This window comes from Gavia stellata, chromosome 6 (genome assembly GCF_030936135.1).
Source record: "Gavia stellata isolate bGavSte3 chromosome 6, bGavSte3.hap2, whole genome shotgun sequence".
In the NCBI taxonomy this organism is placed as follows: Eukaryota; Metazoa; Chordata; class Aves; order Gaviiformes; family Gaviidae; genus Gavia; species Gavia stellata.
Genome location: NC_082599.1, coordinates 58,225,894 through 58,370,072, shown reverse-complemented (window position 1 = coordinate 58,370,072; position 144,179 = coordinate 58,225,894). Strand labels below are relative to the sequence as shown.

The 144,179-nt window shown below is 44.3% G+C and overlaps 2 protein-coding genes across 2 annotated transcripts; one reads left to right on the top strand and one right to left on the bottom strand.

Annotated features, from left to right (window-relative positions):
* Window positions 1-17,458: 17,458 nt before the first annotated feature.
* On the top strand, window positions 17,459-50,050 carry LANCL2 (LanC like glutathione S-transferase 2). The gene is made up of 9 exons (XM_059818463.1): window positions 17,459-17,662; window positions 29,280-29,397; window positions 32,206-32,413; window positions 34,642-34,789; window positions 35,414-35,560; window positions 39,380-39,562; window positions 41,573-41,749; window positions 45,071-45,143; window positions 46,930-50,050. The coding sequence occupies exons 1-9, from the start codon at window positions 17,459-17,461 to the stop codon at window positions 47,043-47,045; spliced, it is 1,374 nt and encodes a 457-aa protein (XP_059674446.1). The 3' UTR covers window positions 47,046-50,050.
* Window positions 50,051-57,272: 7,222 nt separating this feature from the next.
* On the bottom strand, window positions 57,273-120,092 carry VOPP1 (VOPP1 WW domain binding protein). Its single transcript, XM_059819088.1, has 5 exons — window positions 120,042-120,092; window positions 77,855-77,913; window positions 62,926-63,003; window positions 60,734-60,870; window positions 57,273-57,721 (listed from the first exon to the last, which is right to left on the bottom strand). The coding sequence occupies exons 1-5, from the start codon at window positions 120,090-120,092 to the stop codon at window positions 57,540-57,542; spliced, it is 507 nt and encodes a 168-aa protein (XP_059675071.1). The 3' UTR covers window positions 57,273-57,539.
* Window positions 120,093-144,179: the final 24,087 nt, after the last annotated feature.

The following is a 144,179-nucleotide window of genomic DNA, read 5'->3' as shown; positions in this document are numbered from 1 at the left end:
TGCTTTCTGATGGGCTGATTCCAGTGTAAATGAGATGAACTGGACTATCAGAAAACTATCTTTGTTCTAGTTCGGTTGTTCAACAAAAGTAGAGCCCTAATTGTCTTCGTGCTCAAATACTTGAAGACTGAGATGATACAAGTCCAGTACTTCATAGATGCCGAACTTAGGAAGTACCAATGTGGGTCAGCATGCAACTTCTGGCAACCATTGAATGCTTTCAACTGGGAAAATGCTGTGAGGAATTCAAGGTGGCTTATATACTGGATTTCTACATTGCCAGATTGCGTTCACGCAAAGGCCAAGTGCAAAGAAGGGCAGAAGGATGAAAGGAGCATTTCCTCGGCTTTTCAAACAGCACCTATAAGCAGCAGCTACACTGGGAGTAGCCTCAGTGCTTTGTGATCTAACAAATTTATCAGTGCTGGCATGAAATGGTTTTGTTGCAAAGCCATCAACATCCTATCATCTCATGTATTTGTAAGCCTTCAAAAACCATTTCCTTATGCTCTCCCAATCTGCAGACATGTAGCTCCCCTAAACCTTGGTTCTTCTGTGTGGGAGACTTCCTATCTCAGGATCTCACATCCTCATCCCAGGATCTCACATCCTCAGCTCTGCCAAAGCACCAAAGTCAAAATTAATGGCGTTCCTAGCTGTCCTTGGCTCCGCATACTCCCAATAACTCCCTCTATGTTCTAGTTCTCCCACGGTAGCCCAACACCAACCTTCACCTTTTTTAAAGTAAGGACTTGGTAGTATTCATGATAAGGAAATGAACATGGCCGAAAAGCTCAAATGACAGTGCAGGGATATGAGCACATGAAATTGAGGAAAAATGAGAATTACCAGACGTGTATATTTGCGCATTGCGAAAACCAAGGTTTTCGTCTACATTAAGATGTCTGTCTAGCACATGGCATCTTGGTGAGATTAACACCACAAGCTCAAATGGTAGTAACGTCACCAAAAAGGGCATTTTCCTTCCCTGCGACAAAGTGTTTCCAAGGATCCCTGTGAAATTGCACAGCTTCTGACCAACGCTGCTATGGACTATGTTCAAGTAATACAGTTGAGCTTTGGCAAAATTTGCAACCAAACTCAGATCCACTCATCTTTAGGTTAGAAAATGCTCAGAGCAAAAGAAAACTGAACTACAAAATGTGCTGTGATCAGATACCTTTGGTTAGTTTGAGTATGATACTGCCATTCACTGTGGTCATGGTAGAAAACATTAGGTGTCAGGAAACATCCGCTTGAATACTGGGTGTTTGAAAAAAGGAAAAAAAAAAGGCAAGCAGAACACATCTGACAATTCTGTTAAAACATAAATCTTGAGTTTTGCTCCTCCTGTACTTAAGTGAACTCCTGTCCTGAAGAAAGATGTAGTGAATATGTGTATTCCCTAGTACCCTATATAACCAGTAAGTCAGTTCAGTCTGGGCTTGAACACAAAATCTATTCCCAGATGATGTGCCTGTGATTCTTTTGCATCCTGAAGCGCTTGGCAAGAATCCCGATACACAAGTTTAAACTCGAGAGACTCAAAATACCTGAGGCACTGGGTTTCTAAGCCTTGATCAACTGGAAAAGAGGGAAACATTTCTTTTTTCAGGGAGAGAAAAAAGAACAAAGAGAGGTCATTTAAGCAATGCAAACTCGACACAGGCACCAAGAATAAAAAAACCCCCACCATTGGCAAACCAGGAGGCAGCAGGCAGAAAATATCACATCACTGATGTTGTTAGTAGAACCAAAATAGCACAGGAACGAATTTCCACTGAACGCAAAGAAAAATCTGGGGATGGCATAGCCTGTAACCAGCTTTAGCAAGCAGTGAACTCTAATGAATCACCACCGATAGCTCTTTGGTATTGTTAAGAAATAACGGCTCCTCTAAAAGTAATGGGGTATCTTTGATAAGGGAGGGATTACAACTAATGTCAACCTTTTCCACTAGAGGCAGATCTTTTGGAGAATAAATATCCGTTTTCCATATTTTACTTGATACTGTAAATTCTGGAATTGTCAGCAGCGCGGCATATCCGCGATATTTTTTTTACCAACATGTCTAATGAGAGGTACAGCAAAACAAGCTGCTTTTCTTGTTACAGCAATGCCCTTCAGCTTTGACCCTGGGTGAGATGGCTGCATCGCAAGGATGCCTGTGTGCCCATTTAGCTCTTTCCTGAGGTTGCTACCGGGTTGCTACCAGGTGTGGAGTTAATTAAGACCATCGAGATACTATGTGTAAAATGCACATCTTAACTATCATAAAGTTAATGTATCTTTTATTTAGAAGAGGAGTAATACATACGCATTTCAATGAAAGATAAATCTGTTGGTATATTGAAGCACTGATAAAAGCTGAAATACCTACACATAAGGACTGAGGCAATCAAAGAGTATTTATATGGGAGAGAAAAGCAAGCCAGGATGTCATTTTAAAACACGCTGTAATTCAAAGTTAAGTTCTCCACTAGCTGCAGAAATTGCTGTGTGATGCTCTTGGTTTGCATTACTTAGGAAGACTGATGCACCATTTTAGCCATAGAAATCTGAATCTCAGACATGAATTGGTAAAACCTAGAAGCAAAGAAGTCATGAAAAAAAATCTTACTAAATCAAAATACACTAAAACTTCTGAGTCTTCCCAATTCTTTCTCACAATACTTTTACTGTTAGTGAAACCAGGAAAGCAGACACATCTATAAGGTGTTTCTTTATTATTCAGCTGGTCTTACACAGGCATCTATTCAGAATCATCTGCGCTGATTTCAAGATAAAAATACTGTTGTTTGAATCTTAGTCGCGTGAACTCCAAAAATGCTATACAGCTAGGAAAGCACAAACCAGGGTCCAACTTGCTTTGCTTTTCATTGAGAGACTTGTTTAATTAAATCCCAGCCAAAAAGATTCTACAAGTTATAGGCAAGTTTTAATCACTGGTGATGATGATTAAGCTAGGAAAAAAAAAAAATCATGCTCAGTTCTTAAGTACCATGTTGAGTTTTTCAGGACTTGCAAATTAGCAACGTCCTCTTGTTACAAATCCTTCTACCCTTCTCTGCAGCACTCCTGTTACAAAAAGATGCTCAATTTATTGCTAGATAAATAAGGATGCTTATGCTGTTTCAGTTTGCATTCTTAGAGTAGACATCTGTTCGCTGCAATAGCTCTTGATACGAGGAAGATAAGCAGGTCATGCTCTCCAGACAATGCGCTGCTGGGTATTGACTACATCTCCACCCATCTTTGAGAAAAATGTGAGCTTAACTAGGTGTTGCCCAGGCTACCTCATTGTCTGGAAGTGCAATAATAAGCATCTTTGATACAGAAAACAGAGATCGCATCATTGTGTATTAACTTTTCTCTGTTGAGGTGCTTGAAGTTACAGATTAAAAGGCTTTTTCTTAAATTTTAGTCTTATTCATTACTGGGGAAGGGCTTGTTTGCAATACAGTAAGAAGAGTACCCAAAGTATAAAGTAAGCACTGTGCATAAATCCTTCCCTTTGTAGAGAAATAAAATGTCCTATATATGTTAGGCCTTTGCCTATTTTATTGTTGATGGTCAGTGAGATCTGAGGCATCACGAGCAGAAGAGCTAACCAACTCTGTCCTTTAGCTAATTAAGACACCATGTCTTCTTTCTTGACAGGAGCAAAGTTTTGCTGTTATTTCCTCCAAGCAAAAAAACCCTGCTGTTTAACTCCTCATAGGTGTAAGATAAATTATTGCCTTGAATAACACTTCAAAGCCTCAGGCATTAGGAAGCAAAGATGCTGACCTTATGGCTGCTTCTCCCTCTTTTCAAAAATCAGGCAGACACATTTAAGACTTATAGGGCACTGTGCCTCAGGGTCCGGCTCTGTTTCATCCCCAAGCATACACCACAGGAGATTCTTGAGTCCCTGTAAACTAGAGTAGACATACATCAGATATTTCAGGCGTTCTGCTTGCCTCAGTTAGATGCAGAAAAATCACGATTTTTTTTTTTTTTCCTTTCTCAGCAACAGCAGGAGTCTGGTTAAGAACAAAGAATTAACAAATCCCCTCTGCTAAGGACGGTTACCTCCCTCACCCGACCCTTATTGCCCACTATCTATTGCTGCTTCTCCGGGGTGCAAGTCAATGGGTACCTGTGCTCAGAAGGGTATTTGCAGTCACTGGTGTCTGTGGATAATGTCTCTAGATTAATAGCCAGGAGATTAATGTGGAATAAAACTATAACTCAATCAAACTTAATTCCCTTTGCTTCTGAAGCTTTCTCAGAAAACACGCTTTCCTCCACACAGCTTCTTCCTTCCCTTCTACTCCGTGCCTTTTCTCAACAGCATACCGCAGCAGATGCCAGGCTTTCTGCTAAAGAGTGGAAATCGCTTTGTAATGGGTCTTTTGCTATCAGACATCAAGATTCAGGATGCAGTGGGAAAAAGGAAATCTTTTTTCCCCCAGACCATGGGGCAGCTCCATTTGCATCCCTGACACATTTCTTGTGTTAGGGGTCTCCACCTGCCTTCCCCACATGAAAGGAGGCATGGAATCCAGGCTCAGCCCCAGGCTTCACGTTTGATGAAGAGATCCCAAGGCACCCGTCCTTGGAGGCATGCTGCCACAGAAGAGGGGTTCAAACACGTGTGGATGTTGCGATGGGGAAGCATATGGGGGAAGGAAGAGCGGGCACCAAGCCATAAGGCTCCTGGTTGCCGTGTCCCTATGGGGGAGAGAAGAGCTCTGTCCTTTTTGCTGCGCATCAGCACATCTCTAGGGATCAGTTTAGACTGGGGTTGAGGCTGCAGTGCCTGGGGGAAGAGGAATGAGGAGGGACGTTGTGTTTGCATGGACACTGGTCCTCTGCATTGCACGTAAAGCACCGCTAAGTTGGCTGGCAGAGGGCTGAGTTGGTGACACCAGCCAAAGCTTTGCCTTGGTGGTGGCAGCAGTCAGTAAAGCCTCCCCGCTTCAAGGCTGCCCGCAGTGTTCAGAGCTGCTGAATGGTGTACGTGGAACCAGCAGCTAAGTAAGGAGAGCACTACATTTCCCAGTTCGTAGGTAACTCCTGTATTACATCTCAAATCTGGGGCTCCACAACTGGTACTCAAAAACCCAGAGCTTTTCTGATGAACGCAGTCTGCAGTAGCTATCAAGCAATGCCCTTTGCTGCTGCTGCTGCGTTAGAGACCTGATTGAAACCAGCCCTGGCGCAACCTTTACATACAGACCCTTTATTTGGAAGAGCTCTTGCAAAAGGAGCAGGACTTGAAGTGACAGTATGAAGTCAGGTTTTACATTCCCAGCTTCCCAAGAGGATTAGGGTCATGGCTCTCCAGCGACCACTGTACTAGACCACATGGTTGGAGAATACACATGAGTAAATGACAGCTTTGGAAGCCTTGGTTCCAGTCTCTGCCCTGGTTAATAAACACAGAGCAGATTTTGGGCTTAAACACATTTCTCTGCTATTGCTTCTGGTTCTTGAGGTCTTCAGGATGCCTACAGCCTGCCCTCACCTCTTCTTGCCTTTCAGTTTCTTGTTTGCTTGAACTTCCACATTAAGGTTATGTTCTGTCTTATCCTCCATTTTCTCTTCCACAATAATCCTAAGAATGATCTTTCACAGGGTACACACAATTAGCCTGATTTCTGCCAGCCAGGCCACCAGCTCAACCAGCCTGCTGAAGTTATTGGGATTTCATTATACACAGCAGATTTAATTCTTTACAAGCCTCTCACAGTTCCTTAATTACATCTTGTTCTCCACGTGTCATTATTCCTTAACTGGCCCCAAATTAAAGTCAGTTTAAAAAAATATTTAATCACATTCCTTTCTTACTTGTGGTTGTCTAACATCCATATAAAACAAAAGAAGCCTTATAATAGCCTTGTATATTTGAAGCTTGGAACGGAAAATTATCTGCGAAGATAATAACAGTCAACCCTGCTGTGTGCCTGGTCTTAATTTAATAGAATAATGGCAATGCAAGCCTAGTAAGGACCTCCTGGGATCAGACAGTCCTTTCTCCTCTTTGAAGGATAGGGCTATTATACCTAAACCATGTCTAATAATTTGTCTAGCTTGATCTTAAAACCCTTCCATAAACAGTCCTCCTCTGTGCAGCTTATTTAGGCACTGCACCACAGATACTTTGGGGTTTGGTATTAGGAAGTATCTCCAATGCAAATTCATTGAGTTCATGACAGTCTATTTGTAAGGGTCTTCGAGAACAAATTACCACCTTTCTGTTTAACAGGCCTTTGAATACTGGATTATTACTACATCTTACCTTTAGTCTTCTCTTTCCTATACCAAACAAAACCATTTCCTTCAATCTTCTCTCAAAAGTCTTGCCTTTTTTTCTGGCCATGTTTTCTTTATCCCTTACCTTTTTGATTTCCCTCCTCTGGACTCCTCCCAGTTTGGCTACAGAAAGTGTGGTGCCCAAAACTGCTCAGTGCCATCCCAGGGCCAAGCAGAGAAGGGTAATTACCTTGCATATGTTACCTACAGCATTTCTGTCAGCACCGCACAGCATGAGATTTGTTTAGTTTTGTAACAGGATCATATTATGACAATTCCATTTGTCATGGCTCCATTAGAGCAATCACATCTCTTCATTCCCTATTTTATAATTTATTTTTTAATTTCCCTTTCCCATGGATAAGTGTTTGTATTTGAGTACTGAATTTTCCCCTGTTAGTTTTGGGCCTTTTGTGCTGTTTCTCAATACTGTTCTGAAATTTGATCCTGTCTCTCAAAGAGCTTGTAATCCCTCCTAGCCTCATGTTGTTTGAAAACTTGTGTGTGTCATGATTCGAGTTGTTAATGAAAATCCTGAGTAGAAACATGATTTCTGCAGAGCCCTGCTTTTAATGCCTTCCCAGTTTAACATGTGAGTGTGTGCTCACTGGATCATGACTCTGGGTAGGGACACATTTCTTTGGTTTCCTTAAGAACATGTTAGGCGGGACCATGTCAAAAGCCGTAGTAGAGTTGAGACATATCTACTGCTTCTCCTTTATCCACGAGAACAATTATCCTGTCAAAGGAGGAAAAAAGGTTAGTTTGACATGATTTATTCCCAACAAATCTACTCCAGCTGTTTTTATTACCTTATTATTCTCTAGGTACTTATACATTGATTCTTTAATAATTTAGTCTTATGTATCTTTCAGGATAACACAGATAGATTCGTTATCTCCCTGAACCTTCCTTTGCCTCTTTTGAAGGATGGGTTCTGTGGGTTTTCTTGTAGTTCCTAGAGAACCTGCTCCTCCTTTGTTACCAATGACTGTTAATGGTTCAGATGATACTGCTTCAATTTCTTACATATTCCAGGATAAATTCCACCAGGCCACTCTAATTTTAATATACTTAACATGTTAAATATTTTCTAACCTCTTCTTTCCCTACTCAGACTCGTGCATCAGCGCTCTTGGAAACAACCTAATTGCTTTAGGCATTTGCTCACAATTTATGTCATGCCTGAAGCAAAGATGTCATTGAATATCTTGGCTTTCTCATTGTGGTCTATTATTTGCAATCCTCCCCTATTAAGGAATGAGCCTGAATTTTACTTTGCCTTTTTCTGCTCTTGCAGTATGCATACAAGCTTTTCACATTAATTTTTATCACCCTCAATAGTAGTAAGTCATTGTGTACTTTATCTTTCTAGGCTCTACCATACTCTTTTGGTCTACTTTTGGTCTACTTTTTTTCTACTCAGCTTTAGCCAGATGTCCTTCTTCCTAATCTGTAAATAAATCCTTTTTTAATATTCAAGACTTTAAAGGGCTTCTGCTGCAGCTATTCCTTCTTCTTAAGCTGATTCCTTTCTCCTTCATAGCACAATAATTTGCTGTTATGTCTTAAATACACCTTCTTTCAGTAATTGCTATCTCTCCTGCACTTCTTTATCCTTAAATTATCTTCCCAAGAGAATCTACTTACAAATTCCCTGAGCTTATCAACATCTGCTTCACCGAAGCCCATTATCTCTATTTTGCTTCTCTCATGCTGTCCTTTTCTTAAAATAGTGAACTATGGTGAATAGCTTTGCAACCATTTCCTCCCCCTTAGTCCTTGGAATCTATAATTTTCAAAGAAGTTGGACCAGTGTGTTAAGAAACCCCTGTGTCTGAAAGCTGCTGTAGTTTCTGGTCAAAAGGTATGAAAAAGCCTGCAAAGCATGTCCTGCTCGAGCCTGGATACAATACCTGTACTACTTGATAATGGTCAACATTAGTCCAGAAATGTGTAAAGGTGATCTGCTTAATTCTGACGTGATGTGGCAACCGAGTTGCAACACACACACGGAGAAGTAATGTTAATCCATTTTGTTACTTAAGGAAACCTAAACCAGTCAAGGCAGTTACCCCAGCAGAGTTTAGATTTTTCTAAGGTGTTAGCAATCACCACTCACATCTATTCAAGCATACAAACTTCTGTACTGTATGACTTCTTCTCAGCATGTTCATAACTGGAGAGGGATGTTCATATCGGTACCCATCAGCCTTATGGTGAGCTGCATCCAGCCCAACAGTGATGGAGTAATTATACAACAACTAAGTCATTCCTCTATTCTGTGACCCAAAGCTAGAATATCTGAGGAAAAAAAGGGGAGCGCACCCCATGTAAATTCCTTACCTGTTCAGGTCAGGAAAAATCTAAATATGGCACTATTAGTAGCCTCTTTTATGCCAGACGGACAGATTTTAAACAGCTTCCAGGAGGGCACCACTTTCATATTTCAGCTGTCTTCTCATTATTGTTAGACCTGGAAGCTCAGTGCTGGATGACAGAAATATTTGTACAGTTAAACACCAGGAGAGAGTTACGGAAATAAAAACACATGTCAGGAAACTGTCTGAATGGGGAATTCACTTCAGACAGAAATCTCCCTTCAAGCCATTAAATGGAAAGCTGCCTAGATCCATCCTTTTCGAACTTTGTCTCATCTGTCAGCCCAGCGATTTGGCTTGTCATTCCCCCAGCAGATTTTTAAGCAGGTTTAGATGCCTGCTCCCCATCCCCACGTAAACACCACGTGTGCAGAACCATTAATGACAATTAGACTCAAAAAGCCTGCTGTAGGAAATCTCACCCAGAAGCTCAGGGAATAGTACAAACATCTCACTTGCCAATATACCTCCCTCAGCAGGAACTTTGTGACGAGAAAAAAAACCCCTATGCTCTCTTAATCACTGGCTACTAGAAGCTGTCAATGAATAAGGATAAACTCTTTCGTATCCCCTGAGACCACTGTACTTCCCAGAGGCACAAAACTACAAGCCTCTTGGTTTACTGTCTCACAACAACCACATTATAGCCCTTTTTCCCCAAGATGTTTATCGATATCTTTCTAAAAAGCCTCACTGAAAGGCTGCTTCAAAGCCCTCTTCCTCTGATAGTTAAACCTCTTTGGTTTTAGCTTGAATTTCATGAATTTCATCATGGGCAACGTAGAACCATTTTCTTCACTTGTGAGTATAGTCCTTAATCATTCTGCCTCCCCGCTAGTATAGATACAGATCTATATTTACATCTCTCTCATACTTATGAACAGCAACTATACACCATTTCAGCCTTAATTCTGCTAAAAAAGACAGAGTGGTCTAGGTTTTCCTCATAAAACAGACTCTCCGTTCCTATTCTCTGCCTCTGCTCCAATTTTAATGGATCTTTTTTGACCAGCTCTACTGCAGGCAGAGTTATTATGACCTTGTACTGTGCTCAGGACATCCTTATCCCCACTGAAACTACTGACGCCACATTCATGGCTGCCCATTCCTATCATTTACGTCTTCTACTACAACATTCTGATTGTTCTCTGCGAAATTAACTGTGGTTTGTTTTTTTTTTCTGTACAAACATTGTTAATACAAATGTCCATTAGGATCAGTCCCAAATCCACTCCTCGATTACCCTACCATCAACTCCGTTACCATTCCTCTAGCCGCATGCATCCCCTTTGACAACAGCACATTTTTGCCTCCCCATCTGCTAGATCCTTGCTTACTGTATAATAATTGTATTAATCTGCTCTTGGGCTACACGGGAAATTACCAGTTATGCTACTGCAGCTGTACAAACGAGTGACAGCTACTGTACATTCTTCAGCTACAGACCTGCTTTTCTCATCAAAGAACAGTAGTGAGTTTCTCCAGTGTGAGCGATGTATTACAAACCCATGTTGTATTTTTTTCCATTTCAATTTATCTTCATCTCCCCTATTAATCCTTTCTTCAACATTTGCTCTAAATCTTTGCATCCTACTGAGGTCATACTCATGGTTGGTAATGGAGTGCTTCATTATTTCTCTATACGTTAAACAGGTCCTATATGTGCCGTTCTCCAACCACACAGTATTGCCTAGTTTGATAACCGCACAGATAAACATCACTAATGGAATTGCAATTTCATTTGCCAATTTTTATGATCCCAGTTAAACTGGGTATTAAATAATTTAAGTCTTGTTTCTACCCAAGCCCAGAATGTGGTAATTTGTTCTCCTTCACTTGTACCCATTACCCTGTTTCACTGCCACATTCTGTAACTGCTGTGTTACTGAAAACTGAGCCAAAAATATTCATTTTGCTTTTCACTAGGCCTAGATTACCCTTAAACTCCTTAAGACTTTTTAACCTTCTCCTTACCTTATTTTAAAAAAAACCCAACATCTTTTTCTTTGCTCTTTGTTACTTACATAGCTAAAGGGATTCTACCATGGACCCCACAGCGAGGGATGAAAAGGGCACTGGCTGGTGCTCTCCACAGCATCAGGCAATGCGCAGAACGTTTCCACCAGCAGACGTCCCTCTAGAAATTTTATATTTCTAGTAAAATACGTGAGCAGTATACACGAGAAGGACAGAATCCTGCTGAGTACTGAATGCTCCAATAACATCTTAGTAAATTGGTTTCTGATCCAGGCTTCTGAAAATGCTCATCAGAAAAGCTCTCCACAGCTTGCGGGAACACGTCCATAACATACAGCAGAAAACGAGACTTTCTATGCTTCTACAAATGCTGCCGTTCCAAGGGCTCTCAGAGCAATTAGTGGTAATCAACTGACATACACAAGTAGGTTTGGCTCTTCTTTCACCTTAGATGCTTTTCTGATACAGGTTTCCAGTTAAATACATGACCTGTCTGCCTTTTTATTGCTGGTGGCAAGCCAGGTATCTTCAGGGCCCTTCTGGGAGATAGGTGCAGGTAACAAAGGGAGTTGTAGCATGGTTATCTGGACAATCCAATAGCTATCAAATGCATGGCAGCCAAGGGATCCAAAATATCATGCTACAAAGGTGGGGGGCTAGGGGGAAAGAGCAGGGTGTTGTTCAGCCATTGGGCCCATTTCTCTCCTTGCACCACAACCCACACCGTATCGAGGTAGTTGTACCTGTGCTAGTTCTGATTTATTAGCAAGGCTGCAGAGGCGTGAATCACAGTGTAAACTCTTCTCCACATGGTCTGGAACTGCAGCAAAGGACTTCCAGGTTGGACACGGGGAATAATTTGCTCATGGGAACAACCGCAGAGATGGCTGCCTGCAGAGGCAGCTCTTCGTGGTGGTGGTATTTAAGATCTGGTCAGGCAAACATGGCAGGAACAGCCCTGACCTCCTGCAGCCAGGAGGTGGGTGAGAAGTTTGTTTGTCCTCTCTCTCAGCCCAGGCTGATTCTGAAGGCTGGTCACTACCCACAGCCACAGACGGTGGATGGTACAGCCTGTGTTAGAGACTTTCTTGCCGTTTCACTACTATCATTATCCGGGTTGTACTATCCTGAGCAATACTTCCTGTATTTGAGCTTTCAGTGTCAGGGTAGAGATAAGCTAGCTGCCTCATTTCAAGTCAGTGAGATCTTTCTCCATTTCCTTTGGTAGGAGCAGCATGGCACTTCACTAGTCCTTGATGGTTTTACCTTTGTCTACTCTTCCTCGCATTCCATTCTTTCCCCTTGTTTCTCTTCTCCCTTTTTGTACTGTTGCTGTTCATTCTTGTCCTACAAAAGTTATAAAGCTACTTTGCTTGAAGGTGTTTGTGTTTTGCATGTTTAGTCCCCCCAAAAAACGTTATCCCGCTCTGTCCTGATGCAGCAAAACCCACGGAAGACAGAACCCAAACACGTGAACTTGTGAGCACATTTTGAAGAACGCAAACCTCTCTAATCAAACCCTGAACAAACAGGACTGAGGACATTCAGTGCTGGTCTTTCACCTGTCCTTACCTCAAGGTAGTGACGAGGGCTGCTTTTAAGCCACGCTGACATTGTGTCATTCAAAGCATATCAGAAGAATAAGAAAATAAGATGTAGCAGAGTCAAATTTGAACATCTAGCTTGCAACACCTTCCTTAGCCAAAGGGAATCCTCTCATCTGACACTTGTTCTGTTGCTCCTTTTTATAGATTCTGGCCAGCGACAGGTATCCTAAAAGCACACATCTTTCGCCTCTGTTTCTCCTGCTCCTTGCCTTTGGGAGAGTTACATTTGTTTTCTACTAACTCAACTTTTCTCTCCCTTACAAACCTTGTCAGGGTTGGAAATTGCTCCTTTGAAAATCCAACACTAGACCGACGATTATTAAGGGTACGTTCTAATAACATTTTCATCATAGACAGTAAAAACCTATAAGAATATTTACAGGCATCTGAGCATGATTTCATTACTAGCTGTATTCCTCAGGACGTGCAAATCGAAAACCCCTGGGATTAAGGGGATAAGGAAGGGAAATCTTTGATTATGACAAAATCCATTCTTTAAAAACAGGCTGAAGTGCAACAACTGTGCTCAGGCTTATCATTTATTAGTGTCCGCTTATCAAAACAGAAGTGCAACAGACTTGACAACACTGCTTTTTCTGCTACAAGACCAAAGATAACAGAAAGTAAGAAGAGAACTATATTAGATGGAGTTATTATTAAAACACTTTTTGGTGGTTGAGTAGCACAGTGTCTTATCAGATTCACAGATCTTAAATAGCAAGATTATGCTATAACAGACATCAGTTACTTCTGGCAGCCAGAGAAATTTCTTGCTACTGAAAAGCAATATGATAATAATGTATCACACAAGCCCATTCATTCTTACATTGGGTTATACTCCACCTGAAGCTGAACTGAAACGCAGGACTGAATTTCGTCCAAAATCTGTAAGTCTTCTGCAATAAAAATGCAAAACCTGATCCTGCAGATTTTATTTTGTAGTATCATGTTTATTAGAAGAAGCAGTTCCCCATATTTTATTAGCACTAAAGAGTTTTAAAGAATTCAGTTGCAGAATGTAATATTAGACAGTGGTGGAGAAAAAAACGAAATTGGGAAGTGTAGCTAAGGGGAGGGGATAGTAATGGTGAAGAGGGAATTAGGAAGTCCTTATAGGCTGTTATAAGCCTATGGTAGTGCTAGAGGCTTGCTGCAGAGCACAAAGGATGCCGCACAGACAAAGCGCAGCCTGAAGAAGAGAGGACCAGAGAGCGAGAAAGCAAAAGTCAGTATGAAAGACTTCGTTTGTGTTGAATAAAGGTACGATCCTCGATTTGCAGCAGGTATAAACTGCCCTGTCTCCTCTGACCTGCTGTCCCAATTAACGCCGGCTGAGAAATTGCCATACCTTGTTTTTCCACGGGTAAATACTGAAGAAAGCAGTGTACAGCCTTGTCCTCCAGATTATGTATCACATTAGCAGGGTCCATTCCTGAAGCTCTTGCTTCTTTCAGTTAATTTCAGCTGAATCTCATAGATCTGTATTCAGAAATAAAATGAGATTAAGGACAGCTGCTACACTGGTTTCCCAGAATTTACAAGGCACTTTACCATGAGTGCCGAAGTCACATACTCATCATCCTGTCGCCACAGAACAAAACATGGACGGGGCTGTTGCTCGCACGTATCTGGAGCCATTGCCCACGAAAACAAATGAGTGTTCTTATACTGTAATAAGAATGAATAGAGCTAGAGCTTCGGAGATTCCTGACGGTCGCTGACACTCATTCTGCACGCCGCATCACGTTGCAATACAATGTAGCTCTCGTGGGGTATAGTGTGATGGGCAGCTATGTGCTAGTCCTGGGAGGGTTGGCTCCGTGGTAGACAATGCTCTTTCCCTCCTCCTTAGTTAGGATAATTTACTACGCATACTGGGAATCAAACAGCAAAATAGATGGGAAAGCACAGCATCATCAACGGTTTGCGCATGGATTCTGATTATTTATTGCTGGACCAAAAAGTAACAAATACTTTATTTTACTATTTAAAAAAGTGGCACTAGTCCTGTCGGGAGCACAGTATCAGACATTGCAGGATGTAAGGGGGATTAAAGGGAAGGAAAGGCCAGAAGAAGTAAAAGAGAGGTGTTTATGAATTCCTCCTGTGTAAAGAATGATGAGCCCAATGATCAGTTTAGCAAAAACGTTCATGATTTACATGAAGAAACTGCTGTCTAGGTAGGAGTCAGACTTTGGTGAAACATTCATTGCAATGTCACCTACATCACAGAAAGGAAAAGATCAGCTTGCTGCAGGTTGGCCAGAAGGCAGGTTGCAGGAGTGTGTAGCTGGAGCAGGCAGAAAGGACACGGGCTCACTGCTTTCAGTAGCGTTGAGACGTATTCTGGATGAAGGCGCCGAGGAAATCATGATTTCAGCATGCGAGGCCTCCTGCTCCATACTGTTATAGATGAGAGATGTGAATTTATTCTTGCTTAAAGCTGATGTTAAAGGTTGTCACCTCACTCAGCCCAACCTTTTTCCTCCTCCTTTATCCATGATTCCCATTCAGGCTGTGGGAGCTCTGCGTGCATCAAAGGTAAAGGAGCCAAAGGAAAGCTTAAAAGTCTTTTGAACTACATCCCACCTGCTAAGAACAAAAGAAGGCCTTGTGTGCTTGCGACTAAACATACCATGTTGCAACAAACGTGAAGAACAGCGAACATGGAGAGAAGCGCCTCAGAAATAAGCGTTTCCCAGGGTGTTAAACGCAGCAGTGTGCAAATAACTGAACAGCGCAACAATGCACAGCGCAAGAGATGCAAACCCACCCCTCCCAGCCCACCTGCTCCTGCGAGGTGCCAGGGAGCACCTTCACTCCTCATCTGTAGGCTGTGAGCAGTTGGCATCATCTTACTTTTATGCTCCCACAACTTTGATTCAAGGAGAGTAGAAGGTGTAAGAAAACAGAAGTCGCACACGTTTGCGTTAAAGGCTTAATTCCGATCTTCGTTATGGGGATGTCGTTCCTCGCGCTGACGCAGCTGGTCTTCGCTGAGGGAAGGAAACCATTTGAGATGAAAACGTGTTCTTCGTATAGCAAAATGTCTACACGGAGACAAGAGAATTTTTTAAAAAGGTTCTGCGTTTACCCTTTCAGGTTCCGCAACACAGCACAAAAGATTTCCCTGTTGAAAGTATGCATAAAGTGATTTTTTTAAATGATTACAGAACAGGATATTTTATAGATGATTGCGTAATTTTTGAGTGGACGGTTATTTTCACTTCTAGAGCAAATATGAGGTACCTCTTGTCGGACAAGCTGTTTGGAATTTCTGCTTTGTCATCAGCTCAATTTCCAAAAGTACACATAAAATGAAGAAAGTACTTCATAAATTTAAATCCTGCCACAAGCTAACAGACACGTTCCATTTATTCACGTGTATATCGCTACAAACAACCATAAACTGAAGCCAATGCTGGGAGAGGCGTCAGCTATATTTAATCGTACACACTGAATATGTATTTTGATAGCAATAAAATTACTCAGCGCAGAAAACTAAAGATCAATAACTCTGCACCGTGTCCAGATCTTGAATTAATAGTTTACGCTCTGGCTGACTTACAATTACTAGCAAAAAAGCGGTGGCATAGTTGGGAGTAAATATTTAATGGGATAATGAGGTCTCTCGGGTCCGTATTTTTACACAGTACTGCGGGCTGCGTTGCAAGCTTTTCGCAGCCTGTTTCTAGACGAGGACGTTTCAGTACGCGATGCCAGCTCCTGAAGGCTACGACATTGACAGCATCTACCATTTATTTGTGACTAGAAAAGGATTTCTCCTTGGTTATTGCACAGTGCCCCTTCACCTGGAGCTGTTCTAGCTGTAGGCGGAGGTGCCCGTAAAATGACGGGCTGAATTTATGTTGACAGGGTGCCCTGGCATTCAGCAGTGGATCCAGCCCCGCACTGGATCCCAGACACAAACGCTTGATCCACACGGGATCGAGCCACTGCTCCCGCCGAGGCGGGATGCGATCCCCCCCCGCCCCGCGCCACTGCCGATCTCTGGGGTCCTTCCCCCCCCGCCCGGCCCCACGCGTGGAGGGGGGTCACAGCCTGGGGACGAGGAGCTGCCGCCGCCGGCCCCCTCCAGTGCTGGGGGGGGTCGGTGGTTTTTTGCCCTTTTGGGAGGGGGTTCACCGTCGACTGAGCGGTGCCCGCAGCCAGCGCGGGCTCCGCGCACCTCCGCGCCGACATTACACCGCGAGGGCGGGGCGGGGAAGGCGGCCGCCCCACCTCTTCTCCCCGCGGAGCTGCCCCCCCCCCCTCGCCGCGGCCGCCGCCGCCCCTCCTCTCCCCGCCGGGCGGCAGCCGAGGGCCGCCTTCCTCCCCTCAGGGCGGGCGTTGGGGCCGCGGCCGCCGCCGCCTCCCTCCCGCCGAGGGTGGGCGCGCGGGGCTGGGGGGCTGCCGGCGGATGAGCGCGGCCCGGCGGAGGCTGCGGATGAGCCGGGCGAAGGAGCTGGTGGCGTACTGCCTGCTCCTGGGGCTGTCCTTCCCCCTCCTCCTGCTGCTGCCGCTCCTCTGAGATGCGTCGGGCGACGGCTCGTCCCCGCCGCGGGGGGACGGGCGGGAGGAGCCGGCGGCAGCCCCGCTCCGCTGCCCGGCGTGCTGCCGGCGGCAGCAGCAGCAGCAGCCCCAGGGCCTGACGCCCCGGCGGGGGCCATGAGGAGCTCGGGCGGGCTTTGCAGCGGTGCCACCCAGCCTGCGCGGGCGGGCGGGCTGCCTCTCCCCGCGGGGGGGGCTAGCCGCGGCCCCGGCCGCTCTCTGCCCCTGCGGGTGTGATGCCGCGCTCGCCGCTCCCCCTCCCCGGCTGACGGGGACGCCAGGCAGAGCCGCGGCGTCGCAGCTCCCCTTTCCCCTTCCCAAGTTGGGCTCCGGCGGCTCGGGGACGGGGCCGGCGGCGCCTCCGCCCTGAGGCGGCGCAGATGGGCCAGCGGCCGCGGGCACTGCCACCGCAGCCCCCTCAGCGCGGGGCCGGCGGGCCGCGCCTCGCCGCCCTCCCTGACCCAGCCCCAGCGCCGCGGGGCCGCCGCGGGCCCCTCGCCTCCGCGCCCGCCGGGCGGCGGCTGTAGCCGGGGGCAGCTGCCGGCCAGCGGCGCTCGCGTCGTTGCAAATCCGCCGCTCTGCGGGGCGGAGTGTGTCCCCGCCGGCTTGCCGTGCGGGGAGGCGGGCCGGGGGCCGGCTGAGATGGGAGAGAGCATGTCCAAGAGGCTGAAGCTGCAGCTGGGCGGCGAGGCGGAGATGGAGGAGCGGGCTTTCGCCAACCCCTACCCCGACTACCAGCCCCACGGAGCCGGAGCCGCGGCCGCCCCCAGCACGGCGGACACCCAGCGGGACAAGGCGCCGCTCCCGCCGGAGGAGGAGTCCCTCCCCTTCGGCGCCGATGGGAAGGTGAGTCCCGGGCGGCGGGCGGACGCGCAGGCGGGCGCCGCGTCCCGGCCCCCCGCGCCCTGCCTCACTCGCGGGGCGCTCCCTCCCCGCAGGGGCGGCCCCGCGGCGGGGGCGCCTGTGGGCGCTGCCCTGAGGCGGCCTCCGGCGGGGCCCTGGGCCCGGCCGCGGCCTCCGGCGGCGCGGTGGGGCGGCCCGCGGCCTGTCCGCGCCGCTGCGGAGCGCCCAACCAGCCCCTGCCCGCCGGCCGGGCTCGGGGGGGGCCGCCGGGCCGTTCCCGCGCGGGCGGCGTGGCGGAGGCAGCGGCCTCCAGGGCTCCTGAGGGGAGAGGCGGGGTGAGCTGAGGGAAGGAGCGGGAGCCCGGCTCAGCCCGGCCGCACGGCTTGGAGTCGGTGGAAAGTGACTGCCGTAAGCTGTTTATTTTCCCCCTGAATGCGAGAGAACACGGTGCGGGCCTGGAGGTACGAGCGCTGCCTGTGCTGCAGTTACCACGGCGGTTCCGTCACAGCACTTACCAGCTGCCCGAGTTTCACCAAAGGAAGCACGCAAGGAAGGGAAAAGATGAGCGCGCGTCTAGAAAAGACAAGTTTCTCCTCAGGTGACAGCAGCACTCGGGCTGTAGGTGCTGCTGGACCGTTCTCTCCAAGGCATGTGTTTACTGACACGCACATGTTTGTAGATCCAGGTGCACCATGACAGGCCCCTGGCAGGTGGTTTGGGCCAGCAGCCGGTCTGTCTGGCGGCCCTGGTCACACGAGGTTCTGGTCACACGAGGTTCTGGTCACACAAGGTTCGCAGTCGTTCCTGCTCTGCTTATCTCCTTGACACCACACGCTGCTGGTTGGGGAGCTATGTGCGTTATAAGCTTTAAGCACGGAAGCTCCTCTGGCCTGTTACCATGCAGGCTGGCTTACGCTGTAGAAGGAATACCACAATATGGACCTTCTGTTATTTTAGCCCCTGAGCAGCCTCGTCTTTCCATACTGTGCTGCTTTGTCTTCTTTCGGATGAAAAACACTGCATGGTGACATTGCTAGAAGCACAAATGCACTGGGTGCGAAGCTGACTTTCCTAACTCACTGAACTGTACGCTGGGGTGAATAAAGGAGAGCCTTTAATCTCGGCTCTGTATTTTCCTGCTTGTGGCAATAAGGAATTACCTTGATTTACTGATAGGGTGGGACAAGGATGGTGATGCCCAGCAGTGAGAGCAACATTCTTCCTGAGCATCGTAAGAATGAGCAGGACAGCATCAGCTCACCATCGGTCTGAGGCAATGAAAGGTTTCACTAATTGTTGCAACTGAGGTTTATGACATTGTGCGTGGCTAAGCAGAGCTCACAAAAGAGAATACTATGGGGGATTGGTGTCTTACTGCTACAGCTAATTGCAGCTGTCAAAAGCAGAACTTGGCACTTCAAAAGGGTTAAAAAGCAAGGGTAGGTTTGGAAGTGAAATCTGCTTTGTTTTTACGGAAATCCCTGGTAGTATATTCAGTGCTGGTAAAACTACTTTTTTGTGAAAGAGGACTATGATTTCTTTGTTCTTTTGTATCTGGCTCAGTATATAAAAAAACATCCAAGTATGATGAGTTGAAGTATGAAGGCAGAGAGGAGATGGCAGAACAGCTATAGCTAGATATTGTTGTTAAATGGGTAAAAAACATACCAAGAACTTTCTTCTAAGGCCTTCTGTCGGCCAGTCATCCTTCTTACATCCTGCTTTAGATCCCACACTTCATGTCCGTTTTTTTAAAGAGAAATTAAGCCTTCATTTACTGTTGATCTAGGTTGACTACAGCTTTCCAAAGTGAGAACTGATATTGGAGGAAAGTGAACTTCCTTAAAAAATTTTTTTAGGGAATACTAGCTGTATTACTTCAGATTTAATTCCTCAATGAATCCAAATTCAGAGACATTCTTCTGTGGCAGAGGTGAAATGAGTTAGTCAAGAATTTCTAGCCCTAGATTCACGTTAGGAGTGTCTGTTCTGCTCTGCTGTAGATGAATGAGTATGCTATTTTACAGGGGGTGCAAATCTTTTCTTCCCAGCATCAATGGTGGATGACATTCCTTGTTACCGTCTGGCATTTGGCAGCTACCTGTGCGGGTTTGTTCAGAAAATATCTTTAAGCACCTGTGTAGCTGTGTATTTGATAAAAGGTGGTGTCTGGGCTTTGTTACGTTCAAAAGTATGAAGCTCCTCTGGAAGAAAGAAATCATCTTCTGTACCGCATTGAAGTGATGTAACTACAGCAACTTTCAGCTGAATTTTTTCAACTCTGTGCATTTCATCAGAGAAGGCAGATGCGAGTGTACATTTTCTTTTGTTTCTGCATCTGCAAAATCTGAGGAATTGTCTTATATATTTCTGGGCTAGAACACAGCTATAAGTATATTTATTTGTATTTATATTCTTTGCGGCATTTGCATATTGTCAATCCTAGTACTGTCCTGACTTTTATGAGACTTCCTGATGAGTATTTTGGGGTGCTTTTGTTGTTGTTTGTGGGTTTTGGTTTGGGGTGTTTTTGGTTCTTTGTTTTTGGGGTTTTTTGGGGTTTTTTTTTTTTGCATTTAACAGGCTCCAGTCCCATCAGAGAAACATCTTTGCCTGCCTAAAGCCCCAGTGAAGACAAAAGGACTTTACGCAGGTCAGGGAGTCTGTTCTGTAAACTGTACACAATAGCACAAGTTTCCTAAAAATGAGAGGAGCTTTCAGAAGCCCTCAATGCAATGCATAATTTCTTCCTCCCATCTGCTGCTGTGTGGAGCGGTGAGCGCTGAGTGACTCACGTAATGACAGCCAGAGGTGTGCGGGGCTCTGCCGTTGTCATGGAAGGCAATGCATTATTAATCCCTCCATTTGATTTCATAAGCTGCCACGATTGCCATCTAAAATTCATGGGGCTGATGAAAGGACAAGAAGCTCTTTGAGTCACTGTCTGAAATGTGAGACAATTGGGACAAAGTGCTGTATATGGAAGCGTGTGTTTGTATGCATAAGGTACAGTTCAGGAAGCTAGAAGGTATGGGAACAGGAGAAGAGAAAACAAGATTTTGGGCTACTGATTTGCCTTCTTGAAAACAGTCACAATAAATACTACAGTTACCTAGGTGAGCTCTGCTCACGTAGTTGAAATTCACTTTTTCTTAACTAGATTTCTTCACCCTGAAAGTATCGTGGACTTGAATTGCTTCTGTAACTTGTCTGAGCGAGTTGAAGGTAATAATTCATCAGACAGTAATAATTCTAGATTAATAAGAAACGCAATTTTAAATGTAAGCCTCTGTTTAAAAAATGACAAATCTTTAAATTAAATATATATCCTGTAGCCTTTTTCCTTTTGATGTGCATCTCATAGTGATACCTTAGCCTGAAAAAGTACCTATAGATGTTGTCTTGAGGCGGTCCAAAAGTTTTCAAAATGGGAATTTAAATGGTCAGGGGGGCAGAGAAATGAATAGACAGCTATAGATTCAGTACAAAGCATATTCCCTAGTTCATGGGAAAATCAGTTTGTTAAGTTTCATTTAATTTTTAATTCACTGTAATTGTTTATTGGGGAAGGTATTAATACTTGAAAAGCAGATGTTCTTCTGATAGTTTCCCTGCATTGTAGGCAACTCTAGTTACAAACTCACCTATTCTTAAATGTGGCAGTATCAGGCTGTGGGCCTGTGCCGGTTGGGAACCAGAGAGTAATTCGTCTGAGCAGTATTGTGCTTTGCTTTCCCACCTGAACTGGAGCAGAGGCAACCTATAGCTGCCCTTAATGTCAAGACTTGTTGGCATTGTGTTGCCTATTAGCTGTGGGTGGGGGACCAAGAATGGGGAGGTCTGCACAGGCTTGCGTAAAGTAGGGGCAACCGGTTGTCCTGGCTCAGAAACTGTTTATCAAAACCTTTGTGTGGTAGAGAGCTATGAAGCTGTAATGGATTTCCTGGGAAAGGGTAGGATGAGGAGAGCTTGCTGGTAAGGGGTGGTGATGGCTTGTTCCAAGGACCTGGCTCCGTGGGTGACCCACCAATACCAGCCTCGAATTGCCCACTGTCCTCGGAGCCACCACAGCTCGATGGCTACATCCGTAGTGTAGTCAGGTGTGATTTGGGAGCCACCTTCACACCATCTGCAGGCCAGTGACTTGGGAACTAAAGGCAGGCGGATCTTACCTGCTCATCCAGGGGAAGGTGGAAGCAACCCCATGCCTAGGCAACCTGATGTGGATTTTGTGCAAGAAGAGCATCCCTGGTGTCAAGGCGTTATCACGTCCCAACCCCCGATTTAAGATTGCCTGGATTTGTTGTGGAATCACAAGGGCGTAGTCTTTGACAGCACTGAAATTGGATTCAAACTGTATGATAGCTCACTAAGATGCCCAAATGGTAACTTCTTTTTTAGGGCATTTCTTTCCTGATAAGTTTTTTCTGACTTGCCATAATGTTTTAAGAATATTAATAAAAGGTTGTGTGTTCTGACAAATTAAGGCTTTGCAGGGGACTCTTTGCAGGGAACCTGCTTTAAAGCTAATGATGCTTATTGGCAAAGATTATCACTTAGTGGGGATAAGGAATATTTACTTAGAATATGTTTTGGGTGATTTAGTGGTGTTTAGTTTCCTGGTGTTTTCTCAATCTCCTGTTAGTTCTGATAATTCCTTCATGCAGCTTTTCAGTCTTCCTCCTTCTTCAGATTTTTTTTTTCAATATATTTTAAAGTCCTTGCTTTGTCATTGCTTCACTCTTCATTCCCCTCCCTGTGGTGTTTTTTTTTTTATTTGTTGGGTTGTCTCGCTGGGCATTTTAGTTGTCTTGCTGAGAGCAGCAAGTTCTCTCTGTTCTGAGACTGATTCTGCAACCACTCACACTAGTGGGAATCATACCACTCATTGCACTGGAGGCAAAATTGAACCTCCAGAGCCGATAACTATTTCTTCTCACTTTTTTTGCTGGAGATGTGCGATGGGGTAGCTGCGTTTCTTGAGATTGCCACTTTTTTTGGCCATTTCCTGGCACCCCGTTTTATTTTAATAGAGAGAGGATTCTGTGTACTGCAAATCATGTTTCTGTTGAAGGAAAGTTTGGTTTGCTTTTTGGGAGTCTTTGTCAAAATTGAGCCTGAGAATCCGTTTATTGTACTTCATTGTCCACCACTAACTCATGGCAGTTAGTGTACACAGCCTGAGAGGAAGAACTGCTGCTGCTTTCCTACAGCGCACATCAGCATCAAATGCCGCTTAGCGCTTTTCTGATGCTTTTATATTGAAAGCCTCTCCTGTTTTTCAGGACAACACTTTAACCACATGCTTAAGCCTATTTGGTTTTAGACAACCAGTTCTGAATGAAGATACTTTTTTAAATCAAAACCCAAGTTCTGTTTAAATTGTCTCACGTCCATCCACCCTTCACCAGTTTCTAGTTTTACCTTGCAGACCTGTGCGTTAATGAGTTGTTACTCTGGCTAGTTGCGTGGGCAAGTGCAATAACAGGTACTTATCTTCTGGTGAAAATAAATTATATTTGGGGTCTAACTGCACAACACTGATACGCTGTCAAGTTCAATACGTGGAATATACCCACTGTCTGTGCATCAAAATAATTTAGACAGTATCGTTAGAGGTTTTAGCTTTTTTTACAACTTGTGGACCACCTAACCTAAAATGTCCCAGCTAGAGTGGAGACCTCTGTGTAGTGAGTGACTTTAAGTTGTACTCACAACAGACTTTGATTTCTTAGTTTTCAAGAAGTAGCATGCTAGTGTTAGGCTACCTGGAGGACAGGTGATCTTCAGTATTGCTCTTTTGCTTTATCAGCCTCCATTTCCCAAAACATAGGATAATGTTCCTCTGTTGATCATGTTTATTTTTGTTACCAATAATATGAAGCTTTTTGATGACTCTTTATGATGATCTAAGTCTTTAGGTTTTGGTTTGTTGCAACCTAATCACCAATGAGACAAATAGCTCCTTTCACACACAAGTGCATTAGAGGCACAGGTTCACTATTTCTTACATGCTTTAAACAATTCTTTCTGTCGCTTCGATGGATTGCCTTTTAATGCTGGTTTTCACGCCCTCATCCCCTCTGAGGTAGGGTGATGCCTGCATTTAAAGCCTGTTCCTAAGTTGGCATTTGTAGCAGTGTAGTAGTTCGCCTACAGCTATTGATTTCTCTCTCTCTCTTTCCCTCCCTTCCCCCTTTTTCTTTTTTTTTTTTCTTCTTTTTTCTTTTTTCTCTTTTCCCCTCTAGCACATGTATGGCGCTAGGTGCCAGATCTCTGAAAAACAGAGCAATGTTCTGTTCTACAGACAGCAGTGTTTCAAATCATTTATTAAGCATGTGGTTTTGCAGAACTGGGATTTGTTTCTGGAAGGACCTAACTGAGTAGTAGCAGAGCGCTGTGTTTAACTGTTTCAGAGGCTGGGTGATGAGGTTTCCTGGTATCTGGTGTTTTCAGAGAAGGAAAAAAAAGCTGTTGTTGGAGCTGTAACAGTCTTTTGATTTAGGTAAAAACAAAGTAAAACTTGTTTTTCTGTACAAAAAGGCAGGTCACTTCCCAGCTGACCTTGCTAGGTTCTGCATATGGGATCCTACTGCCTTCTGGCTGGCTATTGCAGGAGCTCTGTGGAGGTGAGTGTTGAGACCTCATCCTGCTTCAATAAACCCGTGCTCCAGCGCGTGGGTGTGAAACCTGGCTCCCTTACAGGCAGTGGCGAAGTTCCCAATGATTTCAGTATGGCCAGGATTTCTCATTTCAGTAGATCTCTGAGTCGTCCCCCACACTGTTCTCCCTTACCAGTGTCTGTCATGTCCCTCGTGCAGTCTTCTGTGCAAGTTTGGTTTTTGAATGAGTCTTCACTGCAGTGCCAACTTGAGCTGTTTTTTTTTCTCCATGAAATGTGCTTTGCCTGAAAGAAAACCCATCCCCATGTTATGTCTCCTGTTCTACACATCACCAACAATAGTCACTTCTCTCTGAAATCTCTCTTCTTAACCTGATTCAAACTGAGATAAAAGTGTTACTTTGTTCAGTAGGTAGCCCTCTGTGTATAGGCCATCTCCTTGCTGCTGCTGCGTAATCGATCGCTTCCTTCTTCAGTCCCCCAAAAGGTGATGGAGTAAAATAGAATAGTGTAATGGTAGAACAGAGTTAATAGTAAGATGGTTGTTTCAGGAGCTGGTGGTGGTGAGAAAGAGCGGTATGTTAGCAGCTCTTGAGGAAACTGAGCTCAGGTCTCCATTGTTCCGTGGTGAGTCTGCACAAGTTACTTGGCATAGATGTGTTGAGATGCAAATAAATGCTTTGAAAAACATCGATATCTAAGTGTCTTTGACAAAGGCAAATGAGATAACTCACCCTGTGTCAGTCAAACCAGAGTATTACTTCTGACCACAAAAGGAATGCCGTAAGGTCTCACAGTTGCGTTGTCAGACTTACATAAGCACTGTCATAACTGGTCCAAATGTGCATGCTTTATTTTTAAAACTTGCAAGACTTCAAGTTACAGGCTTCTCTTACCTATCAGAAATCATCATATAAAACACATACATAGCAGCTGCTTGTTGCCTCATCTGCTCCTGGTGCTGGTTTGTTGTGAAGCACAGCTGTAAAGCTGGATATGGCTGTAATTGTATTTTATGGTAATATCAACTGCAAGTGAAACGTGCATTTCTTTTAGGAGATTTTTATTTGCATTGTGGTGTTATTTTTTCTAACGTGTGTGTGTAGTTTTAGTGCTGGGTTTACAAAAGAAGATGATTTAAGTTCTTTTTAAGAACCCTACAAATGAAAGAAAGCAGATAGGGAAAACAGGTATTGCTGACAAGGACAGCATCATTTGGACACCATGTCATTAGTGCCAAAGGTGAGCGATGTTACATATACGCTTATATTCCTTAAGTTTTTGTTGGCTTCAGAAGGCTTTGGATTGGGATGTAGCTTTGCATACCGCCTCACTGCAATGGAAAAAGTGATACGGTTCAAAGAAATCACAAAACAATTAATTTGCAAAACCAGCGTGTTTGTATTTTTCTGCACAACTTTCTTTCATGCTGATAATGAGCCTTTCTTGTTACCATCATCAATATGGTGCAGGGTTCTGTTGGGTATTATGGGGAACAAGCTCTCGTTTTTGTGTTTTGCCCATCTGAAACTTGAGCTGTGGTTGGGATGATGGTGTTTGTTTTTCCTGCAGCAGCAGAGGGATAACGTAGCAGTTGAATTCCTGGAGAGAGATGTTTCTACTTGTTAAAGATAGTCTTCAGCTCCTGTTATCACCCAGTCTGTTGTGAACCAGGAGTAAATGTGATACTGGATATCGGAGGCTGGGCTTCCTGGTTTTTGTTTTTCCCTACAGGAATAACAAGAGTCACCTGCAGAAAAGGCTGAATGCCTTTCTCATGAAATGAATATGCTGCTCATGAAAATCAATCTGTGCTCAACACAAATTAGCGTCCTTTATGCTCAGCTGTAATGCTGCCGTAAGATTCCATGAAGGAGGTTTATAAATCTTCTAAAACCACCTTTCAACATTCATTTCTTTATGTAATTGATTCATTCTAGTGCATGTAAGCATCTGTTAGAAGCTTATAGTGGAATCTTCTCAAATGAACAGTGACGGTGCTCCGTTGTTGAAGCTTTAGAGCAACTAAAAGAAAAAAAAAAAGACACAGTGGTGGGGGAGTAGGTAGGTAGCTGGGGAGAACTTTGTTGCCACTCATAACCTATTCACACTGGCATAAGCTTGGGAGTAGCTTTGTTTCGGCTGTTAAATTGTTATAATCATAATCAAAAAATCTTTTCATGTGTGCTTTTCCAAGCACTGAATCAAGATAGGTAAGTTGCGATTCCCATTTTAGAGAGAGGGAAATGCCAACCTGAGCTAAATTACTTGTATGGGACTGAGCTTTCAAAGCAGAACCCAGATGTCCTGATGTCCTAGTCCTCCCCTCCTGCCTCTTAAGTAATTTGATCTGGTGTTTGATAGAAAATACCCTGATTTGGTAACAGCAGGTGTATTGTCAGAACAAGAAGATAACTAGACTGCTTGTGATGTGCAGTAGGTAAACAAACCGGGAGTCTGAAACCTTAGTTCACTCTTGTCAGATAAACTGAGCACTATGCCTGGATGCATCCACGTGGATATCCTCACGCTGTTTCACCATATGCCTTGGCATAGTTGTCTTTTGAAGGAGAGAAGCTCTGCCCTTGGGAAAGGTTTTGCTTTGTGTTGGGACTTCACTGAACTAGTTGAAAGGGGAGGTAGGGATGTGTTGTGTTGTGTGTGCATGGTACAGTTTCCTACCAAAAAGGAGCTTAATGCCATATTAAGGCCAAAGAGTAAACATCAGATGCTTACTGTGTTTGGTTGCTACTTCTAGGTTACTGGAGAAGGTTCAGGGAGCTGTAGCTCCTTCCTGGAGTGTTATGTGTGTGACATGAGATGTAATGGCACAATTTCCTTTTTCCTCCCTATGCCACCATCATAAAAAGGATTTGAACCATTGACCCTGGAGACTTCTGTGTCAGATGACTTGTATGATTCCTATTATCTTTCTGATTTCTGAATCCATTGAATGGATGTTTGAATTCACTGATTTTTTTTTTTTTTATTTGATTATTTTTATTATTTTATTTACTCTGAACAAGAGTACAAAGTGTGGTGTATTTTGAGTAATCACTTGCATGCTGGCATCCAGGACCCATCATTTATCTGAACCCCTCCCGTACGGGATGTGTTGTAATCAAACAAGAACTTGCCTTCCTAATAAGCTCATTTTTCCGTCTCCAATAAAACGTCATAAACGTAGATGTGTTTAACATGAAACCAAGCCTTCACCAATCTGATTTGTTCTGGCTGTTATTTGGGAGCAGGCTGGGGAAGCAAGTGGTGGAAGGAGATCAAGCTCTATTTGGGAAACAGTAGCTTATTCTTGGCGTAAGCTGACAGCCAAATTGCCTAATACCCTTTTTCTGATGACTGCTGCGTTGTGATTCTTGGTTTGGGAGGTGGGGAAGCTCTGCTGGCTTCCATGTTCCTACAGAGTTTCTCTTCTGGATGTTCCTGGGTAACTGAGACTTAGGTGACAAGTGATGTTTGCTTGGGGCTTTCTGTAGATGATGGAAAAAGCACATTCACAAAATATTTTTGGGCGGCACGAGGTTTGTGTACATCACTATTTTGTCAGAGTGATGCAATTATTTGGTAATGGTAAAACTTGTCCTATAGCCCGGAAAGGGAAGAGGTTTTTTTGTTTCTCCTTCTCTAGCTCCATAGTAGATAAATTGTTCTATAAGTAAACCTAGACTTTAGGCTCTATTTAAATATATAAAATAGCTTTTAATAACTGTGCTAATAGGAAAAGCTGATCAATAACTGATACTGTTTATATAACAAAAAAAAAAAAACACAACATTTTTGAGTGTTGTTTCTGATGTTCCCACTCAAATGTAGACTTGTCCTGTGAAGGGATTTCCCGAATACTCTGTCCCATGGAAGTTAATAGGGAAGTAAATTCTAGTTAATTGACTATTTCCACATTCCATAGGCTTAAGGGAGTAATTAGTAGTGTATCTTCCCATACAGTATGCTTAATGAGAGGGAAATGGTGGCAAGAGTAAAGTGTCCTGTGTTATATTTCATATATAGCATCTGTGTAAACTTTTCTTGGTCAAAAGTAAAAGCAAGCAATGAATAAAATCAAAGGTTAGTTTCTTCAACTTCATGCATGACCTGAAGCTGCCAAGCTGCTTTTACTCATCTTCTTTGTGTCTAGTTCATTCTTTTAGGTAGTTGTTCTTCAATAGTTCATTGCATTTAACAACCTCCTCTCACGATAAAGCGTGATATTGTTTTGGGGAGAGGAAAGAGCAAGAAGTGAGAGGAAGGACATTTTATGGCTCTAAGAGACTTGGCTTCCATGTCGTGATCACACACTGGGGCATCAAAAAGAGTCTTGGGTTTAGGAAGAAAATGTGATTACATCATGGATGATGTGATTGAGCATATCATTGAAGATGATGGCATGTCTTTGACTTGGTTGTCTCATATTTGAGCATTTCTTTTCCTTTAGCTATTTCCTGCTCCATAGTGCCACAAAAGATGTGCAGGGACCTTGTGATGAGAGCAACAACCTATTACACAGGGCTTGTAGGTTCACTCTTCTGTGTTCATCCATAACGTGGTCTTGGTACCAGGACCGTGAATGGACTACTGGCCCGTGGCGTGGCAGCAGATGGTTGTCTTCTGTTTGCTTCTCTTCACCTTCTACTCAGCTCAGAGAAGCTTTGTGTGCTGTATTAAGAGCGTGAGATAAGAGGCAGCATGTCATTACACACTGTCACAGTGTCCATAGCTGCTCTTCATGTGACTTTAAAGCATCGCCAGATAATTTTTGTTTAATGTAGATACTAGTAACTTATTCTAATATGTAATCAGAATGCATTACGTGGGACACACTTAAGATGAACCACCTTGGCACTGCTGATTGCTGCATGTAGTATTTATTCCCTAGTTATATTTTGTTTAATTTTTCCAAACAAGAAAGTGGAGCAGTTGTCTGGCATTCTTGGATTCTTTCCTTTTCTGACTTGCTCCTTTTCTGCTGTCTCCTGTTTTCAGGTCAGTGCTCGGTTCTCAAAACGGATCCAGGCAAAAATCAAGGACCTTCTGCAACAAATGGAGGAAGGGCTGAAGACGGCAGATCCACATGACTGCTCCGCCTATACTGGCTGGACTGGTGAGAAACCTAGAATTTGAATGAAATGTGTTTGTTAAATGGCATAATTGGGTTTATTCACAGGAGGAGGTTCTGATATTCTCCCAAGAGTGGCAGAAATACTCTGATACAGGCATTTGTGTGAGTTGGTTTCTTTTAACTCTGGACCCTTGGTCACTACTGTCTGGAATGATTTGTACTGATTTCAGTGGACGAAACATCTAGTTACAGAGAGGCACTTGGCTTTTGTATATGGAGATCTTTGTCTTGAAAAAGGAGTGGATTTTCTAAGGCTACTCCTTCTTTTGGCTTACCTCTAGTTTCTTTAATATTTTCTTAAAATGGGGTATTTTCACCTTTTTCTGTTCAACTGACTGAGAGGTAGCAGTTGTCTGATGGTAACAACATCTTCTAATCATTGAGGGGGTGTGTTCTGTGCCCAGGAGCTTGAAGCCTTAAAATCTGGAATATGGATAATTTGGCTCTGCTTGTTCTGTCTGTACAAAAATGGTGAAATGAACCTGTGAGGAGGGGGAGTGTGGAAGTGGGGTTGCAAGATTGTGAAGTGCGTGAAGATAAACAGGCATGTGCAAACGCTGGTTATTGCTAGGGTTCATTTAGCAATGCATCGCTGATGCTGTCCAAATGTGAATGAGCCCTTCTGATCCTTTAGGCAGAGCCTGCAGTTGTCAAGCCTGATGCGGCCGCTGCTCTTCAAGCTGCCAAAACGCTTCTCCATCTAGGCCTCTTCAGTGCCACTTTGCTATTACAATGGCTTCTTCTATTCCTGCTCTGTCTAGCTGACGCTTCAGGCATGCTTAGGTTTTTAGCACAGCATGTTTGAAATGTGCCCTCAGGAGATCTATTCTTTTATCTTTGTGTCGTGAGAGGGAGCAGCTTGGAAAAACTCTCCTGGCTTTGCCTGTGCTCAGGCTTAATTCTGGCAATGAAAGGGTAAAATTTCTTTGCTTTCTTCTTGATGTTTCAGTACAGATGGTGGTGTGGGTGGATGGGTGGGGAAGTTTTAGACAACTCAGACTTAAACGGTAGATGTGTTTCAAGGTCTGAAAGTGAGTGGCTGCTAAGTGAGTGCAGAAGATCTCCAGTGGTGGGCTTTCTCGCGCTGACATTACAAAACGGCTCCTGGGGAGCTCTGTGCTGACACTGTGACTGGCAACTGAAGTGACGGCTGATAAACCAGAGCATGCTGAAAATGAGTCATAAGCTAAAAGTAACACAGCCGTCATTAGCTGAAACAAGTAGATGAAGAAGTAACACGGTCGAATGAGAGTGGGGTTTTTCCATCCTGTAGAAGGATCACCAACTACGTCTATTCCAAGTTGTAAACGTCTTTCGAGGCTCCTGTGGAAATTACTCTGAATAAAAATATTTAAATGATCTGGCTTTTAAAATACTTAGTGGAAATACTTTCTCCCCAAACCTGCTCCTCGCAGCATTTTGCCAGCGTGCAAATCGGAAGGTAAAAGCAATGCTGAAAACAACTGCCCTGCTTGCTACGTACCAAGTCTAGACAAATCTTATTGGCAGTACAGTCCTGAGCATTGGCTTGTACTTTGTGAAACATCTTTGAAATCTTGAAGCGCATGCTGTTGGCACCTAACGATCGTAGGACTCATGTAGAGTTCATCTTGCTTACACAAATACTCTTTGTATGTGCCAGACATCTTGGAGGAGCCATTCATTTTAAGGGTGTTGCACAAGGAAGGATTGAATGAACTGGGCCTCACAGCTACTTTTCTGATCATCCTTTGATCAAGCCCAGATCTCTACACATCTGTTGCAACATCAAAAAGGATTACAGAAGTCCCAGTAAATAGCCCACAAGTTCCCATGCCACTAAATTGGGCTAACAAAGCTCTGCAGCTCTCCTCTTGGACTCATCTAGAAAGGCCCGTTCAGAGCCGGTCTGGAGAACATCTGAGGATGTTCCAGCACTCCTCTGGTGCTATTCTTCTTGTACTCCTCAGGTAGCCTCTCCATGGAGCTAAGTGGGCCTTGTGTGTACTCGGCTTTAGTTGTGGCTCAGGAGAGTGCTCTCCCTGTTCAGGAACAAGTTTGAGATGCCCTACGGTCTGGAGGTACATGTTTTGCTTCTGCGCATGTATGCTTGCAATTGGCCGATAAACATCCATTGAGATGGATTTGTTTCCCTTCAGTCTACGTTGTTGCAATTTTTAAGGTTTGATTTTTGTTTTAATGGAAAACTATGTAATGAGTTTAATGAAGTGAAGCTTGATATTACCTTCTAGCATTCTCTGAGGACTTGTTTGCTTTCTGGCTTTTACAACCACCTTAACTTGTAGAAGCTCGTAATCTTGTTGTGAAATACATATAAGGGTTATAAAGAACTTGGCAAGTTTGAATCCAAAAACTCATCAAAAGATCCTTTTACAAATCAAATGGAAAATAAGTCACTTCTTGCATATAATAGATGAGTATTGTACAGTCAATGTACTTGGTCATACATATGCTTGTTAGTCCAAGTTTTTGAGTCTTCAGTGACTTCTTCACCAAGTATTGGTGCCTGTGTCATGAATTTTCTTCATTCTCTGCAAATTGTGAGTCTACCGTTGAGCTTCAGTCTGATAATTTTTATTATTTTTGTCACAATCCAAATTGAAATGTAATAAAAATAGATGGCCTCATGCCTTCCCATTGCATAAGCTAGGACCCTTGACTGATGTGTTTTAGTTGCCCAAATGCCTGTTTGCATTTGAGTTAGTGGTTCAAAGGCACTAAAGAGGGGAATATGATATGCTTAGAAAGAAAAGTAAATGAAACTGTCTCTTTTTCATGTGATTGTTCCAGGTATTGCCCTCTTATATCTGCAACTGTACCGCGTCACAAAAAACCAGAGCCATTTGATGCGATCTCTTGATTATGTGAAGAGAATCCTTCGCAATCTGAATGGCAGAAGAGTTACTTTCCTGTGTGGTGATGCTGGGCCACTGGCAGTGGGTGCAGTGGTTTATCACAAGCTGAAAAACGACAGTGAATCTAAAGAATGTGTTGCCAAGTAAGTGGTTGATGGTAGAAAAAGCCATGCCCTTCATTTGTAGAGAGCATTGGTTCAGCAACATTAGCAAGTGGAGTTTTGAAGGACAGGATTAAAAAATGGAGATGCTTTCTCCTCCGATACGTTTTCAGTAGAAGAATACAAAATAGGCTTTATCTTTATTAAAGCTGGCTTACACTTGATGCATATTTAGCTGGTTATCTTGAGTCCTCTATCGCTGTAAGGCCAGGGTGTCCTGGGCATATCTGTAGTGCATGCACGTTTTGATTTTTGTCACATAGAAGTGACATTTAACAAAAGCTGCACGCTTGTCATCGGCAATATGTAGTGCTTGTGCAGTATGGGATGCTTCCTGTAAAGAGTGGGTCTTAATTGTAGATTCGTTGCAAAACATGTACACTGCAGGGGCCTGGAAACATCCAGACAGAAGCATGGTATATCGGTTTCATACGTAACAAAGATTTAATAAAACAAAGAGGAGGTATTTGCTGAACCATCAAAGGCAAGGGCTTTAATTAGATCAGAGCATATGAAGGGTAGCCTGAAAAAAAATCCAGCCCCTTTTCAAAGTAATCTAAACATAACAAATGTCTTGAGAAATCCCATTTAGATGTAGAGCTTCCTTGGAGAACTGACTCTCCCTTTGCTGGTGTGGAGCTGATTGCTGTCCTGACGAGGGCTGGAAGCACTGGAGCCCTGTGGGGTTTGCGTTCCGCACCAGCAATCCACCTGCTAGCGGTCCAGCAGCATACCTTAGGCTGCCAGAATTTGGGGACTAGCCTTGTGTCCTCATCTCCATTCTGGTTTATATTTGGCAGTATAATTGGTCTCTTTCTAATCTAGAATGTGTGATTAATCTCTGCTGCTGTTCCTGAATGAATATTTCAGTTTTGAAATGCGTGGTAGGTTTGGATTTTTTGCTTTTAGAACTGGCAGTAAACTTGGGCATGTCATTTTGGATGCAGCTAGGAAGGCAGTGGTGCTGTAAGGCATGAAGCATGAGTATAGCAAAATGAGATTAGCAATAAATCTTTTAGTCTCTCCTCTCCTTGGAAAGTCGTTTCTAGGAGGATGACTGGAAAGGAGGTTAGTTTGACTGTTTGTTTCTTTTCTTCCTTTTTGTTTACAAACATATTCATGACACCAGCTGAGTCATACATTATAGATGTCAAAATATAATCTATGATTGCACTTTTAACTTTTTACCTTGTAGGTGTCCAGTGGTATGATTTGAATAATAAAACTTAACAGTGGACAGTTTAAAAGAAAATAATTTAATTCTAAGTCCAAAGTGTAGTTTCAAGAAAGGAATGATAATATAAAATTTTTATATTATTTTTTGGGAGTGGCTTTTCTCTGGTATTAAGCAGTGACAGCATAAACAAGCCATTGGGGTTAGTGTTTTTTGCTCTGGCATGATGTTAATGCTAACATTTCTGCGGCTGGGGGGATCTGGGAATTGAATTTGGTCTTAATCCAGATTGTCTTGCCCCTTCCCCCAATTTAAAATGTCATCATCTCCCTGGTTTCATCTAATGGCCAATTTAATCACAAATGATAGGAAGAGACAGGGAGGGAGTGGGCAGGACAACAGATCTCTGCTCCACCTCAATTCTAATGCAGACTGGTGGAGTAGTAGCAGAGAGTCTCTTTGGAGGAAATGAGTGTTGTAATGGCCAACCCAAGGTGGTTTTTTTCCATTGCTAAAGGCAAGCAAAACACTTGTGCATAATAGCAGTGACCTTTCCAAAATCGAGCTGCTAAACATTTGAGACAATGTGTTGCCTAGGGAGGGAGAGTGCTGAGTAGTAGCATTGGGGTTTTTGTTTGTTTTTGTTTTTTCCCTCTTACACATCTACATATAAGGGTCCTCACTTAGGTAAAATTCCCAGAGGCTCCAGGAAGTTTCTCTATTTGTTGGAGTAGCTCTCCAGCCTCTTCCAACACCCGCCCTGCACCCATACATCTGTTTTCTCTGCACAAAAAAACTGGTAGTTGCACTAATACTCACCTGGCTCTGGCTCTGAGTTGCCTGTCTGTCAGGGACAGCAGGCACGCAGCGCTCCTGTGCATAAACCTGGCAGCCAGCTGAACCGGGGATGACCGAAGGGAAGTGGTGGGGCTTCGCCACTCCTGCTTCTGCTTTGATTGATGGCTTGGACAATACATAGTCCAGTATGGTCTCTAGAGAAGATACTCTCTCTCCCCACCTTCCTTGTCCAATGCAGGTTGTTGCAGCTCCAAAGGACAGTCATAAGCACAGATGCTGAACTTCCAGATGAGCTGCTTTATGGCAGAGCAGGTTACCTGTATGCCTTGCTGTATCTGAATACTGAAATTGGTCCAGACACTGTCCCACAGTCTGTTATCAAAGAGGTAAGATACTTTTCTCTCTCCAGTGCCACAGCTTGAACTGGAATCACTCCTTTGCCTAATTAAAGGGGTTAAGAGAGGGATGCGGGAGAAGAGAGGGATGCTGGAGAAGAGAGGGATCTAGCACTGGGAACTCAGTCTCATCTGTCCCTCCAGTCTCTTCCCCCTTTCCCTGCTGCCCAGCTGGGACTGAGACAGGCCAGTCCGGGTGGGTCCACGGACGGCCATGGAAATGGATCTAATATGTAACTAGTTTTGGAGCATTTGAGGGTGAAAAATTGTTACACAAAACCTTAAGACAGAAGTGTGAAGTGAAAAGGAGGAGAATTCAGTGTGGGGAAGATGGACAATTGTTCTGCAGATACCAGAACCAGAGACGGCAGGCCTGGAATAAAGTGGTTAGAAATATTTATATATTAAATTTCTACTCTTAAAAATAAAAGTGATTCCATCATTTATGAAAAATTCCATTGCTACCTCAACGCTCAAATCCAAATGAATTGAATATTGTTGTCCTATCACTGTTTATTGTGGCTTATTCTTTACTGTGGTTTTAGTCATGACGAAGCAAAATCCTCTGAATCAAAGCAAGCGAGACAGACGGAAGGGGTGTGCTTTCTTTCTTAGGTAATAGATGCTATTATTGAATCGGGGAAAAACTTTTCGAAGGAGGAGCGGAAAACAGACCGTTGTCCTCTGTTGTACCAGTGGCACAGGAAGCAATATGTTGGTGCCGCCCATGGAGTGGCTGGGATCTATTACATGCTCATGCAGGTAAGAGCGTCTTCTGTGGGCTGGGGTGAAACACCAGTGATTTCTTGTTTTGCATCAGAGGATCTGATCTTCAGCTTTCATGCATGTGCAGTGTTCTGCTGGGTCAGGGTCTCACAATTTGGAATTAGACTCTGCAGCACAGAACTGTGCACAGATGCTAGCTCAGGCCTGGCAGGAAACTGTGACTCGGGTATCGTCGCACTGGAGTGAATTAACCCTTGAGTTGTGGCACAGAGCAGCGGCGTTCCAGGAGCTGAAGTTTCCTATCCTCAACAGAGACAGTGACGTGTCTTCCCTCATCCTCATACTTACTTCTTCTGGTGCCTGCAGTTAAACCAGCTAAATATTCACTTACTCAGCATCCATCACTCTTCAATTTTTTGCTATTTTTAAATGAGTGCACCACTGGTGCCTCCTGTCCTCCTGCCCTCCATACCCTTCCTCTCTTCTCTGGTGACTTCTTTTCTTTTTTTCAACTGTCTGAAGCTTCTGGAAGACTAACCTTAATCACACATTAGTCTTCAGTATGCTTTTATTCTTTAGATGTTCTTCCTCTTCCTTATCCCCCCTATCTCTCCCCCAAAAATCTGATGTTCCTTAGTGCATTTATGACCCCTGCTCTCGTCTTTCTGTTGTCCTGAGTGAGATTGCTCTCTTCTGTATACTCCTTGTTCCCACACTTAAATCCATTCCCCCCTGCCCTGAGATTCTCCGATAGGATTATGTTTTTCAAAACAGACCTGCATGTCTTATTTCTGTTGTACAGTCTGGACAAAGATTCATTATAGAAGATGGCCATAGAGCTGCAAAACAATGTAAAGGTGCTGATAGTCTGTGCATATTTGTAAATGTTAATTTTCTTACCAGCTCATGCAGAATGACTTTCCTTCAGGCAAGTGGAAAGATTGTACATCCTCGCAGCGTATAAATGTTCACTGCAGAAGTGACCGAGCTGGTATTTAGTGTTGCCACTGCTCAGCCATTCCTTTGCAAAAGATGCTGTGACTTCTCCCCATCTGTTTCAGATTAGCTCACCCCACTTCCACCAGTAATTCAGGCTTAAAGCGGCTGACTTTGCTAAGGAAGTGGCTACTGCTCTGCTGCCTGGGGCATGACTTAACCTTGCTACAGCCTCTTTCTGAAGTGACCATCTCGCTGGAGCCTCAAGCTGCTCTGATTTACTGTGCCCTTATCTTCACTTCCTGCTTTCTTCACCAAGGTGGTCCACCCCCTTCCAGCTCCCTCATCTTCCTGGCCTCCATTTTTTCCTTCCCTGGCTCTGCTAGGTTTCTGAGAAACACCCAGTCCTTTAAAGAAGCCTCTTTAAAGGTTCCATCCTTGATTTACTATTCAAGGCTGATAGCAGAAATAATCACAGAATCACAGAATCACAGAATCAGTACGGTTGGAAAAGACCTGTAAGATCATCGAGTCCAACCTGGGGGGGGGGGGGGGGGGGGAACCCACAAAAAAAAAAAAAAAAAAAAAAAAAAACCCACAACCACAAAACCCACGCCACACAACAACAATAACAAGCCACAACCCACCCAACACCACACAGCACCATGTCCATCAAGCTACATCCCACAATGCCACAGTGCTTTTTGGTTTAAGCAAAAGCTACTCTGTCTACATATTAAAATCATAACTATCTTTTTCTTTACATATAATTCCTGCTTTTAAGAATTACCACAAGCCATTGTTTATGCAGCATTAGATTACTGTCTTTTCACTGTACGTTAAATATTGTGAGTCATGCAGGGTTGAGTCATCCACTGCAGAAGAAGATGGCATGTCGGAGTCCATCCTTTTCCCCATCCCTCCCACGCCAAATGAGGAGAATTTTTGTATATTTTCAGCAAAGAATTCAGGAGATGGTTTGTTGAGTGGTTGTTTGATAACAAAAAAAGGGCATCCAATATAGCAGCCGAGATGTGAAGGTCACTGATCATCATTTCTGCACAGCAGCTTTATGAGGAAACATGTATTGCTGGATTTATTTACAGAAGACTACAGGAAGCATAAAAGTCAGCCAGGAGGTAGCGGGGGGAATTCTGAAGTGCTAGCTAGGGGATCTCTAATCCTAGCCCCTTTCACTAACCCTGAGGCAAAAATGGCCATTTGCAAATCATTGCCCTTGGCCAGAGAGGCAGGACACATACCTGTAGGTTACTTTTTTGCTGTTGGAAGTATGTGCTGGGAACCTCAGCAGCTTGGGCAAAGAACTCACTTGTACTCAGACCTTCGCGGAAGCACAAGGTGAGAAGGAAGTTTGTAAAGAGCTCTGCTCTTCTTGGATTTACTTCCGAAGGACAGACATACAGGGCTGGGCTGTGCTTGCCTTGCACAGCTCAAGACTGAAGGCGTTTATTGCTGGTATCCATCCGCTTTGCCTTCTGCTGCAGGGATGCAGTGTGAAATCGGAGCCCTGAAACAAAGCTTCCCCCAGAGCCTCCCTACCCCGCAGGTCAGCGTCTGAGTGAGGGCTGATCAGCCCCGGGGTGTTCTTCATGATAAACTGATCTGTATTCAGGTGTACTTCTGAAGAGCAGCGTGAAGGTTTCTGTTCCACTCAGAAAACTGCCAGAGGTGGAGTTGACTTGAGGGACCTGGTAGGCAGAAGTCTGGCAAAGCTTTCCTGGCTGAGGTGAAAGAGAGGCTTCTGGTTTTTTTCAGGTTACTGAAAATACAGCTATTGAAAGTCTTCCTTCATTTGGCTGTAAGACTGTCAATTGTAGCAGTGTGCTCACCTATTGAATGCAAATGTGCCGGAGCTGGTGAGAAACAGTGACATTGTATGACATCAAGTCAGCAACAAAGACAAGTTATTTAAAAAAATAAGCTCAGTTATTAGGCTCCTGTAGGCTCCAGTTTCTGCAGTTGTTCCCACAGCTTGCAGGAATTCCAGAAATCATGTAAGCTACGTTTAAAAAAAACAAAAAAAAACGAAAAGAAAACAAAAAAACCCCAACAAAACCAAATAGAGAGCTCTGTTATGAAAATACTGTAAAATGGGCTGGTAGAGGAGGGAATGCTAACAAAGAACAACTGCAGACCCAACAGGTACTCAGCTGCTGAAACCTTTACTTACAAGGAGACGCAGGTTGATGGATATATTCTCTTTTTGGCAAGGATGTAAACTAAATATAAGAAATGAGAAAGAAAATTCAGAAGAGCAATCTAAGGATGAGTTTGTAGTACAAAGATGTTTAGCCTACCTGGAGAAGTAGCTGTTGCTTCTGAAATTGGAAATGCAGATTTATAGCCCATAGCTTCAGGGAGTTTTGTTTATGATGGAGTACTTTAACCTTCATAAACCCTTGCCAGGTATGTCACTACACACACTCTTCTTCATTTATTGGGAAATAGGGCAGGTTTGTCTACGTTAGTTATTTTTAAAATAAAATGTGTAGCACATCGTGTTTTAAGTGTGTATTATGAGCAACATAGCTACAAAACCATCTTTCTCCTGTACCTGTAAGTGTTCTTTTCATTTTAAGGTATTAAGAGAGGCCTGGGAGTCTTAAAATCCATATTCTGTTCTGAGTTCTTCCATAGTCTTTCTGTGTCACCTCCAGTAAGACAGGTAACAACTTGGTGCCCCAATTTCTTTGTCTCTACAGTAGCTGTAAAAATGCTTTTCACAAGGGCATTGCAAGCAGACATTAATTAAATCTGTATGAAGTGATTCAAAGTATTTGGATCAAGGACACATATGTAGGATACTTAAATAGATCATAGAATTAAGTATTGATGCACAATTTGTTACTACTTCTGTTTACGGTTTTGGTGGTGGTTTTTTTTTTATGTTTTCTTTAGCCAATTGCAAATGTGGACCAGGAGACCCTGGCAGAGCTGGTGAAGCCAAGCATTGACTATGTGCGTCATAAAAAATTCAGATCTGGGAATTACCCATCGTCACTGAGCAATGAGACTGACAGACTGGTTCACTGGTGCCACGGTGCCCCCGGAGTCATCCACATGCTCATGCAAGCTTATAAGGTGAATCATTCTGTGTTCATACAGACCGCTATTTTAACAGAGACCTGTGCGCAGGCCTGTTAGATTGTAAGGCTTGCATTTTACGTCTTTCTAGATCTAGACTTTCAAACCAGAACCCTAGGCTAGGCACCTAAAAATCTCAAAATACTTACATAGGTATGTTTGTAAAGAGGAAGTAAGTGGGTAAAATTGCTTCTCAGGGTGCTGGTAGTTACTAGACTTCAGGCTTTCTTGGAAAAGGGCCATGTCTGTGGTATTGGAGTCCTGGGTGTGAGAACATCAACCTTAATTCTTCAGATCTTCATCCCAAGAGTTTTAAGAATTATGTTGGTTTTCAAAAGCGTAGGTTCATGTGTCTTGCCAAAGAATGTCTTCCATAAATTGCTCCATTAAGATACAGCCCTTGAGAACTGAACATCAGAGCAAAGATCCTAGGCCCCTTCTAGGGCATAAATATGACCGCTGAGCTACCACAAGCCTACTGTTTGCTCTTCTCCATCCTTAACTGGGTCTGCTATCTCTCTTGTGTTGTGCACTTCTGATTTGCATGACATTTGAAAGTATGCCATTTAATTAAATTTATGCAAATTGATTCTTGCTTTTGACAGCCCTCCTTGGCAGATTCCCTGGTCGACCTCAGGGTGGGCTGATGAAAAGCAGGCTTGGTTTACAACTACTCATGCTGCTACCTGAAATGTGAACTGTAAATCTCTTACAGCATTGCTGAATGTAGCAGCAGTCACAGTTGCTTTTTCTTTGGACTGTGGTAGGAGATAGACTTAACACTGCAGACTACTTCCCCCAGTCCAAAATATTGTGCAGGAGATAAGAGGGATAGGGCCAAGTTCTATTTAGCTGTTTCCTTTCTGGCCTCCTTTTCTGTTTAAGGTGATGGGGCGTATGATGTTTTTCTTTTATATTCTGCTTTTTGAAGAAGCGATAAGAAGAATTGGAGTATGTTTTTCTGGCTATGCTTTCATACCAAGCACAGGGACTTGCAATAACAGGCAGCAGTGTTTGTCCTGGGAATCAAATGCTGCTGCCAGGCCTTATTTGAAATCTTACAGCTAAGTAGTTGACAAACCCTGTTCAGAGAGAGGGACTTTCTTTATCAAGCTTGTGGATTTAAGAATCTTGCATGTTAATTGCTTCTATTACCTTGTTAAGTAGCCTCGCAGGGGATGCAGTCTCTAGAGGACTAAGTCTACAGTAGTGCATCAGTTACCTTTTTTTTTTTTCTTGTTGATCTGTAGAGTGACTTAGGCAAAGGGGGGCAAAAAAGTAGCCGTATAAAGCTAAATCACTTGCTTTTGTTTTCTGCTCTCCTTATGGGCTCTCTGTGTCCAAAATGCACTTCAGTTGCAATAAACTTTGCAAAATTGGTCCTGTGCCCAAACTGGCTAGTGCTTCCGACTATTTCCAATACAAATACTAATCAAGGTAGTGGAGTGTTCCTACTTGTACTTGTGACAGAGAAAGCCCTGTGCTATGCAAAGCGATACTCTTGTGCATTTTTGACATGGAGTTGAAGGCAGACAGTGAGTAACCGGGAAGAATTACTCAGGAAGACCAGGATCTAGCCCTTTAGGACCAGAAGCGATGGCCAGTGTTCTGTGTTGCATTTCGTGGAGGCCAGAATTACATTTCTGTATTTTAAATCAAATGATGTTGTGGTTTGGGAATGGAGGGGAGAAGCAAAAAAGGACCACGTACCCTTCAAATAGTTTATAGGTTGTAGAAGCAAGGGCCTTGAACTTGAGTTTTTCCTTTGGGGTCCTGATTTCAGAAACAAAAACTTGAGAGGTTCTTCCTTTTTCCATATAGGGAAAGGAGAAACAACTTGGTAACAAAAGAAAGGCAAGTCTATGATGAATGGATTATTAAAATTCAAAATAAATTGTATGTGGATAAACCCCATGCCAACAGCAAAACATCTCGCAGGTCCAGCTTCCTTTTGTTTTCATTAGTACTTCAATTTATGTGTGTTTATTCTCTGTTTTTATTCTGCAGACTTTTAAAGAGGATAAATATTTGAAAGATGCTATGGATTGTAGCGACGTCATTTGGCAGAGAGGTTTATTGAGAAAAGGATATGGGATCTGCCATGGTACTGCTGGCAATGGCTACTCCTTCTTGTCTCTCTATAACCTAACTCAGGACAAAAAGTACCTCTACCGAGCTTGCAAGGTGAGCTCTGCAGCATCGCAGCAAAATCACTGTTCCCTTTCACGTCATAACGCCCGTGCAAGAGCAAACTGATCAGAGTAGGCTGTTGGGTGCCGGAGCTGGAGCCAGCTGGCTGTGCGGGACAACAGGGTGCCATTACTTGCTCCCCTTTACTCACACTTTGACTGGATGACTAGATGTGTACGTGGGGCACGCATCATATTAATGCACAGAGTGAAACGCACAGATGTTCTGTAAGGGGGGAGGAACTAAACACGTATTCAGAAGAAAATAGAGTCTGAAAATCAGCCTGCCTGAACAATAACAGACTAATGGTATGTGGTGCTAATTATTCCATTGAGAACATCCACTGTTGTCCTCAGCTCCTCAAGCCATACTGTTTGTAGTCTTTTGTAATTATTTGTTTTCAGACTAGTGTCTGTTTGGCGCTTTTAGAGCTCTGAATTGCAGTTATTAAATTGCTCACTTAGATTTTTTTTTTTTTTTCATTAATGCAAATTGTAGAGAAAGACACACTCAGAATTTTTCCACGGGAATTGTCCAGGTTCTGCTGTCAGCTGTGACTATGCTAGCAGTTACCAAAGGAGAAGGCTTCCTCTGCCTCTGTTCCCTCATCTCATAAGACTTTGGTTTGGTTTGGTTTTGGTTTGGTTTGTTGGGGTTTTTTTCAGCTTAATTCACTGGTATTAGGTTTCATATTGCATACATAGCTATTTAGCTGAGGCCTTTTGAAAAGTATTGCAGCGGGAAACTTGATGAGTTGCCTCTTAGGTGCTTTTACATGAGCACTGGCCATATGTAAAAGCTATTGTATTCATCTCTGCTGCCAGCCTGTCTTCCGTCAGCAGAGCTTTAAAAAGTTGCTGCTGGTCTCACATTTACCAAAGCATCACGCCACGAGGACACATGTAGGCATACCTGCATCCTAGAGAAGGTAATAAACCCCTAGCACTCCCATGGCAAACGTGTGACTTTGTTAAACATGGACTCACCCGCTGCTGACGTGTGAGCCACAGCACCAAGCAGGCATTCCTGTCAGCACAGCTGTCCCACTCTCCCTGTCATCCTCCATGCTAGTACATCCCCTGTGGCTCTCTGCAGCAGTGGCAGCTCCTGTTGGTGCTGCATTTCCAGCCCAAGAGAGCCCTGACATTCTTCCATACCAAGCTAGAGAAAAGCAAGCATATCTATTTTGAAGCCAAAGAAGGAAGAGGCTCAGTTACGTACCTGAAATCCCTTTGAGAAGGAAGATGTGGCACAGTGGCCAAAGACTGGTTGCCCAGCATAGTCAAGTCTGGCAGCGTATTTGCAGCCCTGCTGCATTTTAGCATATCCGGTGCTCAGTCAGACCCTTTGGGCTTTTGCAGGGGAGATCTTGAAACAGGCAGAGGAATTTGCTTGTCTTTGGCATTCTTGAAATCTTTCCTTTTTGAGCCAGAGCATGCAGGGAAGCAAGCAGGCAGCTATGTCAGTACCTAGAGGCATGTAACAGAACTAGACGGCTCCCCTTCCAAGAGATGTACACCGAAAACATGAGGCCCCAGGGAAGGAGTCTGGCCAGAAATCCCTGGTTCCCTCTCAGGAGCCATGAAAATGTTTCACAAATGAACCAAAAGAGCTTGAAAGGCCATGGCTCACAGAGACCTCTGGTTTGTGCTTCTCACTTTTGGCTTTGCAGCTTTTCTCCAGTATTATCAGCCAGGCTCCCAGGAGGCTGAGCCACTCCTAGCTGGCCTGCCTGTGAGAGGAGAGAGGGGCTATGGCATCCTGGGATCCAGACTACTGAGAGCATCCCAGCCCTGGGCCGCTCAGCGTTGTTATTAAACCACTGCTGATGGCAAGCGTGCCTAGTCTATATGACAAATAATGGCAGATGTCTTCCTGCTAGAAGATTTTTTTTTTTTCCCCCTTGGTTTAACAGAGATATTAGTGTGGCTTACTGGATCTGTGAGTTGTGCTGAAGCTATGAACTTGTAAATGATGGCTGTGCTTCAGTAGCCTGGGGTGCATTTTTTTAATTTCTGTTGCAGTTCCCAGGCTGGCAGTAATAATAAAGGCTAGTAATAAGATGTGGATGTTGCAAGAATTGATTGTAGTTTAGAAACATGCCATAAACATGTTCTGTCCTCACATATAAGACAAGATTTTATGGAGAATTAAACCTTGGTTTGAAGATTTATACCCATGGGGGGCCCAGAAATGTTTCATCAGTTCTCAATAACCGTGTGGACCACAATGTTTATGTTTGTGGGTTTTTTGCTGGGTTTCCTCAAGACATTCACACACATGTGCAGACCCCTACCAAGAGAAGAAATCCGTCCCCCAGTAAACACTTAAACAGAAGGGAAGAAGAGAGGACATGCCACCCTTTATTCTTCTCTTGAACAGAGTGCTGGCTCTGGGAGCGTGTTCACACCCCATATAGCCCCGACTCTAGAGCTGGGACACCTTCTAGTGAGTGGGACGAGCTGTTTGCTAGCAGGCTGCCCTCAGTTCTTTGCTCTGCAGGAGTCTTAGCACTGTGTTTTAAATAAGCAGTCGTTTGCTTCCAAGCACAGAAATGCCAGGGGAACTAGTGGCCCCCTGTATGCTCTGGGGAGCCATAAAGGAGAAGTAGGTGATTGCTGTTAAATTAATCCAAATGGGGTTCATAAGTCCCGTAAGTCTAATGTAGCTACTGCAGTGGTGTTGATCAAACACAAGAAAGGCACTGTTAACTCTTTTTAATGGTCTTCCATCTTCTGTGACAAAATATTGATGACCATAATTGTCTAACTGTACTTGTAATGATTTTTCATAAGACTTGGGGAGAGCAAATAAATAAAACTAAGTAATGGCAGCTAGAGATTTAATACTCTAAATTGGTGCATAGAAATGAAAGAAATCCAAAATGCAATTAACAACCCTGAGTCCTGAGCATGTGGATAAATTAAGTACTGAGACAGATAAGAAACTGATGTTATAGTATTAGAAAAATTTTGCCCTTGAAACTGAACATATCTGTTCTCACAGTGTTTTTCATTGACGTATAGCAGGGTTGATGTACAGAAAACAGAAGCTAAGTACAGCCTGGCTAATTACATTGTTCTGAAACCAAAACTCATGCTGTGGAAATACATATCCTAAAACGTAATTGCAGCCTTGTCACGCTTGAAGTGGGACAGACTGATCTGAGACAGTGATTTCTGTGTTGTGTCTCTTCTTACACTATTTTACATTTAGTAGTTATTAAAGATACGCAGATACTCAAGCTTGCATTTAACAGTCTTAAATAATTAAAAAGAAATTAATCGTTTTTATTTTTTCCTATGTTCTCCCCAGTTTGCTGAATGGTGTTTGGAGTATGGTGCACATGGATGCCGTATTCCTGACCGACCTTATTCTCTCTTTGAAGGTAAAGTGATGATTTTGCAAATGGCATTGTATTGTACAGGAAAGAAGGGCAACCTTGCAGTTTTGGCACGTGCTTAGGAGTTGGGAAATCTTTGGTGGGTTCCTCTACTATTAAAAATAGACCCCCTACCACCACCTCTGCCTAAAAGAAGGCTGGGGCTGAGGGGAGGGAGAAAAAGACAAAATAATTCGCTATCACGACTTTCACTTTTGGTTGCATTTCTGCAGTTTCCAGCGTAAAGCCAGTGCTGCTCTCGTTCTCAAATAAAATTCTAATTCTTCTGTGCTGATGCCTCTTGGCTTAAAGCAAACAGAAGTCCGGGCAACAGTTTTGTCGCAGGTGTTGTTGCAGAGGGACTGGGCAGAGGAGCAGCTGTGGGTAGGGGGTCTCAAAGTAGTTGCTGGCTTGTCAGAACGAGACCTTCTCTGCAGCAATACTAAAGCAGGGAAAAGCTAGTTTTAATATGAACGCAAATCACTTGAACAGAAAAGAAATGCGGAGTTCTTAAGGGCTTTGCTGTAAGTTCAAAGATGTTCCTAAATACTTTCCTAGAGCTTTTGGGGTTTTTTTAGTTGTAGTTTATTTTCTATTCCCTATCTCATCCTTATGTTTTAGAAACACAGTAGCAAGGAATCGTGGACCCGAGCAGGATTTGGAGTAACGCTGCTGCTTCATGAACAATAAGCTTAGTGTGCCACCTATCACAAATAGGTGGAATTACAGCAGGCCGAATAGGATTATTTTACAAACCAACCAATCCAAGGTGTGAACACAAGAGAGCAGTAGTCATATGCATCCCTTCTAAATACAGAGTTATTGTCTTAATGTTTAAGGGAGAAAAGTATAAGTATTCTTACTCCTGAGAGCTCCCTTGCATGCACTTGTAGAGGGGGAAAAAGCAGGCATACGATCTGTTGTATGAGAGCTTTGAAATTTGTTGAGAAGGTGAAGTAATGCCAACAATAGGATGATTTGTGCTTTACTGCTGACATACAGCTTTTATTTTAGTTTTTTAATGTCAGTGATTTTTTTCTTAGAAAAATCTAGAAGTCTCAAATTTGAGACCAAAAAAAAAATCTTAATTTGGGGTTTTTTTTGTAGCCAAAATTCTGCTTGAAGTTGTCCAATTCTGCATGTACGTGCACGCTTTCAGTGGAAGTTGCATGTGCATCTTACAAGATTGTCCTTATAGTTTCAGTTGCATCAGATGCTGTATTTCGGGAAGGTTCCTTTGTTTGTATGCGCTTAGCTGTTGACAAAATAGGATTTTTAGCCTGATCATAAAACTGAGCTTGTATTTGTATGCTCTCCCGCTGTAGGGTGCCTCTGTTGTCTGTCACCCTAAGACTTTCATTAGGTGATGCTGGTGTTAGTGCTTCAGGCTCTGCATGACCTCTTTATGAATAGCGAACAAATTAATCTGTACATCACAAGTATAAAGTTTTGCCTTTGTTTTTTAACCAGTGAAATGATGAGCAAGAGCTGCTCAAATTCTGAGGGATAGTCCAAACTGGGATTTACTTTTTCTTAATGGAAGTAGCCTTGAAGTTGTGCAGCTGAAAAGATGGTAGCAGAGAGATCTTGGGTCTTGCCTTCGATCTTTTGAAGTGAAACTTGGTTTCCTGAGCAAACTATAGATGAACTTGCCTTTCTACAGGCCCGAAGTTCACCTGTTGAAAAAAAGATCTAGCGAGGACTTGTTCGAACAGACACTGTTACCTTTGCTGTCAACTGTGCTATTTTAATGTCAAAGATGCACAAAGATCTCTTTTTCGTTATGTTTTAGGCATGGCTGGAGCTATTCACTTCCTCTCGGATATTTCAGTACCGGAGACTTCCCAGTTTCCAGCGTTTGAACTTGGACCTCAAAGGAGGGAAAACAAAGTGGAACAGGACAGCTAAAAGATCGTTTTGAAAGGAAACTGATGCCAAAAGAGATGAGACTGTTTAGTGCCTCTGATGCTGAACCGACTCGACCCTGAACAGACGGATGGATAAACCCCTTTTCTCACCCTCTGCCCCAAAGGACCATGAAATCATTAGAGCATGAACGGGAGAAGCCACTTTTAAGTTCTGTTTAAGTGACACCTTCAGACATAGGACAAGAGAAGTCAAGTTTTGAACTTTCTCTCTTCTGTTGTATTTGTCGTCTTCAGGTCTTTCACATGCTCTGCATGTTTATTGGTGTTGTCTGTTGATTCGAGTCTGTTGTCGTTAGCAAAAAGCTGGTCTCTGTGTGACTCTCCGTCCTGTACCTTCGCGCATGACTCACAACAGCAGTGTCGCTTTCTGCAGCGTGGTTACCCAGAGAGTTCCACCTTATGCCAGAGAGTTCGCTGCAGGACAGTGCCTGGCTTCACTGGTGAGCTGGCAACTTTAAAAAGAGATGAAAAAAGTTTTTATGTTCATGTTTTTCTGCATTTTTCTCCACAGTCCCTAGAAGCTAAGGTGATGGAGATGAGCCTTTTTTGATGAAGAGGTATGAGGCCATCTCAGTTTGCAGAAACTTAGCAGGTTGGAAGGGACCTGACTTGTCTTTTGCTGCTGTTGTGGGAGGTTTTTTTGAGAGCCTGAAAGAGAGGCTCCCTTTGATACCTGCACCAGGTTAGCGTGTTAGGCACTTACAGCAGGCTGGAGATGCTTGTCCCACCTCTGCAAAGCCCCATCCCATGGCATGAGCCTAACAAACTGAAGGTGGAGTCATCCATACTAACCTCCGGCTGCCACCCAGAGCAGAGCGAGGACAGCGCAACTGTGCTTCTCCTCTCCTGTACGTGGATTCGTAATAAACCTGTCCTGCAACACCTAGTATACGAATGAGTAAGGGAGGGCATCGGGGCAGTTTCTCGTGCTGGTAACTCAGGATGAGTGTTGCTTCCGCACCAAGGCAGTGATTTGTTCTGGGCCCTTCCCTTCCTCTCCCAGCCCTGCTCTATTTAGTACGATAGGAGCGATAAATACCAGCTGCTTGTGGAGGCTGCAGAAGATTAATGAGCAATATGAAACCATTGCTAAGAGGCTGTAACTGAAGTTGATTTCATCTTAAAATCCAAACAGAAAAAGCCCTTTGCCCTTAGTTTTAACTGTGCTGCTAAGCGCTTTGCTTCCCCTTGTAGTGTGGTGGGGTTGTGAAATACTAGACCTGCCCCCGCGTGCTCCTGAGTATCAGGCTCTTGGTTTGGGAGAAGTGGGACATACTCTGAGTACACTTAGAGCAGCCTTATGTGTTCCAGATACTAAGTATGCTTACTGCTTGGGAAAGGTAAGTGTAGCACACGCTCGCTCGCTCAAGCTCCGTTGTCCTCCTTCCCCAGGTCTCCCTGTGCTCTCTCATTCCAGGTGCTTATTTTAACTGATACCTTCTATCAGGTGGGAGTGTGACAGATGGCAGAGACTTCGACCTTTCAGGCGTGCATTGGGATATGCGTGACCTGTGGACCATCTGCTGAGCGCCAGCGTTTGCAGTCAGGCTTGGAGATGAGTTGTTGCTCTTGCATAGATCTCTGAATGGTAGCGGGTGGCTTCCTTGAACTTTGGGATGTTAATTAGGATGTTAATAACCTCCACATTCAGTTCCGCTGGGCAATAGCAGCACTGCCAGCTGCAGGGCCAGCTTAATGTCACAGTGTAGCTCCTCTGCTGGTTTGTCAGCTAGGACTAAAACACAGGAGCAGCCGGAGAGACTCTTCCACCCCTCTGGCAAAGGGCAGAAGATGAGGTGGGGAGCACCAAACCCAGCCAGGGACGAAGGCAAATGCCGAAAGGCAGTGGGAATGAGGGATGTGGCATGGCAAGTGGCTCGGGTGAAGCAAACCGGAGCAGAGCGGTAGAAAGCGGAGGGATCGGTGAGGAACGGGGAGAGCTGATTACGGGAGGCAATGCACAGAGTAGAGACCATCTCAAATGAGATGTTCTTCTGTGGCAAGCAGGCTGAGGTCTAACTCGGTGTTTCTTTCTTTAGCCTGTGGATCACTGATCCTGCCCATAGATAAGCCAGGGAGGAAACTCATCCAGCGTGAAGTCTCACAGAAATTCTAACAAAGGAGGTAGACAGGAGCTCTGATCCTGTTCCACATCACTCCCACCTCTTTTTTCCTTCCGCTCCGCTGCGACTGTAGAGCACATGGGGTGGGTTAACAGCAAAGGGGCTTGCCAGGTTTGCAGGAACCACCTGCAAATCACGGAACAGAAGCCACGGGCCTTCCCAGCAAATCCCAAGCATGTGTTGTACTGACGGCTTAACTAGGGGGTCTACAGGCAGGTTTTTTTTCATTCAGTGAGTACATACATATATACCTTCTTGGCTGCTGAGCTTGGAATGGCACCTGTGGGAGGTGATTTTGGCTGGCTGGAGCCCAAGGGGAATTAAAACTTGCTGGTTTAAAAAATAGCTAGGTATACACACACTTAGAACAGCTTAATACTGAGCAGATCTCCCAAGATGCTTGAGTGCACCCGTCGAAATAATGAACAAGTCTGCTACCAGCTCTTTCTGTACCGTAGCCAGCCTTCTGCTGCGGTCTTTCTCCGCAGAATCCTCTTGGAATTCAGCAAGACTGGAAATGTATAGAGTCAGGAAGCATCTGACGGTGGGTGTGCCTCGTCTTCTTGACGTGACTTTCCCCGTGGCTCCTCCGTTCTGTTCGTCGCAGCGTTGTGATATCTAGGTGGCCCATTGAGAAAGGATAGTGTGTGAAGGTGAAAAAACGTGTTTCACCGAGGCATTGTTTTCAGAATCACATCAAACTAAAAATGTGGAAAATGTCTTTATATTCCCTGGTTTGCTTTGTCCGTGTGTAATAGTCCACCTGTTGCAAAAAGCAGTAGTGTTAAAAATGGAGATGCTCTTTGGACAGAAAAAGAGGAAAAAAATGCTGATGTTTTGTTCTTTGGCTTTATTAGTAAAGATCAAGCTATGTGGTGGTAATTTGTGTGATTCTTTCTTTTTTTTTCTCCCCCCCCGTTGTACTCCTTCCTTCCCTCCAGCACTGTGGTGATACTGTCCCACTGATCTGACTGCTGAACCACCTCCTGATCCTCATAGTCCTGCAGGATGAAACATGTGCCAGAGTGTGAGCAAATTGCCTTTTTTTTAACCTTCACCTTTTACTAGCATTGAAGACCTCTTTACTGCTGCTTTTCCCAGGTGATTTTTGGTGCGCGTTGCTCAGTGCAAAGCATTGCTTTCCTCTCTGGTCACAGAGGTCCCGTTGAACAGTTTGCAGCTAAAGCCTGACTCGTGACTAGGTGGTTTTTAAGACCACATGTATGAAATGTCTCTGTCCAGCTGACTAACATCTGTTTTCCAGCTTTGAGAAAGCTGTATGTTTTTCTCTAGCTAAGCTTTAACAGAGGGAAACTTCAAGTATGCTGCAAGCAAGGGGCAGTGTTTCTGTTTCACAAAGCCCCACCTGCCACTCACAGCCCTCTTTGCCCCTGAGAGCGACTGCTGCTTGTTTGAATTAATAGCATTATTTCTGGACTGCAGGACCTGAAGATCATCTGTACAAGCTCAGCTGTAGCTAGATAAATGTGCTGGGGCTTTTCCGGCATGATAGTTCTCTGTAATGTCACAATATAGGGTAGGACAGAGAGAGGGGCGGGAGGAAGCATGTGCACTGCGTGTCATGTAAGAGCCAGGCCCTGGGGTGCTGCCTGAGCCCTGCCCCATCAGGCGTTTTGGTGCAGCAGGCTTCTTCCTGGTGAAATTGTTCACTCTTCCCCCCATTTGTTTTCATTGGTTTCACGACGACTCACAGGTGCAGGAACCCCATCTCTGCACGGCAGAGCAGCCGTGATTTGCACGCAGGGAGTGGTAGCAACCTGTCTTCAGCCACCGCTTCTTGAAGTCTGCGAGTGGGCTGCTGTAAGCCCAGCTGTAGCTGTTAGATAAGCTAGGCTTAGGGAGCAGGAGAAAAACAGAGACAGAGATACGTACACCTATCCTTGTGACTTCTTTCACCCAAGTAACGCATACGTGCAGCTAAGGAGCTACCTCCGTCTGCAGGGGCTGGTGTTGGAGGGCTGCTAAACTGGCCACTCTTCCCTTTCTGTCCCCAGCAGCTTGGGACAGTGGCTGCTGGTTGCACCCCTCCTCTTTAATAGCATTATTATCTAGCGGTTGTTTTGTAGAAACTGCCTTCCCCTGCATGGTGTCGCTGTAGTAGTTTTCCCTGGCAAAGAGTACAAACAGCTGCAAAATCCCAGAAGGCAGCTCAACCCCCCGGGCGACAGGGCCTCGCAGGGGAGGGCTCCCACAGCCACGGGGCCCGCAAAGACATCCCGGCCCGCTTCCCTCACCTACTGAATTAGCAGGGGTGCGTTAGTTAGACCAGAAAAAGAATAATGGGAAAGAAAAAAGTAAGGCTCCATAGTCTGACAAGGTGTTTTATCCTCTTGGCTGATTGTGTGCCAAAAGTGGCTTCTTGGGTATATGCATATAAAACTAACCCATCTGACAGTTTTTGGATTAACTTTTTTGTTTGTTTGAAGTAGGGAAGAAAGAGCAATACCTCCTTTCCTCCTTCACCTAGTCTGAAGAGCTTTTTGGAAAATGCAGTCCCAGCTGTTTGTTTTCACAGCAGTGTGTAAGCTGTCACAGGGCTTTAAAAAAAAAGGGGGGGGGAAATAGTGAAAAAACCACCCTACCCACAAAACAAAAAAGCTCGTCACTACATTATAAGGAAATGCAGGCACAGCTGCCTGGCAGCCCCAAACAGAAGTGGCAGGGTTGGTATTTACAGCGCAACTGCTGTGTCAGCCTGCTAATTACTGAGAGGCAGGGAAGGTGCTGCAGGTGACGTTTGCCTCTCTCCTGTGAGCCATGGGGCATCCACTCACCCCAGGGAGAAGGAGGTGGAGGGGACAATCAAGACCACCACCAAAAAAAATATCCGTAAGACTGTGCTACTTGAGTGACTTCGCTGGGCTCCCTCACCCACACCGTGGCGGAGGTGCTTTAGCTGCCCTGGGCCTGACAGCAAGAGCCGGGGCTGCGTATTTTCTGGAAGGCTGCTGAAGAAGCAGCAGCAAAACCTTAAGAAGCAGCAATGAACTTGATTGACCCATTAATACAGCGCCTTCCCTCAATAGTACGCAAGGCAGCAAGCACCTTCAAGGACAGGCACTTTATGGGAGGAAAACTTACTTTCCCAGGGAAAAAAAGCATCTTTTGAGCCCAGGAGATGCTCTGGCAACAGCCAGCCCTTGCCTTCAGTGTGAGCCTGAGGCAGTTAGAGCCGTGGCACCAGGGGCTGAAGGGTGAGGTTTAGCCTGACTGCTCCAAGAGCCTTTACAGCCCTGCTGAAGGACAAAAAAGCAATCCCCGTTGCTGCTTTTCTTCTGAGGGGGGGGATCATCTTGAGTGAGACATCAATCCTGCTGCAGGGCTGAAAGGAGATGGGTGGAGCATACGGGGGGGGGTGGGAAAAAAAAAACCAAAAAACCTGAAGGGAAGTAATTCCCAAAGCCTCCTGGGACAGGCAGGACACAGAGCATCTGCAACGCTGGGCCCATGATGCTGGAGTCGCTCTGCACCCCTGATTACTCCTGACAGTAGCTAGTCAGAAGAAGAGGATATTACAAGTGTATTCTTCCTCTCCTTCCCCCCCACTCAAACCACAGCAAACGGGGGCTGATCACCATCTGCGTAACCCCCTGGAGCTGCCCCCAGACCCAGAGCACCAGGCACAGTGCTAACCAGCAAGTTTTCAGGCTGTGCCACTTCACGCCTTTACTGATGGAAGGCGGATCATTTCTGTCCCTCCGTTGGGGCTGGGTCACACCCACCCGTCTGCCACCGACATCCCACTCCCCAACTGAAGAATCTCCCCCGAGCAGCACCTACCCCAGACCGCCAGCACTTTCTGCACCGACCGCCCTGCCAGCCCTCCACGCCGGACAGGGCTGCAGGAGCCGCGGACAGCCGGTGAGGGGTTGGGATCAATTTTCTCTCCAAACCCATTGAGCTGAGCATTTATTCACCTCCCAGTCCGCATTTGACAGGCAGCTTGTGACCAGCTGCCTGGCACTGCCCGCATCTATTCCCTGATCTATCCCTTGCTGCCAGGGTCTCGCGGCTGCAGCCGGTGGCAGGGTGATTCACACGCATGACGGAGGTGAGGGGAGGCAGGCGGTGCCTGACGGCCCTCCTCACCCTCGGCGTGTCCCCTAAACCAAGATTTGCGAAGGTCTGTTCTGCCAAAGAGGTGCATTTCTAGGGTGTGGCAAGAGTCGGGATACATCTTTCCCAAGCGTTTACCCTTAGCGCTCATCTGGCAGCCAATTGATTTAACATAATCCAAAACAAATCTCAAGGTGTTCCGGTATCTGTAGCCAGACTGGTCCAATTAATCACCTGAAAAACCACTCAAGAAATAAACTATTCCCTCTACCTGGAGAGCAGATTCCACACCCTGCTCCAGCCTGGCCTGGGAGACACGCGGCTGGTGGGACAGAGGTAGGGCAGCGCTAGCTGAAGAGTCCATCAGGAGGAATGGTGTGTTGGTCACACACAGCTACCTACAGGTGAGAAACCCCCGCCAGCTGATAGGAAGGGAAGCAAATGGGGCTTTTTGGTTTCACCAGTGATGGTAGAAGAACTAGCAGCTGGAACCTGCTCGGAAATGTGGCCAGATCCGTGGCCCTGAAAACACCCGAGGTCGGGAAGGTTTGATGTGTGAGATGGCCGACTCCCTGTTGAGAGCTACAGAGTTTCAGGAATACCGCCTTTAATACCACCTTTTCAGAGACAAACTGGATGACTACGGCGTACCTGGAGGCACAAGCTGCACCCAGGGATCACGGGGGTCCTTAGAAGGCTGTAAAGACCTCTGCTCATTCCCTCCCTGCATGATCCCCAAGGAGGAAAGAGAGCAGAGCACAACCAGTCAGCCATAACCTTTGTTCATCTTCACTGAGACGGGACTGACAGCAAAACCTCTGGCTGAAAACCAACCGCCCAGCCGCTGCAAGGGCAGGTTCCCTCCCCAGCCCACAGCGCAGCCTGGGCTTGTTGCACAAGCCTGGGCCGTACGAAGGACTGGCCACACCAGCCCTACGGGCAAGGTGTACCAGGAGTCCCTGGTAGTGCCTTTTCTCTCAAAGCGGCATAGTTGGCAATTTCATTGTGGCAGAAAGGGACTGACACCCACCTCCCTCCCCCTTCTCATTCCCATTTCTGCCAGGGTCACAGCAGCAGAGACCTCAAAGGTTTCCTTACCCACCTAGGCACGTTCCTCCTGATCACTGCCTCCTCACAGGTACATCAGACATGTTTTGAGGACACACAACTGAATGGGGGTATCGTTTATGCTCCTGGCTCCCCTCCCAAGCTCAGTGGCTTGGCTTAAGCATCTTCATTCTGCCCAAGCCCTGTTCAAGGCATTTAAACCCCCTGTGTCAAATGCCTCTGCAAGAACCAGGAGCCTGAACCCCACAACATATCATTAAATTAACTTCCTGATATGGATGGGGAAGATCTCAAAGGCAGGCGGGGAGTCAGCCCGGTACCCTGCTCGGGTGCCCCACACATCCCCAGGGCACCCAGCCACCAGCACCAACCTTATTTCACAGTCAAACCACCACCCTGCCTTGCCAGTGAGGCACCAAAATCTCTGCTCTGTTACAGAGAGGACACAGTAGTGGGGCACCCAGAGAATCCCACACGGGAATCCCAATGGACAAAGAACTTCTTTACCCATACAGCTCGGGGAAATGCAGTGACGAGGGCTAGAGGTATGGCAACATCCAATCTTTCTTTAATAAAATGCGTTTCAAAAGAAAACCTGCACAAGTTTTATAAGCAATAGAAGCCCCCCGAGACTGTAGAAGGACCTACTTCTGCGCTAGCCAGCCTCCAACCCAACCTCGCAAAACATGCACTGTACACTCCCGCTCAACTACATATTGTTGATATCACCCTACCAAAAGTTACAGGGCTTCTCCCTTCTTTCTTCCCGCTTCTTTTTTTTTCAAACTAAGAGGGGAAAAAAGGGAAAAAAATAAAAGAAGACCTAAAAACTTCCAAAAAGCGAGGCAACGAGCGGAAAGGCATGTAAACATTTTGTAAGTAAGTAGTTCATACGGAGGCCCACACAGGTGCTGTGTTTTCAAGAGAAGACCAAGCAAGTTTACTAACAGAGAAGTGCATGTGTTGTAAGAGGTAGTGTCATCCATCAACACTAGCAAACAGACTTCTGGAAAACTCCACCAGAAGTTGAATTTCAATGATGTACAACATACATACATAAGAATTCCCTATAAAAGGCTTCTAGTCAATGTGTCCAGAAAAATGCCAGCTGTCATAGATACATTTTGTAATATAAAAGGACTTAACAACATCTATCTACTAAAGTACGTGAGGTCTGTTGTCATTTCTATTGACAGAAAAAGAAAGGTTGCATTTGCTTTTAAAAAAATCATGATGTCATGTATACACAACCATATTCAGTGACACACACAGCTTTAAACTCCAAATGCACACTAATTTAGAAAAATCTATACAGTTGTTAGCTTAGTTGTTAATGTTTTTCTTCTGTTCATAATAAAAGGGATGCGCTTTCCTGACAATTCCGCAAATCCAGCTTGCCACCTAGGAGCACGTTCTCCCATGCATTAACAGCACAATAAAGCTTTGGCTCCCTGTGCAACACAAGTCTTCAGATCACTCCAAACCACCTCGGTGAGCTCTGTGCCCTGGCTGGATTGACACCACAGCAGTCGGTGTATTAGCAGTGAATAAGCACTCACTTGACACCCAAAGGACCATATTGGACTCCTAACCCTCAGCTCTGCTGTTTCTGCAGGTCCTTCAGCAGTAGAAGGCGATGGCATCTTCTTTTTGTCACTTGTTAAATGACATGGCTCTCAATAGGCACGAAGGAAGAAGGTCACATTAGTATGTATCCCAGAATCACTCAGGTTGGAAAAGACCTGTAAGATCACCAAGTCCAACCATCACCCCAACCCCACCATGCCCACTAAACCATGTCCCCCAGTGCCACGTCCACACATTCCTTGAACACCTCCAGTGATAGTGACTCCACCACCTCCCTGGGCAGCCTCTTCCACTGTCTCAGAGTAGCTTCCCATTTTTGCTAAACATAGATGGGTGTGTGAGGCCTCCCAGGTAAAGGGGCTCTCTGTTTATTTGAAGGTGTTGACTTGTGGTCACTCAGAGAGTCAACCATGAGCACAAGACGGTGAATTGGGAATCCTGGGGCCGCTCACAGCAAAAGCCATGAAGAGCTAAGAGTCATTGAAAGCCATACCATCTGCACATCAGGTCAAGGAACTGCTCTTACGCACCAGTCCCAAGAAGTTCCTTATTTGACTGACCTAGAGAGAAGAGCAGTTTTACAGCTCTGCCACCTGGAGGACAGCTCTACTTGGTACTCTTTGTGACAGCAGTAAGACCATAATGAAAGCCACTATTTCTCAGGGACAAAAAGTCCCATCACTGTCAAAGGGAGCAAATGTGGAAGTGTGCTCCCGTTCCTTCTTACTGTAATTATTTTCCGATTTAGGGAAGAAAACTTACCTATATATTTCAGCATTTCTAACTGTTCTCTCAAGAGGCAAAGCACAAATAGCTCTGAGGTTGTAACACCTCCCTCTCACTACCAATGTTTAGGTCATCGGCTGTTTCATACAATCTCACCATCGGCATAACAAGGGGAGCCAGGATGCCGCTCACACAGGCAGAGCCCAGGTGCTGGCCAAGAAAACACTCAAGTGCTTTTAGATGCATCATTTAAAGTAAAGTAATGAATCCCTCTTTTCCAGGGTGCTTGGCAAAGCCCCTGCCATGACTCAACCAGCGCTGGCGTTCCAGTCTCTAATGGGCTTGTATCACAGCATCTCTCTGTTGTACATCAGAACCAAGTTTTACAAGAAAAACGTAAATGGAAAAGATGGTGGTCACCATTTCTGGTAAAAGCATTGCCCTGCCTCTTCTACTTCCAGCCTCTCCCTTCTTAGATGAGGGCATTTCTGCTATGGGGTTTTATGAACATGCACATGACTCTGGGGTTGCATGAAGAACTGCTACCAGTAGCCAGCCACAATGCAATTAAACCCGTGATTGAAACTAACAATAAATAAAGAGAAAGAAAGACATAGAGGTTTTAAATATAGGTTTCCATTAAAAGCATTACAAAGACGACTTCTCTCGTTTTGAAGACAAAGAAAAAAATCCACTTCTACTAAAAAAAAAGAAAAGAAAAAAAATTTAAAAATCACCCCTTTGCAAGTAACTTTAATGAGGAAAGGTGCAGGGAAGGGAGGGAGAGAGGACTTGGAGAACTAGCAAGTGTTCAAAAGGGCGGACGCCCTCCATCTCGGTCATTTTGCAATGGCACCTTCTTCTCACACAGTCAGGTCGGAGAGCCAGAGTCCTCACGTGGAGGATTTCACCACCTGCTCGTAAGGGGGAGGTGGCGTGTTGCAGTAGGAAGGTGGGGGTGGGTAAACTGGGTTTCCTTGTGGGGAATTGGGCTGGACGTGGAAAGCCATAGCCATGGGATTCATCACAGGTCCACCTGGATCTGTGTAATACGGCACTCCAGGTTGTTGTGACCCTGAAAGAAAGAAAAGGAGAGAAAAGGTATCAACAACGGCAGCGGCATCAGGTCGTGCTCTTCCAGGGCCTGCACTCTGCACACTCGGACCAGTTTTCTCAAAGTGTTCCTCAGAGCAAGGACAAGGAGCCACCCTTCTCCCATTCCAGAGAAAACCCAGGCTTTGCAGGACGACATTCACTTCTTGAGCTTTCACTGAAAAGTTTCAATTTCACACGCAATGGAAATCATTTAGTGAAACAAAGGGCACCACTGCCCTAAGCGACTACCGTTTGAAAGGGAAAACAGCAAGCCCGGCTCAGAAAAGCTGCCGTGCCTGCAGAAAGCAAAGGCGTGGGATCCCAGATGGACCAAGGGGTTTCCACTGCAGCCCTGACTCAGCTGCCAAGCCTTACAAGAGGACTTCACAGGTTATTTTGTAATGTAATGGAGTTGCCTGTATGCCAGAGTGCATCTCAAATAATAGATAATTTCACTTCTAGGTGGGATACAGCTAAGGGGTAAACATGTATGAAGCAAAAACCCAAGCTGAAGCCAATTACGGCTGGCTAACACAATGGGACAAGATTGCTTCGCACAGATTTAAATTTAGGAAATGATGTTGGAGCCTGCGGGGACAAGGAAAGGAAACGTACAATCAAACACAAAATTCCTTAGCCGTGACCGTGAGGAGTAACAGAGATTGCTGCCATGAGGAATAACAAAGGTGGCGAGTAACCCTCCTCAGATATCACAGCGAGTGGTGGAAGATGACTTAATGCAATTCCAGCAATTACAGTCACAGACTGTCTCTATCTCAAGATGTAAATTAGTTTTCTTCTTTTTCTCTCTGTCTATTTAAATAAAGCTGGACTGAAAAAAAAAAAAAAATCATGGCTGAGCAACAGGTTTTTTTCTTTTGGTACTAGTCTGTTTTTCCTACAATGACACAGCCTCTAAGGGATTTTCCCCTAAATCATTCCTTTCCGTGACTTAGTGACGCTAGGACTCAGTATTGCCCCAGAAGGCATACAGGCTTCTTGAAGCTTTAAGCACCCTTTAGTACTTCAAGCATTCAGGAAGGAGCTACACACCGAACCCAAAAACGTGTCCTTACAATATTAAATCAGATGGGTCGAGCTATAAGGCACGGGGATGCAAACTGTCCCAGAGCCTGGGCTGTCAGCCTAGGGAGCTTTGTTTGGACACTCGGGAGCAAAGAGGACGGAAAGCAGGGCAGGAATGCAGCTATTTCCTTCTTAACACAATAATTTTTAACACACCATCACAATAATTTTTCCTTTTGCCTGTCTGAGAGAAGAGGGCTGCTCTGCAGCACCTCTGCCTTTGCTGGGGCAACAAGAAGCCCTTGCTCTGCTTCCATGTGTAGCATCAGCACGCGGCTGTGGGAGAGCCAGGCTCGGAACAGGAGCCGAGTCCTACCTCTCCAAATTTTGGGCTAATACCCTCTTCCGTAGCCTTTTTCTTAAGCATTTTTGTTTTAAAGTTAAATCCTGCCCAGCTCTGCATTTCTGCAGTTTCCATCCGCACGGGGAAATGGGAGAGGTGGAGGTACCTCACTGCAGCTTGCTCCTTAGGAAAATAACCTTTTCCATTAAAACCTCTGTGTATTATTATTGAATTTGGGGGGAGCAAGTGTGGGCACCAATCTTTTGAGATATTTTTTCAGTTCATTAAACCCAGCAGAAAACAACATCTGAATATCAACTTCCTTGTGGGATCAGCTCAGTAAGTATTTGTTAAGTGTCTATAAAGGGACCCGACCTTTTCTAGCACCTGAACTGCCAGTTTGGGGCTATGCAATCTGGAAGAGGAGCTAGTGGAAAATGTGAACTTGGTTGACTAGTAATTCCCATTGCTTTTGCTGTTTAATACGTCTAGAATAGTAGAAAAAAAATAAATCTGGTTGGGTTAGCTCCAAGCCCAAAGCTTTAAGAAACAGTAATAACTGTCTGGAAGCAGGTGGCATAAGCAGGTCACCAAAGGGCTTGTGCTTATTTTATATTTGCCCACAATTTGCGTTCCGTGAAAAACTAAACCCACGCTCTAAAATTAAATCCGGTATTTGCCAATCCAGCCAAAGATGCTCCCTGTTCACATAATCTTGAGGTTATTTTTCAGCCTTAAAAATACAGTTTAGTTAGTTTGGCTCCCTCCCCACTGCTGAAAAATAAGCACTCTCTGTGGAAAAACTTGTTCAGTCAAGCAGAAAAAAAAGATGCAGAGTGGAAGTCCCAAAAAAACCCCTTAGGACTGAAAAAAATAAAAAAGGGTGAATAAAATGTTAGTTTGTGTCTGTAACGTTTTTTTATCCATTTAGACCTGTGCGAGGGAGAGAGGGGAAAATGCATGTCTATGGGTATATGCTTAAGGATGCAAGAATAACAAACTTTTACTTAGAAAGCAGTATTGCCAGAGGAGCCATCACTAGGTAGATCCTCCTGATGCTCACAGCCATTACTGACCAGGGAGAGAGCAATCAGACTAACAAGGGGTGAAGGACCACTTTGCTGCAGAAAAATTGTAGCACAGAGCATGGAAGGCAAATCGAAAAGAGAAGACTTGCAAGATAGCCAGACCGTGGAAGAAAAAAGTTAGGCTTTCCTTCACCTCTGCCAGACATTATCAACAGTATTTAAAACTCTTTCTTCATGTCACTGTTCATTTTGGATACCTATCATTTTGCCTACGCTGCAAAGTGAGAACTTGCTAGCCTCCTTCCATGCATGGACACACAGCTGTAAAGATATTAGGAACTACAGCAGAAGGGAACTGAAAGTCCTGTCATCCTGGGTTTCAAAAACACTGCAGCTGAATTATGCCGTGTGACAGGCAGAAGACTTCACTCATCACAGGAGGTGGCTGCGTGGTTTACTGCAGTGCAATCCCTTGTCCAAATCCCACAGTTTCCAAAAACCAAACAACCAAAACCCCCAACCCCCTCCACACCTTTTTAAATGCCTTGGCAAATGTAAGAAATTAGTGAAACTTGTTTAATGAGCGGTCTCTGACCTGATGCAGTGTTGACTGGTTGTCTCGTGTAAGACACATTAAAAGTAGGTTCTTCTACTAGTGGAGGAGGGTACATCCGCCTTCGGATAAAGAAACCAGCTCCGCAACAGAACAAAACTCCCATCATCAAAAGGAACCTAGGCAAAGAGAAGAGGGAAGTCAAAACCCACCCGCATTCAGGCAGCTCTCAAACCCAGACTGTTCATTGAGAGAAACAAGAGTGTCATCTAGCAATCATCAGCCTATGACTTTTATCGGGGTTTCTTACATAGGTTGTCTCTTGAGAGCAGGTCTATGTCATTTGACATAGCACTCATGGGGCACTTACGGATGTATTACGGACATCTTTAGCAATTAGTACTATTGTCCGATGTTTTCTGGCATGTAAAATACAAATATGAAACTAAAGCGCCCTTGAACTTTTGGAAAGTTCAGGTTCACACCTGACCTTTGCCACCGGCATGCTGAACTGAAATTCCAGGTCCGTACAGTTTCAAACCGCGTATCTTGGACACAAGCCTTGCGCTTGCAGCATCGAGGCTGGCCAGGAGGTTTGTGGGGGGCAAAGAGGAATACTATTCTGCAGTTGCCCTTAAAAGAAGATTCTTAGATGTTCTTAAATTGCACAACACTGTAATTTTGTCTCCCATGGGAAATACGGTAGCTGGCATTTGAGCTCAAGCCAGATGACTGAAGCATTCAGCACTGAAGATGACAAGCTTTGCTTTGTGCTTCCTAGGCAGGATATACATTCTCGAGGAAAAGGACATCATTTTGCTTCAGTTCTTCTCCTCTCAGCTCCTTTTCTGACCTGACTAAACTGTCCTCATCATTCCATCGCCGTGATGCTGTGGAAACATGCACATGCAGCAAGGGCACCTCAGAAGATTTTGTTCTTCGTTTCACTGTGTTTCCTTGAGTAGTTATATCAGACACGCTAGTGACTGATGCAAGCTCCCGTAAACCCAAACGGTTCTTCTGCCTGTAATTGCCACCTCATTTCAGGGCCCTTTACTGGAAGACAATGACAACAACTGTGCTCTTTTGGAAGGGATGGAAGTTGGCCAGAGGCCACCAAAGTTGGCCAAAGGCAAGCCTACACACCATGCTTATCGCCTCTGGAGCATTCCCAGGTGCCTGAGAGGAAGAGTGTGACACTGCACGGCAGCGAGAGGTATTTCATGCAAAGGGTCAAATTCTGTTCTTGTTTCTACGGTGGAAACGAGAGCAGAAAGAGGTCCTGTTTCCCTGAGCCAATATTAATACATTCCCTTTTGGCAGCGTTCCTGCAAAGGATTTGTTCTGAACAGAAAAACAGAGATTTACGACGTCACCCCAGGGATTGAGATGCAGAGCTCTTCAGTTATATCAGTAAGGATTGCACAATGAAATCCCACAGTCAGCTTCAGGAAATCTCTGTATTATAGTATCTATCAGGCTTCTGTTTTTCTGTGTTTATTTGTTTCAATTTTGAAGGCTTTTTTTTTTTTTTAAGCAGTCTTCAAATTGTATATAAAAATGCCTGAAATCAGGTTTTCTAGGAGAGCTTTTGCTTTCTCTCCACTGTAATGAGAAGGTTTTATTCAGGTGCTTTCTTCAATAATTTTTTCATTATGCACATAACAGTGATTACTTTAAGCTTTATCCAGATTAGTGAGCTGCTGGTTTCACAAGCCCAAATCTTTCTGCCTTCTTTTCCTTTGCTGTCATCTCCAGTGAAATCCTCATGGTCATAAATGCACTTCTCTTCCTTTTTAATTGAAGCCTCAATTCGGCTGGTAAGAATGTCTTAAACCCTGCCTAAATGCACAATCATCTTCCTTATACAATCCTCTTTTAAAACTGAGTGCCCAACAAAAATGGACAAATGCTGCTGCTTGGTAGCAGCTGGGACAGGCATAAGGAATTCAGCAATTCTGGATAAAAGTGGCACTGCTGCCTGTACAGAGCAGCAGGATGCAGAAGGAGGAAAGGTCAACCTGATCCGAGTAACCTCCTTTTCCAGTGTTTTCTCACTACATCGGGAGAATTTTATAAGCAAAACCCCAAAGTCCTTCCGTTTATATGTACACATATACATTACTGCATAGTTGTACCTACTTTACTTTAAAATACTAGGGCTGGCAGTACCCTGATTTAAGTCCTACAAACAAGACAGGACAAAAATAAAATTCCCAAATGCCCTGACCTACCAAAAATACCATAGCCGCTGGATAGAGAGAGCTCTTACGCAGCATCTTGAACCACAGCAATCCTCATAGGAGCGACATCTGCAGACAAATAAAGAGAAAAAGGCGTTAGAGGAGTGGTTGTCACTCAGATTAAAACGGCATCCCCAAGGCTGACGCTGTTCGCACCCCTGCCCAAGGCGTTATTTACGACATCGCCATAAGCCTGGGAAGCAAAGCCTCCTGGAAGTGTTCAAGACCAGGGCTTTGAGCAACCTGATCTAGTGAAAGATGTAGGGGGGTTGGACTAGATGATCTTTAAAGGTCCCTGCCAACCCAAACCGTTCTGTGGGTCTATGAACAAGAACAGACTACCCTTGGCCGGATAAAGTTGTCAATCACATGTACACATCCATGGCAGAGCTCTATCGCTATTCAGGAACTTTTTGCATGTTATTGAAACTACCTTCCTATATACTTCTTTTAAAGCCACCTCAGAAAGACTGAACATAGTCTTTAAGTCTATATAAAAGGGCACGTTATAAAGAAAAGCAGTATTACTGTGTTTTCTTTCACAGTAAATGAACACTGCAGACCTCAAGCATGAGCCATTTGGGGTTTTATTCACTGCAACAGACATGAATTGCAAGGTCAAAACTGCCAGATCACTCATTCTTTGCAAATCAGCAGCTTCCAAACAGAGAAACCACCGAGTGCAGAGAAAACTTCAAGCATATCGTTATTTGCAAATTTAATGGCATTTTTTGCTTCTCAGAAGTTGCACTGGGCTGCAACTGCCAACAACTCCCATTATTTAAGTAAGCTTTCCTCTAACCCCCCCCCACATTTCAAATTAATATTTCATATGGAATAGAACCTTTTTAAAAGTATTATAGCACCCACCACCGTAAGCACAAGGTACAACTCCGCTAAAAGCCAGCACACACATTCAGCATCCTCTGAACAATTTCTGTGGTAACTGCCATTTCTCGCACCAATGAAACACTCACTCTATGTATTTAGTAGGAAAAAGGACAAAGGTAACACAGAAACTATGATATGTGACAAACTCAGATGAACACATTCAGAGTAGCATATCCACATACCGAAAGAAAAGAGGAGGTTACCACAACTGGATCAATCTTTTTAATGGTGTTCACATCTGTACGCTCAATGCACAGATTTAATTAAGCATCTGGTTTTGGAAAACTTGCCCAACTGCATGACTGTGCTCCCGTATTTGTACACAAAGTTAAAAAAAAATCAATTGGATAATTGTACGGACAATTACACATTTACACGCTCAGTTAACAAGCCTCCACACACAAAATACGTCAAGTCACATAGGCTTCAGCCTCTAACTGGGGCCAGAGGAGGATGCTCTATGGCTACATAATCAGTTGTTTTGCAAGTGAAAACAGTTACACGCTCTTCTGATGGCAAGTAGGCAGGATTTATTTAAGCAAGCCGGAGGATCTGACACACTGATCAGCACAGCAAGGTCCATTAATATACTCAGGCACCCAGTTTGAGACTCAAGCAGGGCAAGTTGCTCATTCCAAAAGAGGAAACACCCACTTTGCCGTCCCTGAACCTGAAAGCAACCCAATCTCCAACCTTTCTTCTTTAAACCTTGCCAGGACCCTAACCCAAAGCTACCAGATATCACAAAACCACTAGCAAGTCAGCATTAATTCAGTCCCATCGGGACCAAGAAATGAAGCTTCCCTCCATGCTGCCCAAGTCGATCAACCCAACAGGAGCTTTCAAGACATACACTAAATGCATGGACAGGATCCGGCCCCCTACAAAATGGGGTGGCAGCTGCTGCCGTCTGTTAAAACAGTGGTCATGGTACCCCTTTTGATCTTCAACACACTTTTGGTTGGAGCACCTCATCCACATTGATAGGCGCTTGCCCCGTTTGCCGATGCTGTGCAGCAAGGACTTTTTAAGGCTAGAAAAGCCCAAAAAGAGAGGAAACACAGCCCATAAATCTAGAAGCCCTTCTTGAGGCAATTAAGGCCAAAAAATAGGATTTTATGGCTGTGAGCAGTCTTTACCTATGCCTCCTCACACTGGCTCTGTCAGCCCAGTCGCCTACACCTGACCACAAGCAGGACGGGGAGCAGATGCACCAGGCAGGGCTCTGGCTCCAAAGCCATTTCCCAGATCAAGCCCCAAGAGCTTAACTTATATTAAAAGTTAAACCGAAACAGAGAGCCCAGGGAGGCTGCACGTACGCCTCCTCCCTGCCCACCCTTGCCTTGCTTATTTTGCGTCTGTTTTCTCCAGAGCCAGAAGAGATGGGAAAAGGCTATTTTAAAATATGTAATTATGGTCGTTCAAGCCACTAAAATTAAAACATCATCTGTACGAGAAGTATAGTACCTGAATTGACTTTTTATTTTTAATCTCTAAATCATCTAGGCTACAAGTCAGCACCATTTTTAACGTCTCCATGACTTAGCTTTTCTTCCTGCAAAAGAGGACTAAAGTACCAGCTGGAAGACCGAAAGGCTCAACTGCTGCATGTTTATGAAGCTCCTGAGACAAACAGGCAAACAAACAGGCCATCAAAGAGAAGTTTCATCTCTTACACATGATGACTGCACTTTCAAATGGCTGAAAATGATGATGCAAAGGCTGGAGGAGTCTCTCACTATGGCTGCGTTTAGAGAAGCTCCCTTTTACAACAGCTAGTAAGCTTGCCAAGGCAACTCAGCCAAGGCTAAGCACTGCATTTGCTGGGTGGATCGGTGAAGCTAAATCAGTAGTGTGACTCAGAGGGAAATCCCTTTAAGATCTGACACTAGTAACCCTTTCACTTTTTACCCATAGAACCAAACAAGCACTTGATTTTGCATGACTGCGAGTATGGACACAGGGACCTGTATGTAGGAGCCTGGAATCAAGGATGATACCATGATAACAACCTGCTGTTTGTATTCCCCAGCAGCGCCAAAAAAGACTGGAAGAACAAACGGCTCATTTACTGATGCTGCCGTCAGGGTACCGCAGAAGCTCGGCTGATCTCTTGTTCTTGATTCAACACGCTATGAAAAAACAACACGACTTCTGCCAACATCGATCCCAGTTACAAGAAAATTAACTTATTTACAAAAGCCATATTTATTAGCAGGCAAAAGACAACAATAAAATCAGCTTATTAAGGGAGTACCATACAAGCTTAAGTATAATCAGTCTTTGATGTACTATCTCTGTGCCTGACAGCAAATCCCAGCAGAATTAAGACCCTGGTTCAGAAAAAACAATTAAGCAGACACACATATATTTATTGAATTTATACGCATATTCTTTAAATTACACTTGTGCTTTGGCTCCGCTTAACAGGGAAGGACTGGTTGTGCCCAATGCCAGCTGAGTAAGAACGAGCCTTACTATCGATCTGCACTGGACTGAGTCCATCACTTACAGAAGACATTTCTAAAGCCAGTTTTCCTCTTTCGCACATCAACAACGATCCCGAGAACTGCACTTCCCTTAGGCAATGCTTGTTTCATAGGTCAAAATTCAACCCATTATGTAGGATAAGACACGATCCATTAGTTACTTTGCTAATCTGCAACTTCACCAAGCATATGGTGTCTCTTTCAAAAACTGTCTGCAATGTGATTTATGATTTAGAAGGTACATCTTTCCATTCATCATTCAGTAGAGTGAAATGAATGCATCTGCATGTCCAACGACTTGTACTGCTAGCACACCAAGGAACTGCTGTGTCAGAGATCAAAGTTACTCTGCGTGTCAGATCACAGTGACAAGCTTTTTGTGTGGGTTCGCACTTAAATCATGACGCTGAACTTCTTTCCTTAATGGACAAGCAAAGTACAAAGTAAGTTTCACATAAGGGTATACGGTATGACCCAAACGCCACAAACCAACCCCGTACTTGCATGTGTTCTGTGGGTAATAATGCTCAATGAAATGGTCCAGAAGCTCTTTTCCATTTATACCTGCATCTACACAGCTGAACAAGTCCCTTCTTAGCAGAGCTGCCACAGGAAAGAACTGCATCTAAAAATAATTCCCTGATTGGCACTTGCTGAAAACTGGAGAAATTAAAGAGGTAAAGCAAGGATTACAGTCTTCAGCAGGCTGTACAGCCACAGTGGTCTGACAACATTCCCTGTCCTCACCCAACGTGGGTATTCCCTTGAAATGCAGGCTGTAGTGTTCTTAGGTTTCCTCTCTAGACTGTTTGCATCCTATGAGCCAAAACCCAATTTAACATTTAAGACATTTGATTAGCAATGTCTTTTGGAAGAGAAAAACAAAACATAGATTGTTAGTCCACGTGTAGTAGCAGAAATCCTACTGCAGACACAGGGACAGAGGATGGGAGGATGAAAGAAAACCACAAATGATTGCTGCATGTATGTAAGGTCTATGAAGCAAACTGGGATTCACTGGAATACAAGAAGCACTGGCAGTTTTTTAAATGGGGGGAGACCAAAGGAAGTTCAGAAAAGGAGGGCGTAGCAATAGACCAAAACTAAGAACAGAAGAGAAAGATTTTGGGGGAATGGCTAGTAGCAGCAGATGAAGCTAAGGAAGTCCCAGCTGTGATCCTAACACTGGCACAGGCCAGAAGGAGAACTACAAGTGCTCACAAGAACTGGAAGGGATGGACAGCTGAGAGTGGGTCACCTCCAGGCAGACTCAGTGTTGAGCCCTCAAAGCCAGAAGGCTCAGGTCTGCTACCACTGAACAGATGAAGGCAGGCAGCTGAAGTGTGCATATGTATTTACCTGTTCTAGGACAAAAAAGTTTAAAAAAAAAAGAAAAAAGATTTAATCTGCTTGGAACTCAGCTGCCAGGAAAAAGTGATGCTGAACAGAGAAAAATCAAATGAGCCACGAAACAAAAAGAAAAACAAAGCAGGCAACCACCACGATGTGACTAGTAGAAACAATTCTGATGAAGCTCAGGGTCTTGGCTGTGCTATCAGGGAGGAGTAGTGCACTGAGCTCAAGAGGACTACACTGCCACAAGACTCAGAATTAGACCTGGCGGATGAGGAATGAGGAAAAGGACCAAGAGAAGGTGCACCAAGTAACTGAAAGAGAGGGAGTTATTTTTCTACCCATTTTATTTCACCATTGATTAATTAATTTCAGACCATTCTGTATGTGCATTTCCATCCTTCAAGAAAAAAAGCAGTTTTCAAAGCAAAGCCATTGCCTGTACCACTATGTGAGGTATTGACTGCATACATGGGGAAGACCACCAGACACGTGGAGGAGCTTAGCGCTACAAGCACGGTGGAGCGGTTATCCCAAGGAATCCATTTCGCAGCAGCCCACTGAACATGGAAGTCGAGACACAGAGGCCAGCTCTGCACTCAGGGATCCCATCTAAGTAACTATTTCTGAGTCCCAAAGTGGTTTAACCTCTCACTCCAGAAAGACGGTGCAACAGAAAGGCCACATCCCTCCACTGCTTGAGGAGCAGTAACGCAGGCAAGGTGTTTGGCTGGTGGAACAGAGTGATAGGCAACATCTGCCTTCCAGCCTTGGTCTTAGAGCTCATTGTGTCTCCTTGGCATGTGTGCGTACACGGACGAATTTTCAGCAGGGACACACCTCCACCACGGTTACCTGCAGTCACAGATTCTCAGCGCCCAAAAGCATTTCTCTTCTTTTCTTACACATAGCAAAGGTGATCTCTCAGCACATGCAAGAACAGTGCCTTGTAAAATGTAGGTCCGATTTGGGCGAATTTATAACTGTATATATAACAAATATAACTGCTTCACAGATGATGCAGCCATGACCTCAGTGGAACATCTGTACTTGAGAGTAAAACACTGCTGCTGGTACCCAAGAGAGCACTAGAGATATAGCTGCCCAGGTACTTGATAAACCACTCAGCCCTTAACTACATAAGAAAACATAAAGCTAAAAGGAGGAAAGGGGCTGTCAGGTCATTTTTTTTCTACAAAGTAGAAACAACAGAGACAGAAATGATATTTGCTCAGATTAGATTCCTGTCTGCTTTGACAAAACTAGAATTTCCTACAAGGAGACAAGATACTTGGCTCCTGTCCTTCACATAGACATGAAAAATAAGAGCAGGCAACAGCTGAATAAGGGATTATATGTCAATTATTCTTTAGGTGAAGAGCCTATAAACACCGTCTCTGTGCAAGAACTCAGCAGAACATGGTAAATCACCCTCTACTTCTGATAGGATGAGAATATTTGCTCAGCTGCTCTTATCAAACTGATCTGTCTACAGACCATCTGCTACCCAACAGCTTGCCATATCCCCAGCCCTCTCTTCTCGGACCCCAAGAGGAAAGCCACCCTGCAGAGGGACTCTCCTTGTCTGTAAAAGCAACCAGTCTCACCGCATGGCTTTCTGGCCAGCACACATCCACCTAGAAATTTTCTCTGCTCCTCCTGTGGCAGAACCTAGCAAGAACGGTTGCAGTTTGGGCTGTGTCCAGTGGCCGTATATGGTACCTTAAATAGACATTTTTCAACACAGGCTGCAGGTGTTTCTTTTGTAAGCCATAGATAATCTGTATGATGATTTTTAATTTTCTGGAGGTGCAATTGTAAATTTCTCAAACCAACAGGACTGAGGACTTCTAGTTAATCATCAGGCCCCTTATTAAACACACAATTAGCTCTTCGTATCTCAAGCTGCTCCCAGTGGGCAAGCGGTCCTACTGCATCTAATCGCTGCTTTGGGAGATTATAAGTTTTCTGCTGGCAGGGGGCGATGGGTGTCCACGAATTTGCTATCTGCCTAAATTTAACATACTAACACAGCAAATCTTCTTTCTTCACCAAGCCAGTGCAGGATCATACACAGAGAAGAACATAGATACAAATGGCCAACAGTTACGTACCACCATGCCTTTCAAAATTTTAATTCAGGGTCTCCCAGTCCAGAAAGGGTTAGAAGCTTCAAGATGACTTTGGGGTTAAGTCCTCCTTGATGCTGTCCACTGGAGCTCCAACCATGTACAAGCCTTCCTGTCCCACTGACAGGGAGCCAGAAGAAACTGCTTCTCAGCCTCACGTTAGGGTTCTTGCCCGGGACATGGAAGAGTTAATGCTCTGATGAATATTTCAAGTCAAGCAGCCCCAACAGGAAAAACTCATGATAAGCCACAACTGTGGTTATTGCATCCTCTGGAAATGAGAGTGGGGTGGGACTGGGTCCCCTGCTCCACCTCAGCCAGAGCACAGTCTGGTTTCAGAGGAATACTCCACTGGAAGACAGAGACTGTCCCTCTTTCCTCCTTCCTCAGAATAAGCTGTCTACACCTGGTCAGCATCCAACTCCAAAATCGCTCAGAGATTCAAACCTCAAACTAGGTCGGTCACCTGCTGGATTGCCTGTGACGGCTGAGATATTAAATCCCTCTCCCCTCCTCAAAACTCACTCCTAGCAAGTTGAGTTGGTTGTTAATTGGGTAAACTAATTCTCCCCAGGTTGTGCATCGGACAACCGATCCATCGAAGCACATTCAAGTGCTGGGCAGGGCATCTAGTGGCAGTTGGACCTACAACCTCAACAGATCCATCAACACCAGGGGAATCTAGTCCCTTATTTGAAGCAAGGAATATACCACCCAAGGGCACAGACTACTGAAGCTAGGTGTGATGTTTTGTACCCTTATTGTTTAAGGCCACACAGGAATGAGCCATGTTGGTGGGGTTTTGTTGCCTTTATATACAGATGGTCTGATAATTACTGCTGCCTTCTTTCACGATACAAACCATGCACTTAGGTTCCTGCGTTGAACTACATATGCAAACAGGCCCTTCCTGTGGCTGCTCACTGCTAAACTGGTGGCCCTGGCCTGAGTCCAGGTCTCCGTTTCTGTACGGTGCCAGCCATTCAAGGTGCCTGGAAGCGTGGAAAACTATTACACTGCCTCCCCTCTCCCTCCTCCATGCTGGCTTCAAATCAAATGGAAGAATACATCAACAGCAAGATTACTGCTCTAAGCACACACCTGCTGACACTTCATGTGGCTGTAATTGCAATGGGGAAGCTAAGTGTATCATCAGGAAAGCCAGCTTAATTAAAAGCAGTAAACATAACAGGATGTGGAGCACAGAAAGTACCTCCCATCACGCAACATGCCCTGTGTCGAGATTGGGGGTTTTCCCAGCCTCTTGTATACACGTTGATGGAAGGAGTGCTCTCTAAGCTATCTGAGTAACAGCAAGAGAAAAATCGCTTTTTTTATTGTTTTCATCCAGAGTATTTTGCAGGTTCTTGGTAATGCACAAAATTATTATTATAGACTGACTACCAAGCACATAAGGGCTTACATTCAAAACCCAGATGAATACGACTATGTGATAAGTACAATAAAATGTAATCTGCAAAGGAAGAGAAGGGTGTGGAAATGCACAAGAAATTTATTTCAAAAACCATAAAAAACACAAAAAGAATACAATCAGCATTCTTCTCCAAAGTAAGAAAAAGGATCGATCGTTCCCACGTAGGGCAGAAACATGTTTTAAACATGAATAATATTAGCAAACATTACTTTTTTAGGTTTACATGAATGTTCTTATACTAATTCTAAATGAAAAATTAAACAGATTTAATCAACATAAATGTGTACACGTGCAGCTGTCTGCTGCACGCAGTAAACTACTTTCTATGGCAGAAGCATATTAACCTAAAAATACAGCACTTCCATCTGCACATGTTTTTAACATTAATTCAGGACCTGCTTCAGATAACAAGAATTAGAAGAGGTTACAAGACGGCACTCCCCTATGTTTCTTCTGTTCTTCACATATTTGCCAGCAGCAATGGTAACATGTTCTTGCAGAGAAAGTTTCCGTGTTTCTTTCTGGAGGTCTTTCACCTAGTAGCACAACAGTGACCAGTCAAAACATACTTATCTAGGGAACCCATGGCTGAGCTCCAATGCAAAAAGTCAGTATCCAGGAGGTAGAAGCAGGTACAGGCTACCAAGGAGGAGCTACATAGACAAGTAGGTGTGATGTTAGGAAAGCCAAACTTCACCTACAACTGATACTTGCAAGAGACACCATGCACAGCATGAAGAGCTTCTACCACTACACTGGCAGTGGATGGTATCTGTGGACAAGCCAAAGAGCAGCGGATGTCATTCACCTCAACTTCAGCACAGCTTTCCACACTATCTTCCACAATATTCTTCTACCCAAGTTCGGACGTTACGGTCTGGTCAGGCAGACAGCCAGATGGGTAAAAAAAAATCTGGTTGGATGGTGGGGCTCAGAGGGCAGTGGTCAATGCGTCACACACTCCCCAGAGAGTACGAAGTAATCGCTGGTAGTACCACAAAGGTTTGGACCTGTCCTGTTGACAAGCGTGTTGCTGGAATTGGTGATAGAGTACTCCCACTAAGTTTGGAGATGGCACCAAACTGGGATCAGTCACTGTGCTCAAGGGCAGGGCTGCCACTCAAAGATCTAGACTGGATGGAGGAATGGCCTGACAGGAACCTCATGAACTTGAACAAAAGCAAATACAAAGTCTTGCCTGTGGGAAGGATGAACATCTTGCTGGCTGTGGAGCAGCTCCGCTGGAAAGGCCCTAGGCGTCCTGGCAGACAGCAAGCTGAACATGAGCCAGCAGTGTGCCATGACAGCAACAAAGGCCAACAGCATCCTGGACTGTGTCAACAGAAGCCTAGCCAGTGGATCAAGGGAAGTAACTGTCACCTTTCACTAAGCACTTTTGTTGGACCACATCTAAAATACCTCTTCTGGTTTTGTCATCCCCAGTAAAAAGAATGAAATTGATAAACTAGAATGAGCTCAGCAAAGAGCCACCAAGATAGTCAGGGACTGGGGCACTTGCCCTATGAGGAGAGGTTGAGGGACTTGGGCTTGTTCAGCCTAGGGAAGAAATGGCTTCAGAGGGACCCTAGAGCAGCTTGCCAGTTTCCAGGAGAAGGTTACTAAGAAGGTGGAGACAGGATCTTCCCAGTGGTGCAGGGTGGGAGGACAACAGACGATGGATGTAAACTGAAACAAAAAGAGGTTCTGACTTGGTGTGTGGAAGAACTTACCCACCATGAGGACAGCCAGGTAGCAGAGCACGTAGCCCGGAGAGGTTGTGCCATCTTCTTCCTCAGAGTTTTCCCAAGACCTAATTGGTTAAAGCCCTGAACAACCTGGTCTGACCTCATGGTTGACCCTGCTCTGAGCAGCAGGTTGGACCGGAGGTCTCCCGAGAACCCTTCCCACCTGAGTTATTCTATGATTCTCTAATAAGAGTTAGTCTCTTTTCCTCACTACTTCTCTTAGAATATCACATTATTAAAAAATTCAATACACAATAATCCAACAGGATGAGCTGAAATAATGTTAATTCAATACTGGATAGCATCAAAACTCTTTTCTCCCTCTAAGCCAGCCAACCCCCTCCCTGTGGGTGACTACTTCACTGACACAGTGACATCAGCCACGCTATTTCTATTGCTGTGGATACGTGCTTACCACTCACACTCAAAAACATTTGTGCTGCTTCATAAACATGCCATGGAGCCTGGAAAGGAGAGGACTAGAAACACGCAGGTTCCAGCATCTGGAATTTATCACCTCATTAAAAGCTCTGACGTGATGGTAGCTAACAACAGGAGGAAAAAATAAACAGAAAAGACCTGTGGGACTGGTCAGTCATACCGGGGAACATACTTCACCCTGCAATGAGGGGGACATTCATAATAATTCTAATCAAACTACTCCTCATCAGCAAAATGTAAGGCAGCCTTCCTGCTACTACTCGTTCCCAATTCAGAAGTGGAAAAAACAACTGGAGTATCTTAAGTGCTGCTGGCATCTGCATACAGAGGAGGCAGTTTTGCAATCTAATGCATTCACTATGTCATTAATTGCATTATTGCCAAGCAAGGGAAGTATCTTGACTGTCTCTTCCACCAACCATCAGCACTTCAGGTACATCTAGAATAAGACAGAGCTGGCTTATTTAAGTTAGAGTAGGATGAGGACCCTTGTAGAGGATCAGAGTCACGGCTGTCTCAACAGCCTTAATTCTGAATTGCTTTCTGTGCATCCACACAAAGAGATGTATGATCTAATTCTTCAAACAAAGTCAGGGATAACTTGTCTCCCTGCTTTTCCAAAGGATAAGAATTAGACTCCAATGACTAATTTCTTTCTCCGCTTCATATTTGTTTACTTATTTTTCCAGGCCACGTAAATAAATGTTTTGCTAAAGCAGGAGAAAAGAATCTAACTGACAATATCTTGTGACTCAGGCAACTAGGACACGGAGAAACGGTTGGTTTGGTTAGTGAAGTAAGTTAAGAGCAGTCTTGGAAATTCTCTGTTTCAACAGTAGAAGACCAATGTATGTCTCTCAAATTCCTGGGAAGCTTTCCATGATGGCTTCTGGTCCGATATATCTTAAGTTAACAGATTCACACAATAAACTAAAGCTTCCTGCTCATCTATGAAGGCTAGAACAATTATGTCCACTGGAAAAATAATTTTAAAATGGTACTAATGCCAGTAACTACTTGGACAGAGATGTATCATTAGTTCTGTAACAGAGACCTCCAACCTTTGCCCTAGCTGTTAATACAGAAAGCATAACCAACAAGTTTTAAGAAAGCTTTGAGCAACATCTCTAGCAGCTTTTTCTTTTTAAAATAATTACACTGGAAGACAGATTGAATCAAAAACTAAAAAAACTTAAGCTCCAAAAAAGGAACAGTCATATCACTGCAAGTTCTACCCTCCGATCAAGCTGAATTTCCAGTACACTTATTTTGGCACACTGATTTCTTATCCCATGTTCCTCTTGCTTAGCAGACACAGTCTTATCTCTGTCTTTCGATGGCTGAAGTAGAGCCTTTACAGGAACGATTAACTCAGCTATCTTGCTTTTAAACTTCCGATAAAAGCAAACAACCATTTTATGTGACAGTCCACCCTGGATTTCTATTACTCTGGGCAACTGAAAGAGAAGCAGGCACCTTCAAGGAGGATGTGCCGACCCAGAAGAGGTAAAGCGTATGGACATGCCAGTCCAGGGTTGCCTTGGTCTGAGCATGCCACACTAGATCTGTGAATAGACACAGGACTTGTTATTTCTGAGCCGACAAGCCAACCTTTTCATTATAATACAAAGCGTCTCCAAGAGAGACGTGACGTACTGTCAGCATGGGACTGAAATCAGAGGGAAATCATTAAAAAGGATTGCATTGCTGGGTTTCATAAGTCTCCAAAGATAGTCTCAAGACCAAAGGACAGACTACATGTGTTAACTGGGTAGAAAAAACTTCTGTCAGAAAACCAGTGACAGAAAGGAATGGAAGCTATTGCAAACTCATTTGACTAAATATATCTGCTTCTTATGGACTGTTGGTCTAGAAATTGTAAGATAAAATAAAACCCGTTTCACTACAGCACATCCCAGATCTAGATTTGCACAGAGGAGACACTCTCAGGATGAAGTTACGCATATGCTAATGTAGAAGATCCTATTCATACCTCCTCCCCCACAATATGCAGAATACTCCCTCCCATTTCACCACTGTTTGCCAAAAACCTTATCAAGCTGATTCAACACTGACTCGAATGCACTAAAATGAACAACTTTCTGTGGGATTAGCAAGTTGAATTAACTCAGTGAAGGGTCAAACAAGTGCCAAAGCAATGGGACTTCACCCTAAGATATTGAGATTGGTGTTATGCCTCTCCTCCACCATACAGGCGTGAAAAGACAGCCCAGGTAGGAAGCAGCTGGGGACCCTAAACAACAGAAACTGAAACTGCAGAAGTAACAATGTAGGAAACCCCAGGCACTGCAGACATCAGTGACCTTCCTATCGTTTTGATGCATGCCCCCTTTAAACCTACTGGGCTCCTCTGCACACGAATACCCTCTCCCCCCTCCCTTCCACATTTCTTCACTTGTCACACGTTATCTATCCTTTGAGCTTTACCATCCCTAAATCCTTAGTGTCTTAATCTTTAAGTGGGGAAGAAGAAACACTAAACTCATAATCGCAATAACAACAATAGCATTAACATGACACTCATCACCATCACAACAATCACTGAGCACACACATCCCACCCCCTTCCCCTTCCTTTTTCCATTTACTTACGCTATCCAGGAGACTGGCAATCGCAACACGTTTATGCAATGACTTGAATAACAGGGTGCTGCAGTAACTACCACAAACACACACAACTACTGGTAAGAGTCTTCTGATTGACCTGACATGGTCAACATACAACGGTTTTCCCTCCACATTAAAAGATGTCCCAAACCAACCAACAATGCACCAACACCATAGCCCCTCTCACAACTTTCTTCCTTCCAATGTTCAAAGCTGTGTGCAATTCCAATTAACCTCTTTGACGGACCGGAAAATAAGCACACTGCTTTTCTACAAGATACTCCATTTCAGCACACAAAGAAAAGAGTAAACTAGTTGCCAAAAGGAAACCAACTAGAAAGCAACCTTGCATGCATCAGCTCTATTGCAGATAGTGAGCCTACCCTTTGTATCCCATGCTTTTGCAGGATTCTGTATGTATTTACTGGTGGCACGAAGAGTCTGAGCTAACACCCAATATCCAAGTAGCTACCCCTTTGTATTACCAAGGGAGACAAACATTGGCTGCGAAAGCATGTGGGCAGAAACGTAAGCAGAACACCGAGGTGATGATGAATAACGCACTCCTGAATGTCAAGGTACTGTGGGATTTTCATAATTTCATAACATCCCAGCTTCTTTCCCACATTGCAGCAAAACAAAATAAAAAGTAGGTGGAACAAAAGTCCTGTTGTTATTAGCATGCAAAGTAAATGAACTTATTTAAATTCACCCATCTGTTCTGGCCAACCACTTATGAGTAATTCTCAACATTTCAGTCACCTGAAAAAAAGACAGTGAGTTCTAGGCACAAACACTTCCTAAGCAGCTAACATTCAGGATCGCAGATGAATAAACCACGCAGCGTTTCATTCTTTCAGTGAGCTTTGTTTCTCGCCTGGCTTCCTGGTTGCTTTTTGTCTCTAGCATTTCTCTCCCATTTCTGGCAGATGAAGTGGAGGTGGAGAAGAAAAGGGAGGAAAGTTCTTGGGCAGCATAAGGATTACAGTAATTTCCAGTCCTTCAACAAGGAAGAGCTTGCTCAGGGAACAGATGACCTATTGCTGCTACCTACTCCTCCACCCCACTTTTAAAATTTTTTTTAAACTTATGTTTACAGGTGTTTACAATTATAAGGTTATACAACCCAGGCACAAAGTTTAGTACATTTATCTCCTTTCTGCCCCCAAATCCACAGGGAAGATACCTCCCGCCCACACATTTCCTCTGCCTTTTGTTGTTGCTGTGGGCAATTTAAAACAGAAAACTGCAATTCAGAAAGATCCTCAGTCCTGCACCTACAGGTCATTGACATATAGTTCACACCCAAGGCTGATGTGAATGTAGATGCCGCTCATCAAAAGGACAGCTATGCCACGGATAACAAATCATCCCAACTCCCTAAATTAAACAGCAGTATTAGCACAGGGACAAACTTACTTTCAAAGCATTCTTGGTATTCTGCCTGATCACCTGCCCTTGTTCAAAACAAAGGGAGAACTGTCCTCACATGGCTCTACTTATGTTTCCTTTCAGTGTTCTGAAATAAAAGCTGTTTAAGATCTTGCATTGTTTTCTATTGGAAAGGTCGCCTGGATTGAGTGATAAAAGGAGTCTGTACACTTTCTTTAATAAGGAGAAAGGGAAAGAGATGGGACATGGGGAAGGAGGGAAAGGGAAGTTTATTGAATTTTCATTTTTAAATTAGAAAAAGTCTCAGAGAAGTTACAGAAAAGTGTAATTAGTGAAAGAACAACACTCTAAGAGCCTACAGAATCTAATTCTCTCTTGAGCACTAGAAAACACAAAAAGGAAAGTGATGACTACTTACATATAATATGTAGGATATAATCCTTCAAAGTACCAGCAATGCTTTTTGGCCTCTGTACACTACAAAGAAAGAAAAATATGGAATTAATATTTACGTAGGACAATGTACAATTATAAACACAAGCATAGAGTATTTATAAATACCGTGACTTTGAGCAATTAGGAAAGGTTTATATTCCCAAAGATTTCCCAATCCTGATACACAAAGCAACTAGGAAGTCAGTTCATGCGAACGGCAGCGTACCCTGCCGGGTTCGGATCCCTCATGCAGAGCTTTGTCTGCAGGGCCCCATAGCTTCCCAGGATTCACGAACAAAGTCAGTACGTTCGGTGCAGGCACAGGATCCAGCTGCATATGTTACCTGGCAGAACTGCTGTCTTAAAGGACCACAGAGAACTTAAGAGCCCATTCGTGGTTATAGTCACTTAGGAGACCTCCAAGGCATAACCAGCGTGATGACACTATGCGTATGACTACAGAGTAAATTCAATAATTGCAGGAAATTATTCATCTTTCTGCGGAGCCAGGCTCGGAAAGGAGCATAACAGAGAACCCATCCATCCCTTCTCTTCTTCCTACAGCTTGGAAATATCTCAAAGGTTCATTAAAGTACCGGAGAAAGGAAACTGCTTTCTGCAGCCCAGGGGTATTGTTCTCTTTTGCAGATTGCCAGCGTATCCTTGTTAAAGGATGGCGACAGGCATTTTCTCAGCACGAGTGTGCAGGCAACGTGGGAAGCACACATTGTTACGGGCACTGCCAGAGTACAGACGGCAGCTTGGAACAATAGCGGCACTTAAAAAAAGAAAACCAGATGTCAAGCCCAAACTCTATATACAACGCACAAAATATTTCTGCATACCCCGCCGACATCATTAGCTTAAAATGTCATATTCACTGCAGACGTAGCTCCAGGAGCTCCACCGCAAGCTGCATTATCTGATCACACTCGGCCAAGGCGTTGTGGGACACGCTCCGTAGAGCAGCGAGGAATATCTTGCTGGGGTTTTAGCAACAATTTCCTCTGCTGCTCACACCTGACACGCGATGTCGGAGAGCGCTCGGCACACCGGCAGTGCTTGGATCATCCTTCATGTTCGCTTGGCAGCTCACCTTTAAATAATAGCTCGTATAAGTTTATTAGCCTCCCCGAATACTAAATGAATCCGGTTAAGACAAAGACAAAGTGTTTTTAGATCCCTGACTCTCGCTCCTCATGAATAAGAAAGGCTGCAGGCTCTTTAATGAGCATCTGATGAGCTAAATCACAGACAGATCAATTACAGCCCATGAAGACAAACTGCTATGGATTAGTTAAGAGTGGTACAGGAGATGGGGGGGAGGAGGAGGAGACACTTTCGATGCACGCGATCAGGCCTTTCCACTGACACAAGAGGCTCACACCAGTCTTCAAGATGCACAAGCCCTAGCTTCTGTTCAAAGGACTGGAGCTTTTTCCTCAGGATAAACACAGCAGAATCCTCGTTCCCCTCTCAAATTGAAGGCGCAGTCCAGGCAGTATATGCAGGAGGGCTCCATAGCTGCTGCTGGAGCAAGTGGTGTTCAAAGATCCATCTCCACATTTGCCCTATTCCCCTTTTTTCCCCCTCCTCCTTCAAAGCTTCCAACTTCTTAACCCTTCCTTCTGAATATTTTCATCAGCTGGATGTTTCTTCTTAAGCTAAAATAAGAAATATGCCAAGTTTCTCTCCGTAACACCCTGCGAAGATATATGCATTGTAAACCCAGCAGGTCTGCTGCCGAGTCAGTGAAAAATACTTTGGTTCTTCACCTTTGAAGGCTGCAGATCAGCAGGCCCTGGCAAAAATCCCGGTGCCTGCAGGTCGACCCCTTGGGAAGCCTCATTTCAGAGTCCAGCTTGGGGTGTACGCCGTTAAGTGTTTTTCCTTCCTGCTTCTCAACCAATGTGAGTCACTGTTTACCTCAACAGCCTTAAAGCCTTCGTCAGTCTTGAGCATTTTAATTGATGTTTTCCCGGCAATGTTTCTGAGCACGTGGAACCTGCGTACCCTTTACAAGCGTAAAGGAGACATTTATATTCAGCACTCATTCGGCTCTCCCTCCTCCCCATGTTTTAATCCGCTTTACAAGCTCTAAAATGAGTTGGGAAGATTCCTGCTTCCCACATCTCCCAACTTGTAAGATTTATGTTTCTGCGTCTTAACAATTCTCTGTTTCAGACAGCCAATATGCTCATTGCTGTCACAAGAAAGGCTCCAGCCTGGGGAAGTTTTGCAAGTAACAGTTCCTTCTAGCTTACAGGGCTTAGATACCTGCGCTAAAAATCCTCCGGTGCCCAGACTTTGCTTTTATATGGGCTCCGAAACAGCAGGTACCAATCCCGACTCTGCCCTTTTTTAATATCACAGTGCTATGAAGACTGCATATCAGTTGTTCAGCTCTCCTACACAGGAATTGGGCAAACAAGCAAGTGGACCTCAAATGTGAGCAGCCCAATCCGATACACATGACATGTCGAACAGATTTACACACACAGGGCGAACCACTGCGGTCCCTGCTCCGTTAAAACTCCTTCCAATCTCCATGGCAACTTTATGCCGGTAAACCCCGACATAAAGCAGGCAGCTACTAACAACCCTCTCTACCGCTGGTTAGCAGACCTTGCAGGAATTCACTGCGAAGAATAAGATGAGAATGTCATTGCTTCTAAGGATCTGAGCCTCTTTAGCACTCAGGTACCAGAGAGATGAACAGGGTAGTCACGGGAATGGATTAGTTTTTTCCCCATCCCACACAGATCCTCGGAAGCAGGCTATGATCACCTGTCTCTTGCCAAGATCCAAATTATTCTTCTGAGCGGTACTGGCCGCTTAGTTAAGCTGGTGGAGAGCCATACAAGCGTGAGAGGGGATGTACGCCATCAGCATCAGGCTCTCATCCTCACAGAGCCTTTGAAGGATGATATCCTTGTAGTTTTTTTGAGACTATTAAACCCTCAAGAAACCATGGCTGGCAGCAACTCACTGCAGTCTGCACAGCGGACACGAAGAGAAGATTACTCACATTACTGCATCAGACATCAGGGTTGGTGTCCACTCCGCTAGCTCCTGTACAAAGACAGGCTGTATCTCAGAGTTTCTGATAAGCATTCGTCCATGTCTTTAAAAAGCCATTTACCCATTCACTAATAGCAAGAAAAGTGTGTTTATGGTTTTTAGACTAAGCTTAGGTACGGCCCTGCTGATGCTTTCAACTTTTCTAGGAGAAGGACTCTGCACATTTTGCTTATAGAATTCCTCCTTCTATGTCCTTTAACAATTTGGCACAGCTATAAAATATAAATACAAGAGTGCATTCATTTTTTTAAATAAATGATGCAGGTCTAATTGGGTCTGCATATGTAATCTTTAGAGAATTAATGGTATGTGAACTAGCCAGATGCTTGAATACATTCCTTAAGATTGCGTATTTGGAAAGAGAAAAAACGCAAGACTGGGGTTTTTTTGTTTGTTTGTTTTTAAATAAATCAGCATCTGTCTTGTAGCCTGTTTTCTTTGGCAGACTGCAGCAACGCGAACTGCAAGCCATCCTTTTCTGTGGCCTCCAAATTCATTCAGATTTCCTTTAAGAAAGGAAACGTGCTTCCTGCCACAGATTGAAATTGCAAATGTTACTGCAGCTAGTAAGAACAATGAGCAAGAGGAGTTACTAAAACATTACCCAAAGACTGGTTTTGATCACACCATAAAATACAGAACGCAAGTACATATGTATGCGTGGGGTGTGGGGGAAGACAGAGCAGGCAGCCTGCTCACTGAATGTCGGATGGTACTCTACAGGTCATTAGTCGTGCTTTGCAGGACTTGCAGAAATACTCTCTCGAGCAGGAGTATCCTCCACATTGCACATCATTATCTTTCAGTCCACAGGACAATAAATAGAAACCAGATCTGATCAATTAATTACTCTTTGCAATCAAGGGAGCGGTGGATTCACGCCCAGTGCTTTTATTGGAGGTTTGGAAATTAATAATAAAAAAGTAGAAACAATTACAGCCCCATCTGCAGATAGTAAATACTTTCCAGTACGAGTACAGTCTGGTTTCGTTACGGGTTACAATGAAAAAAGCAGCCTGCTGTGGACGGATGTGTTTGTGGAGGGCAGCGGGAGGACGACTGCTATCTGTATGCTGAAGGGCCATTCAGAGCGAGTTTGTGACATCTGCTCAAAGCCAGATTCTGCAGGAGGCACAGGTCTGCTATCGATCACAAAGTCAATGAAACCCTATCAGTTATCAGCAACCAAGGGTGAGGCTCTTTCTTTTTAACCAGACAAAAAGCTAGGTGCTACATGCAATTTCTATTATGTATTACAGCTATAAGGATCCAAATAGGTAGATTCAGAAGGAAAAAAGCAAGTATTTAACAGAGTGACCTGCCATACTGATATGACAGAAATGGCTCCTAGTATTCTGGGATGACCCACTTAGTGGCTGTTACCTTCCATTCAGCTGCTATACATTAGCAGGGCGCTAGTTGATCCAAATGTCATTCTTGTGACTACAGCCTCTGAGGCTCTGCTAGGATTAATTCACACAGGAAGAAAGAGTTAAAAGACATGGAACAAAACCTCATCGTTTCTGAGCATCACCCAGTCCTATTCCAACATACACCCAGAACTTGCTCCTGCACACGGCTAGATCAAACTAGTAATTGAGGAAAGCACCTTTCTGACCATATGGCTCCACAGCATCCGAGAAACAACTGGCTATGCCTGCTGCCCCTGTTACAGAAGGCTTTTTGCCAAACTCACCCGCACAGATCTTTCCCAGTTTTATTGGTCACTGCACCTGGCAAGTACTTGATGAAACCCAGACAAAAGGATGGGACAGTCCACAGTGCAACTCCAGACTAAAGAAGGCACATTATTGGCTAGGAATCACAATGTTTTATGGGATCTGACCTTTAAAATTGTATCAGTTTTCAGAACACTATCCATTTCAGTGCCTAGACAAGAGCTGAAAGCATTATGAGACATAAGCTGCTCATTAGATATGGTGCACTGAAATCAGAAGGACTTCTGCATGCTGAAAGTTTGAAAGATTGGATTTGCAGAGACAAGAATATGAGCATGCTGCTCCTCCATAGCCAAGAAAAGGGCAAAATATCATCCATTAGAGAAAGAGACAACACATACTGAAACTGAAAAGTGCTGCCTAAGAGTGAAAACAATTTACTAGACAAAATACATTTTGTTTTAGCCTTGTCTGAGTCCATCAAAATTCATCCCTACTTCTTCCCTGGTGATGCTAACAGCTCAGGGTAAAAGTAGCCCCTCTCCAAACTATTCTAAGAAACTGAGCTCGCAAGCCATGTTACCAGTGATTTCAACAAATACTCTTGTCACAAAAGACAGAAGCAACTCTTACTAAAAACCAGGATTACATTAAGGTATTTTTATTTACTAAGGTATTGGGGAAACAGCAGGAAACTCTTGTATAAAAGGATGCCGAAGCTTTACCAAGCTTCCCCTTCCATGTAAAAGTAAACAGAACAAATACTATTCCAGATATACAGTTGTTTTTTTATCAAGACCAAGATTACAAAGTCATAACTCATAGCATAAAGAATGATTTTCATATATTTCAGAAAGAGTTGTTCCTGGCCAGCCTTTTTGGCTGTTCTCTAAGAAAGAAGGGAATATTTCCCATATAGGATTCTTAAAGGAAGCAACTTTTCCACCTTGAATTAATCAGTCTGTGTTTTGCAACAGTAAAAAAAAAAAAAAAATCAGCACAAGCAGCTAATTCTTATTAGTTCTTCTGGTGCTCAGAGCACATGCATTAATCATCATATTTCTATTTAGAATTAATGTGGGTTTAGCATCAGATAGCCTCCCATCACACAGCATTACTTTACATTTAGATCTATTAACCTTTCCTAGAAAATAAATACAAATATCCCTTCCATGCAATTTCATTTCAGAAGCCTGATTTTTTTTTTTTTTTTGGCCATTATGCAGCAAATTGCAAATGCACTTCAGTCTTAGAACGATACAATTTCCGTGGAATATAATCCTTTCATCAGTCTCCTAGGGGAAAAAAGAAAAAAAAAAAAAAGGAAAAGTAAGAGACCCTCGTTTTTCAGAGCCCCCACCAAGCAAGGTGCAGGGTTGGGGTCCCCCCCGCCCCGGCGCCTCAGCACCGCGGACAGCGCCCTCCCGCCACGCCGGCTCCCCACCGCACCCAGCCACCCCCGGAGCTTTCCATACGCCCGCCTGGTCGTAAAGCCGTTTAGTATACTAAATAGCTTATATAAAACCTCACCCACATACATCACTTCACTCAGTTCTCGTGTGCGTGCAGCAGTCGCACCTAACTAAACAGCTCGCGACATATATGAGCACTAATAGAAATTAATAACAACAATTGACTGCCTTCAATGGAACAACCCTATTCAATCTTCAAAGCACTCAGGAAACCATACTTATGATAGATATTGTTGTTATGTGAAATATCCAACTTGGATCTATGTCAGAATGTCAAGCCAGATGCTTATGAAAGTGCCAAGAGATCCTCAACACCAGAGAAGGTTAGGACTTGCTTTACATTCTTATTTCTACACCAGTGAACTCAGCAACATTTGTGCAAACATGAAAGCCGGGGGGGTTTAAACCTTCCTGGTGGAACTGACCTTACACTGAAAATTCTAATGGCATATCTGCAAGAAAGCATGAGGCATGCCACATATTGAAAGCATTTTCACCCAAGAAAAGCAAAAAAGATTAAACATTCCACTGGAGTCTCTGCAGCTTCGAGGGGGCAGCGGTAGCCTTTTTTGTTCCAACTGGAAGGAAACAGATGTAACATTTTCCCAACTCCGCTAAAAGCGGCTGATCTATTCCAAATGGTTCTGGGCAGGTTCCACAGCTCCAAGATTGAATTTAGCTTCTGCAATTATTCTGTTTCCTTTTATATGTGCATAAGAAATAAAAGCAAGGTTATTATTTGCATTCTTTAACTACAGAGTAAGTCATAAGTCACCTTATAAAACAACCCATGAAGTAGGGTGCGTGGGGGGGAAGGTATCATTTGTCAGGAATTGAAAGGAAGAGCATGCCAAGAGTGAGGATATTCACTACTTCCACCCTCAGTCTCTTTAAAAATTAAACAAAGCAAATACTAGTTTTTACAGATAAAAGGATTTGGTGATACAAAGATTTTACTTTTAAGCCTCTAATGAACATAGGTAACACTTTCAGTGTCACCATCAAGACATAGATATCAAACTCACCTTCCTTTGATTAAGAAATGGAAGCTTGGTTCATCTCCAGCCCAAACCCTAGGTAGGCACTTACTCCTCACAGCAACTGATACTATCTAGAATACTATTCAGAGCAAAGTCTAGATTTGGGTCTCCCCTATTTTTTATCTAAAGCCATGCCAGCATTCATTCCCTTCAGTTCATGCTGAACTGGCAAGTTTGCCCATTTCCTATGTACATTTCATTCTTCTGCTTTACCATCCCACGAGTGAAAACAGCCTTTAAATTACCTAGTACTTAAATCCTCAGGGGCCATCTTTCATCTCCCATAATAATAAAACCAAAGCAAAGAAAGACTGAGCAAAGGAAGATGGATTCAGAACTCAATTTTCTCAGTCATTTGCAGCGCAGACAAGATTGAGGCAGTAAGAGCATTGTGCTACAGATGCTGGTTAGTTAAGCTATGACAGCCCATCAAAGGCTGCAGGAGGATAGATTTCTTTGATGGTCACCAGGACTCAGGGCAGTTGCTTTGGGAGTTCCCGGGCTTTGTTCTGTTGATGTTATGCATCCCCCATGCGCTCATTTGTTCCGCAGAGAGAGAGCGCGCTGACAGGACAGAGCACAGCTGCATAATCACAGCAACTCTTGCTCCCCTCCCCACTACCCTTATTTTTCATTCTTGACATTTAATCCAGTGATACACACCTTCCTCAGATCCTTCTTACGAGGAGTCATTGGAAAACAAAATATTTCTTTATTCAACTACGACTTTTCCCTCTTCAGTTTTCTGAGATATTTATTCCAAAACTGCAAATACTGGATCAAAATCCTTTGTGCTCTGAAGTCCTGAAAACATCTGAACACTGAAAGCAGCGACTCCTCAGTCTCAAGAAACAAGATGCAGAGTCCATGACCAATCACAAAGCCAGAGCAGGGAACAAAAGAAATCGATAATCATGAAATGTCATCTAAGTGCTGTTCCCCTGGAAGGTATGCAAGGCCAAGGCAAGTTCTCACCTTCAAGAGCTTATTCTAGAAATCCATCATGGTTAGTGTTAGATTGTTGTTAGGAGCATCTGTTCATTTTAAATCAGATTACACACATCATGCGTGTATTAAACCAAGGGAGCCTCTGAATATAGTGAAGATTAAAGAGGTTACCTTGGAAACATTCTGATATTTGAAAACCAGTTTCTAAAAAACCTGGCAAGTCAGAATCCAGGTAATTCTCTGAGAAATGTTTACTTTACTTCCCCCCACTCTGCTGGGGGAAGCTTTGTTCTTGGTCAACTCCCACCTGCTTAACAGTGAATTGTCAGATGCTTACCTACAGATACTTCCATTAACAGCCATCATTACTGTGTCTCAATCTCTCAAGGGAAAAGCACAGATGTATAATTTATGGTAGAAGTCCTGGTTTAATGACCAAACTGGGACTGGAGAAACAGTTCTAAAGGAAACTTTAGTTCATTTGGTCCAGCTACATTAGACTAACTACCTTGAAGTAAACGCTGAAACTCGCATAGTAACACAGCAAAGGTGAACGTGGTCTGGTCTGCAAGGCCAGCTCATTGAACAGGTCTGCATTAGTGTGAGCATTAGAATGCTGAAATGCAATCACCTCCATGTAGCAGTCCAGAAAACTGTTTGCTTTGGGACTCAGTTCCTGGAACGGGAGGAGTTTATGGGTTTGGGTTCATCCAGGCTAATAATCAGGTTTTTCTATTCTCGCACACAGTCCATTAAAGTTCCTACTGATTGGCAGCAAACACCTATCTTTCTCAAGCCAAAACTCTCCTCAAACAAAGAAACAGCAGAAGAGTTTGACCAAGTGTAATTTGTATTTGGTTAACAAGTCAATTCAAGCTTTCACGGAGATGGTCTATTGTGGCTTTTGGGCAGACACTCACCAGGTAGACTGAAACATCAATGCCTTTTAAATTAAACTAAGAACCTAAAGTGACTTCTACTCAGTCAGTCCCATACACTGCCATAGCGATAGCATATGACTATTAAATTCCAGTAAGACAAATCCAACAGCTGTACCTCACAACTACTTATTTGAGCAGGAAGAAATACTAAGCATTTGTCCTTGGAGTATTTCCCATGAAAGGACTAGAATAGCAAATAAATAGTCAACCCTTTCTGGCACGTAACGATGCCTACTAATGGCAAAGCATTTATTCCAAATGAAGTAACTTCCTACATTTGCTTTTCTTCTGTTAGGAGCCTGAATGTACCTAAACAATAATCTCCAATGTCCCAGTTTGCCAAATTTCAACATAATCCACTAAGAGTGTTGACAAATCTCTTCATTTAAATCAAAAGCATACCATCATTTGGCATTTTTCTAAAAGGATAATTTCCTTGATTTGAGTGATCACCTGAGTCTTCCACATTCAAAATAGCTTCCTGGAAGGAGAAAAAAAGGGGGGGAAAAAAAAAGAAAAAGAAAAAAGGATCTACTGCAGGTTCCAAAGATGACTATCTAGACAGACATACTGGATACACATAACCAGACAAATTCAAATAATCTCTTGGCATAGGAGACATGTTTTGGCTCATACTGCTTTTCACCCCTCAAACCACCCACTTCACAACTTGATGAAGGATGTGCTGGATGTGGAAAGCTTTTTACATGCCTCCTCTCTTGTTCAATCAGTGCATGCTCCTTGGCCCCACATCCGTCCATATATGTGGATTTTCTTGGGACCCCATCAAGATTTCAGCTTTCTCTAATAAGAGTTACAATGCAAATTTCCTAGCCATCACTGTTGGACCTCTAGTTACCACTCTTGTGGTCTGTGGTTCATCTGATGTTACGTTCTCCTTTATTCCTGCTTGCAGATGATAGATCATATTTGCATGTGGGGAAGTTACTTGACAAGCCACAAAAAAAAAAAGTCAGGATGCTGCAATGAACTCCACTCTTCCCTTTGACACAGACGTCACAAACCTCTTCACTACGGTTATTTCCTCACAAAGAATATCTGAGGTTACCTCAGGGACATTCTACAACTGAGAACTGCAAGACTGAGATGAGGTATAAATGAAACATTCGCTCTCTGTTAACACATGGTCTACACTCCAAAAAAGCTCAAGATCCCTGCCTGGAGGTATTGCTATGGATGGATAATAGCATGAGATACAGCCATAAATGTTTAATTTATAAACCTAGCAGCTAGAAAATTATTCAACTAGACTGAAAGTGCTGAGGATTTTAATAGTGCCTGCCCACACTAAAAGATGGAAATAGCACCCATAGCTCAGAAACGAGCACAGACGCACTCACATATTTGGTCAGCGTTGACAGTGTTGTGTAAATCGAGCTTTCAGAGAAAATTCAATCCTGGTGCGAGCAGTGGGCAACTCCAGAGGCATCAAGGGCATTGCTTCTGCTTCCACAGGACAGGGCTTGGCTTGCTGCCCCTCTCTTCACAGGCCTGCCAGCTCCTCTTCCAAGCGCTACAGGGTTCATCCCAGAGGGGAAAGGGCACCACAGAATGAAGGCACTAAAGCAGCATCACGGTTCCTACATTTTTCCAGGGCAGCTCTGTGCAGCCAAAGGACCCTTTAGACTGTAACCGCAAATGTCAACTCAGGGATGGGAGAAATAAGTCAGATCAGGAGTAGCATGGCAGAGACATGAGCAAGGGAACGATGCGTCAAAGACGACCGGCAAGATGAGAAGTGGAATAAAATCTGGGGCTCACTCTTCTTTCACCAGGGTGTATGCCAGCTGGAGTTAGCAAGTAAGTAGTGAAGCATCAAACCAGAATGATGCTGAGTCATCCCTCTGACCCCACAGGTGTAGTTTTCAGGATGTGGATCATCCAGAAGGACATCAGACCTCACTCGGGTCACCTCCCCTCCTCCCGTCTGCTCGACAGAAAAAAAGCCCATCAGGCAGCAGAAGGGGTTAACTGGACTAAACAGCACTGACTCTGAGCCACAGTCAAGGCTTCTTCCCAGTGCTTCTCCAAACAGGCTTCAGAGGTCAGAAACCAACAGGGTGACAGCCAGAGAAATCACAGAGGCAGACTCTGAATGACAGGCCACCATAGAGGAATGACAGCATCTTGCAAAGGGTATTGGTGAGCGTACAACTCCACCGGCTTTGTCATTTTTACACTGCAGGCAGATGCCTGGTGCACCTCTCCTTCATGCAAGGCAGCAGCTCCCAGTTTTCATGTACGACTTAGTTTCAAACCAGGAGCCCTTTCTGACACAGAAGAATGATACCATGACTTAGTTACAGCTCCTCATACCAGCCCAGGGCAGAAATCTTGTTATCATCTTCCCACAGCGCAAGGCAAAAAAAAATCCAACCCCTCTGTTTTGTAGTGTGCTTAGCCTCTAATTTGGGAAAGGAAAAGCCTGGCACCTCACCATTAACAGGTTGCTCGCCCTGTGCTCATGCTTGCCATGACATTGCTCTTTTTCAATGAAAAGATGAAAACTTCTAATAGTTTAAATGCAGCGGTGCCAACTCGTGTCAATAAAGCTACGTTTCTCTATAGCAGCAGAAAAATTGATCCCAGTTTACAGACTCCCAAATCAGACATAAAATACCAAATAAAGCTTCAGTCCTTCAAATACATGAATACAACTCCATATACAAAGAGGATCCTATGTTACTATTCACGGTAGTGAAGTTAAGCACGTGCACAAGTGTTAGGGGGAACAGGTTTGGCTTTGCCCTCAAAGTTTTAGGTTACTGAATAAGAACAGCAAACCACTTCCTTTATTCGTTTCCACCCAAATCCAGAAATATACCAACACATTTTCAAGGTTTTTAAAAGGAATAGCTATGAATTCCCACAGTGGTATGCACTTTTCTAAAATGATGTACAGCCTAAGGAATGGATGTCTTGCCATGAGTTGGGTCATGTAAAAAGACCAAAAAGAATTGGACCACCTCTCTCCCCAGTTAAAAGGAAAAAACCTTCTTGCTAAATTGCTTTTCAAATAAACGAACGATGCACTTATGTCTGGTTCCTACAGCTGCTCAATGGCAAGGCTTCTCAGGAGCATCTTCTTGTACTTTCAGAGAGGGTAATGCTTCAGGATGGACTTCCTCTCATTCACTCCGGCATTCACCAGGTGTTTAGTCAGAATATTAAAAAGGCCATAGATTAAGCAAAAACCTCGGGTTTTTTCCCCTCAGTGACCCCTCCAGCTGCTGTTTCTCACTACGTTCCAAACTTGAAGACAACATCCTAACTCCTCGTGAGGGATATTAATTCCAGGTGCTCCAAAAAGCACCAACAACTAGCGCTGTGATATCTGTTCTTCCCCAGCATCATCTCCCCATCTCCCCTCTGCCCCCGCAGAGCTGCCTGGTGCTGCAGGGGAAGGAGCAGAGCGGTATCCTGAACCCCTTTGGTACCAGGGCAAGATGCTAATTCACGGATCCACATTGACCTTTTGTTTTAAAGCGTGGGGTCTACCTCGTCATTCCTGACGCACAAACACGGATTTCTTCCCAGAAGTTGCGAGTCACTGGACTATTACAGGACACTTAAGAAATTCTGGTTTACAATCATCCTCTTAAGCTTTGAGCTTGATTTTAGGGCCTCATCCAAAGACCGCCGAATGGAGTGGCTGCTATGGATTTTGGCTTATGTCTATGGCTAGTAACATAAAACATAAATAAATCAGAAAATCTCTTTGCTGCCACCAACCTTCACAAAAGGCTAAGACAGATGCTACCAGCAGTAGGACTTTTAAAGGAGAGGGTTGACTGTGGAAGGTGCCGGTTACCTCCCCGTGTGCCATGGTGCCACTAAAACCCCCAGAAAGTTATACCAGCAACCAGACTAAGGGGCCCATGTAACACTGAATAAACTGCTAGGCTGCCCTCAGTACTATTTGTTTTATGGATACTTCTGTTCAGCAAAGCCTTTTTTTAATTAAAAACAAAAAGTCAGCCTCTTGGGGGATCTATTTTCCTTTCCTCTTCTGACTTCAGCACAAACACACTAGAAAAATTATAGCCACAGTACAAATAAGAATAGCTGAAGAACTTGCAGCTGTTGTTAATTTCCCAAGTACTCAATGTTGCCCATTTAATGATGGAACAATATGCTCCAGTTTCAGTCCTGGCACAAGGCTGTCTGAGCGGGAGGCAGATATTTTAGCTCGTGTGAATGCCAGAGGCAAGTCAATGACTCCAGCAAGCAGAGAAAGGGCAGGAGGACAACATGATGTAGACCACTGGACGTCCACACCAAACGTTTCCTCTTGCCTTTTCTCTCTCATTTAAAATTATTAGTTGACTCACCAGCTGATTAGATCAGGCTCGCAGACTTACTAACATGTGTAGCAGGAAAAAAGTGTGCTTAATAATAATTCATGAAGTGGAAAACATTTTTACAGCTGAAGAGCTGATTTTTCTTTCTATTTTAAGTATCGAGTGTTTCTGGTGTGAAATGCATTACACAGGGAGGCTTTGCTTGCTTTTCTCCCTGAATAAAGTCTTTAACCAACTTCTCTATAGTCTGGATGAGTGGATTTCCCTAGTTTAGTACAAAAAGTAATAAAGTACTTAGTATTTGTAGGGAACAGAAGTGAAACAAAACATGCCTCTTAAGCTTGGCAAGGAGAATCTAAAAACTAAAACCACATCTAAATACTAAAAACACTTTTGAAGCACTGAAGTCAGATGCATCAGAAATGCTTATTTAGTTACATCTCTTGCAGCTCTGTCTTCAGTAACTGTCTCCTCATGCTTACCTGCTTACAAACTAGATTGAGCAGAATTAGTAGAGAGACAATGCTTATAAATTCACACACAACATCCATGAGTAGCGATGAAGTACAAAAGAGAAATTAAGACTTAGGTACAGGAGTAAAATTCAAAGGCTCAGAAGCAACAGGGAAATTGGGAAACTGTTGATTATAATTGGAAAGACAAAGCTTCTATCTCTGTTGGGCTTCATTTGCCTTATTCACATGCTCATGCTCCTGCCCCCAGCCTCAGGGTGGAGAAGAGCAGCCATGGGAATCGGGGGGGGAATCTTCTGCAAAGGCACAAAGCAACGGTGAGAGCCATGGAGAGAGCTTGGTCTCCAGCTGTTCCTCAAGCTTTTGGGCTCTCCTTGACCTCATCCTGCTCATAGAGGGTGTCTTGGGTCCTTCTTGCTCCCTTGCTCCTGCTGTTTAACAACAGAGCAAAGCCATACCCCTCTGGTGTCTACAGAGATAGCAGTAATACAGCTGAACTCGTTACTTATGTTTAAATTAATTGTTCTGGCTGTCCACAGCTTGCTCCCTGCATGCATGTCTGCTCCCATGACAGAAGATGCTTGTACATACTAGGTCACATCATGGGACAGTACATATATCAAGGCATGCTGGCACCCATCCAGCCAGGTAAAGACCTCTCGGCTATAGTCCCCAGTGCTAAAAGACTGGGCCTTCATGGTTTGAAGCAGACGTAGCTGCTACTCAGCACTCTCAGACAGGATCCATTCAGTGTATATTTCTCTGAGAAGATACTGGCTAGCTGAAACATTTCATTTTTCTCCAAAGAAAAAAGCTAGACCATAGAAGTGATTTTATTCAGCTTTTATATTTAGTATTAGAGCTACCAATAATGTAAGCACTCACCTGTGCCACAAGAGCAATTGCAGAACTAGGTAAAATGAGACAAACAAGGAAAACAGAGGAGCCATCTCCACAAACAGAGAATTGCACATTTGGCATCACAGCAATGCTCCTGCACGGACTGAAGATGAAGGCGATGCATGGAAGGGGTGAAACGAGACCCTGGTCATTGCTGAGCTCTAACAACCCACTTAATACAGAGGTTTTGGAAGGAGAAATTAGCTGGTCTTATGTCGATATGAGCAGACCCTACACATGCAAAAGCAAGCAGTATCTGCATCTGTCTGGACTAGCTCATGTGCCACCAGTGGTACTCATATGACAGTTTGGAAACCTTTACACTAGAGAATGTTCACACTTAGAGCTCAGTCCAGCCAGCAGCTTTCAGTGAGACTTCAGGGCTTGCAACTATACTACCAGGTAATGCAACTGAAGGGCTAACTATGTTTTCCTTTCACTAGCAGGAGAAGGGAGGAAAGGAAAAAAAAAAAAAAGAAAGAAAAAACCCCACACCACAAAGCTGTTTTACCACAGCCCCATGTTCACAAAGTATTTTGCAGGGAAAAAAAACCACACCAAAACCCTACATCCAGAATGACTGCATCTGTGAGATGACTCAACAGCTTCTTCCAGACACATCCACATGGACTGCTCTTGGAACAGTACAATGTTCATTTAAATCAAAAGAAAGGAAAGGAAACATCATCGGGAGAAACTCTTCACTTTGAGACCAGATTTAGTAGGGTTTTGCAGCAGGACGCTGTTGGAATTCTTTACATGGTATGTTTTTGTGTTCACGTTTTATAATTCTGTTCAAAGAGAATAAAATGTCAAACTTTCTGTCTGCAACCATCAGGCTACAAAGCTCCCTGTTCATTCGTGAAAGTAATCACCACCCCTTGACTCTAGCTGCTGATCTTGGCAGGGGAGGGAGACCATCAACACGAGACTGACAACTAAATGGCAAAAATTACTAAAAATAACAACTCCACAATGCATCAGGAGTCTAAGGATGATCATTTGGAAATCCATGTCCTATTTCAGAACAGCTCTACAAAAAAACCCCCCAAGTTTAAAAGTCTAGCTACCATAATAATGGCATTCTTGATAGGTTAGAAGCATCTCCTTTAAACCAGAAATGACATCAGGAGACCAGAAACAACAAGATGAGCATTCTTCAAAGGTTCGCAACTAGAAAGGTCTGTCAAAAGAAGCAAGGAGAGAGAAGCACATGGGACCAGGACACCAGATTGTGAACCCTTGATTGTTGCCAATGACACTGCTGAACACAAGTGAATCACAGAATAATATAAATTAAAAAAATGTATACATGCAACCACATCCACCTAGATGATTGGCAGATGTTCTGTAGGGACAGTGAAACGAATTGTAACAGAGAAACAAGATCTGGACAAGAGGGAAAGGTGATGATGCTGTGCTGTTCACCCAGTTCTGCAAAAGCAAGGAGATGGAAGGGAAGAGTCCATACAAAGTTATTAAATGCTCTTCCAGCTTATTGGGGACAGGAAGAAGTCTCGGTTCCCTTATTTGTACCTAATGCTCAACTAACCAAGCTAGAACATAACACAATAGAGGCAAATTAACTCTTTTCCCAAGCTCTGTTTTGGGATAATTTCATCCTTTCTCCTATCCTCTCACTCTCCCTGAGGTCATCTACATCTCTCTTCCGGCTGATCTAGATCTTGTTCTAGCTGATAGTGATTCTTTAAATTGCTCCAGCTGACCAGCCATCTTTGGGAATGCCCATACTCAGTGAATGTGTTATGACAGTTTGAAATGCTGAAAGCATTTCCTGGAAAAGAGCGATCAAGACATCTTTAAATTCAGCAAGTGAAATTAAAAAGTTGGGGCTTTTTCAGCTTGAAAGAAGGAAAACAAAGGAAGAGACAGGGAAGATGGGATCACATCTCTCAGAACCATGTATTGCCTTTGCAGAGGGCTTACGCAAAGCCTAACCACAAACCATCCAAAAAAAGGATGTCGGCAGAGCTGAGGTCTTCTGACCTGCCCAGCTGGGAGTTTTGCTATTCATGAGAAAGTACCAGGGTGCAACCATCCTGACAGGTAGCCACGTCTGAAACCAGACCACTGGCTGTCCATGCAGGTACCAAAACTCAAGCAGTGCTTTTGTTTCTTAAACACAGCAAAACACTAGAGGATAATATATAAGCAGATGGTACTAGTTTATATTTGATGTGGGCTAATAGGTAGTTTTACAGTTTCCGTGTACTTTGAAATATACAATATACCAATTGTATAGGCACACTTTGAGGCACACTTAACAAACCTTAGGTAAATAGAGGGCTCCCAGGATTTTTTTGTTGTTCCCAATACAGAAAGCTCCATGTGCTGGGTCCCATGAGATGGGCATGCTTCCTCTCCCACTTGCCCACAACCACCAAGGTATCCAGGAACCTTGTAGCAGGGACATCTCGGGGCTCCTTTGGACCTTACAGGGAGACTCACGTTCTTCAAAGCCAACACACTGTACCTGGCATGTGGGGTATAACGTTGCAAACACATTAGCTGCTAGTATTGCAGGGGGAAAGTATAATAAGAGGCCAGATGAGCCAGTCCTATGCATAAAATGCAAAACCTGTCAGGTCTCCATGAACGCAAGTTAACTGGAAAAGCTCCTCAGGCACTTGGGCAGTTGCCAGCATTGCTGGAAACACTGCAAAGGATATTTACAGAAGACAAAGAAAAAGCCAGCATGTACAACAAATTATGAGAAAGTGCCGACTTCTCAACCTCAAACAAAGAGCTCGCAGCAGCCAGCATGCATAAGAGCGGGTCTCTGGATTCACTGGCACTTGGTTGACTTCTTTTCAGGGCCAGTTCTTGGTTTTGTCACTGCTGTTTTTCTTTGTCAAGAGCCAGTAATGTTGTTTTGCTAATGGCTTATGCAGGAGTACTGGAGCCAGCAGCTTGCACACTGGTTGCTTTTATTGGTCTATTAAAATGAAATGAAGCTGGTGCTAAAGCTTTTATAATCATTTAGGATATTCCATTATGAGTTCAGGGCAGAAAAGCAAGCAACGGCGTGTTATACAATTGCGCAGGCATGGTGCATCTGCCCCTAGGTCCAAGGAGAAATCCATATGGACTGAAGGGAAAACAAACAGTGGGAAAGTCAGCGTTTCTGAGTTTCTGCTGGTAGGAGCAGCTGTTTGCTGTGCTTAGCACCACAGAAAGAAATAAAGGGGAAATAAATTCACCAGAAGTAGAGTTTGACTATTATTTTGTATTTATCATTTGTTGCATGTAGAAGCCCTAATCAGGAACCAGGACATTGCTGCACAATCACTACGCAGAAAGGGAGCAGGGACTATCAAAATACAAAACAAAAGAAGCAACAGAAAGCAAGATGCAAACAGAAGGTAAAAGCAAACAATGAAGCAATGTTCCTTGTCGTGACTGCAAATGGTCTCCATACAGCTGCTCAACTGCTGTCACATTTTGCATTCATGGCATAGACTCCATGGTAGGACCTGCAGAAAAGCAAGAGAGGAAATTGCAGGTGTTTACTGAAAGCCTTTACCGATGGTTAGGGGAAAAGGCAGCACGAAGGAGGCTTACTGAGGACTTCACAGATTTATCTGAAGATTAGGGTGGCTTCAGGAAGAAAGAACTAGGACCAGGACAATAGGACAGGGATGGAGAAAGTCTTATTCTGACTATCCTATAGACATTTTCATCCAAGCAGCAAAGGAAGACCATCTTGCAGCATCAGGAACATCAAGGAAATATCAGGAGCATCAAGGAATATCACACCAGTTTCTTTTCTGATACTACATCCAAACTAAACACTGCTGTTCACGTCCCTGTGTTTCTGCAAGTCTTCCTTGGACCGTAGTGTCAACAAATACCAAGCACCCACAGTGAGCGCATTAGCCTCACAAGCCTACAAGTATTTTTGTTTGGGATCTAGTTCTCAACACGTCACCACTATTGGCATTCTTACAGAAACAGTGAATTTTTTTTTTTTTTTCCCAATCCCGTCTGCACTGACAAGTTTGCTACCTGATTTTTTGGCCCCACGTAAACAGACAAGACTTTATTTTGGCATTAGGCTGTCAATTAATCATTTCCCCTCTCTCTTTTGTTTTTTTAAAGCCCTATCAAGTGACATTCTTGAATTTGCACAACAATTTTGAAAAGACCTTGGAACTAAGTAGAGGATTGGTGGTATAGTACTATTCCCAATTCATCACAAACAAAAAGAGGAAGTGTATCCACGGTCCAAAGTCTCAGAATGATTTAGAACTGGGATCAAACCAAGATTTTATGATTGAATTTCACATGTCATTCATTCAACTAGGTCAGGTCTAAAGCATGGTAATAAACTATTTTTCATTTACATGACACAGAAACCATAGGTCTCTGGGTTTAAGTATCACATGCTTAAAACAGCCCTTCTCGGAAAACTATGCCTAGCCACGCATCAGCAAAAAATAGGTAAACCAAAGTCTACAAAGGACTGCAATGAAACAAGACTGCATGTATCTGAATTTAAAAGAATGGGGAAACAGGAGAAGCAGAGCATCTCCGAGCAAGCGGCACACCAACATCTTGTGTTTTTCCACAAGGAACATTAAAATTATGGGCATATGATTTATTAAAAAAACTCTATATTGATGAACAAACTTAGAGTTACTATAGGCCCACAGCTGGAACTCACCAAAAAAACCCCAACCCACCATGTAAGATCCCTAGCAGTAGAACTTTGATTTACAATATTTAATGTAAAATACACTCATAGAAGCATTAGATGTTAAGAACAGTCCAATTATGTAATCTGACCGATTGATGCAACACAGATCAAAGTATATAATCCAGTTCTTTCTCCAGCAGTTTGTGTCCAGATAACCAAATTAAGGCTCAAAAGGATCAATTTTCATCTATAGCAATACTGAAAGGGGTAAAAGTGACATGGATGTGAATGCTAACAATCTGCAGATGATTTTCAGTTCCACCTGTATCTCACCGCTGTGACCACAATGGTACCCACTGTGGTGACAGGGTTAGATAAGGAAGGCAAAATGAGTAGCAGAATGTGTTTTGAGGATTTTCCAATCATCTCTGACTCACCATGCACATCCACAAGTGGTTAAATTTGCCTGCAGCTTCAAGGGCAGAGCACAGTTAAGAGGCCCCAACAGCTTGGAGATCCCACTCCATCCTGCAGACTGTCTTGGCATGGGTGTCTTTGCCATCTCTCAGTTCAACTACAGCACTAACAGAGATGTATGTGACATACCATAAATGCATCAGTGCCTCGGAAAATCCAACAGGCACTGAGTATCAGAGTGCATTCCTTCAACACCACAAGCTACAAAAAAAATAAACCCACAAATCTGAGAAACCCCACACTTTCTTTCCACCCTCTACAACAGAGTTTCACACAATACAAAACTGAGCTCAAGAAGCTTTCCATGGTCTGTGCCTCTTATCTGGAAGATCACCTAGCTGGGTGATCTTTGCCCAGCTGACTCTGGGTCAGTACTTTCACCCATGTGGCACAAGGCTCTCTAGCAGACCATCTTAGCTCATCTTTGAGAAAGCAGGGGAATACAAGCTTCCTCTCTGAGAGCAGCCCAAGTCTAAACTCTACAATACCTCAAGTCTTACTGAAATAAGACAGACAGAAACCTTCACAAACACCACTGGTTTTCCTTCCAAATGCACAATGCCTCTCTCTTTGCCTTTTCTAATAAAAGCACACAACGATATGTACATTAAAAAACAACACACCCAACCAAAACAAGAATTCCACCGCACAGCCTTCTCCCTTGAGGTGCACAAACGCCATAGGACAGATGTTAGCCATGTTGCTTGGAAGATGCTGGGACAGTACAGCCATAAATGTGGCACAGCTATATAAAACAAAACTTACTCCTAAATAATAGTGTGAGCTAGAAATCACATGATAAAGCTTCAATTTATGCAGTACAGCTCTTATGAGTCAGTTGTGATGATAAGCAGTCTTCCTGCTGATGCTCACGTCACAGAAGGGAGCTGAGCATTTGCTGCAGAAGCAGTACGTGCATTCCAACCGTCTTCTGACAGCTGCACTTATCCACAGTCCTTCAGGCTAAAATCTGTCCATCTCTTCCTACAGGCACGCTCAAGCAAGACTCTCAGCATTAAGTTTTGCAAATTATGCTAGACTAGTTTCTCTCTTTCTCGGTGTCGGCACAGGAGGTGAACACATACTGATTTACCTCCTAGCCAGCCCTATCAAAAACAATGAAGCTTCATGAGGCATGAGTCAATACATACTTTTCAAGGTAGGTTTTATGGTCTTTAGCTTTCTGTGTTGAAAAGTCCTTTACTCCACTAATAACCCCATGCAGAGTAAGTTACAACTAGAAGGCACTAATACTACTGGAATCCAACTCAAACCAATGAGATATTTTATTACAGTTCTTTAAAAGCTTAGAAATTAAAATTAGCTTCATTTTAAAGCTCCGTTTGAGCTCTTTTTCCATATAGGAGGGCAATCCCAAATTTTCAGCAGATACTAGGGACAAATTTGTCCCTTAGGAATTTCTGCTTCCCAAGAAGTGCTCATAGTGAGGAGTCAAAAAGTACAGAGAAGGGCAGCCACAATGATTAATAAAATGGAGCAGCTACTTTTCAAGAAGGGTCTAAAAGTTTTGGGAGCCTTCAGTTTGGAAAACAGACACATGGGTGATGGGCAAGAGCAAGGTTGAATGCACAGCTGAATGAGGCTGAATACAGAACTATTATTGATCAAACCCTGTAACATTAGTTTCAATTCTTAGCAGGAAATTATTAAGAAGTACGTACTTCCTCACGCAGCAGGTAGACAAAATCTGAAATCTGTTGCCACAGGAGATTGCAGAAGCAGACAGATTCAAAAGGGCCTAGACAAATTGATAGAAGACGGATCCAAAACAGTAACTAAAGGAAATAAAAAGGGAGTTACACCCTAATATCTCTGATCCAAGTGCCGCGTATGTTAGAGGAGTATGAAGGGAATGGACCTCAGACAGTGGGCAGGCTCGTGGCCTTTCCTGGCACAGCACCTGCCACTGTCCGAGACAGAGTACAGGTACAGACGGACTCTTGTCTCACCCATCTTACTTCTTTCAGTCTTGCAGTTGCTAATTGCACATCGAGAAATATATGTAAGAGCTGAACTAAAAAACAGTATGAACAGAATACAACTTTGGTCTGTATCTGAAGATGACAAGGCAAAAAGCCTTTATAAAGGTGCCAGAAGCATCCTTATAAAACAAAACAACACAATCCCTTTCAAAAAGTCCTCAGAGAAATATTTGTATTCTCCCAACAGAATAAATTTAGAAGACTGAACAGATTTCGAATCTGCTAGTCTCGACAAAGTCTTTTGAAATAAACCAGCATGGCAGCAATATATTTTATTTCCTATTTCAAACCAAATAAGTGCAATATTCATCATTCAGTATAATCACTGCATAATCACCACTTAATTGAGTTTTAACCACTACCACATATCTCAGGGGCAAGCGTGAAGTATTAATTACCTAAAACGCACACAACATGTATAAAATATTTCAGACACGTGATCTCTGACCCTACAGAGAATTTGAGAAACAAGCCAACCACTACATCAAAACACCTTCTGCAAGTTCATACATGGGAAATGTAATGCAGTATTCAATACTCCACTAAATATTCAGGCTCTCCCTACACAGCTGCAGTCAAAGAACACGGACCCCATGACTATGCAGATTTAAAAATCTGTAAACAACCACAAAGATGATCTTATGCCTGCAAGACACAGGCCATCCAATTTAACACAACAGCTCTCCAAGTAGGAGGAGCATCTCCTCTCACCCATGCAAAAGTCCCATTAAACTTCATGGCTGGAGAACTGTCTAGATGAGGATTTAGAAAGGCATCTGATTTTGACCAACACCTCCCGAACAGCACCATAACGTATGGATGGGTCTGTGTGGTAGCTTATTGAGGGTGCTTTTCATGAAAGCATCATGATAAAGCCACAAAGAGTATTGTAGGTTTCAAGACAAATCAAAATCTCTGGAAGACTCTTCTCATTTAAAACATTTTCTGACAAACTTGGGCAAGCATCTGGAAAACCATGGGGAATCCATAATTTTGAGATAACATTATGACTGAAATTTGCTTGGAGCTAGAATTCATTTGAAGACAAATCTCAAATCAAAGCTGCATGGATTTAAATAGGAAGAGTTTACTTTTTTCTTGCAAAAGTTGATGTGACAGAGGCCATGAAACAAATAGAAAAAGAAAACCCCAGAAAAGATACTCTCTCAGAGGGAATGAAACTGATATCTAACTATTTTTTTTTTTGCCCCTTTTTTTTTTAAAGTTTCATTAAAGCCCTTTAAGTTCATTAGTAAAAAAATATAAATTATGAAAGAGAGGACCTACTGAGAGAGGACCCCCCGTCCTGCAGTCAGAGTGAGCATTGCTTGATGTGAGAACCAACACCACCGCAAGTGATAATTCTGTGGTCCTCAGTTCTCCTCCTTAGTACTCAGTAAAAGGCTATCAGAAATCCCTCTTCCTCACCTCTGTTCATGGTAGAATCTGCTCAATTTTATTTAAACCAGTTTTTAATTAAAACAGTTCAGTCAAACTTCAGTCCTACAGCTTGTAATCCATAGCTTCTAAGACTACCTACGAATAGAAGTTGATGATTTCTTAAGCACCAAAAGAAGAATATGGAGCAGCGATCACAATGAAACATGCCCAGGTCTGGCGGCAGAGCCAACAGCAGAAACCCACTTTTCTAAGTGCCACTGCCCTAGCCATGGGGCCACATTTTCATACTGCTCCCTGTGAAGTACACTAGATCACACATAAAAACACTGGTTGGAAAAAAATCTTCAAATATGTGAAGAAATGAATGAGGTAACTGATTAGAGCTCACCTTATGTTCGAAATAAGAAATGACATGGGGTTTTAACTGCCCCACTGGGCTCTTCTGCACCCAACAAAAAAAAAAGTCATCCCCATCACCAGGATTCATTATCAACTTTGCCAACAGCCTCAGCTGAGGGACAGAGCACCGAGGAGGTGGGAAGCTTGGGCTGCGTTTCCACCCACAGATGTATTCCCTCCAGGTCAGGTTTGAGGCGTATTTGCAAGGCAGAAGTGTAGGCAGCTTGCTTCGACACTGCCTGTGCTGCATCTGCCTGATGGTAGAAAAGAGAAGTCTTCAGGGATGTTGTACAATCTAGCACTATTTATGTGCATAACATTGTGATCCCAGGCTGAAGATAGCAAAAATGCAGGGCTTCCTCCAAGCCTAAATCCACAGTGTGCAACAAGAAACCTGGAGTGCCAATTCTGTGCATCGGTACAAGGAACTTTAGGATTGATGTTGCTAATGTGCATACTTTTATTTGAAAACTGTTTATCTCTTTTCTTTTAAATTTCATGGCATACAGCCCTTGAACAGTCTCTCTTGACAAAGAGCTGCCAGTGCTAAATCAATCCTGATTTACCAGCCCTCGTCACCGGCCACAGTAACGTAAGATTAGAAAACTGGACTAGTCCAGAAAAAGTGTAAGTCACTGGATTATTTCAAAATATTGGGGGGGGGGGGAAACAAACCCCAAAAAACCCCAAAACAACACAAAACCAAATCAGAGCAGCAGACATAGAAGCGACTTAACAAAGGAATGTATAAACTCACCACTCTATGTATTGAACATCCAGTTCCAAGGACATTTCATCAGTTCATGTAAATAAAATTTTTAAAAAGTATCTAAGATTGCCTTAAGATTTTCATTAAAGGAAAAGGACAGCCCCAAAACCAGCCTTAGCATGAATCCTCTACCCCAGCCCCTACCAGACAGGCAGGAGCTGAGGAAGGTACCATGAACTGGCACAGCAAGGTCAGCACCACCACAGCCCACAAAAAAATGGTGCTTAGAAAAGACACTACCAGCGCCCTAAGCCCAAATGTTATACAGATCTGTTTTACAACTGTCTAAGGTTGGGAAAGGCACACTAGGCGTTGCCTTCTCCGCAGTCTTCACTGCGCCACCGTCCCCATCCCCCTAGTTATTGAAGAGGAACACTGATTATTTGAAATAAATCTCTCCAGTGTTGCCCACTCCTTGCCTGGATGTGCAACAACATTCATTGCTACAAGACCCTCTCAACGTAAAAGGAGGAGGGGGAGACAGATTTATATGAGCTATTTATTACATATAAATATTTCACACTGGCATATGAATTAATTATGCAGCGGCAGCTAAACACCAGATCATGCCAGCTTGATCTGAAACTTTAAACAGAAATCTTCTGAGAAACCCACTCATATTTGGGTTGGGCACATACCTATATTTTTGGGGGTTCTGAAACGAATTGTTTCCTGCGTTCCTAAAACAAACAAACAAAAAAAATCTTTGTTTTCTTGGCATCTGTTAAGTGTTGCAAGGGACACATCTGCAGAACAGAGAGGTAAGAGAAAGGAGGTGGTAGAGATTGTCACCTTGCAGTCAAGATCCACCCAAACTGCTTAACGTGCTCTGCCAGGATATGGCAAATCTGTGCAAGTCTCTGTCCCACCCAGAAGGACTCGAACCTCTCTCACTCTCCTGGAAGTGAATGGACATCAAGCTGCAGGCGATGGGAGGAGACAACACCTCAGATTTTTGCACTGGCAGTGTTCCTACTTGAATGAAATGCATAAATACAGGAGCCAATGCCCATCTACACCAGCATCCCATTTCTACCAGGAGACAGTAGCAAAACGTTGGGGAACATCATCGGGTAAAAAACAGCAAGGACAGAATTACCTCCCTCTCCAACAGACCCGAGCAGATTCCTCAAATCTTCCACATAAGCACTTCCCACGTCAAGGCCATGCTGTTTAATAGCAACCAAAAGACGTAATGTCTCATCCTTTTTTGTCTTTAATTTTTATGTTCTTCCATCTCTGAAGGGGTATAATTGGAACAAGCACTGCAAACAGAGGTCTCCCTTTTCCAAGAGCATCTAAACCATTGAGCTATGGTGTAGCTTTCCACCTAGCTTAGTGCATATTTCCTTTGTATTTTACACAGTGGAGAAGAGGGATAATGTCAACAACTGACATAGGGTACACTGGAATTAATCTGTCTCTTGAAGGCTAGGAACTCTTCCAGGAGAAGAGTGATACACACTCAAATCATCCTGAGGACATAAAGGAGATAAAACCAGCCTCCCACACCCTGGGTGAATGCCAAGCTTTTCAAAGAAAGTTCCACTCTCCTCTGACCACATACTGTAAACCTATACTTTCAATTCCTTAGCTTTTGGAAGTATTTAAACAAAACCAGCCTTTTAAAGCACTGAAACTGTTTCAATGTGCTGTTATTTCTATTTTGACTAAAAGTACCCAGTGGCATTGACCCAATTTCGCAAAAAACTTTAGACTGTCCTAGGACTGTATTTTTCAGTGAATGATTAATTAAAAGCAAAAAAACCCAGAAAACCTCAAACCCAAGCGTTAGTTCTTGGGGTATTTCAGTGCGTGTGGACGCAGCACTAAAAAGACAACAGTAAGCTAAACAGATTTACTCAGCTATCCAAAGAGGTGGGATGCAGGTGAAGACTTTTGTTAGTTCATATTCTACTCAAATAAATATTGCCATCACTAACAGTCTGAGGCTAATTAGATCAACAGAAAGTCATTAAGTCAAGTATACAACCCCAATAGAGTATAGCTCAGTGGTAATTGTCCAAATGCATAAATCAAAAGACTTGGATAAAGATGGATATAGAATAAGAGCCTGGATCTATCTATTGATCTCAGATTCACTACTAACAGGATGCACTGAACAAACATTAGGGTGACAATTTGATAATTCCACAAGGAGAGGATTCTCAATCCAAGAAATTTTCTTCCAGACCATTCACATGCTTGGATGGATTCATCCCATCTACAAGATGTCAATCGAGGGACTTCCAAAAACGCCCATGTTTAGATGTCCATGAAAAGGAAGGGCTTGTTGCAAAGCATGCGCTTACCTAAGCCAAAGCAAGTGTTTACTGTGAAGTCAAAGCAGTTTCCTTGCACTGCATGGGACTGGGAAACCAGGAGGCAGAAATGTTAAGCCTCCAATTCTGCCACTGACACTGTGCGTGACACTTTCTGCCCACTTACTTACCCATCTGTACAATGGCTATGCATCTGGCCTGGACATGACGGGAACATGCTACGGCATATTTCACGTTTCTTAAGTGCTATGAAATCCTTCTGTGCGAGGTGCCAGACAAGCACACTTATTGTCATTACAAATAATTGAAAAAGTCTGGTCTTCCATAAAAATCTAAGCACTAACTGTCAGACTTCTGAAGCATAACAGCCCGATTTGTTCTTTATTTAATTACTTGTGTTTGAATAAAGCATGAAGAAATACTGTAAACGTACAAAGAGCTTTAATCTAATTTGGAAGATGGATGTTTGGAGAAGCCTAACGTTACCATGAATACAGCAGATATCAAAGTCTAAGACATCATTAAGAAAGAGTTGCTCCTCCAGCACAACGTACAGCACTGAAGGAGAAAAGAACGGTGATCTTTCTTTTTTTTTGGCAGTTAAAGAGACAGGTATTAAAGTCAGGTCCATGATTTAGTTTTGCCGCCTTCAGTGCGTGTCCTAAGAAAAAGCATCTGGGCACGAGCACCGCCTCTGTCCCTGCAGGTCCTGGTACACCCTGCAGACAGAAGCTCTACACGGCACAGCGGCAGGACGCCAGCCCCGCCGGCTGTAACCATTACGCTGGCTCCGCAGGCACTTCTGTGCCAAGCTGACACACGCACAGCTCCCAGGTGCAAAGGTGGCACATCCCTGCCATTGACTGGCTGCAAAAAAACACCTGCCGGGCTGAGGGAGGGCCAAGTCCAGACAAATCTGGCAAGCCTGTGTAGACAGGGAGATCAAACACCTTGGAAGAGTCATTTGTTCATGCGGATGGCTTCACAGTCAGGTCTCAGTTCTTCCTCAAGAGCCACGTGTTTACAATCCTTAGGAGCGAGGCGGCCCCCTTCGAGGAGATGTCCAGGGAGTCGTTAGCAGTGCTAGAATAACACCTGCCAATGCTGACAATGAAATTACAAGTACCATTCCTACCGCTGTGAATAAGGCTGCCGAGCTTTCTCTAGGCGGTATCAGGAAACCCAGTATTAATTGTCCCTTCGTAATCTTGCTTCACATCGTGTTTAAATGTTCTCGCTTGAAGGAAAGCCTTTTTACAAGGGGTCCCCGCTTCCAAGCCGCGCTAGATCTTTTTTGAAAGCTTGCTACAGGAATGTTTCAAAAGGAGACTTCTTAAAAGTTATTAATTTGGCTCCATCAGGCACTTCCAGACAGTGGGACATTTGCAGACGCTGCTCATTTTTTTTCCTCCGTCAGATTTGCTTTTGAAAATCTACTTAACTGAACTTGAACCTTCGTAAGAAATTTAATATCTTTATAGCCTATTTTCTTGGAAGGGAGCAAATCCCTGATTAGGATCAGAGTTAAAACTCCAAAACACGTAACCCATTACCCTCTTCCCCACCAGTGAGAGTGCTGCCACCAACTCCAATACAACTGGTACATTCCAGCTGAACCCCAGGGGTTCTGCCATGGACTAGCAACCCGCATTATCAAAGCCTGCATCTGGGGGTCCCAGAACATAGAAGAATATATACCCCTACTAAAATTAATCAGATTATACATGCTGTATCCAATATTGGCAACATAGACAAAAGTAAAGCAAAATCTTGTACAGCGTCTCTGCTCCAGATCTGAAACCTGCCCTTATACCTGTTTACACCATATTTATATACCTCCAGCCCTCCTATCCATCCAAAACTAAGAAATAATGTTTTCCTTTGATCCTAGGCAGGAGCTTACAGACATGCCTCTCATTAACGTTGATGTAAATGAGGCACCATTTCAGTTTCACTGGTTTTAACAAGTTAATATAGTAGATTAATTTGGTCTTCCTTCTCTTTTCCCTACTTCACACTTGCCTATCAGTCCCATTAGGATTATTCTTATTGTATCTGCACAGCTGCAAATTAAACAGTTTTCACGTTACAGCAGCTCCCACAACAGCTCTCACACATCCTTACATGCCTTTGCACAAAAACTCTCAACTTAACTCGCATCTTTTTCCAGACGTGTAGTTTGAGACTGGAAAGTAAGTCCATTAAACACCTGAGAATTTACATGGTGTCATAACAATTTCGTATTACCCCTGGCCTGTGCCTGCCCATGTTCTCTGCAGTTTACAGAAAGCTTACCAGCTGCACGCACAGTCTCCTCTGCCTGCATTCCATCTACATTATACAACAGCCATATGTTTATTAAAAACGTTCCTCTAATAATCCTTTGCCCTGACAGCAACAGCAGCATATTCCAGGGTTGATACCCTACTAAAAAGAGGGGGCATAAATACGAAGGAGAAAGGGTCTGTACACAGGGCAGCTCGCTGTAACGAAGGGTCACCCATGCTGCAAAGGGAATTCTAGGGAGAAGCAGCAAGCTGAACCCTCAAATCTTTATCCTAACATACAAAAAGGAAAAAAATGCAAAGAAACATATTCAGGCAAAAGGGACAGGATGGAAATCTGTATTTCTTTCAAGTAAAAAGCAGTATGTTTTTATGAAAAAATATATTTTTTTATCTGTATCAAACATTTAATTGCAACACATGAGAAATGGATTTACAGGGCACTTCTAAGTGCAGATGGTACAGGCTCAAGAACAGACCTCTGCAAACAGGGGAGAGTAAAGAAACGATGGCAGAGGCCAAGTCCGTGCGGGAAGTGGATGTGCCAGGGCTGAATGGTAGACAGGATTGAAGAAAGCTCAGAAAAGAAAGAGAAGAGGGAAACACACAGAAAGATAAAGCCTTTTAAAAAGAGAGTGGGGACTCAGCAGCCAAGGAATTGGAAACCATTGCAAATTGCACCTCTGCTAATCATGAAATCAGTAACGTGCAAAGAGAGAAGAAAGCCACCCTTGACCAAGAGGAGTAGAATGACGGTCCAGAGCAAGGCCAGGAGAAGGAGGAAACAAGGTGAGAGCTGTAGGTGGAGAGAGGATTATGTGGCAGCTTGAAGAGAAGGTTAAACTGCTTGAGCTTCAGGCAGCAAGAGATCAGGAGCCAATAAAGCAATTCAAGGTAGAGAAGATGATGTGACTGGAGCGACAAGAAAAGGTGACAGCTATACTATCAGGACAGTGTACAAGGTGGGGAAAGAAAAGAACACACAACACCAAGAACAGGGGAAATGAGAAAAAAAAAAAAAACAACACAAAAAAACCCTGCAGCAGCTGCTCAGACTCCAGCAGTCGAGCTGAGAACTGCGGGAACATTTTCAGAGCCAGGATTGATGTTCCCAGATGAATCACCGGCGCCCAGAGAGCTACTTTTGCTTGCTGCAGCCTCTCGCCCCCTTCCTGCCTTCTCCCAAGCTATCCTTAGCTCACCCCTGCACCACCTTCTCCGGGCTAAGAGACTGCAAGGAACGGCACCCATCTCCTCCCCCATCCCTCCCTGAAGACTTCAGTCAGCACTATGGGAGCTTTCGCTGGCTTTGGCTCCATCTGATTTTTTCATGAGTCACCTTGCCCTCTGCAAGCAAGGGGTAAACCCACGAGCAAAGACACAGGTAGGAGCTGGACTGAAGCACACGTGGTCTTCTCAGTCGTCTCAAAGCAGCCCAGGAGTCTCCTTGCTTCTCACTAGGATCCTGGAAATTGTCCAACCCTGGAAATTGTCCGGCATCCCCCAAGATACCTCAATGGGCGGTAGTGGCAACTTAAGCACAAAAAAGATACTCTGGGAAGCAAGAGAAAGCAGAAATGGCCCAAATTCACAGAGAAGCAACATGTGTTTTCTCCTCCATCATCTGCTCTGCCTACGCATTGTGTGCTGTCATAAGGATGCCACCAACAGCTAGCACAGGTTCATCAAGACCCAAGACAACTTAGAGTCAGAGCAGCTTTACACCTTCACCACACCTGCGCAGCAGGTCACACCACGCTATGGGGCAAGGGGAACAGGAGCTGATGTGCCTCGCAGAGCTGGGGAGCCTCAGTGCAAACACACACACATCAGGTGCCAAGTATTTCACCCCACGCCATGGCCCGGCACCCGCAGTTTCCACCACTTAATTGCTGTGGATGGCTATCACTGAAATAAATGCATATTCGCAAGCTATTCTTAGCATTCACCGGAGAGGCGATTACCAAATTACCCGGTTACATAATCTCTTTTATATAATCACTATGATGCTCTCCTCCTTATGCAACACGGAGGGCGACTGTGGCTGGCTGAAGTAGCTCCTTCCCCGAGGAAAGCCGCACCAGCAGCACCGCGGGCAGATGTGCTGGCTACCGCAGGTGCACGGATGAGCAACAGCAAGAGCCAACTCAGGGCAATCAAGCCTTTCAGAAGCAATGGTGTATAAACATCTGCCTTCGGCCTGGGGAAGGCACAAGCATCCCTGCCTGCGGTGCTCCAGAAGATGCACAGAGCAGAGATCGCCCGCACCTCAAGCTGGTTGAGATGCCAAAGTCAAAGGTGCCCAGGGCACTCCCAGCAGCCTGACCCAGCCCTCGCTAGAAGCAAGTGGGATGTCTCCATTGACTTTTAATGGGCTTTGGAAGGGGCCCAGGATTAGGGATTTAATAAAAATAGGAGGTCAAGATTACTATAGAATTAAAACAAGCTTAATCCAAATGCCCCTGGCATTGCGCCATAGCCATGCCCGTGGTTTCCATGCACAGGGAAAGCTGGGGAAGCTGCAACCAAAATGGGTTCCCGCAGGGAACCTCACGATGGGCGTGCACACAGGGGAGCTGGCAGCGTGGGCCAGCGTAGCCACTCCAGGAAATTTCACCCGCTGGAAGACTTTGGGCATACCCCAATGCATCTCCTAGAGCATTTTCAGGATCTCATCCGATGCCTTCTAGGAACACTGGGGACATCTATGCAGACAATTGGCAGCTACAGGGTATAACAAGACCCAATTTACTAACGTTCACCCAGTGCTTTAATAAGCCAGCATCAAAAGTGTTACCTGCAGTAAGTGAGAAGCACAGCTTAAGTCCTGGATTTCAGAAAATACAACCTCTGAGATCTGCCGATCACCTGCAAATCCTGGGACACTTTTCCATTACCACGCTGCGAGTTTAGCGTTAAGCTCAGCTAGCTGCATGCTACTGCCATTAAGGGAAAAACCCCAAAACTGTGAAGCCCCTCAACAACAAGGCATTAACACTGCTAAAAACCCAAGTCCTGGTTCTGTAAATATCAAAGACATGGAAGACAGAACAAAATGACGACTTTGATCTCAATTCAACTCTTCTGAATGACACTCAAATCCAAAGGCATGTGCCTTAGCTTTTGCTCAGGGTTACGCAACTGGTAGTATTTGGCCATTATTTGGCACTTATTGCCTCCTCTGCTCCCTAGTTTCCCTAGAAATTCAGGTCATCCCAAGCAATACGCAGGCAAACCCCCTGCCTTAGTGTGGCATGATACGCTTTATGCGGGGACACACATGCACGAGTTTGAGAATAGAGACTACTATCGTGTCAGCTATAGAAAAAAAATAACGAAGCAGCTTCATGTTATCTTACACTATCTGAAGCCACGGGATGACCCAGTTCTGAAGAGGTTTAATCCCGTACGCTATTATTACTTCTGTATGACAGCCGGGGGATGCTAGTTGCCTTAGTCAAAAAGCAGATCAGAGTTTTGCTGGTCCCTCACGCAGAACCCCACTGATACACGTTAGTGCCTGTTGTGACAGCACTGCCGATAGCTCGGGACCGGCAGGCATCCTCAGCACTATTGCTGCTCAAACCATTGAAAATACTGATTCTTGTTAGGGATGTTTCTTTGGGACAGACAAGACAGCACTCAAGATAGGAGCAGCTCATGTCAGCCTTAAAAAGAAAAGCAAATGATGTAAAAGTAGATTTAAGACTTCTCACACAGCCCTCCCCCGCTCCTTTTTTGTTTTTTTTTTTACGCTAGACAACTGGCTGACCATTTGAAAGCAGCATTTTCAGAGAGGAAGGTTTCCTCCTCTGTTTTGGACTGAAATCCTGCCAAACTTAATGGCATTTGAACAAATGAAGGTGAACTTTTACACCCGTTACCCTTCCTGTACCAGGTTGGACCCACTGCTCCAAATGCAGTAGGGAAGTAGGGCCCTGAGCTGGAAACTCACGCTGTAAGAGAGCCAGCAGTGAATTCCTGGATCTCACTTACACCAGTATTAAGATAATTATCCGTAGCGATGAGCAATACATTTTTTCCCCCCAAGGAGCAGAAATGAAAGAAAACACTCGCTTGACTCATCCTTGCCTGGTTCTTGCACTAAGAGCTGAAGCACGCGTACAGTCACCCGCCATAGCGAGAAGCGCCTGCACCGACTTTCCGCGTTTACAGGGATATTGCGGGGAAAGCAGAAAGGAATTTGCCACCTTAACAGGTTTTCCATCTGCTTCAGTGACGAGATTTAATAAAACTGGGAGAAACGAAACACTGAGTTACACCTGGGCAATTCCCCAGGTAAAGCCCGCTACACTGTCTGTTATCGTATCGTCATGCCCAAACAGGAGTCACTGCGCAGTACAAGCACTTTCATATCAATCTGTTGTGTCAACACTATACAGATTGTACCAAAACCAGCGTGGTATAAACAACTAAACTTCTCTGGTTAGGCAAGGTGTGTCTCTGTTCAGAAAGGGAGCAATACAGACTCAGGCCAGGACACACAGGAGAATTTCGTTGGCCTACCTACGTCCATCAGGTGCGGAAAAAGACGTAACTGTGCCAGCAAGAAAACAAGTTTGCAGCAACTTAAAGCAAGCCTGCCTTTGCTACTACAGCCATTGGCATTTTTTTTGCTAGTATACATTCCTGACAGAGCTCCTAATTTCTTGAAGACTAAACCTTCTAGATCACAGGCGCACTACCAGCTCTTAACCCCATGGTTGCATAAGTCTGTCACTGCAACTACACTGCTGCCAACACCAAGCTAAGCAGAGTACGTCTACAAAAGCATCACCCTCCCTTGGGTGGCAGTGCCATTGAGCCCCAAGAAGATGAACATGCAATAAGATACTCTTCTCACATCAAATGCAAGGCTCTTGAAACACATGCTGCCTGTGGTCTTCGGTCTGCCGTCAATGAGACCCCTGCCACCCTCCCACATGCTCACGTTCCTCTCATATTAAGTTCATTTCAGTGTTCTCTGGTTCTTCCTCCTCTGAGGAAGGATCCAAACAGACTGGAAGGCATGTAACTAGAAAGGCATAAAAATATATTAAATGTACTTGCCTTAACTTAGTGTATTGGGAACACAGATTTGTACAAGTATGGGCTGCACACTTGGGTCCACGATCCTCACCTCTAATTCCACCAGCACAAGACCTGAGAAGCAAGGATCCACCCTCAAAACTGTTGCCAGCTATTTAGTTGCATGATGCCCACCAACATCAGAGGCAGGAGACCAAGCCGACTGGCACATTGTCATTCCTACTCTGGCAGGAAAGGAACAAGCTGCTTACAGAGGGCTCGAGTGCAGCCCGGGCTGGAATCAGGGCATGCTCCCACTGCCCTGCTTTAGCGCCCTCTGAAAACGGCCACTTTCCACCGTCATTGAACTTTCAACCTAAGGCGCAGATCACTTCATGGTCACTTCCAATGAAAGGGATGCAGCCAAGGTGGGGTTTGGGGTTTTTTTCAGACCTCCAGATGAGAGACACAGAGGGAATGGTGCGCTGGAGGACTGCTGTGTTCAGTTACCCACCAGCTGGACTCGAGGACGATGGACCTTCCCTGAGGGTACGGTCTCCAGCCACAACCCTCTCCTGCCCCACAGAGGGGAAAGGCTGGGGAGGTCATTAGCTCCAGGTTGAGAACTTCTGCTCTGACAGACACTTGGCAAGTGATGTGGGAAAACAACAGGACACCATCTGGAGAAGTTAGTCTTATCTAACAGCATCTTTGAGGGGAAAACAAGAAACAGACTCGACTAGTTTTCCCTTCTAGCATTGCATGGAAAAGGTCTGTAGGATTTTCTTTGTTACAAATGCAGTATTGTCTGTCCTGTAACTCCCATTAGGAGACATCTAACATGCTACCAAAATGGGCTCCAAGCCATACATTCCCTCTCCTCCCTTGCAGCAAGTTTCATGATGCTACCACTGCGCAAACCCCTGCTGAACCAATGGAAAACTATTCCATCTCAATTTTTTCCCCATTCTCTTCTTGGTGGCTTAGTCTTCCACAGTGTCAGCAGCTTGATCCGATTCCTCCAGCCGCACGGTCACTAGACCTGCGGGAGCACACAGCCAGCAGAACGAGGGGTTAGGGACCACCCTTGCCAGCAACAGCCCACCCCTGCATTGATCAGACACAGCTTAGAAACCACTTCTTGCTAATTCCTTTCCTTCTAGAAATGTACCAGACTGAAAGCTGAGTCATTGAGAAAGAGGAAGAGATTTTTAGTTGAGTTATTTAAAACACGGGTTAAGTTAACACCTATTTAGTGTGAAGCCGAAGACACACTTGAGAAGAAAGACATTTTTAACTCAGCAGTGAAAACTTTTCCACTTAATATGTGAGAAACCTGTCAAGATACATTGTTCTCAAAAAGAAAAGAAAAATAGAAGAAAAAAAAGAAAGCATTCAACAAACACAGACTCCCCTCTCATGCTCCCTCAAAATACCAGGCATGGTATTTCATCTCATGTATTACCTTACTGATCTCAGGGAAGTGATAATATCCACTATTTAAGACCTTATCTTTCCCTCGTCTTGGAAGTGCTGTTCAATGCCCATGATCCCAGGCTGTGTCTCCAGCTTTCAGACAGACCTAAGATTCATTGCCCAAAAGGCACTATTCGAGCAAAGAAAAAAAAAAAAACATTTTAGAAAGGCTTTGCCTCGTGCTAGTCAGAAGAAAGTTTCTATTTCCCATAATAAACCCTAACAGGATTTCAACAAAGCCTTCAGCAAAACACAAAAACCGTGGAAACAGCTGCATTGCTGAGCATACAAAGCAGTGCAGCGTCTTCAAAAATTAGTTTTAAAAATTCAAAAATACTACCTTTCTGTAATTTTTTTTTTATTTATATGGATTTTACTTTATGTCACAATAGATTTGAAGTACATTGGTAGCCACCTTGTCTCAGCAAGAAATAAGAACTTTTAATTTTAAATTCTGTAGCAGAAGCTCAGGCATTAATCTGTTCATACCTGTAAACTCAGCCTACACAGTTGAGCAGAGCAAACCTGTATGTGGACACACTCATTCCAGTTCTCCTAAGCCTCTTCCTAGTGGAGTAAACCAAAAATAAAGTTGCATCAAACCAAAGACGGTTTCCATTGAGACTTTTATCACTGATTTTAGCTAAATCCACTTGCAAAAAGCAGCTGAAGTCTAAAGGCTTGCTTTGGTCAAGTTTAAGACATCCTTCCAGACACCTGCATTAGCTGCATGGGAAGTACCAAGATAAAAGGACATTGAGCTGCTGGAGCGTGTCCAGAGAAGGGCGACGAAGCTGGTGAGGGGTCTGGAGCACAAGTCTGATGAGGAGCGGCTGAGGGAGCTGGGGTTGTTCAGTCTGGAGAACACGAGGCTGAGGGGAGACCTTATCACTCTCTACAATTACCTGAAAGGGGGTTGCAGAGAGGTGGATGTTGGTCTCCTCTCCCATGTAACTAGCGATAGAATGAGAGGAAATGGCCTCAAGTTGCACCAGGGCAGGTTCAGGCTGGTTATTAGGAAAAATGTCTTTACTGAGAGAGTGGTGAAGCACTGGAACAGGCTGCCCAGGGAGGTGGTGGAGTCCCCATCCCTGGAGGTGTTCAAGGCCGTGGCATTGAGGGACATGGTTTAGTGGGCATGGTGGTGTTGGGTTGATGGTTGGACTTGATCATCTTACACGTCTTTTCCAGCCTTTGTGATTCTGTGAAAAGAGAGTCAGAGGACTTCTATTTTATAGAGAAAGCATAATGGAAGGTGCTAAACATTTTTGACTGCTGTAAAAAAATATAATCAGGTTTTATAGATGCTTTTTCTGATTAAAAAAAAAAGCCCCAAAAAACCCAGTGCATAGCTGTTTGCTATCCCCTTAGAGGATGCAAACGGCACTCGGCCACCTTTCCCTTCCCACGGCGAACACGAATCCGTCTCCTCCTCAGCAGGAGCAAAGTGAGAAAAAGTGTGCGAGCTCAGTCCTCCTGCCTGGAAATCACAGCCCATCTCGCTGCTGTCAAGAGGCAGGGAAGACTTGCCAGCACCACTTGGATACCCAAACTGTAAATCATAAGTAAGCTCTTTCCTGCCTTCACTCAGCAATGCACTAGCTGCTTTCCAACCGGCTGCAGGAGGATAAGGAAAAAAAAAAAACACCAAAAATTGTTTAAGCCCCTACATAACTAAAACTAACAAGCAGGAGAGGGTTAGTGGACACACCTACACTAACAACTCCCTTGCAGAATTTTTGGGATAGACTTTTCCCCATCAGTTCGGACAGGATTATTCCTCCCACTACCCACTGACACAATACCCAAAGAGTTAAAATGTCAATAGGACAGCATCAGTGGGCTTCCACAGAGAGGGACATCATAGAGACAACAACCCTGGGGTGCATGCACCTTCGTACACTCAAGGGTACATATGTTCCTGTAATTTGTACATAAAGGAAACCTTGGCAGTTAATAGATAGAAAAAAGTACCAGGAACTGGGGCGGGGGGGACACCCATAATCCTCATAACTTCTTGAACTCCACCTGTGCCTACTATGTTCAAAACGTTGCCCATCTTAATGTGCTTGTACAAGGGTAAAAAATGAAAAAACTTTCTTCAGCTTTGAAGAGATTTTAAGTTCATCTTATTTGCTAAAATCCGTCCTGTTGAAGTCCACTTACAAAAATAATATTAAAAAGCTCCACACAGCAGTTACCCAAGTGGGAAGCAGCTAGCCAACTCTGCTTTTATTTAAATAAATCTTGTATGACAGACTGTCAGGAGTGTTTGAATTTTATTTCAAGATAACACATTTTGCTGTTCATATGACACGTCCATTCTTTTGTTCTTTTAAAAAAAGGCACTTGACTCTTTTTGTAGTATCTTTCATCTGACAAATTAACAAGAGGAGGACTATACTGATTGCTTTTTTTCCAACCATCCAATTACCAGTATTTCTATCAGCATCCACATTATAATTTTTAGTAATGAGAAACTGAGTGTGTAGAAATATCAATGCTAGTATTTCCAAAAGTGATGATATAAATTTTGTATAGCCTTCGTGGTGGGATTCTCACCCACATCTCACACCACCCACAGCGACTACCACAGGCATCAGCTTGCCTTAATACAGAGCACTAAAAAGCTTGACTTAAATATTCAGGCAGTTGCATTAGCTCCTAGGTTCCTCTGGACACACCATATCGGCCAACCAGGAGCTTTGGCACCTAAAATTATTCGACCGTTTTGGAAGTTGAAGCTATCCAGCAAGCTACTCAGCAGCAGTAACAACAAAACACCTTCTTTATTACCGCTGCAGTACAGGCAGGGTCCTCTACCCAGCTTAAACAGCTGAGCTGAGCCTCCCCATCCTTGAGCTGAGCCTCCCCATCCTTGAGCTGAGCCTCCCCATCCTTGAGCTGAGCCTCCCCATCCTTGAGCTGAGCCTCCCCATCCTTGAGCTGAGCCTCCCCATCCTTGAGCTGAGCCTCCCCATCCTTGAGCTGAGCCTCAGCCACCCAGCTCTCCTCCACCCAGCACTTCTACAGCTTGCAGGAGAGAAAGCAAGCACTCAGTCTGAGAAGTAAGCCACACCAAGGTACTCTGGTGCCCTCATTCAGGCTGAAAATAATCTTACTTCATCATAAAGGGGGGGGCGTGTGGTGCTTGTTTAGTTTTATTTTTTACCATCCCAAAGACAACGCTATTCATTAAAGTCACATTTAAGCTCAGATGGCCAAAGCCCTTGGGATGTCTGATGAAATAAAAGCAGAAAATCTTGATATATAACCCAAACAGACATCACTTTATGGACCTCCTCAAAGCTTTCCATAAACTTGAGAGCCATCGACTCAAACAAAACTGAGACAAAACGCAGTCCTGTCGGTGGAACCACGAGCCGCACTAGCGCGCGAGACCAATGGCTATTCGTGAATGTTGAAATCATACAGCCCAGTACTACGGGTCTATCAGACACCCAGGCTCCTGGTGACAAAGGGTATTTCAGGCAACTGAGGTTAATAACACACTGCTACCTCCAAGCAGCCGAATTAATGTGAAAAAGACAGATGGATGAAGATTCGACAGTGTTCATTTCTTCCTGCAAGAACCAAGATTACCTGTCAAGTTATCCACCTTAGAAGTTCCTCATTTTAGCTTACGCGTTAAACCGTTCAACGATGACTCAGTTGTGAGCAAAACTCACGGCACCTTTGGCTTTTCTCCCTTAACAGCAAGGTCTTCTCAGAGCAGAGTTTCCTGGGTCCTGGGATTGGAGATTATTCTTCCATCATGGGAGGAAAATAAAGAAAGTCTTTGTGGTTATGGTGGAAAACCTTTGTCAAACAAGAAAACTCAGAATTAATCCCCCTTTCCTACCAGCACAGCGCTCTGGGCGTTTCCGTAATCAGCGTATCTCAAGCTCTTCTAGAGAAAGGGACGGCGTCCTAGCATCGAAAGCGAACAATTTCTTATGTGTTAAATCCTGCTTCGATACCGATGCCTTCAGTCGCCTTCATGAAACTACCCACGAGCACACTCCGGCACCTTCCCCTGCCCCTCAGTCCCTCTTTTACATCTCCTGCCTTTATATCAGGAACAGCAAACCATCACTTCCCAACGGGAGCGCGGCACAGCCAGTTACTGACTAGGCTTCAACCTGAAAGCCACAAAGAAGCATTCCCCGCATCCGAACTCACACCCACCTTGAATTGGATGTATGTTTACTTGTGAAGGAGTTTATATTCCTCTCATCCATATAACCAGAAATAGCGTTTTCGGATGCACACGGACAGAAAATACACCAATGTCTTGCAACAAGTAGTTTGGGTAATTTAAGCAAGGAGAACTTTAAACGTGAGTAAACTACTGCAAATTGCTCTGAAGGGCTAAATGCCTTCCCTGCACCCCCCCCCCCTTTATTTGGATAACAGTCAAAGCCTTTTGCAAAATGCTGAATGAAAAATATATTCCTCAGCTCGCACTGTGCTAAATATTAACTAAGATCACATCAAAGCTGCAAATAGATTTGAAAAAATTGTAACAATGCTATTTCAGATAATAGCCAGTATGGAAGTTAGTGCAGAAGACAGCAAAAGTTTCAAATACCAAAAACCTTCTAAACAAGCAGCTGTCTCTGATTCAGTTATTTAAACCCTCAGCATTTTGTTTCTGGGCCTTTTTTTCCCCCCTGTAGAGTACAACTTAAAAGAATTTGTAACACTTCTTATTTACATAGCATCTCATTTTAAAAGGTATCCTAAGCATTCGCAAAAAAAGAAACAAAAATCCACAAAACCAGGTGGCAAAACAAACGTTCTCAATTAAAAGCAAAGGGGGAAAAAAAACCCCACAGTTAAAACCAGTATAAAAGCTTAAATAACAGCAACATGGGCTACATCCAAAGAGGATTTATGCAAATTACTTTTTTCAGGCACGCAGGATCTTTTTCAGCGGAATACGCGTTAGAGAGCAGAGACATCTAATCAAACAGATCCTGGAGGGGCGAAGCCTTTCACGCTCTCAGATGAACAAACTCCCTCTGGGAAATGCCAGTGCCTCTTTCATTTAATCGACATTTTGCCATTCGTGCTTTCTGAAGAGCTTCTGCAGAGTCAAGGAGCAATCGCGGGCCAGGCTCTGGGCCAAGTTTACAGCCGGGGTAATGAGACGCAGCCCAATTAACTTGAAAAGAGTTACATTTATTTACATTAAATGGTGATTTTGATCCGAGTGTTTTAATGGGACGATGCTGGATGACATAGTGGGCAACATACCAGAAATCGTTCATCTACGTAGGTGGCATAAACATGTAGTAAACATCATTTTCATGAATTATATCCATTACTGAAAACAGTAATTACATAGCCAGCACTCTGGTTTCCACGTATGGGTTTGGTGGTATGTTGGTTTTTTAAAAAAACAATTAATTTTCTGTCTAAACTGCTCCATCAGAAAGGCAACACAGCTCTCCACCCCTCTGACACCTTCGGCTAGACTGCCTCTGGGCTTTATAAACGTAAAGGCATACCTAAGAGAAGCCCACGGGTGCTTCTGAAGTCACCCCAGCACGCTGCCACCGCACATGTCCTGGAGACAACTTGAGCGCGGTGGCAAACACAATGCCGGGAGCCGCACATGGCAGCGTGCCCGCCACGAACATGTCCCGGTGGGGGTCACCAGTGCCCCCCAGACTGCCCCCAACCCAACCCCAAGGTGAAACCAAAGGCCAAGAGACAGCGCGCCGCCAGAAAAACGTCTATGGATCCGCCTGCTAAAAAAGGAACTGGTTTCCCAGCCCCATGACATAACTGCGTGGCACAAATCCCCCCTCCAATTAACGTGAGCTGCTAATTATTTTTTTTCTGTTCGCTTGTTTGTTGTAACTACTAAAGCTGCGCTACCGAGGCTTTCCGAGAAGTTGAACCACGCTGCTCGGTGCTTCCACGGCTCCTCCGGAGCTGATGCCGCCGCACCTCTACCTCCCAATGTACATTTTGTCCATGAAAGGACACTTAAAAATAAGAAGACGCACCTTCCATTTAACCCTTCCTGAAAAGGGCACGCTTCGCGCCCCTTGGGCAGCCACCTTCCAACAGCTTGTACCTACAGGTCCCGCGTTACTCCGCTCCAGAGCGCCACAGACAATCTTTCCCTGCTCCCGCAGGGAAGCGTTGAAAGGAAAGCAAGCCAGATCGCCGGAACAGCCGTACCTCCTGCACCCCGGCAGCCTCCTGAGGCAGCAGAGCCGGGTTTGGCCCGGCCCGGCCCGGCCCCGCACCGCCGCTCCCCGACGCGCACCGCCCGGGAGCTGGTGGGGCCAAGCCCGCTCCGGCAAGGGCATGAACCCCAAAATAAATACTGTAGCACCCACACACACCCCGCCCCGGCTGGGTACGGGCTGCCCGCTTCCCCTCCGCCGGCCGCGCAGCTCCAGGTCGCGACTGACGGCAGATCCCCCCCGCCGCCCTCCCGGGGCGAACCGGCCGCCCCGGGGCCGTCGGAGCCGCCCGAGGCAGGCAGAGCCGCGCTCCCCCCGCCCCGGCCCACCTCACCTCCCACAGCAGCGAGAGCAGCAGCGCGACCCCGGGCTGGAAGCGGTTCATCTCTCCTCTTCCTCCTCCTCCCGCGGCGGCGGCGGGCTCGCCCCGGCCGGCTCAGGCGAGCGCGGGCGCTGTCAGCGGCGCCATCCCCGGCGGCGGGGGAAGCTCCGGGGGCGGCGGGCACGGACGGGCAGCGGGCAGGGCTGACAGACGGACAGCCCCGGGGGAAGGGGCGGCGAGAAGCCCGCTCCGGGGGCAGAGGGACGAGGCGGGGTGAAGCGGAGACGGGGAAGCCCCGCGGCAGGGCGGGGGCGGGCTGAACCCTCGATCCCCTCAGCGGGCGGGCAGCGCCGAGGCGAGGCGGAGGGCAGCGCGGTGCTCGGGCGGGCGGCACAAAGAGGCCGGGCGCCGGCGCGGCTGAGGGCGGGGAGAGGAGTCGGCCCGCCCCGGCACCGCCCCGCGCCGCTGCCCGGCCGGGAAGGGGCGGTGGCAAGGGGTGGGGGGAGCGGGCTGACCGCCCCCCTGCCCTGCTCCGAGGGGCGAGTGGCGGCCTGCCCCTCGGCCCCACGCCGGGGGAGGTTTTTACAACGAGGGAGGTGAGGCACTGGGACAGGTTGCCCAGAGAAGCTGTGGGTGCCCCAACCCTGGAAGTGCTCAAGGCCAGGCTGGACGGGGCTGTGAGCAACCTGGTGTAGTGGAAGGTGTCCCTGCCCACGGCGGGGGGTCGGACAGGTCGGTCTTTGAAGGTCGCTGCCAACCCACACCGTCCCGTGAGGCGCTGCCTCAGGGGCGGGAAGGGGCGCTCCGTGCGCGGGCTTAGCCCCCCGCCTCCGGGGCGCACCTCCGGCACCGGAGGAGAGGCTGTGCCCCCGCCGTGGCCCTTCATTTCCTCAGCGAGCTTAGTAACAGCCCTGGGCCACCTTCTCGCCACGGTCTCGAGGCTGGTTGGTCTTAGACCGGAGCTGAGGGGCTGGGCGACGCCAGCAGTGAGCCCCGTGGCAGGTGTAGTTATGCCCGGGTGGTTCCTTCACCGCCACCGTGTCCTGCTGCTTCCAGCCTCCTTTTCCCAGCCTGTCCCCACCCTTACCACAGCTTTTTTTTGTGTGGAGTGGTTTTTGTGTGGTTTTGGTTTTGTTTTGTTTTTTGGGGTGGTGGTTTTTTTTTTGTGTAATGGTTGGACTTGATGATCTTACCGGTCTTTTCCAACCTTAGTGATTCTGTGAGACACGGCACTGTGTTCGGTGGGAGGGAGGCACAGCTGTTCTTTAAGTTTAGGAGGGACCAGAGTTTACCGAGGTCTCCTGCCCTTGCTTCATAGGAGAGCTAGCTACTTAGTCCTCAGGAGAATATCAAAATAGATAAGGGGGGAACTCTCTTACCTTGTTTCCCTCTGATTGACAGACCTTTCCCAGCAGCATTTCTGAAGGAGGTGTACCCTCCCACCATCCTTTTGCGGGCTGCCTGTTTAAAAACAATTAGCACATCCTTGCAACACACAGCTCCTTCGTTCAGCGCTTCCTCGTTGTCATAGTCTCCACGGAAGAAACTTGCCGTCTCCTGATGCCACACTGCCCAGCGAAAGGTCATCGGGTGGTTATTATTTCCATACAGTGAACTTCGGGGGAGTTCAGGAGCGGCTTCCAGCTGGCACAGTTAATCACACGTCCTCTCAGGCCCAGGTCATACGCTCTACGTAAGAAGTGACTGTAAACTTTAACAAATTCCCAGACACTGTGTGACATTGCATACTCAGAGGTAGCCTGTACAAGTCCTTCCTGAACGACCTCTGATTTTGATACCTCTTTTTGTCTCTGATTCCAACCAGTCTGAAGCTGTGAGGTGCAATTTTCAGATGAACACTCACATCTCTAACTGACTTTGCTAGAAGATGCCTGAGGAGATGTCATGGCCATCACGTCCAACAGTGAAGACTGAATGAGGCAACTATACACACAAGTCTCTATGTAGAGTCTGAATTGAAAAGCCACGCTTTCTTACATCTGGGGTATAGAGAAAGACACATTGTATGCTGGGTATCATCTAAGATGGATCAGCCCATGTTGTCTCAACATACAAAGTCAGACGTCACTTCAAAAAGGCTCCAATTCATAGAAGTTTGAAAAGGACAGTTTTCAGAGCCCTGTCCTGATGTATGGCTTTAACACTAAACTCCCTTCCCATTCCTAATTTCTGTGTTGCTTGGCCTGGGAGACGGTGTTTTGGAGACACACCGAGACATGATGACTCTTCATGGAGAAGCCAAACAGCCTGACCTGTTTAGGGACACCAAATGAATCTGAATGCCAGTGCTGAGCACGAGTGCTCCATGCCGCTGCTGTATTTCCCGACAGGGATGCTCTGGCAGCCCGCAGACGGGCAGAAACCCTGATAGCACAAATTCTGGGAGGACTGAGAAAGCACTAAGGCATAAAGAAAAGGTCGGAGAGGAATCTAGAGTCTTGCAACCTAAGACGCTATCACCCTTGAAGGCCAACACTGCCTGCACTTTCAAATATGCCTAGGCAAGAGCCAGCTATCAGCTATCAGTTAATAATTAACACATACATCACTACTGAGTTTAGGTTGAGAACCAAGAAGGCATTAGGGGTTTTTTTCCTCAAAAAAAGGCGGCTTCAGCGGGGGCAAGAAAGGGAAAAAAAAATATTAACGCTGGTTTTACCCAATAGGCAGATTAGCAAGCGTGAGATGGAAGCAGCGGGCTGGAGGAGGAGGAAGCCACACAGTCTGGAAGCATATGCTTCCCAGAGCATGGTTTATTATCCAGCCTAGATAAGGGTATGGATATCCTATGCTATAAAATTCTTTCCAGGCCAAGAGATAAGCTGAAAAAGGAAAACCAGCTCCTGACCCAGGAATAAAAGGTTTCGTATTTCATTTCAGTCATATCTCGGCTCCCCTTAAGTGATGTCTTCTTTCATTTCCGCCTAGCTTCAAGGAACCATCTTCATCCCCAGGGAAAGCCCATTAGCTTTAATGGAGTTCGAGTACAAATGAACTTAGCCCAGCATGTGGCATTTTCTCAGCAAAAGTGCGAGTTGCAGCACAGCCCCTTAGAGCTTGTCTAGGCGATAAAGGAACACTTTCTATCCACCGCGCCACAGCTGGTTGGCGCGGCAGGCAGGGCGCACGCACCGTGCTGGTTTGACACAACAGTGAAATGAGATAAGCCTTTTGTCGGAGGCGAGGTCCCTAGGTAAAAAACCAGCCCCTTCCTTCACGTCCTGATTCCAGTTTTTCTTCAGATACAGCGTTCAAAGAGCTTAATACTCCAGAGCATCCGGAATCTGCACATACAAAAAAAAAAAAAATATTAAAAAAAAAAATAGTTCCAGGAGCAGTAGCGTTAACGAAGCTTTATTTTATCTGATCAAGGCTCACACTGCAGCTGGAATATTCACAATATCCCTCTCCTCTGGGGATTCTTAGGTGTTCCTCAATAATATTGCCATCATTCTCTCTGTGGAGATGCCAATATTAACATATATTTCTTTTACTCGGCCGTCTCTCTTTCCTGAAACATAAAAGTATACATTATTTCTGAGACTCCATTCCTCCACTAATTTTTTTTTTTCAAATTGAGTAACAGGTACAAAAATTCCTAGGGGGGACTCACAGTGCATATACATACGTGTATTCTGTAAACCTTATTTATTTTTAACCCAGAGTGGTGAATATTTTTAAAGAATACAGTGCTTATAAACTGCTTTTTATTGAGCGTTTCCTTGTTTATGTTGACACAGTTGTTTCTAATACTATTGAGAAATACTCAATTCCACAAGGGCTGTGTGTGAAGCAGGTAACAACTTTACAAACAAACAAATGCAATATTCTTATTTACTTCTCTGCATGAACTGTAAATAATTATGTACATCTATAATTTTGTATTTATTAAAGTATGCCACTACCTCCTTCACAGGTGCTACTAAAAATTAGTCAAATTCTTTTTTGTTTTCCAAACTCTGTATTTTAAGTGTAGGATCACATCAAATATATTTTTAGGTTCTTTTTTCATAATTATGTAAATGGCAATAGCCTTTGTCAGTAAGTAAAAGAAAGCCCTTTTAAATTACATAAAATATTCAGTAAATGTCTCAGCCTTCCAAAATCATCACTGTTATCTGTTGAGAAACTATATTAGCATTACTCATTTAAAAACAGGTAGAAAAAATATTCATGAATGCAGCAATAACCAGCCAAGACAAACATAATGTCATATTTCTGCAGCTTCCGTACCTTGTTCGGTGCACTTTGTTTACCTATGGTGTGTTTTTTAAAGATCCTATGCCTCTTTCGAGACATATGGGACATTTTCTGAAAAACCATGAGCATTTTTTCTAACTGTCTAGCAGTTTACGCAGAGGTGTAGTCTCTTGGCAGAATAATAGTTACGTTACAATCCAACTTCCCAGAACAAAGACTAATTTTTTTCATCACTTGCACCAATAACTACTCATTGTGACTGACTTTAAAAGGAACTTTGCAGGAAATAGGATTTGCTTGTTTTAACAACCTACTCCAAATTCAGTAGCATATTACCCCCCGTGCCTCCATCTTCAATAATTATATCTTCCATAAGAGTCTGCGGAGGTTTAGAGAGATGATCCAGACATAGTAGCCTTCCTTCCAATGGTGGTGTAAATATTTATACCTCCTACAATTTCATTTTCGTATGGAAGGATATTACTGAGCTGAGCGGCACCAGTCAAAAAAAAACGTACCTGATTTGTATTTTAGTATTTCAATACATCCAGATATGAATTTTTTTAATCTTCATTTATATCTGCAAAGCGCATGAAGAAGTCAGTTTTCCATAACTACTGACATTAAATAAAAGTCGCTGAACTGAAACAGAATGACTGCTTACTGAATTGTACTCCGAGACCTCCGAAGAAGAGTCCATAGTAGTCTTAGTCACTATATACTACCACACTGGAAATCTGTGGCCACTTCAGACACTGTTTCGAAGAAAATATAACATATTTAACAGATATGCTAAGAAATGAAGGGTGGAGTGATTATCTATAAGCCACCCTACCTGGGCTCCCAACGAACAGCCCCGCTGTTCATACTCTGTGACTTTCAGGCTTTCTTGGTGGAGTCAGATACTTGTGCATCATATTAAACAAATAATTCTATAGCAAACAGTATTTTGAGAAGCAGCAAGTACAAGATAAGCATTAGTATTCCAAAGGACAAAGCTTATTGATTAAACATACTACCCAATGCAACCAGAATAGCCGTGTCAATCAGATCAAATGCTTTTTTTGTTCAGTTTCTCAATCAAGAATGAAGTTTTATCCCCTCAGCAAAGATACTAATGCTTTGTGTTAGAGAACCCAGGAGCTCAGAGGGATTATTTTTTTCCTGCAAGATGGATCATGTGTAAATCCAAACTCTTTGTTTACAGTCCACGGTGAAAGGACAAACATTGGCTTGGCAGAAGGATTAAGGGAGGTTAAGTTCATTCAGAGTATTGTTATAGAACCAAAGCTCAGCGCCAATGAAACATTTAGACTTTGAATTCCTATTTGGGCTCCTATTATTGATTGCAATGGATATTTAGAAGTCTAAACACATGCTGTTGGAGCTAGATGTAGTCTGCGCTGCCTCAGACCTGAGCACGGCAAGTATGAAACGCTGTCAAATTAGAGCGGTAACTTTCCAAGCTGCCTTCAAACGGTTTGTAAGGAGACAGAAGGAAAAGGTCTTCTGGGCAGATGATTACATCTGCCAGGAGAGGAAGACAGGGCTGAATTGCTTCTGTAGGAGATAGGGAGATCAGATGAGACAGCCTAACTTTGGCCAGAGAGAATTGGAGTCAGAAAATGAGTAAGATTTCGTCAGGAGGGTCTGGAAGCCATGAGGGGACGAGGAGATGGAGCGAGGTGGGACTCTGAAGGGAAAGGCACAGCGCCACAGAGCACGGTGGACATAAGCAGTACGGTGCACAGGGGTGGAAATGAACTGAAACGGAGATTCCTAGTGATGATACGTGTACCGCTGCCGTGGAGCGGTAGCGGTGTGGGGCAGATAAATGCAGTTTGTGTCCTCCCTTGGGAAAGCGAGAGCCTGTGGTAGACAGGCAGGGGAGGGGAAGAAGAGGTGGTAGTGCTTCTCCCCTCATGACCAAGCACAGCTGCTGCCTACTATCACTGAGGCTGAGTAACCCAGCTGTAATTTATATATAAATATGTAATATACCAAACCACTTTTTGTTCCAGAGTCTTTATTAGGCGGTACAGTAAACAGCAAATGGTAAAAAGGATGCTCTGGCTGAATGTCTGTGCGTCCCTGTCAGCGCTCGCTTGCTCTCTGCTTTGCTCACCAGTAATTTCTTCTATAGAGCAGCCATTTGATGTAAAAGCATGGTTATTCTCCCTAAGTGTTAAAAGAAAAGGGATGAGGAGAGGAAAGGGATGTTGGCAGAGACTAAGAACTAGAACTGATCATTGTCAGGAGTTTGTCGTGTATCCGGATGCTGTCAGTGAGGTCTCTTAGCACTCTGGAGAAAACGCCTGGGGAATGCAATTCCAAGCACACGGTGGCATAATGGAAATGCAAAGCCATCCCCTGTGGCCTTCGAAGACGAGCCCCCTGGAATGAAGTAGTCCCCTGGAATGAAGTAGTCCGGAGCACTTTATTTTCGCTTTGTCTTACCTCATCTTTCTGTCTGTGCCGTGAACAGTGAACAATCTCTCAATCTTCACAGCATCCTTCTAGCCAGAGAATAAAAAGCTCTACCAGGTCATTGGTTACAGTTTGGAATAATGAGACCTCGGTGATCCAATTCTTCTCATACCAATGTAAATTAGGATTAATTCCACTGAAGTCAATGGGACAAATATAAAACCAGTGCAAGTGGAGAATCAGGTTTTAGATTTCAGCTTGAAGTCAAACAAAAAGGTGAAGTAAGTTGCCTAATAGGGGTTTTCCTTCTTCGTTTCAAGTAGTAACCATTTCCTGGGGTTTTTTTCTCCTCCAGTCTGAATTTATCTGTAGCACAGTGAGAATTTCTCCACTGCTACAGCTTGGATATTTCAATGTGAGAAATAACATCCCATTAAATAAAGATGAAAAAATGCATCAGTTGTCTGGGAACTACAGGCAATGTGTTTATTAACTAATGTCCCCACAGCAATCTCAATTTTCTCTTATTGTAACGAGATGGGAAGAGGATTAAGCTGTTGCTGGACTGAAAAAAAAAATAATCAACATTAGATGTATTCTAGAAATCACAAGGGATAAAATGCAACTGATGTCAGAATGACAAGAAATCATGACAATACTAATGGGGCACCTGATCTGTAAAACAAACCATTTTCAATAATGGAAAATATGTAGGGCTGTTAAAAGAACTATGCAACAATGCTGTTCACTCAGTCTGTTGTAGCAACCTTAGAGAGCCTCATGGGGTCCATTATGAGAAGGAAGATTGTTTAACCTTTAATCAACCTTCTTCGAGATGTGCTGTCTCCATCTACATTCACGCACATGCAACACTGTTAGTCAGGGAATATTTGCCTTAATGGTAGCTGCAGTGGCATCTCCATCCACCTATTCTCCCATGTTTTACTACTGCTACTACTACCACCACCACTACCAGGGTTGCACGCAAAACCAAAAGAAGGGATCAAGCATACCTCCTGCCTTCCTGAAAATTCAACAGCGACTGAAACAGAGCACAGAAGGTCAGCGATGGTAGATGAGCAACCTTTCCTTCTCACTTGAGTGATAGTCTGCAAGTGTGCCCAGTGGGTGACCCTAAGCCCTTCAATAATACAAAGTCTACCTACCAGCCAAGGTTGTGAAGCAGTCTCGATGGCATGGATACAGGGCAGGCAGATCTGCAAAGCTGGCTGGCATAAACGGCATGAGGTATAGCAGAGTCACGACTCATGTTGTTTGAACTCTGGAGGGGGTTGTTTGCCACACGCTCATGTGAGGTAATGAACTGTCAGGCCAGGAAGTTTTCAAGAGAGACGATGAGTCAAGGAAAGCGAATGGGGAATACAGGAGGTCGGATGTAGGTTTTGTCCCTTGGGCAGGGTTTCCAAACACTTGTCTCAGAGTTAAGTTTCATAGAGCTAAACCATTCAAGCACAAAATGCAGCATTGATATGAGTGCTGGCATCTGGATAGCTTTTGCTCTCTAAATGGATCCCGAGAGACAGGAAAGCTTTAGGTTTGCTGGAATATGAACAGTGAGGTGATTTCTGTGGCAAGAGTGAAGAAAGAAGCCCAACGGACTGTAGATTCAATAGGTGTAAGACTTCTTTAGTGAAGGTACTAGATAGTGGGGTTTTTCACCCTTAAAAGGAGTATCTCCAACCATCCGTTTCATCTTCAACCACCTTCTTGAGGAAACCTGAGGACCAGAGCCAAGAATTTCTCCCTGGCAGTAGTGCAAAGGGGAGCATGCAGGCAGGCACTGAAGCATGTAAGGCCCTACATGAGGAAACTACCTTCATTTCCTTTAAGTGTGCATACTGCTTATTACATAAATCAAGCTAAGTCCTTCAGCTGAGGAGTATCACTTCACTAACTCAAGAGGCATTCTGTCAGTCCAGTTCATTGGGTAAATCTAAATGTAAGGACTTAGTAAACAGTAAAGTCTGTTGAAGACAGTGATTTATTATTCGCTTGGCCTTAACAAACGGCTAATGCTATTCAGTGTGGACAAACATCTCACACCTACCTAAACTCCACTACAGCGTTTATTATCCGAGACACTCCTTCCCGGCTGTTCTGAACCACTGCAGCGTGCTGTGCATTGTTAAATAACTTTCAAGCAGCTCTGTTTTCAACTATACTAGATTTTTACCAGCACAACTTGCCTTATGTTAGCACATATTTGCCTGGCCCTCAGTCAATTTCAAGCCTAATCATTAAAATCCCTATTTGTGCTCCCACACCCATTTCTTGTAATGCTGCCTCTTCCAGCTAGCCCAGACTTCAGAAACCACACTATGAGCATGCTCCAGGGCATCCTTATGTTTCAGGAAAGAAGTCTTGGATTTTCTAGGTTGGCTGATATTGAAAAAGAGGCAACGTGTACCCAACCATAGAAATAAAGCTGTTTCTTGAGCACAGGGGCCAGGATGTGGTGGGGGTAAATAACACTGCTGGGTTATGGGGATGGAAACAAAACAGTCCTACCAAAAGCCAAGGGAAGCCGATAATCTTACATGACGCTCTGTAGCAACCACTGCTACACAAGGCTGGATGCTATGAGGGGCAGGTGTCTCATTAGTGCTTCTCTCTGATAGCACAGACTACATGGCATTCAGATAGACATCTCCCAGGAGCATAAACCGGTAAAACGTTTGAGGTAGAAACCTAAGATGATGCAGACCCCACGGAGAAGCAGAAACTTTCTGCAGCCACTCAGAAATGGTACAAACATAAGACGGGTTCCTCCAAAAGAAAAACTGAGGGAAAAAAAAAAGTTTCCCTGTTCAGTGCCACAAATCTTTCCATCCTCAGTCATCCCATTCCTTTCTCCCTCCTCTCTTTTCAAAATAGCAACTGCCTATGCACAAGGAAGGAAGAAAATAGCAGGTTTGAAGTGTCCCGATACCTTCAGGATGACAGCCATAATGCAGCTGTAGCCCAAAAAATAACAAAACCATTCTACAGTCAATGCAAAAACCATTCCCAGGTGCATTTTTTGACAGATAGATTGCATTCTTAGTAACAAACAGCAAAGCACACAAGAGAGCAGAAAATAGGTTTAAAACAATAACAGTTCCACATTGAAAAATGGATCCAGTAGAGAGTCTCTTTGGGCTGCAGCTGCGTTAAAAATTGGCTTGAGAAGAAAGAGTTATGGTCTGATACAGTGTTGTGGGGAGTTGCTCCCACATATAGAAATAGTGTTGGTAGCCTACAGCTCAGCGTAACAATATTTACACACCCATGCATTAGATAGTGGAGTAGCAAACAGTCAGATATCAACAAGCGAAAAAGCAATACAGTGTTCACCAGTGGATTCAACCGTTCAGCTTACCGTGCACACAGCAGAGCTAGCTGCAGCAGCAAAAGGCAATGTGAACATCAATTATTTAGCAATTATTATCCATGTATTATTATTAACAGACCTTGCTTGGATGTTTGCAGGGATTCTGCCTGCAAAGAGTGATGCAGTTCCCAAGGTGAAGTGCTTCTGGACTCCATTCAGGATAAATATCCATTATCCTCTTGTCCTTTTTTAGTGGCGGAGAGAGGTATTTACAGGAACAATAGGACTGGCAGAAGACAATATCCTTCTTAAGGAGACATTAGTCCGCTTTTCACTGTACAAAAAACAACAGGTTTCAGGGCAAACATAAGAAGACTGAGCCAGCCGTTATTCCAGCAGTAGCTCAGCCTCAAAGTATTTACACCGTGCCTGGAAAGAGTCAAACTCAAGGTGTTTGTTGGCAGATGAGGCTGGTAACATGCATCGCCCTTCTTATGTCTGCTGTGTTCGTACCTCATGAACGAGAGACGTCAGGCCTGTGCTAAGATATGGAGAGCAAGATATCCACTTCTTGCAATCTCTGAAGCGTGGGATAAGATATTCTTTTTATCTCAGGCTTGAGAGGTTCACAATATAGATGGTCTTAAGAAGGTAGAAATATCCTCGCTGTCAGTAAATGGTATTACTTTATTACTAACTAGGTTCATCTGCGTTTTAAATGGAATGTGAAATCTCATAGCTAAAAATAAAACAGTGGAATTATTATATTTCTAACTGAAATAACCCATCACTTGGTCTTGTTGCATCCTAATAGGATACCATCAGACCTGTAATTATAACAGTGTAAACCAAGTAGCTCTAATAGCTGTCTTTTCACCCAGCCATTCTTACTCATGGAAATAAAGACAAACACAGCATGTTACAGCGCTTTTTCAGCTCACTAGACCAACCTAATCTAATTTATGCTGGCAACCTTTAATTTTAACTAGGTCAATATACTCTGTGAAACCACAGAGAAAACCATCCTGACAACGCAAAATTATAAAGTATTGGAAACAATACGAGTCTGAAATTGCATGTAGGAGAACAGCAACGTATGAATGAAGGTGGCCACAATGGAAAATATTGTACAAAGCTGCCACAGGAAAAAGAAACTCGCTTTTGAAAAAAAATGTCATTTACTTGCATTGAGCGAGATCCAGCAAGCTATTGAAGTCAGCGGGGGATCTTTGTCTTGGTTTCAGTGGGCTTTGGCTCAAAGCCATTGTTTCTCGCAGTTCAGAGAATCAATTTGGTTCTTCGTCTCTCAAGACTGAATTGAACGAGTAATACCTATTTTCATAATGCGGAAACCCTGCTTGAATAATTCAATGATGCTTTGAACAGTCGACTGTGCGTAGGCCACCTTTATTGCTGGTGTTGCTGAGCTTTACTGAGTCGGGACCCCAAGAACTCCTTGTGCCCATCTGCTACCCCCAGTTCTCTGAGAAGCACAGCGCGTAGCGGGGTGAGGTACTGGGCGATGCTCCTTTCAGAGACCTTCCAGAGCTAATGCACATTTTAATATTCCTAACTTACAGATTTTAATTAAATCAGATGTCAGTGGAATCATATTATTTTCTGCTGGTTAGATTTTAATGAAGTTTTAAACTGATCCTTCACTTTAATGAAATAATTATATAACGCAGGGATGTGTGCTACTATTCATCTGAATTAATAACGTGATCGCTTTGCGTGCTGTCATTTTCTGCCGAGGAGGAAGAATATCAAGCAGCTTTGCCAGTCTGCAGATAAATGAAGCAGAATTCTCCCTGTTTGTGTTTACTGATACAAGATCTGCCCTCCCTCTTACAGACCATGTCTTTCTTACAGTGACTATTCTCCTTCACCCTCTCTTACTCCCCAAACTCATGGAGTCTATTTTGTTTCTGGCTGAAGAAGACAAGTTAACATTCGCGGGGCAGACAATCATTGCCTGCCTGATTGAAGCAATGCAAGCAGAGTCCAGAAAGCTTACTCAGTACAAGGAATGAAGCATTAAAGCCTTCTGTTGCAGGCAGTCAACAAAAATAAACAAGTTCAAGCAGCTTTGTGAATTAGGAGAGTTGGTCAGGATAAAAAGCTATTTAAAGGAAGTGGGCACTTAATGCTGAGATGAAAGGACAGGTCAATAGGAAAGGAGGAGGAGATGGCAGTAGTGTTTGACCTGGTGGCATTTTTCAAGGGCCTCTGTACTTCATTTGGGCTTTCATCCTTCTTTTTCTATAATTATTCTGTATGCAGTGAAGTAATTAGAAAGATGTTTGGTGCTCTGGTGAGCCTTCGTAAGCCATTCATTTCCTGCAATAGTACCGTCTTTGTGAGGGACACAGACTCGTCAGAGAAACGATGTAGAAACCCCATGAACACACCGCAGGGAGAATTCCTCCCTGTCCTGGCAGCCGCACATGGTATGCATTGCACTTTTTAAATTTTCATCTCTAACAAGGAAACAGAGTCATCCAAAAAGAGACAGTTTTACAATCTAGGTACACACAGAAAACACTGTTGCCTCATTTTACCTGAATATGGTTAGCCACTCCGTATGTAGGGTCTCACAGGGATGTTCCTCAAGAATAAGGTTTCTACATGACACCGAGCAGATGCATTCTCAATCTAGCCTTTTCTTATTACAGTGCTGTACGCAAAGATGGCTCTCCTGAGCAAAGCAGAAGAAATTGCATCCTGTAGTGTGCTCAGAGTCACAACTGTTTATCACTCCAGCAACGCCGAGTCCAAGAAACTCTCTCCACTCCCTCTCAAGGTCGTGCCTTCCTCACGCTTCATGCTCCATCACGCTCACCTGCAGTCAGTCATCCTCAGCCCCGAGCAGCTTTGGTTTAGTCTGCTTTTAGCCTAATGCCCGTATTTTCCCAGCCCCTGCTGTTTTTACTGCATGAAGGGGCCTCTTTGGACCGAAAGAGAAAGAGTTTGGCCTCTGTGTCTAAGGTTTCCCATTGCCACCTCTCCATACAACACCCCTCTTTAACCCCAAAGGAGGCTAATGAAGCTGCAGCTCGCACACTTTAAACATCAGCAGACCCGCTGGCAGTCCTCACAGGTTTTCATGGAGTATCATCCACCCAAATGAAGGCGCTTTCAACACAACCCACTGTCAGGTTTAGCATGGCTTCACACATCAGCCAGAAGTCATTTATCTATATGCCAGGGCTTATCAATATGTATGGGCTATATCCATTAACCTAAAAGGGATCTCCTGAGTCATCAAGGCTAGTTTCTTGCTATCTCAAGAATCTCACTCAATTCAACCATAAATTTACCAAAAAACATCTTTCCACTAACCAAATTCTGTTGAAAACTGAAGAAAAATTAGTAATTTAATAACCCTGTACAAACTCATTACTCAATGTTTCTCTGTTAGAAAAATCATCTCAAACCTAAATTAGCTTCCAAATCAAGTATCCTGCAACTTTTTTGCCATTTTGTCAGCCTGCCTTTCAGCCAAGGTGAGGACTAATGGGCCAGAGTCCACAGTCCAGCATGTGCCTGCATTAGCACTACCCAGTGTGCTACAATAATACAGCAGTTGCCTGTAACCTTGCTCAGATAACCAAGAGGAGATGCCTTTCTAGGGTTCCTCATACACATCCGCTATTTTCATGGGTTCTTTTGGAGTTCAGTGAAAGAATTCATTATTATCATGACTCCTTTCAACCCAAGCTGCCATCGCTGCATTATCAGTTTGCAGTTGCAGGAGGCTGAAATGTTTTCCCTTACCGTGTGGTGTTTGTGCTCTTGCGTCAAGACTTCCTCCAGTCTGTTAAGTACTTTTTTTTTTTCTTTTTTTTCTCTAAAATCTTCCCCCGAGGTTGGAAATGTGGGTAGGCTAAAATGGAAAAGGTCTCAAGAGGAGGTTTTTTTGCACTCCGGTAAATTCTGGGTTCCCCTTTTTCGTAAACTGTCACAGCAGCTTTGCAATATTGATAAAGCTCTTGTGATAAAAACTAAGCCCTGTGTGTATCTGCCACGAGTATCTGGGGAGTTGGCCCGGTTTGTGCAGTTTTGCATTTCTTTCTGATGGTGGAAATTCCCTCTTTACTGACTGTGTGTCATAGGCAACTTTTACTGTCACAACTCTCACATCTCTGATTTCCTTTTCAGAAGAACGCTTTTACTTTTTTCATAATTTGTAAATATGCCTTTTCCTAATCCCAGCTGTGGCATGTGCTAGGATAGGTGGAAAGAAAGATTTTTGGTTCTGCTCTGGAGCTGTTGGCAATGACCCCTTAAGGACCATTCTTGGGTTTTTAGAAGGCCCTTCCAAGTGTTGAGCTTGGATCTTCGAGGAAGAATCAAAAACTTTTCTGGGTGTTGGAAGGAAGAAGAGACCCATGTGAAGTGCCAAAGCATGGGAGAATCAGGAGATGGCAGAGAGAAGTGGAAGAACTTGCAGAAGTTTCCTTAGAGGATGGAGAAATGTAGATGAGCAATCAAGCAGGAGGAGGCCGTGTTCCAGAAAGCCAAGGGTAGCCCTTGTAAGTGCATTTTGAATGTGCATATTGTACGGTCCCAGATGCATATAACCATCAAACCATTGTAGTAGAGAATAAGTGCCAAGAATTCCCATTGCCTTTATTTCGACTTCTTACTTGACAATCATTTACTGTCTGCTTCTCAGTTGTCAGGCATCTATTCTCTCTCCCGCATTTGTTCAGCCATGCTGTGAAAGGAAAGGCACAACTAGCCTAAGAGATTTTTAAAACTGACTTTTTCAGTCATTTCACTTTGGCTAACAAAAAAGAAATAGGCGTATGCATGCAACACTGTCTGGTAAGAATCCGAAACGGAACTGCATGACACCTGGGTTGGAGAGTGTAGAGAGAGGCTCAATAAAGTACTGTGCAGTTACATACATTTTAAGAAGTACTAACATCAGTCAATGAAGTCTCTAAAATTAAATCCCATTCTTTCTCTTTCAGTTCCCGATGACCAAAAGAAGTGGTGAGTAGCTACACAGATCACCCAGGCATCTGTCTGCCACACTTCTGACTGAGCAGCATTTTTGTTGCTCCAGCAATTTAGTGCCCTCAGCTTTAGGGAGAGGAGAAAGAAGTTGACTTTAAGGGTTCAGCAGCTCCAGGGTCCTAGATATTGACTGTAGTGGTATATACTGGTATGCTCTGGTTTTGGGGCACATAAAAAGAGCTACTGTGGCCACTTCTAAACAGTTTTCAGTTCACAGCTCTGCTTATTTCTGTTGATGCCTCAGTGACAGAGCTGGTATGACACATTTCTGTCCTTAGCTGAAGATCTGTGAAGTTTCATTCACTTCAATTGATGTTCTAGAGTTAGCCTAGAACTGCCTCTTGATGGGGGTTTTCCCCCTTTTAAAGGCTGCAATATTCTTCCTCCTCCTAGTACACTACATTGGGTTGCACGGAGAGAGGAATTCGTTACATGGACAACTGGATGCCATTTCCTATGTAGTGTAAAAACTAGTGGTTTGAAAGTGCCAGAGGGCATGAGCCCTGCCCGATTACTTTTTTGTCACACCCCACAAGTTAGTCCTTAAGCAATTAATGTGATTGTCTGTCATCCCTGGGTGATAATCCATAGCCAAGCAGGGCAGAGTAGCAAAGGAGAAAGACCGAGTGTCATCTATCCACATAGAAATCATATCTTAACAACCTTCTTAAACAGTTGTGTTTAAATTCATGGTAAATTTTAACTACAATTCATCTGAGACACCTCCAAGATGTTTTTGTCTCCTATTGTTGTCAGAGCACGTGATTAATGAACCTCTGCTTGTTATGTAAAAGCAAATAAGGCGTTTGGTTCCTGATTTGTCTAAGGAGGAAGGGAGCTATGGTAATTTGCCATGAGCTGTGTGGTTCTCAAGCACATTCCTATCTCATACATTTTTCACTTTTAATGAAGTCCATATTTGGCTATCAAATATTCTTGCTCACTTGACACAGGTCTACAGTTTTAGTGCAATTTTCTCCTTTTTAAATGGATGCAGAATCCCCTGTCACTCTCTCTGCTCGCAGATGAATAGGTAGTTCATTTCTAAGTCTCTTAGTATTATCACATTAACCTATGATTGTAACAGTCCAAAACTCCCGCACATTTCACAGTTTCAAGGGGTAGCCAGGTTGCTATCAAGTTTGTTAGCTGCCTCAGCCTAAGCAAAACTCTACTTTCTGTCTCTCTGTCCCATTTTCCACATTATTTGAAGGACTTTTCCCTAAATGCTTGTGATGTTTATCCCAGGATTATCTTATATTTCAAATGATCCTCCTGACTGTGACTAATTTACCTGAATTGCTCTTCTGTGCTTTTTCTGACTGCTAGCTTCCTGGTTTAAACCAACTTCAACACTTTTTTCCAACCGCTTCAAGCGCCACGAAGCAGATGAGAATCCCTCTTCTCCGCCCAACTTGGCACAGTCCCACGCTTACAGCATTGACTGTGGCGGGGTCCCATAGTCCTTGCTTTGACAAGAGTTTCCCCTTCTCTTGCCAGTGCAAGCACTGTGATGAATATCACAGGCTCCTAAAACCAGACTTCTCAAGACTCCCACGCTGAGCTCTACAGCCTGCCTCCAGCTACGTTTGCCTGTTAAACTATGCTGCAATCCCTCTGTCACTCCCTGGTCCTGGCTGGCCTGATCCTGAGCCGCTCACCCCCGTGCAGAGGGATGTCGCACCGTGACACGTAAGCTAAAGTCACAGCCAAACACCCAAAAAAGTCCCATCAGAGGACAAGCTCCCCGGCTGTTTCTCCCTGACCGTGTGCTTGGTGCTGCTGGGCTTATCTGCTGCTGCTCAATCAAGCCTTGCAAGAAACATCCCTTGAACCTGAGCTGGTTCCTCATGGATCAGGAAAGAATATGATGCTGATGCTCAAATCCAGCTCAGCATTTATTAATTGGTCCAATACAAGATTCCCCATACGGTCTATATATATGGATACATGAAGAGCACAGGGCTCCTCACATCCTCTGTTGTTGCGGGTGGGTCACTTCTCTCTCTTCTAGCAATAAACTGAAGCTGCTCAGCATCGCAAGGACATAACCAATCTTACCCTACCTTTGACGTTCAGCCTGAACAGATGCAAATAAGCGAACATTTCCAAAGAATGAAAAGGAAGCGGCTTTGATTTTCTAATCAAGCATCGATTGCCTAAGGTCACTAACATTGAACCTAAAGGTGTTTTTTCAATCTTAAAGCATTCTTTCTTTTTCAAGCAGGCAGTTCTAGTCAATAGATGAAAAAACAAGGAATGACAAGTTCATACCAGGAACAAAATAAAAGATCGTATCATGCATAGTCTGCTAAAAACTCCAGTTTGTTTTTAAGTGGGAATTATACTTGAAAAAGGATTTCAGATTTTGTGCCTATATGAATCAGAACTGACTTTCTTACCCACAGAGCCCTTTCCACACAGGGTTAAATAACTAACAACATAATTTGTCTTTTCTCTGATCAAAGTTTAATCAAACAGTAACCATGGGGATGCAAAGATGTAAAGGCAGAAAAATCAAACACCATGCATAATACCTCTTAATAGAGGTTCAGCAACCATAAAAATAAATAGACTGTCACTGTTTCTAGGTTCCTTGATCCAAACAGATGAAAACATGAGATTTTATCTGCATTGCTAATGTCACAAGATTGCAACTAGAAGAATACCTGGGCACGTGATGTTCTATAGAAATTACTATCTTTGACTAATTGCTGTGTTTTCCTGGAGGAGAGAAAGGCGCTTCCCATTATTTATTTCATCCCCCAGGTTTGGCAAATATAAATACAATCCTGTATTAAGGACAGAGGTTTGAGTTACATACTGAGGGCCAAATCCTGCAGTCCTTATTCAAAGAAAAACATCTTACTTCTTTAGGAGCTGAGATTAAGAAGCTGGCCTCACTTTCACCACACAAACCCACGTAGAAACACAGAAATCTGCAAGCTTCGTACTGAAAACAGAACCGCAGACTCAGCAAACAAACAGCACATAATTATTTGCTCAATTACTCTCAGAGCACAACATCCCGTTACCCTTGAGCTGGCCAGGGAAGGACGGTGCTCAGTTCTGATTTCTTTTTTTTTATATCTTTTTCCCATAGGTTTATAATATTGCCAAATCTTGGCAGATCACCATGGGGACAGCAAATACCACTTTCCCACTTCACAGTATTTAAAAAAAAGTTAAATTTTAGCATGGACAAAATAGTGTACATTCCCCACGTAACGCCCCCCAAAAAACCCTCAAACCACAATGGCTTGGAAATTTTCCAAAAGTACTCAGTCTGCGCCAAGTATCTGGTGTGGAAAGTTACAGTCCACATGGTTAAGAATTGTTAGAAGCAATTGAAAACAGCTTTTCCCCTGAAGGAAAGCGTTGGGCAACCTTACTGATAGGCAGTGCAACAAGTTCTGCATGAAATAATAATAAAAAAAGAATACCAAGTAACTAGCGCTTTCATTTACATTGGTCCTATCTCCTGCTGAGATGATGAGTGGTATCTGCTTAATGACTTACTATAGCCACTCAAGTAATAAATCAGAATTGATGGCTTTCTCTTAGGGTAGGTTGTGATGTTTTGTTGGTCCCCGCTGATGCAGCCCACCGTCTCTTACTTCACTCTTCTCCACCACAGCAGAGGGTACACTCAACACGCCATCGCATAGCTTAGCCTCATTAGCAGCCCTAACCTTCACAGCAATTTAGACCCTTGCTTTTTGAGGCAGAGGGTGGCGGGGAAAGAGGTAACAGAGTCAGGCAATTTAGTTTAATTGCACTAGGCGTGCGGCCGAGCTGCAGCCTCCCGCCCCGGCTCTCGTCTTCCCCCGCTCCTGCCCCGCGCAGAAAGGGGCTGCTGCTCTGCGAAGATCTGACATGCATCACCCTTAGCCAGCTCTTTGCCTTTTATTCTGCTATTTATTAACTGATGCTCACAGATAATTCCAGTGTACTCTGGCCTCATTACGAGAAGGCAGACTCTCAGTTCAGCAATCTCCCAAGATAAAAGAAAACAAGGAAAGAAGAGGAGAAAATCATTTATGTACTTCAGGCATTGTGCCGAGGCTCCAGAAACGTGGGCTGCTTTCGCAGCTACCACAGAAGACGTCCATGGGCAGGAGGATGGCTAATCTTTGTCAACATGCGCATCAGCCTGCCTTGGTTAATGCCTCGGTGGTAGCACACCCGTAGTTTTCTCTCTTCCCTTCTGAGTTGGGCACCGTCTCTTAGTTGTGCTCAGCCACCCCACTGCTACAAAGGGATGGATTTACCACAACTGTAACACCAACAACTATAAAGAGATAGGATTATTATCAATTTAAAAGCCAGGCTTTTACTTTTGTCTTTGTTTTCTTTCTGTTGCCCACCCTACAAGCCTCAAGCCCAGCCTCCCCCGGGGAGCTGGCCAGAGCGCAGAAGGCCAGAAGTGACCATCACCTTCTCCTTCTAACCTGGCCTCCTCCACTACCCCCACGGCACGGTGCTCTCTCTGTAATTTCTAAGCTGAGCTCAGAGAAATGGCGAGTTAAAACACAGCCTTGGGGGGGGGGGGAGGGGGGAAAAAAAAAAAAAAGAAAAGAAGGAAATATTTTTACCTTTTCCTAACCTAGGACTCTTAAAAACAAGAAATAAAAGTAAGGATACGCTTCCTGGAAAAGCAGCAGCCTATAACGGTTACCTTTTTCAGTTCAAATCCAGAACAATGACTTGTAAAAATAAAAACCCTGGAGCAGAGTGAGACCTGCCGTGTTTCCAGAAGCTGAGCTCACAGCAGAGGCTAAAACCCAGGCCCCACAGCCCTGCTTGAGGCAGCTGAGACCGTGCCCTGCCCTGCAACATGCTTCCCTCCCACTTGTGCCTTCCTGCCTTTGTAAGGCTCTCCTGTTAAGCATGAATAATGAACCCATCTGGGTTAAAAATAACTTTCTTTTTCCCCTCAGCTATTTTTTTTTTTTTTTTTTAAACCAGATCATCCTCACAAACACAGTCCACAAAGTAGCTCTGCAAATCATTCATCTAGCAGAAGGGCTGCTGCCCAAGCACAAGGGCAGAGCAAGCAGTCCTGGGCTTCACGCAGCATTTGCTGGTGATCCTCTCTCAAGAAACCATTCCTGCATGCAAAAACCCACAGGTTAGCCTTATGGAAGAACTGTGGGGCACCCGGTCAAAGGAGAAACTTCTCTCCACTGCTTGTTGTTACTTCTTTATTGAAGCCATTACAGAATCACAGAATCACAAAGGTTGGAAAAGACCTGTAAGATCATCAAGTCCAACCATCACCCCAACCCCACCATGCCCACTAAACCACGTCCCGCAGTGCCACGTCCACACGTTCCTCGAACACCTCCAGTGATGGTGACTCCACCACGTCCCTGGGCAGCCTCTTCCAGTGCTTCACCGCTCTCTCAGTAAAGACATTTTTCCTAATATCCAGTCTAAACCTCCCCTGGCGCAACTTGAGACCATTTCCTCTTGTTCTGTTGCTAGTTACATGGGAGAAGAGACCAACACCCACCCCTCTGCAACCCCCTTTCAGGTAGTTGTAGAGAGCGATGAGGTCTCCCCTCAGCCTCCTCTTCTCCAGACTGAACAACCCCAGCTCCCTCAGCCGCTCCTCATCAGACTTGTGCTCCAGACCCCTCACCAGCTTCGTCGCCCTTCTCTGGACGCGCTCCAGCACCTCAATGTCCTTCTTGGAGTGAGGGGCCCAAAACTGAACACAGCATTCGAGGTGCGGCCTCACCAGTGCCAAGTACAGGGACACGATCCCCTCCCTGCTCCTGCTGCCCACACTGTTTCTGATCCAGGCCAGGATGCCGTTGGCCTTCTTGGCCACCTGGGCACACTGCTGGCTCATCTTCAGATGGCTGTCAACCAGCACCCCCAGGTCCTTTTCTGCAGGGCAGCTTTCCAGCCTCTCTTCCCCAAGCCTGTAACATTGCATGGGGTTGTTGTGACCCAAGTGCAGGACCCGGCACTTGGCCCTGTTGAACCTCATACAATTGGCCTGGGCCCATCCATCCAGCCTGTCCAGATCCCTCTGCAGAGCCTTCCGACCCTCCAGCAGATGAACGCTCCCTCCCAACTTGGTGTCGTCTGCAAACTTGCTGAGGGAGCACTCAATCCCCTCATCCAGATCATCGATAAATATATTAAACAAGACTGGCCCCAAAACTGAGCCCTGGGGGACTCCGCTTGTGACCGGCCGCCAGCTGGATTTCACCCCATTCACCACAACTCTCTGGGCTCGGCCGTCCAGCCAGTTTTTTACCCAGCGAAGAGTGCACCTGTCTAAGCCACGAGTCGCCAGCTTCTCCAGGAGAGTACTGTGGGAGACAGCGCCGAAGGCTCTACTAAAGTCCAGGTAGACAACATCCACAGCCTTTCCCTCACCCACCAGGTGGGTCACCTGGTCATAGAAGGAGATCAGGTTGGTCAAGCAGGACCTGCCTTTCACGAATCCGTGCTGGCTGGGCCTGATCCCTTGGTTATCCTGCACGTGCCCTGTGAGCGCCCTCAAGATGAATGTCTCCATAATATTCCCCGGCACCAAGGTCAGGCTGACAGGCCTGTAGTTGCCTGGATCCTCCTTCCGACCCTTCTTGTAGATGGGCGTCACTTTGGCAAGCCTCCAGTCGTCTGGGACCTCCCCTGTTAACCAGGACTGTTGATAAATGACGGAGAGCAGTTGGCAAACTCCTCCGCCAGCTCCCTCATTACTCCCAAGTATCCTTGTCTTCATCTAATTCTGCATCTAAAGTGAAAGCTAGACTCCATGCATATGTTCAAACCCTCCTTACATCCACATTACGTGAGCACAGCTGCAGCTTTTGGGGAATGCCAGGTCCCACAGCCACCCTTAGGTAGGACCCAAGCCCATACTTGCCTGCAATGGCACTGCCTGGCGGATGGGCTGGCCGTATTTCCCTGTCCAAGCTATTCATCTGCATCCTACCTGCGCTTCCACGTACTGTAAGACCTTCCCTAGGAAGGGATTTATTGGCAACCAGAGCCCTGCCTGCCCAGCGTGCCTGTGCCGAGCGTAGAAATCTGCGGAGCTGCGCTGGGGGATGCAATAAGCACGAGCCTGCTTTCTGGCTCCTGCGATTGTGACAAACGTGGCTCTTATGTCTTCATGCTTATTACTTCCCAGTACCACCTCCTGGTTCCCTCTCACAGCTTATGAGAGCTTGCGACCGTTTTCATTAACATCAGGGTACATGTTCTATAATCATCCTTTGGTTTTCTCTGCAGGCAATTATTAAACTGCCTCTTTCTTATCTCTCCTTTCCTCCATTGCTAAATATGTCACCCATCCCAATATCTGCTCTGCCATACTGGCTTACTACCTCTCTCCTTCCTTTCAGTCGTGTATCAGCACTATCTGCTCTATGCAGCAAAACTAGGGGAGATCCAGACTATAGGGCTTTTTTTTTTTTTTTTTTTTTTTTTTTTGCTATTTGCCATTCACACCTTGTTGAGTCCTTTGCTAAGTCTGCTTGCAGTAAATCAAACCCTTCCCCACTGTATAAGCACCTCTTTGCTGGAATAGTCTCTGGGACTGATGGATTCCCTATCGCTTTTGCATAATGCCCTTCTCGGAGCCTGTACAAAGTACTTTGTTATCTGATGTGAGGCCAATTTAAATATCTCCTGCCGTACAAATATCTGTCACACTTCAAAGGTATGTTGTAGATCTTCATCCAAAAGCGGCTGTGCCAGCAACCCATAACTGATACTGCTTCAGCTAATTTTACAGGAAAGGTTGCTTTGTAATATGTACCATTTCTGGCCAGAAAGAATATCCAACAACCACCACCTCATACAATTGCTTGTTCTTCCCTACAACAGCACTGCTTCTTCAAAAATCCTATTTTCCTTTTCTATCCACACCCACTTTATATTTTCCTGAGGTGAGGCAGAATGCAGGACTTCCATCTCAGTTTTATAAATGTCCCCCTATTTTTATTTTTTTTTTAACTCTTTACTCTCATGCCATAAAACACCAGGCAGCAACATTTATCCTGGAAGTCATTAATCCATTATTCTTACATATACAGCAAATGCCCCGACTACGCTGTAGGGTAATTGCTCACACTGAAATAGTCTTTCATGTACATTCATTGTTAGAAATTTATTCAGCTCTAGTTCCAATACTCACTCCTAAGACACACAAGGTGAGCGTAGTTTAGTAACCTCTACCCAGCCTCCAAGTTTTGCAACTGAATAAATTTAAGAACAAGATATCGATTCATTTCAGCTGGGATTTACGGTGGCTTTATTACACCCGCAGCTCCTTAAGCTGCCATCACTCTTTGGAGTACCCACAGTCGGTGCAGCCCTTTTCATAAATTCCACAGATGAAATTTAGCTCTGCTTTTACAACTTATCCAAGTGCTTTTTGCCGGGTTTCTGCAGCACATATACGACAGACCTAGATTTGAGGAATTCAGAAATGAGTTCATCAGTATGTGACTGTACTAAATACAGCTCAGCATTCTTCTTTTAAATGTTCCTGGCGTTCAGCATGTTTGCATCTAATTTCTACCTAATTACCATTACCTCTAAATACCTTTGGACAAGTTACCCTACCAGGAAGGCTGCTTCAGCTTTGCTTTTTGCTGTGACGTTGTAAAATCATGCTCATTTACCTTAAGCTTGACGTAGGGCATTTTCCTTGTCCATGGCCTCCTGGACCCCTGAAAGTCGAGAGCTTTACTACTCCTACATCTGCCTCCATTTGCAGTACTGTACTGTGAATCCTCATGTTAATGACATATAGGCATACTGTCCCTCTTCCTACAAATATGGTCCCGGGGAGCAACGCCGTACCTTTTTAGCCGAGAAACACTTTTCTGCCTAGCATCTCTATTTTTGCATCTTGGCCAGGTGGCAAACAGGGTCACCCCAACCCTGGGCCAGCTGCTCTACAATGCAGCTTTTCCTAAAAGTGCCACCAAAACTCTTAAGTGCTAAGTTCTAACTCCTAAATAACAGGGCTTCACCCATTCTTACGGAGCCAATAGAATATCCTGACCCATACTGGGCCCCATCACCACCTTTTTTCTTATTTTAAAGCCTCTTGCCAAGGCCTTCATGAAGCCAGTGATGTTCCAGTGTTGGAGCCTTCTGTGGGTGGCTTCAGC

What these genes read in the sequence shown, in the direction of transcription:
- LANCL2 (XM_059818463.1), top strand. Translation starts at nt 17,459, where the DNA reads ATGGGAGAGAGCATGTCCAAGAGGCTGAAGCTGCAGCTGGGCGGCGAG. An exon ending in TCTATTACATGCTCATGCAG is followed by an intron (nt 35,561 to 39,379) that starts GTAAGAGCGTCT and finishes TGTTTTCTTTAG; the next exon opens with CCAATTGCAAATGTGGACCA. An exon ending in ACCTTATTCTCTCTTTGAAG is followed by an intron (nt 45,144 to 46,929) that starts GTAAAGTGATGA and finishes GTTATGTTTTAG; the next exon opens with GCATGGCTGGAGCTATTCAC.
- VOPP1 (XM_059819088.1), bottom strand. Translation starts at nt 120,092, where the DNA reads ATGAACCGCTTCCAGCCCGGGGTCGCGCTGCTGCTCTCGCTGCTGTGG. An exon ending in TGCTCTCGCTGCTGTGGGAG is followed by an intron (nt 77,914 to 120,041) that starts GTGAGGTGGGCC and finishes CTTTCTTTGTAG; the next exon opens with TGTACAGAGGCCAAAAAGCA. An exon ending in ACCAGTCAACACTGCATCAG is followed by an intron (nt 57,722 to 60,733) that starts GTCAGAGACCGC and finishes TCTTTCTTTCAG; the next exon opens with GGTCACAACAACCTGGAGTG.